This window comes from Colias philodice, chromosome 15 (genome assembly GCF_061535455.1).
Source record: "Colias philodice isolate Cphi_HAF_F1 chromosome 15, ilColPhil1 Martin Lab GWU primary, whole genome shotgun sequence".
NCBI classification, from domain to species: domain Eukaryota; kingdom Metazoa; phylum Arthropoda; class Insecta; order Lepidoptera; family Pieridae; genus Colias; species Colias philodice.
Genome location: NC_143100.1, coordinates 7,976,860 through 8,120,604, shown reverse-complemented (window position 1 = coordinate 8,120,604; position 143,745 = coordinate 7,976,860). Strand labels below are relative to the sequence as shown.

Sequence of the window (143,745 nt, the reverse complement as noted above, 5' to 3'; positions counted from 1 at the left end):
TCACAATGTAGCAACATCGATTTTTGTAGGATAGCATAAAAACACCGTTTCAGTTAAGTTAGTAGACGATACACAAAAAACCAATCTATCGATATTTCGATTCGTATTGCTGGCAAAGTCATCGCCCGGATCAATGAAAGCACCAACATTCTTGTAGATTTTAAAAATGAACAACCAATTCCTAGAAAAGCTTTGACTTATTACTATCCAGTAACTGTTTATTAATAAATACTCCTTATTGCTTGCATATACATTTCTTTTCACCTTTTTACATAAAAGTAGCCGTTTATTGCTGTATCGAAATTGATGTTTCTTCGTCGTAAATATTATCTAAGCTTATAGGTATAACGAGCTTTGATAAGTGAAGATTACCATCAAATCGTATCTATTAGAATCATTCTTTAAGAATAGGATACGTTTTTCTTTTTGTCTAAACACTGTAAGTACAAAGAATTTCAAAACACTCGACAAATTAGACATTATTGATGACTTGTATGATTTTGTGAAAGCATGAATTTCACCAGCGAAGCGGCCGCGGCAGTAGCGTACCAGTTATTTAAATTATTGCTCTACTTTATGTTAAAGACAAGAACACTCTCCGCATTCCGAGCGAGCATTGTCGTGTTACATACTTTTCGTAATCTTTAACAAGTGCTATTATCAATCCATAAGTATATTTGGCCTTACAGACCCCTCTGCTTGGAATAACTGATTAAATGATTCACATGTGCATAAATGGCAGTGTAATGAAATAGATATGTGTTACTAACTAAAATAAATTATTATTAAATTCGAAATATGTACGGACAAAACGGAAAGTTCCATTTGACTCGAATTACGGAAATAAAATTTCAACTGTTTGCATCTTTATTATACATGGACGTTGATACAACAATAGTGCATTATTTGCTTTAAATTTTGTTTGTGTGATTACGTTTCCACACATGACAGCGAGATATTGCCTTGATGAACATAATTTGCGGCACGATTCGGCCTAAGGCCCCTTCCAATGCTCGGACCGCTGCCACGCGCATCATAGTAATTTTATGGACGTCCTAATTTGTGGTTTGGACACATCATATTATTCACTAACATCCTAATGGCACTTATTTGTTTTTCTAAGTGGTGTTAATGGAGCACGAACTTTGCAAATTAAAAATAATTCGAGATCATCTATATTTAGTTATGATATAGTTATGTTGTCGCTGAAAGCTCGTTATGAAGCAGGACGGTATTCCTAAGTTCTGTAAGGAGATGATGATTAGCGCAAATGTTGTAAGCATACATCCTTGTTAGCTGTTATGGTTGTTATCGTAGATGTGGGTACTGCGCCGCAGCCCGCAGGCCCATCATTCCAGCTTCGAGTCGTGACAACCGTTTGTTAAACTAATGGCGAAGAAAAAGAATGCGGCCTGCCATTAAGTTCGTCCAAACGCGATTGTTGACTTGAACAATTTGCACGCGCGAATGGAACTTGTCTTATGTTTGACGTTTTATTTCTCTTTATTTCCGCTTGGATACTCGAAATGGCGTTACGCCTAGACCACGTCAAAAGTTTTTAAAGCGTCATCTGTTTTCTTGTCGTGATTGACCAAACAAAAAGCGGCTTACAAATTGTATCAGGTGATCCAATAATTTATTTTTGTCCCATCTTCATTCATGTCCACAATGCCTTTAATAAAGAAAGCGCGATTAATTTAATTCTTTGAGTAACGTAGCGGCTGCGTTGTTGTCGTAACTCGTATAAAGACGGGGTTTTTTTTGTTATCGTATTTGAAAGGTCACATTAATAGGGTTACATTACGCAGGCGTGCGTTATAGATTTGTCGTTAAATAGATGAATATTGTTCCACGAATAAGCAATTAGCGAAGATAGCATGTGTAGCAGCGTCGGGGGGGTAGCGATCCGCAGATGTAGCCCACGCGACAACGCCTCAAAAAAATGTAGACGCGATAAAAAGCCGAGTCGACGAGCGTGAGAACAGCGACACGTGGCCATTCATGCATTTGATTCATGAATTGTGTGCGCTAAGGGCATTGTTGATTACTTGCTCATGACCCCACCACAATAGACGCTCTACATATAATAACTGTGCGAGAGGAGCTATAATGAACTGCATGGAAATCGTGTTTTATTGATACCACTTTGTTCGCGTGCAGTTATGACATAATATTTTATGTTGCGATGCGATAAAACGCTTTGTCTGATAAAATATATCGACGTCAAACGGGATTTTAATAAGAAAAATTAGATAACAATTACAATATTTTAAGGGCTGATTTTTCAATCCTTGGATAAAACTTATTCGTCGAATAATGTATAAAACTACCATTTTAAAAACGTATTCTAATTGCCCGTATGTGACAGTTTACGTGACATTTTAATATTATCGTGTAATACTTTATTGGACGGATAAGTTTTATCCAAGCATTCAAAAATCGGCCCTAAATCTATTTACGCTTAGGTTAATATTATGTGCATTATATATTATATATTATAGGTATTTAAATAATGGTGGTTGTAAATATATCGAAGGCGCACTGTGGAATGTATCAAAACAACAAATACAATACGAGTGGGTGGAGATCGGTAGTTTAAAAAAATGTTCGTCTCTAGAGAAAGGGATTCCGAATTAGGTGGTATCAAAGATCGGGAGTTTATATTATTTTCTTTGGGATAAACCGTGGGCTCTCACGGCGCCCGCTATAAATCAAGATCGATAGAGGTCGGGCCGGACGCGAGTTATTTTTAAAATTGCGTGCACAATATAATGTGTTTAGGTGGAATATGATAATTGCAGGAGGCGCCGTAAGCCGACACCGACTATGGGATTACAGAGCGGCCGCCGAGACTCGTCGGAGGCCCGGGGCCGCCCGCCTCATCACGCCTCGTTACATGCAATGGAATTCACCAAAATACATATTAGAATGTTCCACTTCCAAAACATCCTTTTGAAATATATTAAGCAACAGAAAATACACCTTAATATAAACGCCGTAAGGTAACACGTATCCGGGATTGATTCGTAAAGCGTTGTGTTCTTATTATTTTGCTATAGTTACAACTGTCATATAAATCTTTTGTTTTTTTTTAAATGCTCTACCTACCTGATTGTTTAATTTCTGCAAAATCCTAAAAACTTTTTTATTTTTAAAATATATATTATCTATATACGCTTATACGTCATAATCCTCTTTATTAATAAAATAGCTCTTAAAGGATTTAGACGTAAGGCTATAATATTATGCAACAGCAATAACCGTAATTCATATAATTAAAAAAATCAATACATATGTAAAATATATTTATTTATTAAATTTCTCACCGTGTTAACCCCAAACTCGATCTTTAATACGTAATTTTACGGCTTTTGAGTTTAATTTCAAGCCGTAAAGTATGTTAACAAGCGGGTTTTCTGCATTTTCAACGTTGCTTACCTGATCATTAGGGTCACGGTGATATGCATGAAACAACTTTTTTCCTACGTGTGTATTAACATTTGAAAACGTATCGGCGGGAAGTTAAACCGCCGACAATTACAAGGGAATGTTACCCAATAATGATAACAAAGCTATTATGGAATCTATGAATAATGCTTCGATATTACAAATTAACATAATATTTTTTGTCGAATCCTTTGGAGGTGGCCGCGGACAGGTACTCGCTATGAGGGTGCAGATTTCTTTGAATGGGCGTTATAAAGCGTTCGTTTGTCATCTCATTTTTGTCTTTATGCCATAGAATTTAAGTTCACATTTGTAAGATCACGCATAGGATGTTTTAAAAATTGTCTTAAAACTGGTTTAAGCTTAAAAGTAACTTTGTAGCGTGCTATTAAGGTAGTTAATCTCTTGTTTCGCTGAAGGTGCGAAGGCAGGTTAAACTACTATCAATCAGCGAGGCGCCATTGAGGGTTGGCCGAGGTTCGTGAGAAATCGTAAACACTTACCCGCTTTATCTGATAGATTTTTTTTTGCTCACAAGCGGGTCCAGTCAATTAATGGATTGCGCCGTTACTTGGTTTATTTTTGGTACCTACCGGCTGCTTAGGCATTAGAAGAAACTAATTTATTTTGAACGTTTTGACAGGCAAGGTATAATGAAGTACCTGTATAAAGGAATGCTAACAAAACTCGCGTTATCTTTGATTATTATAAATGGAAGGTATAATGTGTCCTGTGGGAGGCCAATCGATTAAGTCTTGAAACTGATCGAACCTGTTTAATTGATTCGAATTATAGCATGTTTATAAAAGATAATTTGAAATCTCCATTGAGTTTAAAATACAAATTAACAGTTTGTTGAATGTAAGTGAGAATGAATTGCATCCGTGAACAAGGATACGATTGACCCGTTAGTCGTAATATAAAATTGGTGGGTCTAAACGTTTTAGAATTGAAGGCAAATATTTGTGGTTAGTCTGAGCGGCGTACAGCGCACATGTGCGTATAAAAAACTGTAGTGTTTAGTGTGGTGTGGCTACGTGTTGACAGTGCGCATAGCTGCGGCAAAGCGGAGCGCCCGCGCCACCGACCCGACCACCCTGCGCTCCGGCGCTCCTCCACCATCCACTCTAAGTAATTTAAACAACATAAATATTACCATCATCGAGCTTACTGAACAAATATCATTTTAGTCGCTATCTTCTTATGGTTCTTGTTCTATTATATTATAAATCTTCATAGGAGGGAGATGATCTGTACTGTGTACACCAAAATATTTAAGTACTGAACATTGTTTTAATTTTTTTATGTTCGTGTCGAGATTTTAGTACGAACTAGAATAATTTATGAATGAATGACCTTCCAAATGTTCCAAAGAATTTGTTGCAATTTTAGCGAAGGAATGATTTTCATTTATAATATTTTATCGTTATCTCATAGTATCTTTAACAGTATCGAGGGTTACAACGGAGCTCGTGAGAAGTGGCTTATCAAAAGGAAGCCTCCTATTATAATATTTAATTTAGTCGGAAAACGCAAAAGACGCGAGATGCCTTTCAGGGTATCCAAACGGAATCGTAATAGCGGGTTAATCTCTGATTAGATATCATCCCTGGGAACAGACAACAAAGTTAAATAGTCCTCCACATACCTTTGACTTTACACCAACAGTGTTGATTATACCGCGGTGCAAAGCGTAAAATATGGTTTATGAATTTTAATCAGTCGTAAGAACATGCTTTCTATCGATGTTTATAAACAAACATTTCCCAATACTGTTTACCTAATGAGATGTGTCGAATGCATGCCATCTATTCTCACGACCCTGAAATGGTAAAAAAAGGAATCCCAAAATTGTTAACGCAATGGATGCATTGTCTCTACATAAACAACTGTCTTTCACCGTGAACAGATGATAATTAACGCGGAGACGAATGGCTTATACAAGAAAGCCCAGTTTTGTTTACTAAAGAATGTGCCATAATACTAATGATATTTAGGAATACAATGTATGAAGAAAGTAAAAGAGCAAAAGCTAAGATATGGCAAAGGAGGTACCTAGGTACTATTTCGTGTAACTATGATACAAATATTAAACATCTAATATCGTATTTATTGATGATAAATTTATAGAAGATGAAATAAAACAACGACACTTCTATAGAAATAGTGCCTCAGGGAGCGAACAACTAGAACTTGAATAGGCTTAGTCATAGTAATAAACTATTGTTTATGAGTATTGTACAATCGATAATCGCTGTTGTATTCTTCGCCATAGTGACGATAGTGCTGTTAAGCATGTTGCACTATGTTTGAGACTTGATACATACCGTTACATAGTCTTTTGTTCGTATCGAAATTGAAGTTAGAGAATCATAACATATACCATACTAGAGGTCCGCCCCGGCTTCGCCCGTGCAGGTACATATTTCGCAATAAAAAGTAGCCTATGTCCTTTCTCGGGTATCAAAATATCTCCGTACCAAATTTCATGCAAATTGGTTCAGTAGTTTAGGCGTGATTGAGTAACAGACAGACAGACAGACAGAGTTACTTTCGCATTTATAATATTAGTACAGATGTCTGCTTTATAAGCTAAGTATAGGAATACACATATTTCTCAAGTATAAACTTGAATTAAAGGGCTTAAGAAATGTAGCGAATATCTCTATCCCTTGACGAGTTTCGCTTTAACATGGACAGGCTTTTACAATCAAGACTTATCTAAAGAAGCCATTATAATGAATTCCATTAAGCCTTTTGAACGCAACAAGAGGCCCACATACAAAGATAGGGGCGAAAATGCCTATCTGAGCCTGTTTGATCATCGTAATGTTTTTATTCATATAAAAATGTACTGAATAGAATTTAACATCGATTGGCACTTTTACAAGGATGATGTTTAAGAATATTATTTTGCCATTAGGGATTTATTATCAAAGAGGTGTCTCGCTGTATGGGAATAGACCAAATACTTATCCAGTGATTGATTTAAATTTCGGTCAATGTTAATATAGGTACGTATATTGTACCTTAGTTGTATGTACCTAATTTTGGCCTCGAATAAGATTCAAATTCGCAGTTTCATAAATAATCACAACTTAGTAAATAAATCGCACAGAATCTATATTGTGTTTCTTAAACAATGAAATTTCTTTCGACACTTTTTTGCTAAGGGCAGAAGGGACTTGATTTTATTTATAAATATTTTCGAAGTCAACTTATGGCATTAGCGCACATAAATGCAACGTTTATTGATACTAGTGCCATAACGGAACAACGAAGATCAATAAATAAATCCATTTCTTGTAATTCTCACTGTTCGCCCCTTTGACTGCTCTGAGCCTCATTCCATTCAGCATTTATCTCGCTCTAACGTGGGCGCGCACCGATGGCACTATCTCTCCCCGCAACTTTGAATATAACCGCCCTCGCTCTAAGTTCTGGGAATCGAGCTCGTGGCATTTTTTAGAACGCATAATAATTTGATCGGGAAATATTTATGGAAAGGGTGGTCAGGCGCAAACTAGTCGGACGAGTCAATTATCAGCTCTCTAGTGTCGGTACCTGAAAGCGGCGCAATGGGTGGTTATCCGAACGTGCTCGATTTTAAGCTGGAATTTATGGGACACAGATAGACGTGATACAAGATACAATTTCACACGATCAAACCCTTCCAAAAACTCGCATTATGTGTCTCGACACAAATAAATTAATACTATTCAAAATGTTTTCTACACAACCTCGTTAATAAGTCGGTATTGTTTTTTTTTTGTTTGACAATTAATTTTATCGCAAGATATAGAACCAAATCGAAAATTCCTTTAACAATACATAGAAATAACTTAACACTTCCTTTGATTTTAGATAAATCGCTTTTATCGCATTTTCTTTTAATTGTTACAGACATACAGCCTGGAATTAATTTCGTAGCAACATGCTACGCCGTTGAGCTACGAGACTCGTAGCAGTTATTTTGATCCGACCCATGCGCGTAAAGAGCTCAGAATTTTTTTTAAATTCAGTTACACGTTTTTTTCAGTAACAAATATTACATTTGAATTTTTTTTTAATTAGAGTTATTAAAATAATCCTGTATTAAAAAATATAACATTTTTTTAAACATTATTTCATATAACATTCTCATGTTACTTTGAATGAAAATTATGTTTACAGCCGTTTAATCGTAAAACCGTTGTGCACACATCGTAATTATTATTGTTTCTGCTAATTTGTCTCTCGAGGGCGTGGTGGTCCGTGAGTGAGGGGCGCAGTTTCCGGCGCATGTGCAAGACAATGCCGTTGAATGGTTCATTAATAGCAACGCAATGAATGAGTGCGTAAACACATGTGCGACAATCCAGCCCGGTGCCCCCCGGCCTCTGACATGTGGCGCATACATTGTCTTGTGCAAAAAGACGTGACCGATTGGACACTTCGTGGAATACCGTCTTTATTGTTTGGGACTTCCGATTTTTTCAGTTTTGTAAAGATAGTAGAATCTAACGGGGTTTGTAAATCTGTATACTATAATACATAATTATAGTTAGTACTCAAATTGTACATGAATTTTTGGGTTGGATATACAGCAATATATAACGCAAAAAAAATAAAAAGCTTAAAATAAACAAAAAATATTGTTATGGAAAACCCACCTACCAGGTTTTATAAATATACAGTATAACGTTAAGTACCCAGAACAGTCACTATTTTGTAGCATTAAAGAATTTGTCCATTGTAATTGTTTATTGAGCAGTTCATTGTTAATAGACCGAATAATATTATCTGTAACCAAAACTACAGAAATCTATTCAAACTGAAATCTACGTGGGTTCGAGTATTTAGTATGGCTTATTTTCGACGCCAAGTGCGCTTTCGCTTCCTGTTCTTTTCAGAATTATTTGTCCAGGAGATAAAGTAAGGCGTAAAGTTGATACCTGCGGCACAATGAACAGGCACTCTTCGACAATTGCTCGCAGGTTAATGCGACCGTTATGAAGCCGTTGGTGCGACATGTTGGCGCCAGATCCGTGCTCTATTGTGTAATATCTATTGCTTATTCTTTAACATCCGAAGATAACAACCGTACCTCAATGAATAGCATTCTAAAGCGCTTCCGTGAACCTGTTATTTTTCTCTTGGGATTCCGAATCTGGGATATACTAATAGCGAAGCCAATATTTCCTACAGTTGATTTATTGATAACCCAGCCATTTATATATATTTGTTTGCATAATATGGTTAGTTTATCATTATATCGACGGCCGGATATGAACCGTCTCGCCGCCATTCCGACTCTTATCGCTGTGCATCCAATAAAGTTTAATCCAAATTATTTACGAACGCAATCCCCCGTTAGACTATATTTTAAAATTTGCAAGCAATGGTAAAGGGGCCGCACGCCCGCATTCGTTAATTACGAGACGACTTAATTGAGAGCATAAACAAGATCAATGTTATACGTACGGTGATGTGTTTGTGGCAAATAGTGGTCACGTGCCGTAGATTCGCCACAATTGCCTCGTCAAGCAAAATTAAGGGTCCTCAATGATCAAAATGGGGTTCTATATGACGTGATTATTATGTTACGATGGCAAACAGGGAATTGGGTTTATTTGCTGTTTGAAATCGATATGCCCGTATGCGGATTGAGTAACTCATGAGTAATAAATGGCTCGTTAATAAAACATTTATGTTCGTGTTTCGTGTATTGCACAAATCTAGGCGTCAACATTTCTACAGATTTAGATATCCATAAACAAACTAATATATTTGCAGTTGATCGGCGCCTTTCCTTAAAGGCAGGAATTTATATAATATTATAAATCATACTATCGTGGGAAGAGTAGATAAAAATATTTAACGTTAGAAATATCCTATTTTAAACTTAACTTATTTTTATTAAATGTTATGTATACCACTGTTATATATGTAGAATGTAAATGTACTCTATCAACTCAGCCTGCCTTCAATTGGCCCATAATTTTGAAAAACAATTTAGTACTATGTATACTTTGAGAATGACATAAATTTATTATTATTTTAAGAAACAATTAATAAAACTTCATCATCATTATTTAGATACACAGATTGAGATACGATACGTTCGATCAAACTCTTAGTAATCATATTTATCACACACGTTACTTCCCACAACAGTAAGTTTCGTACTGAACAACTATTCCGTCTCCCATTCATAAACAGATCACATAATGACGGAACAAAAACAGGCAAGTTAATGCAAGAACAATCGTTCCCTGAATACCGTGCAGAGTTCCATCTAATCTATAGAGGTACATGCATTAATCACCTAGTTCTCATGGAGTGCATTTCCCATGCAGTTATCACGGGCCGTCAGTCCATAGGTCAGTGATTCTTGATAAGCCATCGGTCGCTTTGTAAGTACCTACTGTAACGATGACGGATGTTGATCATACCTACACGTAAACATTCACACCTAGTGTCGTTGACGTAGCCAAGATTCCGTTACTCTTACTAGGAAAGAACTTAATGATTGTGTAAGCTTTTTATATTGAAGGCATAATGCCTTCAATATGAAGCTTGTGTAGTATAAATGTAACAATATTTTGTTTGAACTAAGTTACATTATACTAAGTTAACAATTAGATATTTTAACAAATCAAGAGCTACTCTTCGCCTTTATTAATATGTCCAAGGGTGTTCTGTATTTATAAGTATTTTATTAATTTTGTTCACCACACTAAACTTTAATATGTTTATTTATAACTTTGGATTCGTTTTCAGGAAGTTCATTATCATTTTTTTTTCAACAACGGTTCATCTTAAACGAAAACAATTAAGGTTGTAAAAGCCTATACTTTACGTTGTCAGACGTTTTTGTACACCAAGCCAGATCATTAATAACCAGAAAATAGGAATACTTCAAATTTTCAAGTTCCACTATTTTAAAGGTAAAGAATTTGTTGTCGATAAATATTAGCGGGGGGTTCGATGACGATGTGTATTTCATTACAAGAACCGATCGGTCAGAACGGATCCGACATAAAGAGGATTCTTTATTATTTGTAGCCTTTGTTAGCCGTTAAATTATAGAAACTCAATGTTAAACAATATCCATCACAATATACTTACATGTTATATAGGTACCTAATATAATATCACTACATAGTATAAAACAAAGTCGCTTTCTCTGTCCCTAATCCCTATGTCCCTTTGTATGCTTAAATCTTTAAAACTACGCAACGGATTTTGATGCGGTTTTTTTTAATAGATAGAGTGATTCAAGAGGAAGGTTTTAGTATATAATTTATTAGGTTTTAGACAAAGCGGGCGAAGCCGCGGGCGGTAAGCTAGTATTTTATATTTCACAGAATACAAACAGTTTTAGCAGTAAAACGTTCAAGATGAGAACGTAAACATTTTTAATTATTTAGCTAAGTAAAACCATTCATAACATAAATATTTTCAAAAGTGTCAAGCAGGTGGATGCGATTTGCTTTCACGCACACGTGACGTATATTACTCTTTATTGACGGTATCGAAGCCACCCTGAAGGACAATCGAGCGTGGGAGCCTTGCGGGGGTATCCTCTAATGGATGTTCATATCGTCTTATTACTTTTGTATAATTGTTGTCGTTTTTTGTCCACCTCACGCACAATGTGACTAACCGCATTGCATAATGTATAGAACTCGATCGCCTTTCCCTTCGAAGCCCATCGCTGTTTTTGCAGCAATTGAAATTGTTTTGTACTACATTCGATAAATGCGTATCGCATTACATTGCTTCGCCACTTAATATGACGATCGAATGTTTCATTGAGTCGACATATTAAACTTTAACACTTTAGATTTTATCTATGTTAAGTGATTTTATTGTGGAGTTATGAAGGATACGTTTATCGGAAACTTCTCGGTACGGTACAGTGCGTCCTTTATCATCTATCCGAGTGATATAAAGAATTTATTATTTTATGAGTGGAATTTAAATATTGCGCGTTGTTTGTACGGTGCATAGCATAGATAAGGGAGGAAGAGTCGTTGGCGCTTAGATCGGGGTGCAGTGCGCTGGTCCAGGAATGCAAGTTCGCCAACTCTCACACACCCAGGATGAGTTGGAACTTTTTTTAAAGGGCGCGATTCCTGGAAGTGTCTTTAGAGCGGTCGGAGGCTGGCGCTCGCCGACCATTGTGGCGCGCGGCTAGTTTTGATCTTATTGTTAATGGGACGCCAAGTTTTTTCTATTGCCTCGGAAAAAAGGTATCATCGAGCCCCAGCGGAAACGTTACGGGCCCTTGTGAAGCGAAATGTATGTATACGTTCTACGAAGGAGGTGTTATTTTAATCGTAAGGTCGTCTTTTGTTGTTCAGGAATGTAGATGGCCTGTCATAATTTTAATGGGCAGTTTCTCAGGAGTTCTATGAAACTTATGGTGTACACGTCCTGAATATTCAAAGGCTCTCGATCATGTGGACCGTATTAAAACCATATATCACATACGTTTATATTAGATTCGAACATACATATTATATTCAGAAAGAGGCTTATCGTTAGGGGTCTCTAACGACTATTTAATAATAGGGACAGGGTAAATACTGCGGACCATGCCATTAAACGTTTAACATATTTAAGACTTTATTTTCTTTGCAAAATGTGACGAAAACTATTTATTATCTTAATTGAATCTCTCTATCTCAAGTATTTATCTTTTTAATAGAAGTTACTACACAAGCTTGAATAGGTATTAATGTTTAGTGAATAGATTCTATATTTACTTTGATTCAGGTCAATCCTTAAATTTTGGCAAATTATTTTATTTATATAAATTGTATGTACTTAGGTAAGTATATGATATGTTATGGTTGTGTATCAAAAATATAAAAATTAAATAAACTAGGTCTCTGAATCAATAATAAAATATATTTTATAATTCTATTTCTCTTGGTCCACTTACGGGTTGAAGAATGCCATAAAGTATTGAATATAATTTGTCTTCAAAATTTATGAAAGAAAATGGTATAATAAATATTTACGACGCTTGTGATTACAACAAATAAAATATCGATTGATAAACCCGATTCTCATTAGCTTACACTTTCGAAGAGATTAGTGAGGCATATGAATGATACTGGTTTACACATCCCTTCAAACGGGAGGGATCTCTGTGTGCGTGTGCCTTAAAGAATTTTAAGGCCCAATTACTATCAGACCGCCTTCCATTAACAACTTTATTTATAGTGGCATGAATAACTTGCGGCTTTTTAATCAATCACATGGTATACAAGTAGTATCCGGTGATAACAATTGCTCAAACCGACAGCGAAAACCATTAATCTTTAAATTCGTTGGTATTACGACATCAAATTATGGTTAGTTTGTTCCAACAGCACTGCGATATGGAGTAAAGTCTTTATCAATTAGAAACAATACAAACTGGGCCACATAAACTATGTTACATCATACATGTTGTTGTAAGAAATGTTCGAAATGAAAACTTTAACAGTTTGCCGGGTTTCCAAATTTATACACAGTAAAGATTAGGTATAGTTATTATAAACAAAGAAAGCTATCCTTTTTCCCAAGGTCCATTCGGTAAAAAGTCCATTACTCAGGCTCGAGTGGCCAAACCGAAGACAGGGCCGCACGCACTTCCAAAAAACACCTCGAGACGTAATATAATATTTCCCAAGCAGGCTTTTATTTATTAGACGAGCAAGCAGCAACACAGGACCGGCGCCGCGACAACCAAACTTCCCAGAACCGAACACCGACGTGTCGGCTCGAAGCCGTTACATTTCGAAAAAAGCGATATTTATGTGGACGAAAAAATCGGGATACGACTCGTATTTATCTCAAACCGTGAGCTATGAGCTTTTTGTTTAAACCCCGATTTGCAGGAATCCGCCTAAGGCGTAAAACAACACATCAATTTGTTAAACATATTGACGACGTGGGTAGTGGGCGTGGCCAACACATTACATTAATTGTAAAAGTACGTAATTATTATAATGCACGGACATTTTTTATTAAATATAATTTAGCACAAAAATGGGGCAATTATTTTTGGTATTTTCAAGTAATTAAAATTCACATTTTGTTTCATAAAGGTTTGAAAATTCTTAGACTCAAAAAGAAATACTCATAAGAAGTACACATATTACCAGAAAAATACATAAAATGTGCAGTCAAATTGGAGCTTATTTTTATACTACATTCAAATAATTCTTTGTTACACAATTATACGAGTAATTACATCTCATCCCATCTGCAACTCGATCGCAATCATTTCATAAACAAATATGAGTTTAAATAATAAAATAATTCCTTTTGGTATTCTCTAATACATTCCAAGGACAGCAAATACAGGTAGTAGAGCCTTTAAGCTGACAGCCGTTTTGACTTTGAACCTGAATCGCATGCCTGGCCGAGCTTGTTTTAACGGACTCTGATTTAAAAATGTTCAACAAATTCACCGTTACATTATACGCAAATCATACATTGCGCGGAACGAATACTGATTTCCGAATAGACACACCTATGACACTGTCCATAGCAACATGCAAAATCTTTAACAATTAAATAGCAGACAGAAATTATTCCCCGAAATTCCATTAAGGTACACTTAACACTAGCTATGAAAATTACTACTTAAACTGGTTTGTGTAATATGCTCAATGCCTAGATAGAAAGGTAGAAAAAGGAATGTTAGATTATTATATTGCACCAAGAACGTTCTTTCTGGAAAAAAACTCTATAAAAATCTCTTGCATTAATTTGTAGATGGAATTTGTGACTATACCAACATATAAATAGATAAGAAAATAGATTGCCTTACTAGATACTTTAAACAAATATACGTCTGTTCGCGATAAACACAAAAACTACTGCACCGATTTTCATTCTGTTTTCACCAATGAATAGTGTGGTTCTCGAGAAAGCTTAGTTCCTATATAATTTATTAAGTTGTAGAAAACGCGGGCAAAACCACTGGCGGATAGCATAGCGTTTCAATGTAAGTAGGAACATGTTAAGTACCTTTATTAATATGTTATCTACTAATGAAAAAATCTGCTTCAGGAAAAATAACCTATGTGAATATGGATCATGGAAAATCTAAGTAACTAAGAATAACGTAACGTAAACGTAGTAGGTATTACAAGCACCTTACTTCCATGGAAGAATTTATCATGATAAAGATTCACCGCGAGCTCTATGACAAGAGCTACATGCTCGTACATATATCGCGTCCCACAAAATAATCATAATAATTTAAATTTCAAAACACGGAATGTTGTTAATCGTTCCAACGTTCACCGAGCGCAAGGAGGATCGTGTGACGACTTGTGTATGTACATACTGTAATTACCTTACGAATTAAGTTTAATAACTCTTCGTAAATGGTAAGTCAAAGTTCCTTGAAGGTATCATGAAGAACGTCGCATGGATTCTGGATAGCCTATACAAATACAATGGTGTAATTGGTAAATGGTTGAGTACGTGACAGAACGCAGATTTGGCAGGGGTAAGTGTGTATGAAAAAAACATAGCTTTACATTAATTTGTGGAAAATATACTCTATTAAAGGCGAGTAGCAATAAAATCGGAATTAAATCTTTTATTTAAATAAATATTCAATTTTATTAAAAAAGGTACCTAAAACCGTAACGAAAACGTATGAAATGCAAGTCTGCGAGACAGAGCGAAAATTATGTGTTGCCATGTAAAGATTGCATGGCATGCGGCGGCGTGCATGCGTCGTTTTCTTTACAATTGTAGTTTTATTTTACCGACAATATTCTCGTTTGTTTAACATTTTTATGCCTGATATCCATAATATAAATTTTTTTAATTAATCCGCATGTTGAACGCTGTATTGTTAAATGGCCTCATTTAAATGCCCCACATATTCTTGCCAATGCCTGAAAGAGATTTCTCTTTAGGATTTAAGCCTATCTTAATCTTGTTTATCTATAGACAAAACGACATTATAAGATTGCGCGAGATTCTCAAACAGATGGAATTTGTCATTTTCTTTGATGATTAATGAGTACCTAACTATCTACCATACTTATTGGTTGTCAAAATTAAAATAATAATGCAATACTGCAATACCTTAGCATTTTTTTAAATTTTGATTCAATGTTAAATTTATATTATGTATAGTAAACAAAAACACAACTAAAAATAATGCTTGCATTATTATAATCACAGAGATCAGATAATAAATTCCGATTAGATTCTTTATATTTCAGTATGAGATTTCATAAAAATGGTTTGTTTATTTATTTTGATGTGAGTCATAGAAAAAATTGCAGTTATCTCAAAATGTAAAAACCAACAATGGCTATTTTCCTGTAGGATAAATAGGTTTGTCTTTCTAAATAAATAAAATAAAAAACTATCTACAGACATTCAGCACATTCTCAAATTAAAAAAGAGTAGACTCTTTGACATAAAAATTATAGGAAAATTACGCGTGAAAACATCATCGACACTGTAGAGATGTTTAATGTTAGATAAAAAATTGCAAGTTTCGTATTATCCAAATACATACCTACTGAATATATCAATATTCAGTAGGTATGTATTATTACATACAAAATAAAATTCCGCACTTATAGGTATCATGACGCTACCAAAACACAAATTGTTTAAAAATCAAATAATATCACAAAAATATTTTCTTTTAATAAATCATCATAATTATGAGTTATCTTTTAACGATAAATACCATTGTAATGATAAAAAGTTACAGTTCTTACTGTAATTTCTATAAAGTTGAAAGCGCCAGTTGCAAATGTGTTTCGGTATCAATTTGATAATTCCGAAAATTTTGTCATGGACAAAAATATTCCACATTGCATGACATTTCTTTACGATAACATTGAAGATTTAAGTGTTTTAACACTTGATATTCATCATTACGAGCGGCTTTTCTTTATAGCTGAAGGTATTACTTGGGTAGTAATTATTTAGTAATCTGTGGTATAACTAGCTATGCCGCACGGTTTGACCCGCGTACGAACAAAAATATTTTCAGTTATTTTCGCATAGGAGTAACAATTAAATACATCCATACTGTCTTACAAATTTACCCGGTAATAACCTTTGGGGTATAACTGTTGATTTTTGCCATATACTGTATAGACAACTAAGCAATATTTTTCAAATTAAGATTTCATTTTTTCATCATTAACCACTTACTAATGAGATAAATCTTATTATACGTACACAATATCAAATGTTATTACTTATTCTTTGAAAACATATACGACCAATGTGGTATCCTTCATTTTTTGCAGAGAATTGACACCATTATAGAAAAAGTGCAGTACAATAGCATGAGAGCATCGGCTAGACGTAATCCGATTTTAGCGGAGATTTGCTGTTAACTTTTTTTGTATTATCAGCTAATATCAGGGTCTGAATGACAAAGTTATTGAATTACCAATGCATACAAATAATAACAATATCAAAGGAAAGGTCGAAAAGAGACATATACGATGAGTATCGAAAATAACTGTTATCTTTCTGCTATGATGTTAAAATAATTTATTATTTTAAGTCTACCCCATAGAAATCTAAATAACAAGACACTAGAAGTCGTAAGCGTGCGTGACCTTGTCGCCACTCAGGTGATTTTCACATCACCAGTGCATTCGACACTTTTCAGTTGCTCTGGAGACGTATGAGTGTATACATGGTGTGTTTCAGCAATTCCCATTGCGGAAATTCTTCCACAAGTTGTAATTATACTTATAAAGGAATAATATTTCATCGGAAAATTTTTTTTTTAGAAATAATGCCGTTTTTCCTTAAAATTATAGAATACTAGCGGTCCGCCCCGGCTTCGCCCGTGGTACATATGAAAAATAGATGTTGGCCGATTCTCAGACTTACCCGATATGCACAGAAAATTTCATGAGAATCGGCCACCCGTTTCGGAGGAGTATGCAGACTAACATTGTGACACGAGAATATTATATACTAGCGACCCGCCCCGGCTTCGCACGGGTGCAATGCTGATACTAAATACACTACAGAATAACTTTTAACGTTGTATATAAAAACAGCGGCCCGGCCGGCCGGTACCGCCGCAAACGGTACGCCCCGCAATTTTTAAATCTGTAATATCTTCGAAAATATTCACTTAAATCATACGGTGTAAAGGGCCATATAGATCTATATTAAATGAACAATGTATTCAAGGTATTTAATTGGTTAAGGATTAATGCTGTATTGGTTAAAATCGCTTCGAAAATTAGCTATTATTTGTCGTAAAAAGTAAATGACAAAAAAAAGTTATTGTGGGTTATCCATAAGAGATAGACATATGCCATCGCGGACTTTTCTGTAGGCCTTTTCAATGTGTACAATACTTAGTACATTATTTTGATAAAACTCGTAGGGTTCAGCCTACGTTTGCAATGTAAGCGGATAAAATGTAATTATTTACGACATCACATTAGAAACCTCAAAAATAACAGTACTTCTCCACTATTTAATGGATGTTATTATACATATAAACCTTCCTCTTGAATCACTCTATCTATTAAAAAAAACCGCATCAAAATCCGTTGCGTAGTTTCAAAGATTTAAGCGTACAAAGGGACATAGGGACATAGGGAAATAGGGACAGAGAATGCGACTTTGTTTTATACTATTATATATAAGATTTACAAGTATTATTATACAATATTTACAAGTATTACGAGTGTCACCATAGTAATCGAAATAACAATGAATGACACAGTCGACCATTCTTATTATCACGTTTGTTCGTATTGGAGCAAAAAGTCTCATATACTTAGGGATGTTATTCTAAAATAAACCGTAAATTCGTGCGTTAGGATACATATTCAAAAGCTTAATTTAATAGATAAGTTAGTTTTCACTAAAATCAAGCTGTCCAATAAAAGGCATAGTTTACTTGTGTGTACTGTTTAGCTTTCGGTTTGAATGTGTTGATTTTGGCGACAGCGATTTTCATACGAATTATGACATTATAGCACTTCTATGTGTCTTGTTATTGCACGCCTCATAAGCGAAGCGTTGAGGTGGGTACTACTGTCACTTCGCGCAAAACATCTGATTTTTCAAACTTAAAATGTCTTTATGTATCATACATTGCACTTGTAAGATAATACATACACACACATATTAAGAAAAAACACTATTTTTAACGTTCATGATATTTTTGATGTCATTTTTGTTATTTAAACTAGTTAAAAAACAGTTTAAAAAAGTTCTGTCTTGGACGTCCGTGTGTCTGTATGTGCGGATCCTTTTTCTTGTTAACACGATAGCGACCGAAATACTTTACTAATCGAGTCTTTTTTTTTCTCTTACGCTTGAGTATGCTCAGGAATAGAACCCTTTCATTTTTCAGGGTCTGATTCGATGTGGTTTAATTGTTATTAAATAAACAAAAATAATAATTAATAAATATTTATTAAAAAAAAATTATGAGGCGTGCACTTTTGGATTTTCCAAATTATTTAGATTTCTATGGTCTACCCAAACTAAACTTTCCCTGTAACTGACCGAACTGTATCATAACCTATCTAACATAATTTTCTTATGCATTTAGAAAAGGGGCAAATATAATTGACAGAAATTCGTATCTCTAATAAAATATCATAACATAAAATAATTCAATCTAAGAGGAAATTAGTACAGGCCGTACCTCAGAAATGCCGCACATAATCATCCACATTAAAAAGTTGTTGTCCTATATAATTTGATAAGAAATAAATTACGTCGATTTCCGGTACCTACATATCGTAAGCAAACAAAAAAATATGTTTCACTAAGATCAACATATCTTTAAATTAGAAATAACTTTAACACAAAAAGTATGATATACATTTTCAATAACTCACAACTTATGACAGAAAATGTAAGAAATAAAACTAGTATCACGAAACCATTATAAAATTGACAAAAGAAAAAAAAAATGAAAGCATGTTCTAAACGAAATATTAATACAAAGTAGTCAAGTATTTAAAATCATATGCCTATTAAAAGCGTTCTATGGTCAATACTTTCTTGGTCAATAATTCAAATCTTTTTAGCAACAACCATAAGAATCGGAGCAGTAATTAAGTCACATGAAAATAAAAAACCAAACATATGTAACATAATCATTATATTTGCTTTCATTTGTACTCCAATTAGACCCCACATAAAACCTACATACACAGTCAATGTAAGAAAACATGTAAATGATAACTCACTGTGAATCACTGTCACTGCCTGAATAATCAGCTAATAGCGATAGTCCAGAAGGCTTTGCTTGCTCACTATCTTTACTATTTCCACTATTAGAACAATTTGACGAACCTTGTACATCTTTTTCACTGGCACTTTTACTTGTCTCTGGTTTCTTACTCCTTACTAGATTGGCTAAAGGTGTCTTCTTAGATATGACACCTATGCTTTTGTTCCAGGTTTCTTTCTTTGCGACAACTGGCTTAGGTGGTGGATCTTCTGTTTTAATATTCTTTGCAATTGGCTCATAATCTTCATCAACATCTTCGATTATTTCTTCTGACACTACTTTGTGCTTTGAAGGATTGTTAAATTTAACTGACCTGTAACAAAATTATTTTTATTTTTATTTGCTTACTAGCTGATCTGGCCCACGTCACGCAGACTCCCTCCTTGTGAATTGTTAAACATGTGAAGTTTTTATGAATTTTAATACCCCTCTGTGCAATGTAATGAAAAATGTGTGAATGTTTACTATGTTTGTAAGGTCTGCTTCAATCAACTTAAGCTTACATTTCAAGTAAGTTAATATTAATAGGAATCTTATAAAACCTATAATTTTTATTTATATGAAAATGAGTACGTATTTACAGCTTTACTGGTATTATAAATTATGAGAAAATGATGTTTATTTGTCTTTCGTTCACTTTGCAACAGAGCAATTTTATGATGTATTTTCTGGAAACATTTAGAGAATTACAAAGGTAACTTTTTACAGCAACAACTCATTCCAATGGGAATTCTTAAACCATGCGTCTGAAAAGTGAAGTCCCATGTCCCCTAGTGGGGTAAGGGGCAGATGCATTATACATCTGTTTCACTGATCGATTTTCTTTAGGGACAAGTAGGTGATCAGCCTTCTGTGTCCCACCAGACCGAGACATTTTTTTTTCTTCGTCTCCACCGGGAATCGAACCCAGGACCCCTCGGTGCTACGCTCACGCGTCAACCACTGTACCAAGGAGGCGGTCAAATGAGGCGGATGCGGATGAAGCTGTAGGCGAAAAGTTAATGATACAAACGCTTCAATCAAGCCATCAAGATCGATTTGATTTCTAGTTTGTTTGTTGCAATATAACTCCAAAACTACTTGATTGGCATGAATATTTCTTTCACCATCAAATCAAAATTACCTACTTCATTAATTAGAAGTCACAATTAATTCTAAACAATACATATAATAATCGTAATAACAATGATGCCATCTTGTGGGTTTCTCCCTAAAATTAAAATGAATTTTTAAGAAGGAAGAACGCCATCATTTATAAATTCTTGTACGAGAACGTGAATATGTTAGTTATTAAATATCAGTTATAATTTAATATATTTTCATTATAATCTAATGTCCTTTTAACTTATATAACTATTTTTTCAGTCTAGCTCAAGTGGCCCTCTCTATATAAACACACTAGTTGTGCTCCGCAGTTTTACCCACGTTGTTCCGCTCCTGTTGGTCTTAGCGTGATGATTTGTATATAGCCTATAGCCTTCCTCGATAAATGGGCTATCTAACACCGAAAGAATTTTTCAAATCAGGCCAGTAGTTCCTAAGATTAGCGCGTTCAAACAAACAAAAAAACTCTTTAGCTTTATAATATGTATTAGTATAGATTAATTTAACTGAATTGATATTGATATTAAACTATTCAAGAAGAATAGTTAAAAAAGTATGCTCCACTAAATAAAAAAAAATAGAGAAGGAAACATGATGTTGATGGTCCTAAAACTGACATCAAAATTCCAGCTACCTCTGAGGTTTTATAAAATTGTTGACTACACTACATTACATTAATCTTTTAAATTATTAAGCGAAGCTTTTCAATATTTGATCGAAAACATAATATTATACATATTATAATATTCTTAAAAATGCCTATCTTATTGGTTAATATAATATGTAGCTATATGTTTTTATTTTACCATTATTATAGAAACAAAGATAGGACAGAATATATAATATAATTAAATATTGTCCTGTTAACCGGTTATAACATAAAAAGTCTAGTAAATTATTGCTTATTAATATTAATTATGGATGATAATTCCAGTTTCCTTAAATACTTATTATGCCATTACTTATTGTCATGTTTTGGGCTATTCTCAGTATAATATAATCTTAAGACACTATCATCTATACTAATATTATAAAGAAGAGTTTGTTTGTTTGTTTGTTTGAACGCGCTAATATCAGGAACTACTGGTCCGATTTGAAAAATTATTTCGGTGTTAGCCCATTTATCGAGGAAGGCTATAAGCTATATATCATCAAGCTAAGACCAACAGGAGCGAAGCAATGCAGGTGAATTCGCAGAGCACAGCTAGTACTAAATATACTGTAAGTAGAATTTTTTAATCTTACTTTATAAATTCATTATCTTCTTGTTCCTCGCGCACCTTTCTTTGTTCTGCTGTTTCTGGTTGGAACTGCTTCAGCATTCCCTCATAATCCACTGTTCTTTGTCTACGATTTAGCTCTTTGAGTTCTTCAAGACTCTCCAACAATTCAATTTCTTGCCTTGACTGTTCTGTTCTGTATTCTGGAATGTGACAAAAAAATTATATATTGCACAAACTTTATAATTAGAAAGTTGTAAAATTATTCATTTTAAGGTATTGCTTCATTAATATAAAGGTAAAAAAATTAACTGAGTTAAAAGATAATATCAAAGATCTCTGATGTTCTAAATTAACTTGACCCATCTGAATTTTTGTTAAAGGTTATTTATTCACTTATGTTTGTTATGATATACTTTCTTTTATCATATTATAATGTATTACCTAATAATTTCATGGGATTATTAGCTTCTTCTTCCTTCTGTTCCTCTTCTTCTCTTTTAGCTTGTTCTTCAGCCAATTTCAATGCCATGAAATTTCTGGTCGCACCCGCTTCTATTTCATAATCTGTATTTTTGGGATCTGTCTTGAACGATATTTCTTGTAGACACCGTGTACACTGTAACGATTTATTAATATATTTCTAGTAAAGATGTTTAATATGAAAAAGTGAGCGGGGGAAGGATAAATAAAATGTAACAAAACGGCAAATCTAAAATTGGTAAAATACAAAAACAATAAAAATTATTATTATTACTTCAGATTTAATGTGAAAACGGGGGATCCAATCTCCAACTTGTGAGATAATCCAAACGATTGAAGGCTCCTGAAAATATCAGTGTGCCAAAATAATTAAATAATTGAACCTAGATAAAAATGCCCGCATGATACCTAGGTACTTACTTTAATATAAAATCTGTATATCCTGATACCCAAGTAATCTTCGTTTTCCACGTCTTCCTTTCGGGCGTTAAATTTCTTTCCCTTATAAATGTACTCTCCACAAGTGGCACATCGCATATTAAATGGAGCCATCAATCTTACGGTATATTGTCGGTTTTTCGCTAATTTCATGCGAGGGATTTTAGACGGATCGAAATCCGGGGGATAATATTTCTGAAATTGAGAAATAAGCAAAATATTATATAGAGAATGGCAACAATGTTACATACATAACTTAGAACAAAAGTACTTACATTTAAAACTTTTCTTTCCGACATTTTAGCTGATTAAATCGTTATTCTTATATAGGAATTCTGATTGACTAAGTAATAAGTAAAATATTTTATATGCTTTGCAGACGTAGTTTCACCAAACACAACACATTACACAACACGATGTTTGATAATTATTAAATGTCAACTGCCATCATTGTATGTCACATCAGTCATGTCAAACTCGGAAACATAACTTAATTACCCACCTAAAAAATGACCGAAATGCCACATTTATATTTTTTTTAAAGTGATTTAAATTACTAGCCATCTAATAATATAAAAAGAAAATAAATATTTTATCATTAGTCTCATTCCAAATCCCTGTCAATATTTTGAGGAAATAATTTTTATCTATTATTAGTAAAAAAATTCACGGAAGTACATAGTTAAGTAAGAGCGAGCGAGCACGAGCAACTTTGTCTCCGCAACTATTTTGTCTCCGCAACTATTTTGTCTCTCCGCCCATGGGCTAGTATGAAAGTGCGCGCACGTAGCGACGCAACTCCCGGGAGACTTTTTTGTCCGCGGGTTCGGAGACAAGCCCGCGACGCAACTGTCGCCCTATCTATTGGTTTCAATGCAAGTGCGCGCACGGCGACAAAAACGTTGCCGGCCGGCGGCCGCCGGCCAGTTGCCGCGTAACCGGCGTAGTGATAGTACGTATTTATGTCAACGTATTTACTCTCGTACACAGTAGTTTTTAACCGACTTCGAAAAAAGGAGGAGGTTATCAATTCGGCCGGTATATTTTTTTTATGTATGTGTCGTGGCCATATCGTAGATTTGCTCATTTCATGATATGATCGATCATTTCACGAAATGGTCGCATTTCATGAAATGGCCAACATAGTTTGATCAGATCGTTAAATCGTCAACGTTTCACGATTTGGCCATCCACATTCGGCCAGATCGTATAAAATATAAAGAGTCCATAAAATATTAAAAAAATTCAGAATATTCTAATAACTTGTTTAATGTCATTTAAGTTAGTGCCGCGGCAGCGGGCGGCGAATGCCAGAAGCGAATCTTTTTTGCAATAAAAAACAGTTAGGTTAGGTTAGGTTAGACTTTGATAAACAACGCACGAGCCGAGCGAGCAAAGCGAGCGTGCCGCGGCAGCGGCCGGCGAGTGCCAGAAGCGGATCGCTTTTTAAAAAACAAACAATTATAAAACCATAGTAGGATATATAAATATATATCCTAAAAGAAAAAATGCGTCTTAAATTATTTTATTTAAGACGCATTTTTTCTTCGATACATATAAGATATCCACATTTTCCATAGTACTCGAACCGTCGTAAATTCTTTGCTATGACTTTCTTCATATTGTTATTAAACGAATTATGAAGTTTTTAACTGCGAATAATTAAATTTTCGCCAGCGGCCGCCATCTTATCACATAAACACAGAGCTTGCAGCGCCTCTACCAATGATTAATGTAACTATTTTACGATATGATCAAATAATTTTGATCATTTCATGAAAAAGCGCGTTTAGTTGGCCATATCGTGACACGATTTCTTATCATTGATCTGCTCAAGCCACATCATGATGTGGCCAAACTAAATTGGCCATTTCACGAAATGGTCGCATTTCGTGAAATGGCCAATCATATCATGAAATGAGCAAATTTACGATATGGCCACGACATATGTACACCGATTACTCCGAGGTTTCTGAACCTATTTACGTGATTCTTTTTTTGTTTGATGCGGAATGGTGTAGAATTGGTCCCATAAATTTTATTCGGATAAGCCCAGTAGTTTTTATTTTGTGAGCGTTTTTGTCTGATCTCGATGACTTAATTGAAATGTAGCAAGTAACTTTGATTCATTTCCAGGTAACCGATTGAGCTGAAATTTTGTATACGTATGTAAATTGGATAGCGATGAAACATTATTATGACATAGAGCTGATTTGATGATGGAATCGGAAGGTGGCCATAGGAACTTAGTAATATATTGACACAACTTTATCGAGTTTGGGCTCGTTTGATTTGTGTTGAAAAATACACTAAAAAGTATTAAATAAAAATAACTTCGTTAAAAACAACCGACTTCAAAAACGGAAAAGTAAAAAATAAAAAAGATTGATATTGATATTATTAATTACTACATATTATTTAAAGGTTTGATGTCGATGCACGGGCTTCATACTAAGTGCTTAGTGCTTGGCACCGACTTCAAACCTATTTAATAAATTATTAATATTGTTTTTAATTAAGTTATTTTTATTATTAGTAGTTTTCTGTCTATAGTAGAGCCATTTTAATAGGCAACATTGACAGTTCAATAAAATTCAGCAACGTAATCTAATAACGACGCCATAGAAAAATATGTAATTTCGTTTTGTTGGAACTGCACATTTACTTTACTTTTTTCAATTACGATTACATATCTATACTAATACATATTATAAAGAGGAAAGGTTTGTATGTATGTATGGTTTTCAGTTTTCACGCATAAACTACTGAACCGATTACAATGAAATTTAGCACACATATAGAGGGTAACTTGGATTAACACATAGGATAGGTTTTATCCCGGAAATCCCACGGGAATGGGAACTATGCGGGACAAGAGCACAGACCACAACCGTCTCTTCGAAAACCATGTTGATAAATGCAGAATATTTTAAAGAAAAAGTTGCGTTGCTGTCGCTTTCGTGAGCGCATCGTTCAAAACTTTGCGAGGAGACAGCGACAGAGACAAAATAGTTGCCGGGCAACTAAGTTGCTCGTGCGCGCTCGCTCTAAGATCCCATAGTATTTTATAGAAAAAAAAAATGTTCTGTTCGCGCCTCGCGGTTCTCACTTCTCAGATATAAAGTGAATAATATGCAACGGGAGACAGTTCATGAGGAATTTAAGGCCTTCAATTATTTCCTAATGTTATCATAATTAAATTTTTATTCAGAAAATTACATTCTAATTTACAAAACACCCAAAAAGTACAAAGACAGTAACACAAATTTTCACGGATTATTTATTTTTCAAAGACTTGTTCATCTCATTTCAAAAGAAGACGAACCTCCTGAAAAGAAGAAAACAAAGGTTAGTGATGGGATTCGTTTAACTTAATTCTTCAGTTTTGGTCTAAGATCTGAATATAGGTCGACCTTCACCGACGTGATAATAAAATGAGCCCAAATATATAATACATTTTTAATAGACTACATATTTTATTATAAAATTGGTCTCATTCTATTATCACGCCGGTGAAGGTCGACCTAGGTATGGGCTAAACTGTACATTATAGGGCGTGGAGTTGAGAGTCGTAATTTTTTTTGTGGTTAGCTATTGTCCTATGGAACCTAAATCTGAAATTTCACAGCGCGAAAACTTTTTGTTTTTGAGTCACGAATTTTTGAAAATCGGAAAATTTTACTCCATTTTATCTTTGAAACGCAAACTTACTGTTATGACAGTGTCAAATTGACCTACAGCGATTGTCAAACGCGTTTCATTTCAGGTAAAACATTTCTATCTAACAAAAAAAATATTATAATTTAAATTTTATTTATGAAATTTGTATATTTTTTAACAACAACATTAAAAATAATTATTATTAAGTATATTTTTTGTAAAATAGATTAAATAAAATAAAATTATTAATATTCGCAATTTATAATTTAACAAAAATATTAATCGAAGTGTCTAGTCGTCCGCTAAACGGATGAATAAAATAAATTAGTCGTCCGATTACCGGATGAATAAAATAATTTAATCGTCCGATTATTCGGATTACTAGATAACCTTTTAACACTAAAGCTAGTTGGGTTGGACTAAAGCAAAGGGGGCGCAGGACTTTTGATGGAGTTGGTGTCATTTTAACACCTATTTATTATTGTTTTATCGTAAAGATAACGCTAATATAAGCATGTTTTATAGGAACAACTTTTCTCTAAAATCAAAAATGGCGGAGATATTCACCCTCAATTCGTTAGGTTAGGTTTAGGTTAGGTTAGCCTTTAGGTTAGGTTAGGTTAGGTTAGGTTTCTTTAAAAAAAACTACACAGAAATAGGAGCCCCGCGAAGCGGGGCTCCGTCGACGCGCAAAAAAAAATCAAGTTAGGTTAGGTTAGCCGTTAGGTTAGGTTAGGTTAGGTTTCTTAAAAAAAAAAACTACACAGAAATAGGAGCCCCGCGAAGCGGGGCTCCGTCGACACGCAAAAAAAAATCTAGTTTAGGTTAGGTTAGCTGTTAGGTTAGGTTAGGTTAGGTTAGGTTTCTTTAAAAAAAAAACTACACAGAAATAGGAGCCCCGCGAAGCGGGGCTCCGTCGACGCGCAAAAAAAAATCTAGTTTAGGTTAGGTTAGCTGTTAGGTTAGGTTTCTTTAAAAAAAAAACTACACAGAAATAGGAGCCCCGCGAAGCGGGGCTCCGTCGACGCGCAAAAAAAAATCAAATACCTACGTGTGCCCTCCTCCCCCCACAAAAAACCTATAATACGTGCGGCAGTTCTCTAAAGAAACCCCGATAACCTAACTATATAGATAAATAGATGTTATCGGACGATTAAATTATTTTATTCATCCGGTAATCGGACGACTAATTTATTTTATTCATCCGTTTAGCGGACGACTAGCGCTGTCCAATATTAATTGTACGCTTTGTACCGTGGAACAAAACTATAACGACGTCATTTTCATTTTTCAGTTACCGTTCGTTTGCTGCCTTTCAGTCGAGATCGTTTCGTGCGTACTCCTGTTAAGCCCTAAAACTGTACAAAACTATTAAACTTTTACTTTTAGCATACAAATAGGTAGCGAGGAGCGAAGCGACGAGCGTGTTAGGTTAACATTTGAACTGCCGCACGAGCCGAGCGAGCGAAGCGAGCGTGCCGCGGCAGCGGCCGGCGAGTGCCAGAAGCGACTTTAGGGCGATTCCCACTCAAACAAAAAAAAAACTACAGGTCATATTAATGTCTATTACATTAAATCTGTCATATTTCAAATCAAAGAGCTAATGCAATATTACTAGTATTGAAAACTATTATTGTAAAGTAATAATTAATATTAATTGCTTCAGATCAATGTGGAACTGGAAAAAAATACCTAAAGCAAAGGGGGCGCAGGACTTAGAAAATTTTTGATGGAGTTGGTATCATTATAACACCTATTTATTATTGTTTTATCGTAAAGATTACGCTAATAAAAGCATGTTTTGTTGGGGCAACTTTTCTCTAAACTTGATAATTACCAAGATACATGACGGATTGTAAAATGTAAATTTTTTCAATGATGGAATATTATGTATTCAATATTAAGCTGCGAAAGTCCGAATCTAGCTAAAAAACGTTACGCTAAAATAAGCATTGCATTATCATAAGACTTGCCACAGAACCGAAGCTGTCAACCCCGAATTCCACGTGGTCTTGTCTGCCCTACCCCTAGAGTGTATGTAAAAAGCCGGAGGCGCGGAGGGAGAGCAGCCCTCGCCCGCCGTGACAAAGCTCGGGAGCCGTGCGGAGCGGAGCGGCTGAGGCTGGTCGCCGAAGGCGACCAATAAGCTGAAGCTGCGAAGTGGAGTACGGGCGACCGTGCTTTGTCACGCAAGGGCGGAAGGGCTGCACTTCCCGTAGCGCCGGAGCTAAGGCAGTGTCTGAGACAATATAAAAAAGACATGAGGAGATAGGGAAAGGGTTAGGTTAGGTTTTATCATCAATCTTTGAGGGCGAATATCTCGGCCATTTTTTATTTTGGAGAAAAAGTTTTTTTTATAAAACATGCTTACTTTAGCGTTTTGAATAAAAATTATGTATTTTATGATACCTATACAATTTTCACATTAGATCAAAAATTTTCTAAGTCCTTACTTTGCGCCCCCTTTGCTTTAGGCGGACCAAAACTTAATTTGTAAATATCTCGAAAACTATTAATTTTCGCGCCCCCCCCTTTACAGGGGAAGTTCCTAGTACCCACCCCCCCTCTCTCCACCCCCCACTACCCCCAAATTCCACGCCCTATAATGTACAGTTTTACCTAGGTATGTTCGGATCTTCTAGTATTTTAAATTTTGTATTTATTTGTAAAGGCCTATAGGCCTATTCAAACTATAGCGGTATCCGCTAGCGCCGTGGGTACTGGGTACCGATCGGCTGTTCGCTACCGCACTCGAATCGGTATGCGAATAGTCTTTATAATATACGTAGTACGTATCCATCGGGATACCGCTACCCACGGCGGTAACGGATAGCGCTGTTATTTGAATAGGCCTTAAAATATCATACTACAAGAACACACTACTCCGTACTCGAGTAGTTTGCCACTAAAGTCTTATTTGTATTACCTTCTATAGCAAAAGCACCCTAAGAATACACACGATTATAGTAACAAAACAATATTATTAAACACATTATGTACTTGTCTTTCCTATTGCCCCCTGCGGCAAGCTCATGCTCAAGCGCAGCAATCTTTTCCTCGTGCCGGGTCCGCTGCGCCTGAGCCCGCCGCTGCTGTTCTTCAAGAGCCAGCACGATCTTCTCCAGCCGATGGATCTGTTGCTGTTTTGTTTCTAGAGTCGAGAACAGCTCTTGAATCTCGTCAGCCTTGGCTGCGATCTGCTTGTTCACCTGTTTTGTAAGAATTATTATTATCGAACATTAGCTGTTACGGTAATAATAAAACCGAGTGTGCATTTGTAAATAGAACAATATTTATAATATTTTGATAAGGTTTCATTTTCTTATTTATGAATTACCCTTTTTGTAATACAAAGATCGAAAAATAAATATTGAAAAAAAAACGCGATTCTCACATCGTCTACAATTTTCATTCGATGCTCCAAATCTTGTTGTAAAGCGGCAAGCTCACGACTCTGCTCCGTTTCCTTGTTCTTCAGCATGTTGATTAATTCTTCTCGGATCTGTGATACCTACTCGTTAATTAAAATCATTCCATAAAAATATAAAAAATATCGTTTTAATATTTCGGATTTCCAATGGCATGATTTGATGTAAAAAATAGAAGCAGGTTTTTATTCAACAAAAATTTTTCAAAAATTTAGTTAAATAAATTGTCATAAAATAACCTTGATGACTCTTGCCTGTGCACGAGATGTTTTGTCCTGTTGTTCGAGTTGCTGCTCTTTTTGTGCCAACATTTCTGATAATTCCTCATTGCGGTGAACTGCGTCAAGGAGACCCATCTTCAAACTCATTATCTGTATTCATATAAAATATATTTTGACTATGTAGGTCTATGTAGGTAAAACAAAGAGAGGGATTTTAAGCCATGCACTTTTTATACTCTACATTTTTTTATACACAATAGGCATCCAAAATTATTATAACAATCATAACTTATACCTCTTGTTGTAAATCTTGATAACTGATACCATTGGGTGTCTCTTGACAGTTCGCGATGGCACGATTGTGAGCTTGCAAATCTCGCACGTATTGTTCGTACTGTATTACTTTTTGTTCACTAGAAAACATACAATTAAAAATAAACTCTTTAAGGGGTCAAATAGCAGCAGTTTTATAAATCTACGTAGAATGCAATCTCATCAATGCCTTTTAATAAATTTTAGTTGCGAATTTAAAATTTAAATCACAACTGTAAATGCAGAATTATGCATGTTTCACTTATTATTATTAATTAACCACTCACTTAAGTTTAATATTTTTTGTTAGATCTCGAAGCTGTGTTTGCATTTTGCTAATTATCTCTTCTTTTCCCAGTAATTCAGCAGCCAGTTTCTGTTGAAGACCCATTTTGTTCTCCGGTTCCTTAGGATGATGAAAATATTGTTATAATCCATAGGCGTACATATTTGTAAATATTTTAATTAATAGGATAAATAATATTTACATTCATTTTAGTAAGCGTTTCCAGGAAGCGAACTTTTTCTTTTTTAGATGCTGTTACTTCTTCTTCAGCTAAGCGTAACGTGTCTTTGGTCGCCTGTAGTTCCGCCCATAAATCCATTTCTCTCTCCGTTGGAAAATCTTTTATCAAATTGGAAATGATTATTGCGACGGACAACAAAAATACTACGACCTACTTAAATATAGCTTTTATTATGATGGTAAATTACCAGGATTTGGTCTACTATTTTCAAGTTCAGTTATTTTTGCTTTAAGTTCTTCTATGGTATTTTGACTTTCTGCTAGTGAGTTTCTAAGCTCGCTGTTAAGTTCTGCTTCTCTTTGAGAAGATTCCCGCTCAGCTTCTAATGTAAGATTTAAATCTTTCAATTTATTATTAAGATCTTGTATAGCTGATTTATGCTGAGATGTCATGTTCTTGATTTGCTCTGTTAAATCAGCAACCCTGAAAAGTAAAAATCATGTCAAAAATATTATTAACCATAATTTTGTTATTAAAAATTGTATTTTTAAAGTATTACTCGGCCTGAAGAGCGTCTCGTTGCTGTGCCAAATGATTGCTCGCCACTTCACCTGTCTTTAGTGATTCCTTTAACTTTCTTGCTCTTGCCTCGAGTTGTACTTCTCGTTGGCGGCTCTGTTTTGAAAAAAAAATTAGCTGCTTCTAAAGCAAAATAAGACGTGCTTAAATTTACCATACATTTAGATATTTTTACCTGATCTTCTAGACTTTTAACGGTGCCAGTAAGGCTGGCAATGCTTGCTTCAGCTTCACGCAACTGCCGATCCATTTTAGAAACTCTCAAACGTGTCTGTCGCAATTGAGATTCAGTTGTAGCTAGCTTCTCTTTTATCAATCCTTTCGCAGCTCGCTCATCCTCTAGTTCTTTACGTGTTTCCTTTAATGCATGTTATATTCAAAATAATATACACATATTTTAATATAATTATATGAACATAATATTATGCTTATATTACCTCCAGGATTTTTGCTGTTTCGGTGTCATTACGTGTCTCGTCACTTCTGGATGCGGTTCGTTCTTCCAAATCCTGTCGTAGGCGCGCTACTTCTCTTACTAAGGATTCACCAACAGATAATAGAGTAGCCCTTTCCCGACATGCACGTCTATCAAAAAAATTTACCTTTCATCAACATATAATATGTATCTAGTGATTTAAATTATTTGTCTTATTCATTAAATTAAATCTAATAATTGAAGTAAGTATTTAATTATTTTTCATAAAGTACAATATATGGTTACTTTGAAAGTACTGTGATGGTGTTCACTGCTTCGTCAGCACGAGATTTTAAATCACGAAGTGCTTCGCACATTTGTAGCCCCTGATTATTGTAGAGAGCAATTCTGTCCAAAGCATTGTTGTCAACTTCTTGCTAAAAATTTGAACTTATTAAATTTTGCTCTTTATTTTATTATTAGTGGGTAAAAACTCCCATATAATATAAATTGCAATATACCTCTTTCTCTAAGTATTCTTTCATCCAGTCAATCAATTCCTGTCGCGCCGTAAATGCTTTCAAACACAAATCCGCAAAACAAGCTGGTATATTGAGAGCTTTACTTTCAACATCGGTTAACGTTTCTTCATCTATGCATAAGAAAACAAAATGAAATATCTTATGTTAGTTGAATTGAGGCAGAGCATTTTATGAGCAGAAATAATTAGGTATATTTTAACTTACCTATCGAAACACTTGTATTGAACAGTTCAACGGCGCCATCAGTAATTGAAGGATTAGCAGCACTTCGACAGAGCTGGGTTATTTCATCAGCCGTCCAATCAGCGACATTGAACAATACCAATTTAGACACTCCTTCTCCACCAGCAGATATACCCTCATTTATCATACGCTCACGTAAATTTCGCAAGATGTCAAACAGTTCTAATAGGGCTTGCTAAAAATGTTATCAAATGTGATCTCGTTAGTGAAATTGAGTTATTTAAAGAATGTTAAAAGTGTGTACTATAAACCTACTGTGATCTACGACCGAATTGATTGATTTATTTTCTTACGTGAATTCAATAAGATTAAGCATACTTTAACAATGTATTTCCATACTTGTTTTAAATCCAGTTCTTTCTTCATGCGATGAAATTGCTTTTGTTTCGCAGCATACGTAGCCTTGATATCATCCTCTTTGGCGGGTAATTTCGAAAGACTGTACGCTATTGGAGTCGTCGGTCGGGCTGGTGCAAGCTTTGATGGTGTTTTCGGTCGCATTGGTGTAGCCTTTTGTGGGGTATTGGGGCGGCTGTATGGAGTGTTGTTCCGTTGTGCTGACGAAGCGGGCGTGGTTGGCCGGCTTGGTAGACGAGGAGTTTGCGGACGGCTGGATACGGTATTTGGCGTTTGAGGAAGACTTGGTACAGGCGTTTGAGGACGCGATATTTCTTCGCTTTCTAGATAATTAAATAATACGATATACTGATTACTACATGATCACGAGTAGATGGACCAAAAAAGTTAAAACATATTTACCACTTGTAAGCAGGAGCTTTTCAGGATCTAACGTAATGGAGCTATTGTAATTTTCATCAATGCTTCTCAGGATATCTGTCAAAGTGGGGTAAGGGTAAAAAAGTATGATCTAAAAATAATAAGGACTTTATTCATTTGAATTGAATTGAATTTTAATTATACATACCAATATCACTTCTGTCAAGGTTATTTTGAACGTCTTCTGTTGTAATTTCTTTGATTTTATCTTGCAATGCAACTTCTTCAATCTGTCCTTCTACTACTTCCGAAACTGGTTCCTTATTATGCAGAAACTATAAAAATATTATTTGCCGTCAATAATTGTACCTACTTATGATAACTATCAGGAATCTAACGGTTAAAAAATACTCACAAAAATGTCCGAATCCGCTACAGCTTCTGGTTCACGGGCTTTATTTACCTGGAAAAGAATATGTAAACTTAATACTTATTTTATCATTATTTCTACATAAATAATAATTTTGTATGTACCTACCTGAATTTCGGTTTTTGAATCTGATTTACCATTGCGTTGAATAGCGGTTTTTATCTGAAATATAAGGATCTTATTCTTACACTGTAATTATAAAAAAAAAATATATAAAGAAATGGTAGCTGCAGTGTTTCATATATGCACACAGCAGGAACTTCATATAAGTATATACACTCACACTTGACAAAACAAACTATGAAATTGTTGATATAATATGTATCTACGTACGCACAATAATATTAAGAAAATCATACAGAAAAATAAATAATGTTTATTTTCATCATTTTTGCACGCTTTGCGTGTTCGTTCATATTTTTAAGATTTCGTAAAAACCTTAGACGCAGCGGGAGATGGCGGGACCCTGGCTGGAGAGAGCCGTTGGGAGTTCGGCAGAGCAAGATTTCTATTGGTAGCATTGCGAGCTGCTCGCGCGGCTGACGCAACCGTTTGTCTGGGCATGATACGTGACGCTGCATCTGTACAAAAAGACAATAAGGAATACAAAAAATATCTCTTAAAAACCGCACACGGAGAAAGGAAACATTTCAACTTCACGACATTTACAACTTTTTGTCAAGTTAATTTTAAATTTTAATGAAATTGTACGACTGGGAAAGAAAGGACAACAAATAAAACCAATAAATATTAGTATGCTGCTAAACCACAATATTCTGGATGACCTAATTTGAATCATGACATAACCACTTTATATTATACCGTAGAAAGTATTTATATACCTACATATGTAACATTGTATGTAACATTAAAGTTCGGGAATTATACTTAATTAATCGGCTCTAGGTATGGAAGCGCCTGTCTTCAAATTTCTACACCTCATACGTGATTTCATACTGAAATAATACTTACGAGGCTTATCTTTTATGGATTTCACTGAAGTAGACATAGTTAATTCATCTGTAAAAGGCCAAAATGTAGGCAAAACTACAAAATTAATTTAGATAATACAATTTACAAAACCGTGAGGCGTAAACCTGCAAGAAAATGTCTATGTCATTTTTCAATTCTGATTTTAAACTTGACATAAGCTTTATATATTATTAAATTGAGACCTCCTTGCACGAATGTTTAAGTTTGTGTGTACCATGTAGGTCAAATGTAGGTACTTATTGCGGAAGAATTTTCGCAACCACCTTCTGTATTCTCTTTAATATTTTATTCCTTACTCTAAGAACACAATACGTCTTAATAGGTCTTATTAAAAAGATAAAACAGAAAAATAAAGTGTACTTCATCTTCACATACAGGGAATGCAATCTCGCGAGATTGAGGATCGGACGAAATTGTCGAGATCTCGCGAGATTGATTTTCATAATCTCGCGAGATCTCGGCAATTTCGAGATCTCGCGAGATTGGTAGTTCAGAGTAAGTATCAATTTTTGCAAATAATTTCACTAATAAAATAGATATAGAACTCCCGGGACATTGAAAGAAAAATAACCATAGGTATTTTGAAATCAACATTTATTTTTACGAAGTCCAAAAGATTAATTAACAAAAATAATAGAATTTGAGTTGAGATCAATCAAATCAAAGGCTCATTTCGCCAAACTAAAAAGAGAAATAGAATATAAAGTGAAAACCAAATAAAAACAATCAAATTAGGAACATTAGCAACATCTCGCTATACAATTATTCACAAACTGTTTTGGAAGTAGCTTCTTAGAAAGCACAACGTATTTAAGGTTATTTTGCAGGCTAGATAGCCAGCCGCTGAGAATGCCCTTTCAGATTCCACACTTGTTGGTACTATAGTTGTGAGGCAGTTATCAGCGAACTGCAAAAGTTCTCCTTTGGACCCCCCGGACTCGTATCGATTCATTTCCTTCTTCAACAATTGGTCCAGCGAAATATTTGCTTTTCTAGGGTCTTTGCAGGCAGTTATTCTTAATCTCGCTAATCTCGCGAGATCTCGCCCATTTTTAGGCCGAGATTAATCTCGCAGAAAAGGGCCGAGATCTCGCGAGATCTGAGATTGCATTCCCTATATCACATACGTACGGGGCGCCATACCATCTTGATAAATAAATACCACCCGCGCTGGATTTACCTCCCATTTTATTGCTATTTAGGCTATTTTAATAATTCCCATAAATTAAAAAATTCTTAGCAAAACTCTTTGATCTAAGAAAGGACTTAGCTTTCTTCTTTGACGTATTATAACGTCATTGTAACATTTTTTTTATTTTTGAATTCGTTGTTAATTTTATGTTTGTTAAAATTTCTGTTATGTCGATTTTTAATTGAAAATTTAAAATTATGTTTTAGACCCTTAGGTATGTCTGGAGATCTTCAAACACAAGGTGAATAATATGTGAATAATAAACAATTTTCTAAGATTAGACTATTGGCTATTTACAAACATAACGCTCGTATCTACAAGTTGGCTAGTAGTAGCAGAAATAACATTTTGAACAAGGGGTATTTAAAATGACATTTCAGATGTGCACACGAATCAACAGAAATCTCGAATACCACAGCGTCTTCCAGCGGGACGTCAGCGTTTCCAGCTTAGATCTAAAGCTAACACCAATGTTGATCCGATAGTATGTATAATGTATCATATCAAATATGTTTTTAATAGTTTTGGTAATCGCAGTATGTTAATATTGTATGGGTGGTTTGGACTTTGGTATATGGTTTTTAGACGGCATAGGAGCTTTGTAGATAGATTATAATATACCTACTACGTCTTAGTACCTACAATTGCCAGGATTACATAAATAAATAAGTCATTTATAGACATTTTGAAGTATTCCTTTAAATGAATAAAGCATCATGTATCTTTCCGGATCCTCTACGAGTGGTGTTTGATTTGTATTAAATCATAATATTATATATCGTCTTTTTATTTTTATTTACAGAAAAATAAGTTGGAAACGGCACAACAACCTCGTTTCAACGCGAGAAGCTCACCGCGACCCCGTTCAGGTGAAGTGAGTATAAGTATCATATCCATTAATTAAGGAATCTATTGTTTGGTTGCTTTTTCCAGCTTTTAAACAAGATTGTATTTAATAATGTTTATTACATAATATTATTATTACTTACGAGAATATCACTGTACCACAAGACAGTTTAGATTTATTACGTAAAATTGTACAAAATATTGGAAAAAAATAATTGCTTCATATTAATAGCAAGCTCGACCTAAGTCTGCTAACCGAGTGAAGGAAGAAATTAATCAAGTTTTACAAAGCCAACCTGTACAGCGAATGGTGCGCGTCATGGAAACGGATACGCAAAAGGTGATAGAAAATTGCTTTACCTATATTATTAGTAGAATTTTCATTAAACTATTATGTGCTCTAAATATGAAAAACCTCAATATGTGAAAAGGACCTTAGAAATAATGGATGATGAACGTATCATATTATGAGACGCAAAGGAATATATAGAGGAGAGCTAGGTACGTAAAGCTGGCGATGAAAAATTAGCGAAATTAAAAAAAAACAACACCAGAATTTGTTGCTTATTTGTTGCTAATTAGTTGCTATAATGACGATTTTGTTGCTCAACCCGTTCGCTGAAAATCAGCAACAGTTCTAGCTTAACGTTAAGGTAGTGTGCAGAAATCGGAAAAAGGGATGGATCGTTCCAAAAATGCAGATGAATTTGTTGCTAATTTGTTGCTGCATAAAAACAGTGAAAATTTTAAATTTTTTTCATTGGCGCCAAAAATAACACTGGCCATGTTAACTTAATTGTCGATTTTCGGTAGTGAAACATTAAAAAAAATTTGTTGCTCCTCACATCGTTCACAAGCAAAGTGTACAGAGCCAGCAACAAAATAGAAACCGGAAGTAGAGTTAATTTTGAAACCGGTTTGCTAGAAAATCGTCCACGCCAGCTTAACTGTCGATTTTCGGTAGTGAAACATAAAAAAAAAAATTGTTGCTCCTCACATCGTTCACCGGCACAGTGTACAGAGCCAGCAACAAAATAGAAACCGGAAGTAGAGTTAATTTTGAAACCGGTTTGCTAGAAAATCGTCCAAGCCAGCTTAACTGTCGATTTTCGGTAGTGAAACATAAAAAAAAAATTTGTTGCTCCTCACATCGTTCACCGGCACAGTGAACAGAGCCAGCAACAAAATAGAAACCGGAAGTAGAGTTAATTTTGAAACCGGTTTGCTAGAAAATCGTCCACGCCAGCTTAACTGTCGATTTTCGGTAGTGAAACATAAAAAAAAAATTTGTTGCTCCTCACATCGTTCACCGGCACAGTGTTCAGAGCCAGCAACAAAATAGAAACCGGAAGTAGAGTTAATTTTTAAACCGGTTTGCTAGAAAATCGTCCACGCCAGCTTAACTGTCGATTTTCGGTAGTGAAACATAAAAAAAAAATTTGTTGCTCCTCACATCGTTCACCGGCACAGTGTACAGAGCCAGCAACAAAATAGAAACCGGAGGTAGAGTTAATTTTGAAACCGGTTTGCTAGAAAATCGTCCACGCCAGCTTAACTGTCGATTTTCGGTAGTGAAACATAAAAAAAAAATTGTTGCTCCTCACATCATTCACCGGCACAGTGTACAGAGCCAGCAACAAAATAGAAACCGGAAGTAAAGTTAATTTTGAAACCGGTTTGCTAGAAAATCGTCCAAGCCAGCTTAACTGTCGATTTTCGGTAGTGAAAAATAAAAAAAAATTTGTTGCTCCTCACATCATTCACCGGCACAGTGTACAGAGCCAGCAACAAAATAGAAACCGGAAGTAGAGTTAATTTTGAAACCGGTTTGCTAGAAAATCGTCCACGCCAGCTTAACTGTCGATTTTCGGTAGTGAAACATAAAAAAAAATTTGTTGCTCCTCACATCGTTCACTGGCACAGTGTACAGAGCCAGCAACAAAATAGAAACCGGAAGTAGAGTTAATTTTGAAACCGGTTTGCTAGAAAATCGTCCACGCCAGCTTAACTGTCGATTTTCGGGCTGGCTTTGTACACTGTGCCAGTGAACGATGTGAGGAGCAACAAATTTTTTTTTATGTTTCACTACCGAAAATCGACAGTTAAGCTGGCGTGGACTATTTTCTAGCAAACCGGTTTCAAAATTAACTCTACTTCCTTTTTCTATTTTGTTGCTGGCTCTGTACACTGTGCCAGTGAACGATGTGAGGAGCAACAAATTTTTTTTTTATGTTTCACTACCGAAAATCGACAGTTAAGCTGGCGTGGACGATTTTCTAGCAAACCGGTTTCAAAATTAACTCTACTTCCTTTTTCTATTTTGTTGCTGGCTCTGTACACTGTGCCAGTGAACGATGTGAGGAGCAACAATTTTTTTTTTTATGTTTCACTACCGAAAATCGACAGTTAAGCTGGCGTGGACGAATTTCTAGCAAACCGGTTTCAAAATTAACTCTACTTCCGGTTTCTATTTTGTTGCTGGCTCTGTACACTGTGCCAGTGAACGATGTGAGGAGCAACAAATTTTTTTTTATGTTTCACTACCGAAAATCGACAGTTAAGCTGGCGTGGACGAATTTCTAGCAAACCGGTTTCAAAATTAACTCTACTTCCGGTTTCTATTTTGTTGCTGGCTCTGTACACTGTGCCAGTGAACGATGTGAGGAGCAACAAATTTTTTTTTTATGTTTCACTACCGAAAATCGACAATTAAGTTGCCGTGGCCAGTGTTATTTTTGGCGCCAATGAAAAAAATTCAAAATTTTCACTGTTTTTATGCAGCAACAAATTAGCAACAAATTCACCTGCATTTTTGCAACGATCCATCCCTTTTTCCGATTTCTTCACGCTACCTTAACGTTAAGCTAGAACTGTTGCTGATTTTCAGCAAACGGGTTGAGCAACAAAATCGTCATTATAGCAACTAATTAGCAACAAATAAGCAACAAATTCTGGTGTTGTTTTTTTTTAATTTCGCTAATTTTTCATCGCCAGCTTTACGTACCTAGGAGAGCTCTTAGTTTATTAAAGCGAATCCCCTATAAAATATAAAACAATAATTAAGCAATCTATGAAACATTTAAAAACTTTTTCAATAACATCCACTTAAATTCAAGGATACCTATTTACAATAAATAACATATGTATAATACGGTGTATGCTATTTAACAATCCATCACGTAAATTAGTTCCGGACTGTATGACGGCTGAAACAACATAACATAGTAAACAATACAATTGTGACAATAATAAATATGTTGCTATTTTTCAGAAAATATTACCAACAAGGCGGAACGTTAATGACCGTCAGAAATTTGATGTGCCACCGGCTTATAGATCACCAAGGACCATAACAGTACCTGTAAAACAGGTGATAAGAAAATAAAAACATTTATGAGATATTTTCAGAAGTCTTTAATGATTCACCCTACATTTTTATGGCCGGTTTTTTTTCTAATTATCTACTTTCAGTTAACAATCAAAGTACAATAGTTAAACATGTATGTAATATTATATTCAAATTAATAATTAATCTTCGTATTATTTTTGCAATTGCAACATGTTACGAGTTTTATTGTGTGTTATTTGCAATGAAAATTAATCGCAATTTCTTTCCCACTTCCTCAAAAACAAAAGAGGCCATTTCCATCGTTTCTAAAAAAATGCTATGAATTTGTTATATACGTAAGCCAGTTAGTGAAAATGTGAAAATTACTGCAAGTGCGTTCTTAGTTAAAATTTAGGTGCTTAGTTAAACTAGGAACTCACTGTTATCATCTTGGTACTTACGTAGGTGTTTGATTAAAATATTTGATTTACAGAAACAGACAGCGAGAAATCCGTATAACAATAAAACTTGCTCAATACTTCCGGATCAGGTATGTCAGTATTTACATTGTATTCAAAAATTTTCTCATCTTAATAGTTTATTCAAGTGGTTAAATAAAAGCATCAAATTTTTCCTTCCTTAAATAATTATTATTCATTGGTTCAGAACAGGATTTTAATTTGTATTGATTGAATTTTAGGAAACAATTAAAAGATGTGAAGAATTGGAGGCGCAAGATGATTTCGGATACCTGTATGACTTATACGATTCGAATGAAACTTTTACGGAAAACGATGAGGGTTCGATTACTTTTTATCATTGAATAATTTTGAATAATATTTATTTAAATAAAATTTAATGGTTTAAAACGTAATTTTCAGAATCGATTACAACACGAAGTGAAAAAGTAGTGCAGCTACAAATGAATTGGCAAGAGAAACTAGCTCAGTTTGAGAAGATGAAACGCGAATTAAACGATCGACAGGTTATGTCTATGTGATTATTGTCTTGTATCTAGAGCTTAATTTTTATGATGAAAATGATTTGAATTATTATCTATTTAATGAATGAGTTATGAGCTTTGGTCACATGCGTGGGTAAGCATGTAAAAGTTGCATCCGATAAGTTTCGGGTAGGATCCTGGAGGTGGATATTAAAAAGCGGTCGTTTGAAATACCCATCAGATGACATCATAAACTTATTTGTTAATAAAGTTTAGGGGAAAATCTTTACCTTTTACCAAATAGCGGTAAACGGTAAATAAAATAGCCTATGTCACTCAGCAATAATGTAGCTTTCAGGCTTCAGCTAGTGAAATATTGTTTCAAATCGGTCCAGTAGTTTTGGGACCTAATCACACAATCAAAACATTCCTCTTTATAATAATAGTTTCAATAAAGATAAAGGTATATTTAAATGATAGAATACAATATTGCAAATGTACGCAACACTTCGTGGAATGCAACAGCAACTCTCCAAATTGGGACAGAAGGCGTCTCTGCCAACAACGGAAAACTTGAAAGTGATGAATGTGTCCAATATGTCTCCGGCACAATTGTTGCAACTTTGCGAAGAGTCAAAACGGACTAAAGATGGTTGGAGTTATTTTACTTTACAGATAGATTTTATATATTATTCTGATGTAGAATCTATATTACTGTAAAGTATCATTTAAATCCGCCCCGTTATTTTTTTGTGAAAGAGTGACAAACACACATACCTACATCCATCCTCACATACTTTCTCATTTATAATATTAGTAGGATTTGACCAAGATAATTATGTATCCTGACTATATTTACACACGATACGCAAATTATTGATTAATTTCAGATGATGTATCGGCAAAACAAACACTGCCAATCGATGTCAATAGACTAAATAATATTCCCATGAAATTAGTTACGACTTGCGAGCAAATATTGGCGCATCAGAGAGACTTGACGAGCTGGTTTAAAAACTTAATAACCCAGGAAAAGGTTAGTCAAAAGAAGGTTCTAACTGCATGTAGAAAAGAAATATTTCAAGTATAACATCAGAAGCTAAAATAGTAAATTTTATAATTGTAGGAGTGCAGCATAAGTTTATTATCAAAGAAACTGATGGAATTTAACTCTGAAAATGAAATGCTTAATAGTTTGTTGCATACTGGTCAAAACGAATTTCTGAAGGAGTCGGGTGAAATTATGGAATTCTTGAGGTAAATTACAATTTTTGTACTTATATATTTGCATAAGTACATAATTATATCTAACGATATTACTGATCTTATAGGAAATGCATAAATGAAACAATGCCTCTTCAGTTGCGAAATGAACAATTGACATACGAAATATCGGACTTAAACTCGAAAATCATCGATCTTCGTAAACAACTGCACACTGCGGAGCAACTAAAATCTCAAAATCATAGAGCTAAGATTGAGGTAAGATTTAAATACAATCTTTCAAAGAAATAAGTTTTAAAAAATTATCTATCTTCCTATTAGAATGATCGTAAATAGGGAATTAACGCGTAGTCCGAGTCTAAAATCAATATTTTGTAAAAAAAAAAGCTTTAATCAAAGCTAAAGGCAAGACAATTTTTTTATACAAAACTAAACAAAAAATAATATTCAGGAATTGGAAAAAGAATTAAAGGAAGAGAAAATGGAGCGTGCTTCATTACGTAAACGTTGTAATGGTCAGGTCAAGATGGAAAAAGAAAAGTCAACTAATTTGGAAGCTGCTTTAAACCAAGCACGGATTCAAACAAGAAATCTGGAACGAACCGTATTGCAACTGCAAGAACAGGTTTTAATCTTAAAAGAATTAAAATAAAATTAGTTATCTTATTTTAACTACTCTAATATTATTTTATTTCAAATCCCAGAATGAACGACTCCAATCTGACTTCGAAACGGAATTGAATAAATTAAACGAATCAATTAAGGAGAATACTGCTCATTTAGAAGAAATCGCTGATGCTCGAGAAAAACTACAATCGGAGTAAGTTTCATTCATCATTTTTATAAATGTTGAGAAATTTCAATATAGTTAGCATGGCTAAACTTTCTATTTTCCTGAGTAGAAAAGAAGATTTGGAAAAACGCCTTGAAGAACTATCAACACATTACACAGAATCACTATGTAATTTGAAATATGAATTGAATAACAAAACAACACTTCTGATAGAAGCTGAGAAAAAATATAATATAGAGATGGATGAAAAGAAACGTTTGAAAGAAATAGTTGAGACTCAGTGCGCTCAACTTGTGGAAGCTGAACTGCGTTATAAAGATTTGTGTCAGAAGTTACAAGAATTTGAAACGCAAATCAGTATGTGTTATTTCAATACTTATTAGTTATTCGTATATCCATAAAATTGATATAATAAGTACATGTAGTCTCTCTTTATTTGAAAGTTGTTTGTTAAACTTATGGAGAAAACTATTTTCGCTATATTGATACAGGTGAACGTGATAAAAAGTTGGAATCTGTAGAAGGTGAACTATTAAGAATGAAATCAGAAAATGAGCACTGCCAAAATCGCTTAATGGAACAAGGAGACACAATCAAAGAATTTGAGGTAAGATTTTTCATTATAAAAGATCACTCGCATAATTGTTTGTAAGTAATCTATTTATGTTTCTAGGGAAAATTTAAGGAGTCTCGATTGATTGAAGAGAGATTGAGAAATGATCTTAAAAATAAAGAAGATTGCATAGTTACATTAGAGAAGAAGAAATGCCATTTAGAAAATTTGCTACGTGACAGGTTCGTGAATATATTTTCATAGGATGTAAATAGAGAATAGTCTGAATGCTTTATTATTATTCTTATTTTAGCGAGTCAAAAATGGAGCTTTATGAAGAACAGTTATCATCTCTTAAAACCCACATTTTACAATTACAAGAGTGCTTTGGTGAATACGAAAATATGAATGATCTTCGCGAAATGGTATGAATCCCGAAAATTCATTTCTAATTATTAACAGTTAAAAAATATGAAAATAACTATTTTTATTTCAGCTAAATCTACATAAGAATAAAGTGCAAGAAATGACACGCAAAAACAATGAACTTGCTGAAACACTGCAAAGGCGAAATATTGATTTGGAAGTACACTTGGAAACAATTGCACGTCAGGAACATGCACTCAAACAAAATGAGGAAATTATTAAAGTACTGTCGCAAAAGGAGGAAGAGCAAGCTAATATCATAAAATTATTGCGGAACAACCTCGAAATTAGGTCTCAAAAGGATTCGGAGGTGAATTTTCATTGGTTATTTTTTTACAGTCAAAACGTAAGCCTAAACATAAGCCCTTCAGAAATAACGTATCTTTCATAGCTGTTTAGTAGATTTTGATATTAGAGAAAGAAGAGAGAAAAACAAATATTTCCCTTTCAGTGTCGTTTCAGTGTCTGCACAAATCAATATGATTAGTGCAGACACTTAAATAAATAGCTAATTGTCAATTTAATTTCAGTTAAATAGTCAAATAACAGAGAAAAATGAAGAAATTAATGTACTAATTAATAGTTTAGAGACCAGAAAGGGACAAATATCACAATTAGAAAAGATAATTTTAACTTTAGAAGATCAAATCCGGGAAATTAGTCAGCAAAAACGAAATAATGATGAGAAGATCGATATACTAGAGCAGAAAAATCAAGAATATAAGTCGTATATGGACGATAGAAACAATAATGAGAGTCGAGCAAAAAATTTGGACACTTTATTTGAAATCCTTGAAGATGAGTTAGGAAATTCGTTCGAACAACAGTATAATATTAAAGGTGACGGTAGAAATAATTTTACAAGCAAGCACATGGAACAGCAGCTTAAACAAGAATATACCCCAAAGCAGAAGTTATTTGAAACAGAGTATGCAAAGAACGGTCCAAATGTCGACGTAAACCATTTTGATAACAAACCTGTTAATTATAAGAAAGTCAAGAAAGAAAATATGAGTCGGAAAAAAGCAACTCAGTTAGAAACCCTAAAATGGATATCGGGTTGCGATAATTGTTTTGTACCGACTCTACCTTCAAGGAAAAATACATTTGCGCCTCCTATTCGTGAGGCAGTTACAGTAGGACATTCAAAAGACAAATATGTAACTCGCAATCTGCCGCTTTTTGTGCCAAATAATTTTCAAGATGACAGGCAATATAAAATGCTTAAACTAGCTAGTCATAGAATGTAATCTGTATGGTCATCGTCCATTTGTGGTATAGTTTTGTGAGTGTTGTTTATTACGATCTGATTAAAAAAGAAAAACGCATTTATTATGTATTTTTAATGTATTTAGTATTCATAAAACACATGTAACAATAGCAAATTTAAAAGAAAATATTAACTTTAGATCTCCCAGTATCATTCAAAGAAAATGCTTGAATCTGAAAAACGAAATTCAATATTAACAAGTAAGACGATGATGGGTACGTCTATATAAAAAAATGTTATAAAACCCAACTGGGATTAGTTCCGATTTTCGGTTGAGATGTCGGTGTATGTCTGGCACGTAAAATTTCACGTTCTAAAATGGCTCTTCGGCGCTCAAGTTGTGTTCTAACTCTCCCCTCTCTCTCGAGCTGCAAGCTTTGAGCAAGTACGGCGCTCTCTAGGCGTAGAACTCTAGCTCGCTCAGCACGTAATGCCGACCAGGTGTCCGCGGCGCAAGCACATATTGAAGACAGCGAACGGGACACCTAATTAATAAATAATGTTATAATATCATACAATATCACAGTTCTACCACGCAATAATCATGAATTCAAATTCGGAAAGATTTAATTGAATGATAATTATAAAGATGATGAAAATTGTTCTAGCTGATCGTTAATTACACTGTAAACTTGCAAAGAAAAAAAATTGTCACATTTTTGCATCTTCTTTAAAAATAAGTAGGCAATATTTGTAGATGCTAAATAATTAATATCTACTGTCACGGTCTATTTCTTTCTATGTCTACCAAAAATCTAAGATACACCTCAGGGTGAACATTGTCGTCCATAGCTGGAGGATCAGTTTGCCCACTAAGATGAGCGGCCAAGTCCCTCCTTGCTCTAGTCATTCTAGCGAACAGGTCGGCGGCTCGCTCATGTCGCTCGAGCATGAGCGCGCGTGATGCGGCCGCGGACACTAGCGCTGACCGCTCGCGGGACAGCGTTTCCACTTGCATGTGCAGTTCTAGTATCTGTAATATTAGTTTTTGCGATAATGTTGTTCATGTTGGGTGAAGATTTCGGATCTATTGCAGATTCTAAACTTTTTCTAAAGTATAACACATATCAATACAGTTGCATGATGATATCTACCTCTGTTTGCAAATCTTGATAGGACGTCTCTTTGGAATAACAGTCGTAATTTCTTAACCTTTTTACCTCCAGACGCAAAGCAGCCAGCCGATTTTCGTACTCAGTCATGCTTTGTTCCCTATATTTTCATAAAATTAGTAACATAAGTTTAGAAGACCCGGAGTACTGATTTTATAATACATACATAATCTTTTCATTGTCTCGCTGTTCCTCTATAATACGTTGAAGTGACATAATCTTCTGTTCTCTATTTAATAACTCAGCCGCTAACTTATCTTCTTTGTCAGCACCTTCTTCTTGCTACAAAATTGGTATAATTTTATCTTTAACAGTAATATACATATAATGTAAATTCCCAATATTTAAAAAAAATACCGCAATCTTCGAGAGGGAATTTAAAAAACTCTCCTTGTCGGCGCGACTCTGGCGTAGTTCGTCTTCAGCTCGAGATAAAGCCACCCTTGTCACCTGAAGTTCCTTCCAAATATCAGTTTCTCTATCAGACGGTTCATTTTCTACAAAATAGAGGATTCCTTTTTTTTTTGTTCTCTAATTAATCATTTAAGTATCACTGTACCGACAAACGAAACTTTCCCTCTATTAGTATTAGTATTGCTTATTCAGGTAACAAATCATTAGTGCCACATACGTCATAAATAATTTACCTTTTGATGGTACATATTCGAAGCAACGTCTTCGTTCTAAATCAACCAGACGCATTGAACGCTCTCGCAAAGATTGCAATTGTTCTTCTTGTTCCTTAACTCGTGTTTCCAATTCTTGCACACGAGCTTCAGCAGCATGCTTTCCCTTTTCCTGTCGTTTAATAAAACAGGAAGTGAAATTCACAAACAAATTTTCTAAGTATCTAATTTTTCTCATAATCTTGTTTTCTATCTTTACTAATATTACAAATTTTCTAAATGCGTTAGAGTATTTGTTTGTTTCTCTAAATTTCACGTAGCAACAGAGTGATTTTATGATATTATGATCTTTTTGTGTCTGAAAATATACCGCAGTGAAACATCTCATTTCCATGGAAATTTCTTTTGACTACGACAGAAAAGCCGCGGGTAACCCGTAACAGCAAGTACACAATAATACTTTGTATAACATCATGGCACCTGTTCTGCTACCTTCGCCTGCAGCGTCTCGTTGCGCATCTTTTGTTCCATTTCTCGGGCTTCAGCCTCCTTTTCTGCTGCCTCTGCTTGTTCTCTTAATTCTTTCACTCTGCAATGCATTCCATTTTGTTGATTACTACATTATTCGGTAACTCATTGTTTATTTTAAATTAGTATGTATTTAAAATAAACAAGTACCTTAGTTCCAAGGCATCACGCTGGCGCGACAAAGTGTCTATGGTTATTTCTCCGGTTTTTGATACCTCCAAGAGTTTCCTAGAACGAGCGTCATAGCTCGATTCCCGGTGACGATACTTAAATAAAAGAGGTTTATTAGTATTAGTTCTTTGAATAAATGTTTTCATGGATTTGATCTAACGCTTTAAATATAGCCTCAACAGTCAGTCAAAAGACGCTTGGTTTGAAACTGTAACATATACATTATTGGACGAGAACATTATCAACTAATCTCATAATCCCTAATCAACTAATTTCGTAACTCGGTTAACTCACTAGTTGCTCTAGGTCTTTATGCTTCCGCCGCGCTGTTTCCAACTCAACACGAGTGTCTTTCAATTGTTTCTCGAGTGTTGCGATACGTGCCCGAGCAACTCGCAACATACTTTCAGCGCCTGTTAACACTTCCTTTATCGAATCTCGTGCGGCTCGCTCTTTTGCTAATTCCTCGCATAATGACTGAAATATTGATAATTATGCAACATGTTATTACACAATAACACAAAAAATTTACTAACTTTCCTAAAAATAACCTTAGTTATATTATTGATGTTACTATTTTCTCAATGTTAAGCCAACTTTTCTTTATTAAACACTTTTGGTTTCATTTGAAACAATAATATAGAATCGATTAAATTGACCAGTAAATTTATGCTTACTTGATAATTAGGCGTATTGTCAACATTTGGTGTTGAATTTTTATTAGTATCTTGGTGAGACTCCTTCTTTGACAGTTCCTCAATTTTTAATTGAAGTAGAGAGTTTTCTTTTTGTAAACGTTCAATTTTATTCATAAATGCGTCCCTGTCTAGCCATGGTACTCTTTAAACAAAAATAATATTTATATATCATAAATAAATTTAAATAAAAAAAAAGAATTTGTTCATGTTTTACATACTTAGCTAAGTCCATGGAATATGTAATTTTCGCTTTCAAATTTTCCGCTGTCCCGGCAATAAGTCTGTGTAGTTTTTCAGTTTCAGTGTCGAACTCCATATTCTTAGTCTTCCATTCTAAATTCTTAAACAAAACAAATCCAATATTTTTGGTAAGTTTTATTTGATAGCTAAAGCTAAAGCAAAGAAATCTTGTAATTCCACAGATTCATTAAAATTAATTACGTATTCATAAATTACAAAAATATAAATCATCATTTATCTAATGATATATTTTTACACACATATTTATCAATTTTGCAGTCTTTTGTAATTCAGTGCGGTAGAAATTGATGAATTTTATATAAAAAATATTTATATGTAATTAAGATAAGTATATAGGACTCAATTTCAACCGTAAGATAAGTAGATCGATCACATCGATGTTTGCAGCGCAGTAAATTCAGAAGTTCAATCCTTCGCGCCATCAGCTCTGCTCCCATGCCCAAAACTTCTTCGGGAATCGGATTGAGTTGTGCCTGCAACTGCTGTAACACCTGAGGACCTGTAAAAAACAATATTCAAAACATAAAACAATATTCAAAACAAAATTCTTCAAACTGAGATAAGCATGAAATGAGAAAGTAGGCGTCCTCTAGACAGCGATACCATAATTATTTTAGTAATTAGCCTAAAAATTAACAAAATCGCATTATAATTTTTAATTTTGTATCATCTACAATTTATTACCACCATTTAAATATTATCGTCATCCTCTACAATTATATCTACATAAAAATAAAGGCACGATGAATTAAAAATGTTACCCAAACTTCCTCGTATATCTGACTTTAGCGGTATTTCGAGGTCATCCCTCAAAAGCAGCAGCAGGTCGTGCGGGGGCCAACCTGACACGGACAGTATTCGTACCTCACCCAATGTTTCATCATTAATTCCAGCCCGATTCTCTAAGTCTTTCAATGCTGCGAATTGCTCCAGCAACATGTTCTAAAATTAGATCATATTAGCAGTAATACCACAGGTGAAACTTCTATTGATAATGGAAGTAAGCAATAAACTTACCTGTTGGTTGAGTAAACTTTTCCTTAATTTAAAAAAGTCTCGTTTTTTAGTAGCAAGAGCGCGGAGGGCTTTTGTCACCAAGCAGTGCGGCATGGCGAGCTCTTTTTCTGTTGATTATTTTTTATGCCCATGATCCAAATTGTATAAAAAACATTATAATCTACACTTTGTGACCTACTCTTTCTTCTCTTTGAAAAGGTAACAGAAATAATATAAATAAAAACGTAATAACCTGGTTCTTGAAACATGTAATTTTGTGAACTTTGTGATTCATTTAATTTTTCTGGATCATAGTCATCGCCATAATCTATATGTTCCAACGATTTTTTGGTCATCTGCTATAGAAAAATCATAAATTAAAATTTATTTAATTTTTTAATCATCGTACTAACTACCTAGTTAGCACTTAGTATTTAAAAAATACTCAGTATTAAGAGTAACTAACGTTTGATGGTGATAAGCTTTGGCATCTTCTGTCCTTAATGTTTTTCTTTGCTAAGGCGGGACTCTAAAAATATAAAGATTATTGCAGTACTTGTATGAGCATAGTTTTATTTAAAAATATTCTATTATCTTTCACATAGGTATAAAAGTTCGTAACCAAAGAAATCAAAATACGACGCCAATGCGAGGTACTAAATGTAACAATAAAATATAAATAAGAATTTAAAGGTTTTTAAAAATATTTTGATGGGTGGATAAGATTGAAATAAATAACCGTTTACTCATATCATCTCGACCCTGCCGGGTTTCTGAGAACAAACAATACATCATACGAATTAATCGAATTGTTGGAGCTGTACCTTAAGATTAAATTCCTCGAACCCAAATGGATGTAAATCTAATCTAACAATCGATTCAGATATACAAGTTATTTTTTAGAATTATAAAATCAATAGTAATGCTTTGCATACTATAGTCTATATTTACTTATAAAAATACTATGATTGTTATTTGAAATACATATATTTAAATTTTAAATCATCAAATTTCCATTCATAATTTTAAATTTAGATCAAAAATATTAGCTCTCTTATAAATAGTCAAGAATCAAAACACTCGATATGAGGTAATCGGTGTAGAATTGTAATATTTACAAAGGATAACGTAAATACTCATCAGCTCCTGATTATTTTAAGTTTTTTTTTTTTTTTCAATAAGAGACTTACGCGTGGTCGTTGACCGACAGGGCTGCAAGAATTAGCTCTTTTGTACGTCGTCGGCCTCGGATGCTTTTTATCGGTGTCGCCACCTACAATATTTTTAATTTTATAAAATTAATTAATATTATATATATGATAGCATAGCATAGCATAGCATATGAACATTTCTTGTTGTGTTCGTCGTAGGATCCCCTTATCACATTGGTTGTATGCTAAAATTGTTTCGAACAAGTACTTAAGTAAGAAAACATAATATATTGGGCTCTGATTATAAAATATAGAATAATATTAAAAAATGTACTCGTCCAATATCATGCTCTATGTACCTAAAATCATGGTATAATGAGTACTAACTACCTACCTAACGTCTCTACTAAAACTTTATCACGATAGTTATTTAATGATCAGATTATTATCAAACAATTTAGATAAAAGAATTGCAATTTAGAGCAAAATCTTGGACCACGAATGAATGTTTATTTCAAAGGTATAAATCAGTTGTACGAATTGTAACAATAATCTTGTTTGTGAAAAAAAATAGGCTTCGTTACTGAAAATGCACTCAGGCATAGAAACAATATTAAAATAAATTTATTAAAAAAAATCCTTGACGAGAATAAGATGTAGGCACCTATTATCAATCCCTAACTACAATTATACAGCAATTAAATTCGTGTTGAAACTGTTTCTCTTATCGGCTTAAGTAGTGAATAGCCTACTAGACAAAATAATATTTTCACCAGTGCTATCTTTCTGTAATTGAAGTGTTATAGATAGGGCTAATCTCCATTGAACTGATATAAACTACAATATTGCTTAATATATTGTTCGAACATATCAGAAGGCTGTACGGCATTTCTATATCTACCTACGTTTATATAAATGTGAGTAATTTTAAATAATTTGGAAAATCCAAAAGTGCACGCCTCATAATTTTTTTTTATAAATATTTATTAATTATTATTTTTGTTTATTTAATAACAATTAAACCACATCGAATCAGACCCTGAAAAATGAAAGGGTTCTATTCCTGAGCATACTCAAGCGTAAGAGAAAAAAAAAGACTCGATTAGTAAAGTATTTCGGTCGCTATCGTGTTAACAAGAAAAAGGATCCGCACATACAGACACACGAACGTCCAAGACAGAACTTTTTTAAACTGTTTTTTAACTAGTTTAAATAACAAAAATGACATCAAAAATATCATGAACGTTAAAAATAGTGTTTTTTCTTAATATGTGTGTGTATGTATTATCTTACAAGTGCAATGTATGATACATAAAGACATTTTAAGTTTGAAAAATCAGATGTTTTGCGCGAAGTGACAGTAGTACCCACCTCAACGCTTCGCTTATGAGGCGTGCAATACAATAACAACATAAGAAATAATTTATTAGCTTCAATATTACCTACTAAACTCGCGTAAATAAGAACTTTGCATGAAACATTATTGAAATTTGTTTATACTAAGGTTTATACCTAACATTAATAATATTTGAATTCTAAAGAAGTTTAGCTCGATTTAAGAATCTGTAAAAAGATGCATATATCAGTTTATTTATTACAGGCAAAGTTTATTTGTACTGACCTGGTAAAGGATTTGAATTACAGCCTGATCTGAGCATTATGTTTTAAAATAAATATTATTTGTACTTTAATCTTATAAATTTTGTCAACCCACGACTGATGAATGTCACTCATTTGTGAAAGAATTACCTATTTATGACATAGAGATAGTATGTACTACGTACTAGAGAGGCGATCGCTACTACACTCTCTTTAACACGAGCTAGAGGTAAGAATCACAAGTCTCTTTAGTCTGTGTCGGACTGTGCCCCCCGCTTGCCGCGTCAACACGTGTTATTGCTCTGTTCAAAATGCCTTCGTGTTTGCTTAGATATTGTTTTACAAGTTCCCATAATACAAACAAAGCCCGAGGAGTGACTTTTCACCAGTAAGTTTCCTTATTATGAGTAAGTCATGCATTTTACTAATATTGTTATCATTTTGCGAAAAATCACCACGCGTTCTGCGTTTCGCGCCATTTTTCATAGACTAACAGCACAGACGTGACACTATCGATGAGTCTGTTAAAAAAATGTAACTGGATTTTTTTAACTATGTATATATACTAGGAAAGATTACCGTGGTGTAGTACCTAAATATTTATACTTTTACCCGACTACGCAAAGTAAAACGGTAGGTTATATTAAGTAATATTTATTTATTTACCTATTTTTATTTATTAAAAAAAGGTTAATCAACAGTTGTTCCAATAGGATTTATAAATTATTATGCACAAAAATTACAAATAAACACAACATTCACAGAAACTAATACAGTAAAAGTTCCTTAATCGCGCTTCCTTTATTCGTGTTTTCACTATTCGCGGATTAAAAAAATGCGACCCAATTTCTATATTCACGACTAAAAATTTTTTTTATTCGCGGATTTAATAAGTACATACATAATAATAAAATTATTCCAATAGGTATCTTACCCAATATCCTTGTCAAATGGAATAATAAGAAAGTAAAATAGATCTTATTACAAGTTTGCCTAAAGTACATAATATTATGTTCTTAAATGATATCGCCGAGGCCTTTGACACAAGCCGCCTTTGTCGCAAGCCACCTCTGCGGCGATTGATGTTTTTGAGAATGTAAATAAACAGAATGGAAGCAACCTTATAACTCAATAAATAAAGTATATTTTTAAATGTAGTTCCGTTTATAGTAAAAGCCGCTTTGCGTATTTATTGTTTCGTCTTTCACATTCGTTACAAAAATTGTGATCGAGTAAGGGGGCGTCCATAAATTACGTGAGGTGTTTTTTAAAATTTTCTGCACCTCCCTCCCCCCCTTTTTTTTTTTTTTTTTTTTTTTATAGTGGGGAAATCTTCTTAGATACCCCCGGCTCCCGGGGATGGAGCCGTGGTTATGTCGGATTCCTACCGACTAAAACCCCACTCTGTTCCATCGCGCTGCTTTGGACGGAACTGCGGGAACGGTTACGACTCTACCGCGTGTCCCGCCCAGCAGATGCCCGTTTCCAGGCCCACCACTAGAACCCCCCCTCGCTGGTGGCTGCTGGAACGAAGGCTTACGCCACCAACGCGCAGACAATGGATTTTTCCCCGCTCCATCATCCGCGTTCCCCCGAACCCCCGACCCCATCACCGTCCGGCCGGAGGGTGCACGCCGGAAGGTCCTCCGATGTGTGAAATACACGTCGGGGGACCCTTCGGCGCACTTTTATAGAGATTACCTCGCAGCCCCCACCTCACCAGAGGTGGCGGCCCTCGGTCCGGCCCCACGGACCGGATTACGAGTTGGCAGACGGCCGTTTTACAGCGGCCGCCGCCCCACACCTCTCTGCAGGAGTCTCCGCGCGTCATCAAAATGACGCGTCGGGATCCCGCCCTCCGCTGCACGGCGTGGCTTGCTAAACCAGCGAGCCCGCCGCGCCGCGACCTCTGGCCGCCATCCACCGCCGCATAAAAGCCGGCTCCTCTCTGGCCCACAAACAGGACCTCTGCCGTCGGGTCAGTCGAGGCTTTCCAACCCCAACCGCCGTTCAGCGCCACCTTTGCCCAGTGGACACGGGGTCCGCCAAGCCACGACCTCTGGCCGCCATCCCACGCCGCACACAGCGGCCGCTGGGCCACACCTAGCCCTGGCCGTCGGGCCGGTCGAATCTCCCCGACTCTAAACCAGCCGTTCAGCCCCTCGCTGGTCCAATTTCGCTTCACTCAGAGGGCCATAACTCTGAGCTACTGAGCCCCTCCGCCGCGACAAGGCCTGGACCGTTACCTCCCTCCCCCCCTGGTGAGATGTCGTGAGAATTTATTCAACCCCTCCCCCATCCTCGAATCTCACGTGAGATTTTTCAAAATGTGAGTTTCTTATACGTAAACGCCATCAACATTGAATCATCGTATCCATTTAATTAGGGCTATTATAAACCAATACTCCAAAATTCGATTACATCATGAAGCAAAAACTGATAAAACTATTGATTACTACACAAAACGACAAAAGCTTACTAAATTGATATTATTTAAAGGAAATTAAAATACATAGTTTAATATAAAATCCTCGTTTTATTAATTCCCTAGTATCAGTACCACCAGATAGTACCGAGTAAACAGATTGCACAATGTGTCGCATCTGCACGCATTGCTTAATCTTTGAACTTGAAGCCACGCCTCGCTCGTTCCACACGTACCCCACCACATCGGCCGCGCGCAATGTTTTTGTTTGGAATAACCCCTCTAGTAGTACATACTATCTCTATGATTTATGACAAAAAAGTATTTCTACCAAAAAAGTCAAACCTTCGCCTAATCTAACGCATAGCAACACAGTATGATTTATCTTTTAGTATATTAAGGTGATGAATTAATTTTTCTAACATTTACGGCCCTTTTTAAACCTTCGTAATTTTTATATTATTAAAGTTGTCGTGATGAAAATTCTTGACAAGAAAGTTCAATAGTAACACAATACGTCTACCGTTTTAGAAACATGATTCCATGATATTTTCTCGATAGAAAAAAAATACAAAGTTCTCATTGTTATTTTTTTTTAATCTCTGGCATCTTCAAAATAACAAACGTAAAGTTACGACTTTTTGGATATTAACTATAAAATATACAACCTATACGTCTACCGTGTTAGAATTTTGAAATATGCGATGGTTTTGAAATAAACAAGAAATACTTGAAATTAGCGCCTGACCAGCCAATATAGCGAGAGCCGCCCTGTACCTTCCTACCCCGATCGCTGCACGAGTCATTCCCGCTACGGCCGTCACACGGGGAACTTGTGTCGCTTGCGCAATCGTAAAAAAGGGTGACAACACGATAAGACAAAATGAGACAAATGGGGACAATAAAGAAAATAAGAAGAAGAAACATAAAGGTTGGAGGAAAAAGAATGCTTACAATTGGAACAAATTAATGAAGTAAGTTGGTTTTATTTTAAATTTGATGATAATTGTATTATAGACGATGTTTGATATGTACCCCTGTTTTAAGTACATAACGAATGTGTAAGATTTTTTCATTTATAGCATAAATAATCTTTTGAGAAATCCGGAATCCAGAAGGAAAATAAACCCACTGATTGTTCACAATGTGAACCCACTCCTTCGTATAGTGCCACAAACTTATCTGACCCGGTGGCAAAAACTGGAACTACGTGCCGCCATTTTGAAATGTCACATTTTCACAGACTTTTCATACGGAATATTTTGTTTATATGAAAGAAAGCGACATCAGTGACACTGTCACCGGGTCAGATAAGTTTGTGGCACTATAAGTACCTTTATTCAGTCAAAAATGTATGTTATCAACGCTCTACTGGTTTTATCGCATGATTCCATTTTTAGCAAAAAGCAACAAAGTGCAAAGAAATAAAAAATCATGGTGAACTTAGTGGAAGTATGGTGGACGTAATATGGAATTATGGAACAGGAGCTCGTTGGAGTAGTATTATATTTTAAAAAAATACGAAAAAATTTCAAGAATTTCTTAGTAGGTGGTAGATAAGTATGTTGTATAAAGAATTTGATGTTGATATGTATTTATTTCATTTCTCCTTACTACACCTGTGCGGGAAATTGCTTAGTACTAAAACCGGTTTATATTCATATTTACATAGTAATGTGAGTTTTCATTTCGAAAAATTTTGTGTAAGTATATTAAATTGAGTTCCTGGGTGATCTGGAAACACAATTGGGCCCGGAGGATGGCGCTGCAGTCACTCCTCCTAATCACATGAACCGATTTGGATGAATATTTGTGTGCACATTTCATTGTTGTGGGATGATTGGTTGATTCGTTTTCACATTAGCTAATATTATGTATTTTTGTTGTTAGAAAGTAAACTTAATTTAATGTTTATAATACATTATTATTGGTATAAATAAGCCAGTGTTCGTCTCACATTGCTGTACCTGTCTACCTATCCTACCAGGGCCTAACTTTGTTCTGGCTATTTTATTTTGATTATTTGTAATGAATAATTACAATTATAATAGAGTGCAAAAAATAAATACTTACATGCGTCAATATATTTTGTGTTTTTTTTAAACAATTTTTTTATTTAAAAAAATATCATTCCGACCGCGGCTTTGCCCGCGTGGAATTAGGTTATATCGTGAATCCTGTTTTATCCCACAGAAGTGTTCAGTTCGGATAAAAAGTATCCTATGTGTAAATCCAGGCAATTAGCTATATTTTATCAAAATTGGTAATGTAGTCTTGACGTGATTAAGTAACAACTAACAAAAAAATATACAAATTAACATCCAAAGTTTCGCATCACTTTTACTGTATTAGCGATATCTTCCACTCTTGACTTTGACTGAGAAGAATTAGGGTTTATAACTTCTTTCAGAAATAGTACCTTTCATTTCTGGGCATGATGTAATATCTACGTCAGCATCAAATTCTATCTAAATCAATTCAGTAGTCCGCGTAATTAGGTACCATTTCATTTTATCAGAGTAACAATATTTTTTGTTATTTTAAAGATTATTTATAACCTGTATTATTTTGTAATAAAGTAAACATTACGAAATATGTAATAATAATTAATAATTATTAATAATGTCTAAGTAGTTGTTAAAAAGAAGATAATTTTGTGTTTATAAGCAAGAAAATAAAACCAATAAATCAACAATTAAATATATGTGTAACAATATTATAACTGTATGACGACTCCATACATGTTTGTCCCGAGTCGGCCAGCGGCAGCGCGGCGAGTATGCAAGAATGACTTCGCGCACACCCGCGTTCGCGATAGCGAGCTATTAGACTCCGCCCGCCAAGCAGTGGATTTTTTTTTTGTGTATCGTCTTAAGTAGGTATATTCAACAACGTAAAATGATAATTTTTATCATTAAATTACGGCCTCCAATAATATCTATGACCTATGCAACGTTTATAAGATATTTAGCCTTCATTTGGGATTTTAAAAATAATTATGAACAACAGAAATTATTTTTGTTAATTGAAGCTCTGAATTGCTGAAAAAATGCCCTACGATCAATCAGATCAAGATGGCAATCATTAAATAGGTTATACTGGGGCTAAAAAAACGTTTATTCAGACTGCTCTTGAAACCCTTAAACCTAACCTATACCACATTAAAATTAATAAGTCTCATAATGTAATAACATAGAAAGGAATTAACCGCAAAATCCTACTCTATAAAAAAAATCTTTGTCTAGTTGGATAGAATAGAAACCGCTTTCGGCTTTCGACAGACTTTTCTTAAAATCAAGGACCTATAATATAAAGTAGATCTCTATGAAACACTCTTGAGAATATTGCGTTTCGTTATTGCTATCGAAAACAACGTAATTGGCACGGCTTTAGATTATAAGTAGATACTTACACGTGCCCTAATTATTCAATAACTAGCTTTATACAATATGTATGTATTAATGACACAATACGTAACACACAGTATATTAATGCCATTATAAATAAAAAGCGAGATAAAATGGACGTTTTAATTAAAATACCTATAGGTACTTAATTGAATCTCTATCGCTGTTTGTTACTTTACTTTCAGTTTCACTGTAATCGCGCTATTTCAATATTGATTAAATTGAAAAGGAGGTATTGAAAAAGAAAGAACGAGAGAAACTCGTTAAAATTAAAGGCAAAAACTTTATCAAACAGACCATGCCGATATACTTTTAATTCTTTTACATTGAAAGCGGTATCGGAATTTATTGTTACTATGAATTTTGTATTAATCTTGTTTAAATTATTAGAATACTTGAATATTGATCTTATAACACCAAAGATAAAAATTTCGTAAACAATGTTAACACTCTAACGAATAACGATATTTCGGTCAGCAATGCGCGGGCGCCGCGCACCGAGCCGCTAAAATAACGACGTTCGACCGTGACCCGATAGCGATTCGTTTTCCTATACGTTATCCCGCACGTGCTGTGGAAAAAATAGGAAAACAAATTTTTGCATTTTTATGAAAATGTTTATTATGTTAAGGCAGAGTAGACAATATGCAAATCCGTGTAAATATCAATTAATTTACTGATAAATTATGTATATGAAATGAAAATGTATATTTCAATACATAATGTACCTACATTTACACCAAGTTGATATTTTAAGACTATTTATTGCCAAGCAGCACGTGTATCAGCTGGCACATCTCGTACCTACAGGGCTTTGACCTGAGTTTCTGTAACATTACATTGTAGATTGGTGCAAACATCAATTGCACGTTATGGGTTGTTTGCAATAAGTTTGCAAGAGAAGTTAACAAGTCCGATAGTTCGCTTATCGTCGAGAGGCTTGTCGATAACGCGGAGTGCGGAGTGCCCGCGCGCAGCCGCCAGTGCCGTGAGCGACGCCGGCGCAGCACCCCGTCGCGGCCGCACCGAAGCCGCAACAACGATACGTCAAAATATAAACAATACAATTGATATGTGCCTGACTGCCGACCCGTGTTTAGTAAACTGTGCCATGACGAACATTGCTTTTACTTTAAACTGTTTGTTTTAATAGAAGCGGAACCTTCGATTGTAGAGGTAAGTGCACAATTTTGCACATAATACCTAGTTTAATTAAGGAGGAATAGTTTACAGTTTTGCGTAGGATGCTGACGAGTCGATGACCTGTTCTTTTTAGAACGAGTTATTGCTGCTCAATGTTTACAATTGCTTCTATAAATTTACTATTAACCGAAATACCATAGTACGCAAACATTATCTCGACGGGCCTTTGGGAGATCAACGTGCGCATCCAACCGTTACCGGCTCTTTAGCTTCAATTTCACTCACCGTAGGTACTCTCTTATTAGAACTTTCTTTTCCTCTTTATTACGAAACATTCGTTAGATGTTGATTTATGACAACAAACCAGCCAATATAATCGATATAAAAAAGTTTATGCGATAGTACACTACGGCCAACGTAACTTGGCGGGCCTGAACTTCGCGCAGAAGGCTGCGCACGAACGTTTTTTAGGAACGAAATGGTGGCATGAGGCGGCGTGCGCGGGGCGGAGATCTAGGCTAGGGATTGACTCTATGTAAACACAATCATCCCTTTATTCGAACGAATATCGCAATCGATTTTTATCGATTTGAAATTTATTGATTTTTGTTTATATGAGATACTGAACGAAATAGCTTTACAAACTTATTGAATTTTGTCGTTAGTAAAAGAGATTTCGAGTTTAATAGCAAAAAAAAGCTAATAACATTTTATTTTCATGGTTGTAAGACATGATTTAGTTAAATATCATTTATTTATAAACGACCACTACAAAAGGACTGATTGAGAATATTTGAAACCTATTATAAAATTAAATATAAATATATTTCACAATTCAATTTCAATCGATTTGAAAAAAAAATCGATTAATCAATATCCTCAGACACGCATAGTGGACATCCCTTTATGTTTACGTCGTATAGCTTCGTGCATATTCGGCAATTCTCGGTACGCAATTATGTATCTCAGTCACACGTTAACATTGGTGTCGTGTTCGTGTCGCTATCTCTGTCTTGAGTACAGGCGGTTACAAAAGTTTTCGTTGAATGATCGTTATTATTTGTTATTATGTGTCTTTCTAAAACACACAGCGTTGGTGAAGAAAGCTGTCTATGAATCCTATATATCTCTATGAAAAAGGGTCACCTTACCGAATATCGATGGATTTTTCACCTCACTAGCAAGAGCGCGTCCCTAGTATGTCATCTGTCATCGCCAATTTGACATCACCTTTGAAGCGCTGTCATCTGCCTCTGCCGGCATAGCGTTTATGAATTCGTGCGCAATAACATCGCGCAGAATATAATTAGTATTTATCTCTAGTAAAAGTGATCAGATTAAGTTACTTTTACCTTAATAAAACACATAAAGCGTTAAATTTTAGTAGTAATTGGTTTAGGAACGGAATTAGTTCCAATACGAAACACAAAAGACCACGTTGTCGGAAGAAAATTCGAAAACCGGTGCTTTGGTATGTATAATAGTGGCGGGAACTCTTTTTCGTCCTCGGAGGACGAGAGAAGCAATGGTTCGTCACTGCCCAAGAGACCGGGAGACGAGAAATTCCGTAAGTACAATCAGACTTGTCATAACATGTCCGGACTCGTGCATAGAATTCCATGCAACACGTGGCATACATATTTTCACAGTATTTGACACAAATACATCAATATTTAGATGTAGGTAATTAATAATAAAACACAATGCATGCCTATAGTGAGATCGCTATATTATCATCGGGTTTATTTATCATACACAGGCACATTGGTTACTGTGTCAAGTATTGCTTTTAACCAGAATTGTGAGAGATCGTTAGGCTACCTAGGTAGAAGGTACTTAGGTTTATGGAATCGACCGTGATTCCCTATGACTAACGAGCCCCAGCAGCAGGTAGTGAGGTATCTCAATCACTTTGACCATTCAATTGTAACTACCTCAACAAAAGTGAGTACCTACTACTTAGTGCCCACTACTACACAATTAATTCAAGACAATTAAGAGGTACTTATATTTTAGATAGGTACAAAACCTGTCTATCACAATATTCTAAAGAGAAGAAATTGTTAATTAACTATTATAATATAAGTTCAATATCTATCATGTATCAAACATGTCACATATAGATTTTACATTACTTAAGATATGATATAGAATGTATAATGTGAACAATGGTCTCACACAATTTTCAGTATGAGGTACTGATTACTACAAGTTGAGATTACCTAGTTTATGGTAAATAATTCTTAACATAAAGAGCATGTTTTCATAGTCAATTGATACCAGAATAAGCTTTGATTCTATGGGTACTTATTTGAATAAGTATTGAAAAATCATAAGAAATAGACATTGCATATTAGGAGATGTAGATATGTTTATATACATTGTCATCATCAAGGACCCATATTTACCATATCCCCGAACAGTTGAATGATATCTTTCTTAGTTATAATGTTACCGATGATACTGATGTTTTTCTAATTCCTTTCTTACTTAAGTGAAAGAGCTTGCCTTAGAATTAACACACTCAGGTGTGATAACAATTCTATAATATCAACGGTAAAGTGACCAAGATCTTTGTATTTTTTATTTGTATCTTCTACAAAGATATGTACTGAAAATATGTTGAAGAAAGGTGTCCTCAGTCATGATTAGTATGGTTAGTGATGCTGAAGGAAATGGTTTAGAAAATTCCAGAAAAATATATGCCATACTTACATTCAGAAATGCTTCTGGCAATAAAAGCTGATGGCTCCGCCAGGTTGATATTCATCCTGAGACATCTAGGTATTAACCAGGTAATTTTGATACATATCACAGGTTATAACGGTAATTAAATTTTTATAAAGCCAGAATTGACTTGTACAATCAGTTATCATTGGCCTATTTTCTGCCCGCATATGGCAGCCATTTCAAATGGGTCGCGGAGACCCTACAGGCTGAAGGTGCCCGCTTTCTGTTTTATTTAAACTATTAACTTTTGGTCTACTAAGACCAATACAAAATTAACTTCACAGGTCCTGTAGACTGTGAAGATTTTGGAAAAGCTTGATTGGCATTACAGCCACATAAAGTCCATTACCTTCTGGTTTAGTTAAACAATTATCTTTTGGTCTACCAGAACTATTCCAATTTAACTTCACAGGTCGCGGAGACCATGAAGATATTGGTAAAGCTTGATTGTCACAAGAAGGGTCACAGCCTTCTGATTTATTTATTTAACAGTTTTATGTACCGTTACAAATTTTATAATCATATCATAATATTAAAAGAAAAGGAAACATACATAGCACATAAGGTGACCTTATCGCTTATCAGTGATCTCTTCCAGACTGCCCATTTAGTTAAACTACCTGGATTATTCTAATTTAACTTCAGAGGTCTCGGAGACCATGGAGATTTTAGTTAAGCCACAGATTGGGCCACACCTTTCTAGTTAGACAATTATCTTTTTGTCTTCAAGGATTGTTCCAATTTAACTTCTCAGGTCGCGGAGACCATAGAGATTTTGGAAAACAGGTTTGGCACATCAATTACAAAATGTACATTGTAAATCTAGATACTTGTGCCTCATGGATGACACTTTAGAAAATATGTCTGTGTTATTGCCAGTCCTAGAAGCCTCAAAGATAAAGCATACTGTTGTAGACAGTAATCATGTCTTGCCCTAATAAAGAGTTGCAGACAGTTCTATACATCTAACACTGAGAGGTGGCAGACTGTACAGTTGTCGCCTCCAGGTATTTCTCTAGAGTCTCGCTCACAGCAGACCAAGAGAGAAAGGCTTTATCCCTCTACATGCTATACAAGACTTAAGAGTTGTGGAAAAGAAACATAAACAGAAATGTCTTTGTAAAGAACAAGTTTCTCACTTCCTAACTTCAGATGCCGCGGATGCGGGCTGAGTAGGACATCTGAACAGTACTTACCTGTCAGAGAAGTGGAGAGGGAAGCAAAGGACTTGGCACAAAAATTTCTGAGTTATATGTAGTATACATAGGTAAGCAATTCTTTATTGCTTCTGAGCAAATTGAAATGGGCGCACATCCTTTAGCCCAAGCTAGCAATCAGGTAAAAATCAAAATACAAAGGTTGCTAACTCCCTCAGCTCTCACAACTGAGTAACTTTACCTAGCTGAGAAATTAGGATAACTCTTGGCACGCTTCCAGGACGCCTAAATGGCTTTTGGTTTAGATTGCCGCTCAAGAAATCAACCTGTACCGGAGTGGCTTCTCCTACCTTGTACAACAGGAAATATATTTCGGAAGCTCCTGATATGGACCATGTCGCTACCCAAAGGAGTGCTTTAGTGCCAAGGCGTATTTGCCATAGCCCGCTCCGAATTTTGCGACATCTGCAGTCGTTGATGGAGCTGACGCCTAGACTGAATTATTCCTTTCCAAGGGTAATCCTACAAGTGTACTAGCGCACCTCGCACCCCGGGACCTGGGCAGATACATAGCACCCAAGGGTGGCTTATGGTTAATATAATAAATAATAATAATACGGACATTTCTCCGCAACTCGGCGTCAAGCGCCTAAAGATGGCTTAGGGTTATTCTACGAAAGAGACTTAAGACTATTATGGTTATAGATGTTTATTAACCCTGAAGTCATGAGCACTCAGACCATTGGTGAATGGCCTTATCCCCCAACTGCTCAGTCAGAAAAAGGGGGGGGGGGAGGAAACAGCCCATTGTAAAACAAAGGAGAAAGGGCAGTTAGGTTGTGGTGCCCCCCCACAGTGCCAACATATGATCCTCCAAGCAGAAGGTGACTTCCATAATGCAAAGAATGCAATGCTAATAAAAAAAAATAAAAAAATCCTTGTAATCTAGTACACAGAGATTCTATTTAATTAGCTTAAGTCTATAATAAGCAAGCTGACCCTGTTCCCTCAGGAGCTTTTATGCTATTATTGGGGTCAGACCGAGAAGCTCATGACATGAACATGACTTCTGAAGATCTCAAAATAAAGTTTTTTATCACAGCAAAAGAAGATTATAACCTGACCTAAATTTGGATATAAAATGGATACAACAACACATTATCCATCAGGTGGTCGGTTGTGAGGACACCCAAACACATAAATATGCCCAGTGACCCATGTGGAAAGGATGGTTCAAGTAACAAAGGACTACTTTTCAGTCGTAAAAGTAGATAATTGATTCTTGTCTATAAAGGGGCGGACCCTTAAAGCTTGCAACACAAACCTTTATCTCTGACTAGATAAGGTCCTTCCAGATCTTAAAGACAGTAAACGTAGCAGCCCTGTCCAGCAGTGGCTTTAAGAAGGTGGTAAGAGCACCTACCCGTTGAGGCAATGGAAAGACCATACAGGCCTTTATAAAGTTTTACTGTCAATCAGTCAATTTAGCCAGTGCCAGTGAGTCTGGTTTACTTTAAGGTAACCTTAAACTGTTTAATGAATTATTTTATTCAGTGTAATTAATTTAAGATCATAGTAACGATCAATGTGTAACAAACATGCTTAATGCTTAAGGTACAGTTGTGTTAACATTGGTTATTATAGTTATTTTATATACAGATGTTATTTACTGTAGTATTTAGCCTTAGAGGCTCCATTGTTTATCCTTGATGACATTGATCTTAATTTGAGTTATAATTTTTAAAATGTTATTTTTATCTTATTATTTGAACTTTGATTTGTTTCAAAGATACAGAGAAATAATTAATCAGTTCTTAGGTTCTAAGACTTAGTTCATTAGTATTGGCTTATGATTATCTGAGGAGAATAATTTAAAATTTAGAGGATATATGGTTAGTTCTTACATGAAAGAAAAACAATTTTTGTTGTTGCTACATAACCCCCTTGTATTGTTTTTAGAATTTAAAATATAACTTTATTTTACAATACAAGAGGTTCATTTAACATTCTGAAAGGAATGAAATTTAAGTTGTTAATACTCTTAGGTATTACAATATTAACAAGATAATTTATTTTCAACATAGCGTTTGTATGTCTTTCTTCACCAGCAGATATCAAACACATCTTCACCAACGCTGTGTGTTTTAGAAAGACACATAATATTGATGTTTTGCATTAAAACAAAACATGTATTATGTGTCGAATAAAACACACAGCGTTGCAGTTTACTGCTTGCTGATGAAGATGCTATGCCGGCAGAGGCAGATGACAGCGCTTCAAAGGTGATGTCAAATTGGCGATGACAGATGACATACTAGGGACGCGCTCTTGCTAGTGAGGTGAAAAATCCATCGATATTCGGTAAGGTGACCCTTTTTCATAGAGATATATAGGATTCATAGACAGCTTTCTTCACCAACGCTGTGTGTTTTATTCGACACATAATACATGTTTTGTTTTAATGCAAAACATCAATATTATTATATTGTTGAGTGTTAAGTTTAAATTTGTTCGTGTTTAAGTTTGTTTTAGTAATAATTTGGAATATTCTACTTGGAATTTTGTATTATTCGGGAACAAAGATGCCACCAAAGCATAATATGGTTTTAAATCGCCAGGCGAGAAAAATAATATTCGATTTAACGCAGTATTTTAAAAAAGAAAAAGAAGAAGGCGTAAAAAATGTTGACAAAGTTTTTTTAAGAGTTGCTGAGTGAATCCTGAATTCATTAGGTTATTTTTATTGCTTTATGTCTCATAGCGTTTTGATATTTATTTTATTTGTACTTGGTCTCTGTATAAGGAAATTTTTATTCGAATTTCAGTTTAAAAGAAATAAATGCCTATAACACTTTTTTTTACGAGTGTACATGCGCAAAAGTTCGTAGAGGCTATGTTCAGGCCCGCCAAGTTACGTTGGTCGTATTGTAAATTATACATATATGCAGTTCTGGGGTAATTTGTACCGATAAATTGTAGAGACGGGCTGAATAAATGTATTCTAATATTCAATAATTATACACTTCGACGCTTGTTTAAAAAAATATTATTAGTGCAATAATTTTTTTTTTAATGTCTTTGAAGAAACATTTTAGTTAGTTACCTAATTGAAGAAGAAGATTAAAAGCAATATAATATTATGAATTGATATCGACCGCCTCTTTGGTACAGTGGTTGACGCGTGAGCGTAGAACCGAGGGATCCTGGGTTCGATTCCCGGTGGAGACGAAGAAAAAAAAATGTCTTGGTATGGCAGGACACAGAAGGCTGGTCACCTACTTGTCCCTAAAGAAAATCGATCAGTGAAACAGATGTATGGATAATGTATCTGCCCCTTACCCCACTAGGGGACACGGGACTTCACTTATTATGAATTGACTGTATGCCATAGACATAGAGCCTACCGAAGCAGAATAACTGCATTAACCTTATAATTATAAGACCCAGCTGTATGCTGTTTACTTATTTTCAGTATAGGCATGACATTTGTAATTAAACCGTCAACGCGTCAGAATAATTTTAACATTAATTAATTGACTCATGGCCTCTTTTTTATAAGTTTTGCGTTTTCTTGATAAAAATGGTTCAATTATCATAACCTACGTCACTTTCAACACACTAAGGTCTTAGGTATGTTTACCTGTATGTACCTAATTTGAAGCTAAAGTACCTATATAAATTATAAATAATCCTACTGTTACTTCCTAGTTCGGTAGTTCCTACTTTTCATAAACGCGAAAGAATGTATGGATTGGCCTGGCGTAGACATTATGGATTACCAACATTATTATACTGAATAACCAAATAGGTCATTTTTTATGAATATTAACTACCTTCCTATCACCTACTAACCTTCGTTAAAAATCTGTTATTACAATATGTACCTGATATTCGAGATTAGCTCTGAAACTACATTAACTCATTTTAATAAAATTTCGTTTTTTTTATTATTGTCAAAAGAAGGTTTGTTCAGGCCCAGAATAAGCAGGTAAATTGGTACTAAATAAATCATTTTGTGGCTTGTTCTTTTCATATATCTATTTTTACTCGAGGGAAGCAATACAATATAAGAACGCACGAATAGTCTGAAAATATTTCTTATTAGAGTGTAATATATTATCATATCAACGTATAGGAATGTCACAACGCCTTTTTCTTAAAATAAGATTAGAATTTAGATCCGACTTGGAGGTTAAAATCGTTAAAAGTTAACACGATGAATAAAATACCAGCTAGCTTACAATGAACATCATATGTATACCAGATTTATTTTGGTATTTGCAAAGTTAGTCATATAAAGATAATGTTAATATTCTCAAGATAAAGGTAAAGGACAATATGATTAAAGTACATTAAAATTCACAGTTTCACACATAAAAGTGAAATAATAATATTTTTATTACAAATAAATGCACCTTGTAGATAGCCGATAGGTATATGTTGTCCTTCTTTATGCCATCAATTAAATGAACAAAAATAATATACAAAAATAAGTATAAAATAATACATACTTACTACCTACTTCTATTATCTAATAAAACTGTTGATAATGTTTCTTAAATTTGTATATATATGTAGGTAGAGATAATTGGTAGAGGGAATAGGTATAGTATAAATAATGTACTTTAAATTTTCTTGTAATTGTTAACCGTGTAACTGAATATCTGTAGTCCATGTTTAAACAAAATTGTATGCCCAATGTCGGCAATAGTGTAAATATCAGAAGATAACATAAATAAATAGTAGCGGTAGCTGTAAATATTATGTGATTATTATTAAAGATATCCTTAGGCACTATTGGACTAAGGTGTGACACTTCCTGTATTTTGATAAGCCATGTTTAAATTTGTAGATGTTATTCCACGGTTTATTTTTGCTAAATGAATTATTTTTGATAAAGGAAATTTTAAATATATTCAAGGTACATCTCAGTCAGTATTTCAAAAGAGTTGGCCACATAAATATACAACTAATAACAATACAACAATAACAATAAAATAGCAATACACATTTTTTGTTTAATTATAAGGTAGTTTGTAATATAAACATCCTGCAAACAAACAGAAAACAAAATATATAAAATGAGGACAAATCTATTTATCGACAATTCACCTACTTTACGTACAGCGAGAAAAACTGTTTATGATGTAGAAAATAGTTTGGATTTGTGTCACCCTTGAACAAGAATTTTGTATACATTCGTTTACTATTGCGTGAATAATGATAACATAAAACATACCGCAACAGTTTAGAACCACAAAATTTATCTAATCATGGACCAAGTACCTTTCGATATTTTAAAATTTACTGCGGTTAAAGTATAGGCAATAAATATATAGAAATAACATGATGTTATATTCTACAACAATAAGAACAATTGATTTCCTCACGTTAGGTACTGTGTAACCTACATATTATCATCTTATCTAGTCATCTCAGTAAGGTCCTTCAGAGTCCTCCACAATATGAATAATGTATGTACAATGTACATTCGACCAAAAGACTATTGAATAAAACCTTTTTGGGACACTACACATAACTAGCTAGTAGCTGCTTATCCTGTCTTTGCTCGATTTGATTCGAAAATCGATAGAGAATCGATTAATTTTATATTGCTCCTGAAACCTCCTGTTGATATATAAGACATTCAATAAATACCACTATAATAACTAGTAACTAGCTATACTAATTATAATTAATAATGATTCATATGGTAATATTTATAAACGTTAAATGGTTTTGGAATAAGCTTTTTTTTAATTTTACACTATATTTATATATCGGATCGATATTTATATATCGATCGATATCGGAAAAAGTATAAAAAAGTATCCTAGACCGGTATAATAATAGTAAATGGTTTAAAAAAATACCTTAATAGCATTCTATTCAAACCCCGCTCATGTTTCGCAAATTTGCAATATTTTGATATAGATATTGATTTATCAATAGAATCTTTTTATCGCTTCCCAACTTATCTTTTCTGATATTATATTCTAAAGTGTTGCAAAAATGTTCCTGATTATTCTCCCACGTTTACGACATATAGTTATATCATGTTTTATTTTGTGAAAAGAATAAAAAGTTTTTGTCTAACACTGACCTCCGTAATCTGTATGATTCACATAAGCAGCAACACACAGTCGTATATGCCTTCAATTGCCGGAGATTGACTATTACGACATGACTGGCTCTTCCGTAATGCGCACTAATATTTATGAAACGCTGATATAAAAATGGATAATACATAACCTACCTACAATATTTTACTCGTGTAACTATTAAAACAATTCAACTAATCATAAAATTACACCGCGATCGTGAGATTTGAATCCGCGCCTCGCTCTATCATAGAGCAATATGTTAGAATTTATTTTTATTTTTAGACAAATGTCTATAAATAAAAATTCATTTCATGGTTTAAAATTACAACAAATTAAAATATGCGTTATTACCAATATTGATAGTACTTTAGTTAAAAATAAATATTGCTTCAAAACTATATATTAATTCCATCAGATATGCGTTATCGATTCAAAATTATTAAAAGCACAACATTGGTTTTCAAACGCCTTTATTGTTAATACTTATAATTACGAGTATATTTATTATACGTCTGTCTTAAAATATTATATACGAGACTTCATTAAAATCCTATTGAGCGGACTTCTAATCTCACGTCACACTTAATTATTTATGGCGCCCTCTAAAAAGCATAATTTCACACTTTTTGTTTTTGCGCCTATTTATCTTGTTCGCTAGAAAACTTCATTACCTGATTAACACGGTCTATGTTTTTAATTAAATTTAGTGTATAGAGACTAGAGCTAGAGTTTCATGTATTATACTATTTTTTCATACAATTTACAATACATTGATTTGGCTACCCATTAGATTAGATCTCTGTTTGACTCGTTAAATCTTCTGTCTCATAATTTTATACTTTGATTCCCTCAAGAACACTTTGGGATCTAAAAAAGTAAGCTATGAATTGAAAGGAAATTTCAATTCATAGCTTAGGTACCTACTTTTGGAACGTTCGCGTTCGTGTCGGTTGAACATCTTCCAACGTCCAAAAGGAAACAACAATCCTCATTTGTAATTAAATAACGAAACCTTACTTAAATCGTATTAATAAACACTCATATAATATGTAAAATATGAAATCTAGGTCACAAAAACGTAACGTTAATAAATTCTACAATCGTCAGGGCAACCCATATAAGGACGATCAATTTGGCAATCCGTGTTCCCCATAGACAATGTGTAAGGCATAATGATGAAATTCTATTATACAATCGACTAATTATATAATTGATGACACTATTCCAAGTTTTATGATTCTTTTATTGTGTTATGGATTCTATGAATCATAACTGATCAACAACAAAAGGTTTCGAATAATAGAGAAATATCATGATATCGTTATGCCCCGTAAATTAATTGTTTATTTCATAAATATTTGATAGAGCTGTATAAACAGAAGACTTGTTTGTAATTCCATTATTAATTAGTTTAGTAATTACCGTAAGTTTGTCTATGTAATTCTTCCTTCTTAATTAGGGAAGATTGGCTATTTTGCATGGAAATAGTCGATTAGTATACGGTAGTGTCACTACGGGTTAAGGCTAGTCAAAGAAAATAAACGCTTTTCATTGGAATATCGCTCGAGCTCCCGAGAATCGTTATCATTAGCGTGTTATTTCAGAACAATACCATGATCTCAATACTTAGCAGACATTATTGTCCACACTAAGTCCACACTAATACGCTATTGTCATCAAACGATGTGTCATGCATTGAACTTGAGCTAATTTGAAAAAAAAATGATAAAACGAAATACCTGTACCCAGACATGCCCAACAAACTTCTCATGTAGTTATATGAGAAAACATGATATAGGATCTTTTTTTTCTTACTCTTTGGATGCTGGGAAAAAATCGAAGATAATTATTATAAAAAATAACGTTTAACCTAAACGCATAATTTTCGCACAGATCCCAATTTCTAGTTATCACTATCTACTGAACCATACATTATGTCGTTACTAAATAAAAATGCCAAAGACAACATTAAATATGTTTCATTATCTTTACCACCAGAAGATGGCTATGAAGGAGTGGTTACAATGGCTGCCGCCTCCACGCTCGCTGCTGGCGCTCCTGCTTGCTGTGATCGGATTCAGTGGCCGGCTGTTTGCAGCACACGTGACCCATTCCCCCACACTGCTGGTTGACGCCTGCCACTCCTTGTGTCGGCTGATTGGCCTCATCACTACTTTACTGGCTTATAAGGTAAGATATAAAATACACGACTATTGAAAGGCAAAGATATAAAACGATGTGTGTAATTTATAAGAAAAAGCACCATCTCTTTTACATTTATTTTAATAAAGTGAACGGCGAGATATGGATAAACGTATACAGGGTGTCCCACTATCGGTATACTATGCGCGAAGGGATTTGTAATTTTGCATACAATGATCACGTAAAAAATACTTAAACAACTAAATTACACAACATTTTTTTGCTAAATTTTTCCTTAACATTCATGTTTTCTTCTCTAGCTTCGCGCAGCCAGCATATTATAATGCTTCGCTAATGTGAGCATTTTGTCTATTTAAACATAATCTTAAACGATAGCTCACGTGCGGGTGGCTTGTTAGAGGTGTACACAAAGAGTTTTAAGAATTCATCTACATATTTGAAAAAAATGCATCTGGAATTTGATAAGTATTTTTTACGTACTCAGCGTATGCAAAACTATACATTGAGCTTAGAATACCGACGGGGGGACAAGCTGTATAGGATAGATACAATAACAAATTCCATTACAGAGATCCCTCTGAATGTAGTCTCAAGGAGTAAAGCCAAATAACAGTTAAAAATAATGCCGAATATACATATACATTTGATAAACTCGAAAAATGAGATCTTTTCGCAATTTTTTTTTTGAGCTTTTTCGACAGTTATAAATTATTATATTATCAAATAAATCATTAATATAAGAAAGCCAAACATTTTTTATTGTTTAAAAGGAATTTGATTATGTACACACTGAAATAATAATAATCTTTGGACTTAAATTAAATACAAATTTCGTAAATACACCAAATTAACAACAAATAGCATTATCAAAATAATTATTGTTAAGATTATTTATTTTTAGGGTCTATATTATTAAATTCTTATCATTATTTAACTATCATTACAAGACTATTATCATAAATGATTTTGTTAAATTCTTTTAATAAATTACATTATAAACAATCTTCCCTAATCGATTTTACACTCGATTACGATATCTTGAAGGTAAAAAATAAAAATGATATCTTTTATTTATAATATAAAAAATTAAAAATAATGTGACTAATTTTAAAATATAAATATACTCGTATGTTAAGAAACGAAAAGTTCAACGTGATTTCTACTTTCTGGACGCACAGACTTTTAACCTATACAAATAAAATAATAATAGCAAATCAAAGAATGTGTATGTAAAAAAATAAACAAATATAAAAAAATATTTTTACAAGCAACATTTTTTATGAAAATCTTTTTGGAAACAGTACGAGCGAGCCGACGAAGGCGCGGGTCGTGAAGGCAGACTACGCAACACATTCGGATGGGCGCGAATCGAGGTCCTCGGCAGGCTCTCTGTGCACGTGCTCTTCGCGTCTTTCGCGCTAGCATTAGTGGTGAATGCACTACAACTTGGAGTGCATTCCTCACATGTCCAGCCACCGAGATACCCACGTGTGATATTGGGAGCTGGTGTCATCGGACTGCTGTTGAACGCCATCAATTATATGTTGCTGGCAGGTAAGCACGATCCTATGATATTAATATTATCAAATTGTTCTACGATCATCTCATTAATCTGACTGCATTTAAGTATTGAAAAAATTATTGGACTGCCAATCAAGTACACCTATATTATAATTTATACTGCAAATACTACAACTAAAATAACTTCACTTTTATTTATACCATTTGATAAAAAACATAAATTTTTAACTCTATTTTTTATCACAGGGCGTGAACTGAGTTACAGTCGAAGATTAAGCGTCACGGAAGGTGGTGGAGTCGTTCTGAAGTCAGGTTCAAGGGAACCAGTCCTTGCTCATGCTCCTATTGATATTGCCAGTAAGCTATCATAGTATAAATGGTTATATTCTAAATTGCAAAATATACTTTACTTAACTGTAATGATAGCCTTACTTCTAACTTTAAAATAATATTTACGAGTAATCTATTGAACTAATAAGCTAATTTATTATTTAAAATGAAATTTCATCCGAAATTAGTTTATAGGTACATACTAAATATTAAAAATAAACACTTCTGCTTCTTACAAATATGAACCCAACCTATCAGCTAAATTTATTCCACATGGTTCAATCATTCTATGCATGCATAATAAACGTAGCTAAATATAAATATTTATACGCTACGTTTAATTCGCAATAATATCAAATACTAATTCTAGTTATTTCGAGATGCAGAGCCGTTATGGTAAAGCATTACATTCAAGATTATTAAAATTTACTACACTTATTAGATTTAGGTAGATACAAAAACAATTATGGAACTATATGCTCGAAAATAAAATACATAATATATTACAATAAATTATCTTTAACATTGTAAAACTTCTATCTTTTTCTGAATTGAATAACAATCTTCTGATAAAGAAAGCTTAGTCTATGTAGTTACTTATCCAGACTAAATCCTTCAACTTCAGATCCTATTAATATTGAAATGTATTGTAATAATTTATCCAAATCTTTTACTTTATAATAAGTTTTCTTGTACAGGCAGTTTGTTCGTGATGGGAGCCGGATTAACATTGGAATGGGAAGCAAGTGCCGCAGGAATAGCTGATCCAGGCCTATCTGCGTGCGCAGCCATTCTGCTTGTTATTTTTAACTATCCTTTCAGTAAGTATTAAAAAACATGACAAGTTTGGCTATTATTTTTATACAACGATAAAGCGATAGATACGGGGAATCCCGATCATGATGAGATCTTTGCCTTTTCTTAATTTTTTTGCAAAAACTGCTGTTATGTGTATTTATTTTGATATTAGTAGGTACACTTGTTTTACAACTATTATTCCTAGTTCAAAGTTTGCATATTATTAAATACTCATATTGTATTCACGACGGATGTGGGTATACCTATAATAATTGTTATGCAACATATTTTTTCTGACTTTCTATTGTGTAAACCCTCCTACATTTAACCATTATCTAATAATTTTACTGGAAAAACTTATATCGTGGAAAAGGTTGAAATTGATAATATAGTTGTAATGTAATGTTCTTACATGTGTGTATGTAACAAATGTCTTCGTTTAATTAAAATGATGTCATTGTGCACCAGCAAAGCGTAACTAGTTTGTACGGGACAGTATTTTTATCAAGTTTTTCTGTATAACTAGCTGTGCTCCGCGGTTTCACCCGCATTACTCCACTCCTGATGGTCTTAGGGTGATGATATGTATGGTCTATAACCTTCCCCGATAAATGGGCTATCTAACACCGAAATAATTTTTCAAATCGGGCCAGTTCCTGAGATTAGCGCGTTCAAACAAACTTTTCAGCTTTATAATTAGTATAGATTTAAAAAATAATGTAAGTAGGTATCATGTATGAGGAACGTAGCGCTAGATCTGCATCACAAAAATAAAAGATAGATGAAATATAACATTTATGTTAATAAATTAATTCATATAAAACAAAATATATACCAACTTTGGCCTTACTTTGGCAGATTCGTTTTTTTATAGAAATAGATAACGTCATATAAATATGTAGGTCAAATGCAACATTCCTGCGTACCCACTTATTTTCTATGCATAGTTTTTTAATGCTATTCATTGTTAGAGTGGATAAATATTCTCTGAGGGTTCATTGACATTACCGATAAGTTGCGTATACTTTTATTTTGAAAAATATCTTCATCTTTTTATTTACGGTTAACAGACAGTGATTTATATCCCAGCAGGTTATTACTTTGGGCTGTATATTTTTTCGTATTTATTTGATTCATTGCAACGGAGATTAATAACGTTTTTATGTTGTATAAAATAATAAGAGACTAATCGTCTGTTGAATGGTCAGTAATCGTCTCGGTCTATTTATAACTTGTAACAAAAAGATGTCACAACAAAGTGTAACATTAAAAATGATCTGACCACTTCTAGTTTCGTAATAATAAGAATCTTTAAACTTTAAACGCTATAAATATGAATAAATAAAATAATTGAATATTTATATTATATCTACTCGATTGATATATTATCTACTCTATTGGCTAAAAATAATTGCTTATCGATAAGAATACCAAAGTTTAGGAGCAGAAAAATGCGTAAATTAGTGCGGAATAGACTTCAATGTAACTAAAATAAATATAAGTTTTGGTTGAAAAGACTCAACAACTAGGTCAAGGATAATTTTAATTTATAACATTTATTATCACTAATATTAAAAATACCGACTGAACAGTTATTGTATAGTACATATATATCTATGATTTCATCTCCAATTTACAAGTAGGTAAGAAATATTCTTATAACTTCTAGAGTAAACATATTGTAAAAATATAAAATTTAGACAATTAAAAATAGACGTTATTTTCAATTTTCAATACAGAAATAAAACCATAAGAAATTACCTAAAACCTATGAGTTTATCGGTCTTTGTGTTGCAATGAAGTCTCTGATAAAATAAAAGAGCCATTGGATAGAGTATCCGATTTTAACAAAATATGTTTCTCCCAGTGCGTTCCGCTGGGCTGGTACTGCTGCAGACAGTCCCCGAAGGCCTGGGGGCGTGTGATCTGCGAACGGCTGCCCTCCAGGTGCCAGGAGTACTGGCTATACATGAACTGCATGTGTGGCAGCTGCATCGGGACCAGCTGGTTGCTACTGCGCATGTGTCGTATAATACTGAAGAGGTATGGTGTAGTTCTAGTTCCTTCAAAATATTCTTACTTTAGCTATACCTATACTTATACTATTACCAGTATTGTTACTATTATACTATGTTTTTACTTTTTAATCTCTCTCGTAAAAGCTAATTTGAAAATATTCTTCTTTTAGACCAATAATATTATGACTATTATGCCGGTATATTTTAAATCCTTCTAAAAACTAATTTCGATCCGTCGGATATTATAGTGCAGATTACTTTTAGCCAGATGATCAACTAGTTTTTATCCGGTTACTAAAATTAGTGTGAATCGCGAAAAAAACTGGGTGCGTACCGATATAATAATTCTATTAAATCTCCTGCATTGATAAATTTCTAAATACCTATCTGATCATTTGATATGATAAGAATGGATTTTTTATAAAGATCGTATCACTGAAATAAATAGGTAAAATAATAGCAATTCTAAACTCGTGTTCCATTTTCCACATAAGTGATTGACAATTTTTAATATTCTAACAGGATTTCCTGAAGAGTTCTAGTCTAGTCTGTGACGTGTTCAAACGTCACGGCATCGGTCTCGTGACCCTGCAGCCAGAGTTCACGCTTGCGGCCATCACTGGTAAATATTCAATCACACATTATTTTTAAATTGTCTATCTACACCTTTTTACATAAGAAAAAAAATATAGTCCCCTTATAACTCACGTATAGGTAATATAATATAGTTACAGTTTGCTAAGCTACGGGCATTGTTACGATTACCTAATGTATATTTTATAACTCAGGAAGTTAAATATATACTCAAACACAACACAATGCGTAACAAATCACAACGCATGAGACTCCCGCTATTACTCTCAACAAAGCAATTCTCTTGAATGCATCGATCCGATTATCCTATCTTTTACTTCGACTTTCACACAAAAAACCATATTTGCTGTTGATCTAAATAAAACTGTATAGAACCTTTGCCTATCATTCTTGTTGATCCAAATCACAATCTAAATAAACTATTTTCTCATAGGTTCAGTAGAAGAAAAGAAGCTCCTAGTAGAACTAGCGAACGCGTCTTGCCCGTGCCCTTGCGCGAAAGAGTGCTGCGCGCCGAGGTGCTGCGCCGCGCCGCGGAAACCATCCATTACTCGCATTTAACTCAATTATTGCTTACAATAGCGACTGTTATCTGAACCAGGCTGTTATACTGTGTATTGAATATGAAAATGGCTAAAGTGCTGCACAGTATGGGAATATCCGTACGTTTTGCCGCAATACATATGTGTCTAAAATTTAATGTTAAAATCTTTATTCGAGATTTTTTGGTGTTAATTACTGTAATATAAGAGGTCCATCTTCCGTAGCTGATCTACATTTATTAAGGAAAAATATTGCAGGAATATACTTTGTTAAATTTTGATTGGAGTTTTTCAATACTCAATTTAAGAAGTGGCATAAACCTTATACCAATATTTTAAATGCTACCTAAATTATTTAGGTCGACTATGATTAGTAAAGACAAAGATACAAAATATTTAAGCTCTTTACAAAACACTTTGTAAACAGGGTATCTATATTTTTGAATAAGCATTAAAAATGCGTATTTGTATATAAATAAATAAATTAAGATGTATTTTAACATAAAACGTATCAATAGTACAACCAAAGAAACCATACGACTATTGCGCAAAGACATTCTATAAATATGTAGTAATCTATTTGTTTCCACTTTTCTTACCGACCGGCTTGCATTTCTAACAAGTTTCTCGAATGTACAAAATAGGTAGTAAATTGACATGCTTTGTACTCATAAAAGAAAGTAAGTATAGAAACTTAGGAAGCAGTAAGCACTCAATGACATATTATGTTCTTATGTGCATGTCATTGAAACATTTAATTGAATGCGAAGAAATGATCCATTGTGTGATCACAAATGAACTCATTGTTAAATCAACTTTACAATGGCCTTTCATATTACTAGAGATAATGAAGGCAGTATGGATCGCTGATTAAACATTGTATAAAGCGTTCATTGCAATATTGTCTCTCGACCCAAATGTGTTATGCTTTTTGGGGTAGATTTTTATATTAGTTATTGCTCAAATAATGTGTTCCTCTGTTCGATACCTTTTAATCTTGCCGGTTACACATAGAATGTGAACCTTATTTTAAACGAGATAATATTAGTCTGTTGTGGGGGTAATGACAGATATGGCTACAGAAATGTAGGGGAGATGGGCCCAAAGGGGGCACCTTACGGGAAAATTAAAAAAAATGAAGTTTGAAAAGAAGTTAATCCATTTATTTTTTTGCCAAAAGTTTCATTAATAAATACTTTTGAATGCTAAGTGGTTAAATTTGTCAAAAGTTAAAGTATATAATAATTATTAACAGATTACTAAAAGCCTACGATTGCCCGCTTTGCCCGAAGGGGAGGCCTAAAGCGGGCTTTCGTTTAGGGCAAAACGGGCAGTAGTTGGGTAAAGCGGGCAGGCCTGGATTTAAACAGTAGATTTCAAAATATACAGCCACAAATAATATATACAATAATAAATAGAGTAAAAGACACAAAAATATTTTATAAGTTATGTATTTCAAACAGTCATACAATTATTTTTAAATGAATATATGAAACAAAGGAACTTAGGAGCTTTAAACTTTTAGGTACAATATTTCCAGATATATCTGAAATAATATTTAAAAAAATAACGCCCTGTTTACAGTCTATCATTATTTAGTCTCTAATAAGCGATACAATTATTTCATATATATATTTTTTTATAAATTCTAAAATAATGTAATAGGTAGGTACACAAGTTCCAAAAATTCTTGTTTAGACAGCCCGTAAAATAAAGAGTCCATGTGGAATACGTATTCCAAAAGCTCCATTTCTTGTTCCGTAGAAAAGACAGTAAGTAGGAAACCTACCAAGCTTTACATTACACGAACCCAATTTAAGATGTCTGCAATGTCGTTCTTGGAATCCCATATTTAGTAGTTACTTTTTTGACAGGTTTTCCTAACTCTTGCACTTCTCGTTTTGTTTGCTGCATAGTTGAGCATTGCCATGAGGCTTGTGAAGTTTTACGCTTATATTTACGCCGGTCATAAGCTGAAAGGAAAAAGCAAATTAACAAAAGAATGTAACATTTTAGCGGACGGGGCAAAGCGGGCGCGTGCCCGCTTTACCCTGCCCGCTTTGCCTTTTTCGACATTTGAAAGGTTCAGACGAAATTCTACCTCAAAATTTTTAGACACGTGGATTTTTATGGAACCAAAATATGGCCAGATCACCACTTAATAACTAACGAATTTTGGTTAAAGGATTGTAAACACCAAAATAAAAAGAACACATATTACATACCTTGCAATATTTTTCAAAAATCGTCGAAAAACATTTATTTGTTGCAGCTTGTAAATGCGTGCTCGCAAGCGAATCCAACGACTGCCGCGAGGTGGGAGGGGTGTGGGGATCGTGCTCACGAGTCGCGCGCGCGCCATTATTTAAAATTCCGATACTATACTGAGTGCCCTCTTTAGGCTCTGTGCCCACTTTAGGCCCCTTTCCCCTACGTCTGGCGCTTTTTTGTAAAAAATTGGTTACAAATGTTAAAATTCATAAATACTAAGAATGTGCACAAGTTTATCTGTAGTGTTTGTTTAGGGTAAGTTCTTGCGATTTCCTTTTATCACCAGACCAGGGAAATTTTACAAAAATAGAAAAACCTCTATAATGTAATACGATTATTATAAAAATAATGTGTATAAAGTTATTGTAATGTTACTATAAATTAATAAATATTTTATAAGTTTGTTTTTGTTAAAAAGTAACCTATACCATAATAGAAATAGTTTGATTTGAAGTGACTGTGATGTTCCTAGACAGTATTATAGGAAACGCTAGAATTAATAAGTTGACCGAGTGCCGAATTAAAAGCTAAGTTGACAACTATGTAGAATAAGAATAAGTTACGTACAAACTTTTGTTGATTATTAATAAATTATAACAAATAAAATGTTAAATAATAAGACCATTGTTTTATTTTACATTAAAAACAGAAGAAGAACAAAATAATAAAACAACGATTCCGTAAAACATTTATTACTTTGCTTTGTGTAAACAAAGAAGTATCTTAAAAATGATACAACACACTATTACTGGATTCCTAAACAAAACGTACATTTGCAAGTACATTGAATGAATTACATACTATTCAAAATTATTATTATCTTCAACGTTTAAGGTATCTGAGACGTTACTATGTTTACAGTGTCTCGGTTTACAAATACGGCTTTTCACTACTTTCTGACAAGGGTTTCCTAAGCCGGAGGCGGGACGCTGTAAAAAAAGAATAATAATAGATACAGATAATACGACAAATTGTTTAAAACTTGTTACTGGCTGAAATAGTAAACTATTTAAAACTTATTTCAGGTTATTTCTACGAAAAAAGTTTACTTCTACCAAACTTCTACGAAGATAGAAACTACTTAAATTAATTATTAAATTTTTTAATAATTAATATTTAATTAACTATATTTAACTAGTAATTTACTAGTTAAATATAGTTAAATAATTTTTCATATTATTAATTTAAATGAATTTCAGCGTCTGATAAAAATGTTATAGATATTGCAAATTATTAACTGAGCTATAGGTATATTTTTATTTTAACTGTCATCTGTATCAAACTGTGTTATTGAACGAAATGTTTTATATTTAACAATTGCGTCTGTTCCAAAACCTTGTGTTAAATATAAAATCTATTTCTTTCTAACCTTATCGTTTCCTTTATTACTGAAAGGCCGTTACATATTTTTATTGTTCTGCAGAATAAACAAAACCATTTGTTTATAATCATTAAATGCACGAAATAGTGCACGAGTGATATAGGTACGTTTAAATTACAGTAATAACTAATAACATAATTATTGATATAATTTTATTTTAAAAATTATTTATTAAGCTTCTTCGATTTATTTTTAGCACGTATCTATACAAAACTTGAAGCAGTAAATTTATGAATGTGTAGAACGGTTTTCTTACAATAACACGCAAGCAAAACTGCGGGCGGAAAGCTAGTGCTAATTTTAAGTCTGTGAAGGTCATTGACGACCGACGTTACGTGAAAACTTGTAAACTACAAGTAGAATATAAATTCGATTTCAATAGCCAACAAAATTCGCAAATGGAAAACAAGAGTAAATAATTAAAATATGAAAAAGTTTGTATGTATTTGAAATATTTGAACCCGCATGGTTTGGCACCGTTGTGATTTGGTTGTGCGACGATTTGCGAATTAAAAAATATTAATTATTTATAAATTACATTAGAATCTATAAAATTAAATAAAAACCATGAATCCATTAACAATTAATAATAAAACACAACAAACCTGAACGAGCCTGAAGTTAAGTTTAACTGCAACATCGCATTCTCCGAAACACTCGGACCAGCCGAGCCACGGACCCATCTCGCAGTTCACGTCTTCTGGCCACCATCAATATACACAAACATTTAACTATTAAACCTTGCATTCTTTGTATTCATTAACAAATCAAATATGAAAAAACCTGAAGTCTGTTTTTTCATATTTAATTTGTTAAGCAGAGTTTCATTTGCAATTTACTGATGCTGACAACATTCTAAGTTATTTGAACTTGCAAATTCAATCTAAATCTCTATGTCCCTGTTGTTTCAAAGTAATTCTATCAAACGACTTTATTATTAATTATTTGATTTCTACATTCTAACCTATAAAATCATGATTTTATGTATGTTTGTATTTAACTCACCAACCGGTGGAGCGTCGTTTTGTAGTACTTCATTATCGACCGCAGGTGGTGTCGCTTTGAGTTTTTTAGTGCTCGCCTCTACTACGGGTGGGATTACTACAAAATAACAAGCTCTATTACGAATATAAAAAAGATAATTATCAATCTATGCATTCAGTATCTATTTTCCCGAAAACAGTCACTTTACTATAAAATAACCAAAAAATAAGGGAAAAATATGAAGTCCAGACCTTACACTTCATCGTCTTAATACTGAAATGTTTTTCTATAAACACAGCAAAAAACTTGTTAAATTCTACCTTATTGATTTAGAACATAAGCTGACCTAACCTAAAAACATCAAAACACATATAAAATAATTACCAGTGCCCGCATCATTCCGTCCAACACATGCTTTTTCACAAGTCTGTCTATCGCGGAAGTTATTGGAGTTGCCCCCACACCCTGTATACCCGAAGGGCTCACAAATCCCGCGCTTGGAGTCGAAGAACCAACGCTCCTCGTAGCTTCGGCATGGACCCACTGATATGGGTAATTTGCATATTTCTGGTGATAAAAATATGGTAAGAATTTTCTACCTATAGACAATGATATTTTATGTATAGATACGTTATATACTCACAATTTAACCAAAAAAAATGCTTCATATGCAGTGTCAGGCACACACAAATACAATTTTCATTTTACTTAATTTATTACATTGACAGACTGTATAAGAGAGACGGCTCTAATAAAATGATATAAATAAAAAAGACAAAGATAGTTTGTCACTTCCGCGCAGGTGTAAGCAAAAGTCATAAGAATTCACCAATTAAATATAAATAAACAAATAGTTGCCATGGTAATTGGCATAGATAAACGACACAGAAGGTTCAATGTTATAGATGTTAGGTTTCCTGCACAAGTAAATAAATGTGACAATTTCATTTACTATTTTATGATTATTAATTATTATGATGTCGTATTAAAATGAAAACAAAAATAAAAAACTTTTTTGGAGATATAACTGTATTAAAAAGTATTTATTACTAGCTGTGGTGTTCGTTTAAGTCATCATCATTTCACCCGATAATCACCCACTGCTGAGCATACTGCATATAGTCCTCCTTATAGAACTCCATAAGGACCGATCTTACGCTATTCGTTTCAAGGCAGTTCCCGAAACCCGTACAAGGTCATCACTCCAACTTGTAGGATAATTATAATAATAGTGGTGCCTAAATGAAAAAAAAAAGGATGAAATAAAAGAAAGGATGAAGTATAAGCCTTTTTATCTAAAACACAAATAAAATTTATGTTCAATAGCTATTTACAAAAAAGCAAATAGCCTTTTTCGTCAGTAGCGATAATCTTTTCTTCAATGTATACGTATATTCAACATCATTTTTGCAAACAAACATTTTTGCCATCACGATTTCATTGTATATAATAAATAGATATATTTGTTAATTATATGCACTGTGTGGATTTAAATATAAAATTAATCAAGTATTTACCCAAATCGAAATTAATAAAATAACCGTTCTATTTTCAATAATCGTATCTACATGATAATCTTTGAACACAGTGTGCGCTAGCTTTGTCACACTAGTGATTGTAGCAATGTTTTATCCCTTTCATTATTTCAATACACGTGTCAAGCAAGTGTCATTAACCCATTGACCACCGTAAGGCCCGATCGGGGCGCGACACAATAGATTTTCTATTGTGTCTGTGATTCCGAGGACTGATGGATTAATAAAGAATTGTAAATTGTTATTTTTACTCTTAAACTGTAATAATTTAATATATTTTGCTGTGATATGATATTCCTTTATCTTTCTTTATTTTTTTGCACGAATACGTGGACTTTCTGAACACACAGGAAGGCATTTTCGACAACTTTAATGTACCTATCGGCACACGCGCTCACTGGGACCGGTGACAATCTGACTGATTGCATTGGTCCCAAATAGGACCAATTCACGGAATCAGTTTTGGTGCGTTGATGACGTATCTACCTCTTGTTTCTATATATAATATCATTGCCTATAGATACCGAAAATCGAATTATAAATTGAATTCATAAAAAATCATATCAAACCAGCAAGCGGCATAGTATACATATATATTATTTAACGTTTAAGTCTCGGAATCCTTATCAAGTAAAACGCAAAATTAATTTAAGTCTTCATAATGACCGTAAAAAAATATACTTCAGCTGTTACACGAAATAAAAAAAGTTTAAAAACTTCGTTCGAACTTAATAGTTAGTACCAATTACGACATTTAATCACTGTGCTATAATGAACCCGAAAAAAAAAACCAAAAAACATACGGAAAATTCAGAAAAAATCCGTCATTAACTAAGTTAACAGCTTCGACACTTACCAAATGGTATTCCACCATCACAAGAGCTGTCGTCCCCATCGCATAGAGCCTCTTGCTGAGTCAACGTGAACTGACATCTGTCTAGATGCTCCTGGACTAGAAGGTCTACGTTTGGGTTGTCACTCGTTATGTTCTCAGCAGGGAATGTCTATAGAATAGATCAATAATTCATTCAATATTACATAATATATTTCCTTGATTTGCTTTCAATTGGAAGTTGTTTCTATGTTTTATATTCATGTATGATCATTGATCAATTATGTTTTAAAATATATTATAGGAAAAAATAAGAATGCAATTTATATTGAGAAAGTCTCCGGGACACCCATTAGTCAAAGCCAATATTTATTTTTAAATTGAAATTGTATGAAATTTAAAGACATTTCGAGAATAGCACCAAAATAACCAACTTTACCAAGTTTTGGAACTCCGCGAACCGCTGGTTCCAGTCGCTAAGCAACCGCCTTGTCAACAGTTTCTGAACCCTTGGATCCTTCGAAATGTACATCCTTGTCCGGATCCTACGACCTCGCCCGCACTTCGCAGAACACGGTGACCACGCCCCCCATGGTGTTACCGCGCACTCTCCGCGTGGGTTATCCTAAGTAACGATAAAATAAACGTCTATACTTAATAAATAATAATATTCAAAATTGATTAAGTATAATAATAATTACGAAAATTTGTAAATTGGAAAATAAATAAAGCAACTTAAAGGTCTTAACTTAAAGGTCTTAACTTACCACAAAGAACCAATCGTAGTTAGATGCATTTGCAAATTGTCCTGGAGGCCTGTATAAAAAAATATGAATGTTTAAAAATAATCAAATATATGAAAAGAAACATTGGAATACAAATCATTTTTTCCTTACAAAAATATCTAATGATATCTAATGAGTGCGATTTAAAAAAAATTATAGTAGGTACCTATAAGTGGAAATCGCGCTGAAAAGGTGTTTATTTATTATTTCTACATCTACACATAATGACACGCACTTGAAGCACGGTCCCGCCTCGCACGGCATGGCTTGGCTCAGCACGATCCTCGCTCGAAAGCCCACGTTGCAGCGCTTGAGCGCGCGTGGGGCGATGTAGTGGCGCGTACGGGCGCGCACGCCGCACCCCGCGCACGGCGACCACTCCGACCAGGGGGACACTGCGCAAGGACCGGTGGACTCCGCGGGATCCGGCTCGTATTCCGATTGTACTCTGTGTTTGTTTTTAATTTAAATTTTATTTAAAACAGGCATGTGGTGCTTTCTTGTAAAAGGCTAGGAGCTTCCTTCAAATCACATTTAAAATGCAATTTTGATTTCCATAGCATTTAATTTTTTTTTTAATTACCTTTATAATATTCAATTAGGCGAAAATCACCTGCAATGCAACCTCGGTCCTTGGCAGCGTCTATAGTCCGTGAGCGGAGTCCTACAAGCGTCAGCCTTCGCCCTCGCGGGCCACAGATAATGCCGCTGGCGGGCCGCATGTCCCTCCCCGCACGTGACGCTGCACGGGCCCCAGGGGCCCCACGCATGAGTGGCGCAAGAGCCCCCACCAGTACGAATCACTCCTTCGGGAGTTTTCTCACTACCTGGTTCTGAGCCTTTTTATAGAAAAGATATAATCTAAAGTGATTTTCAAAATGTTATTAGCTAATTAACAGCTTAAGTTGTTAGGTTAACTATAGCTGTTAACCTAACAACCTTATATTTCCTAATAATGCTAAGATGGGTACGTGATGACTTGTTCTGTTATTTTTGCTCTATTTTCATTAGAAATATTCTTAAATGAATTTAAAAGCACTCTATAAACATTCGTTACGCGCTCATTTACACATAAATCATTAAAAATCATAATCAAATTCCACGTAACTTTTATTTTCCACCAAATCCTACACACACCTGTAACATCACAAGACTTTTCATACAATCGCAGTCTATTAAGGCGAAGCCGTGCAAATGGCCGCATCTCGCCCGTAGAGCTGTAGAAAGGCGACCGAACATCGCGCGGCCACTCCGGGCGTAGAGCGCGAACCGGCGCCGGTGGTAAGGTTGGACTACGTCTGGACTGATTACGATTGAGAAAATATATTATGTTTGTTGATTGTAATATATGTATAAAGTATATGTAATGTATAAAGGAGTTATTTAGTAGATACCTATGATTTGTATTTGCAATGTTTAGGCTCTACAATTTTAATAAATAATGAATACTATTTTTTCTCCCACATGATAGATACGGTAAATAAACTAAAATGTGTCATAATCACGTACTGTATAACTTATTCCACTATCCGTCCCCGCATCATAAGGGTATAGCGGCAGAACTGCAGATCGTCTCCAAGTGCAGTTCAAGTTACATAGCTCCAGCGCAGACACGCCAACAATCCAGTCAGGTGATGGAGCTAGTTTAGACGCTAATGACACCAGATGGTGTTTAGCGTCCACTCGGAACACTGCAAAAGTACTGGGTATACCAGTGCCGGCCACTTGCTGCCAGGATATGCCGCGAGCTTTGATTATAGTGCGTATGTGATCGCTCTGTACAAACAGAATTAAAAGGCAAACTATTATATAATGTCACGAAATTCCATATGAGTTATTATGCTATTTTATTTTCTTTTCGTACTTACGAATGACACACGAAACATACCTCCGATTTCAGCTCTTTTTCCAATGTCGTGGTGGTCCCATCATCAGCCAATCTCCTCAACCCAGCGGTGGCCACCCGACCCTCCTGCCACACCCTGAACTGCGCGGTATGAGATGCACCAATCACATCTCCGAAATGAGCTCTAGCTGATTCCGGTGGAAATTCCTTTGGATGCGTGTTACGAGACCATAGACCTTCGAAGGTTACCTAAAGAAAATTGTTAATAATTGCAGACTGCACTTGAAATAAAATTACGAGGACTTGCAAATTCTTGTTATTTAATTTGTATCATAAGAAAAAATAATATATGTAAGTATATTCCGATTATTTTGTATATTCTCAATCAGCATTCTCAATCTTTTGGGCACATCGAAGTCTATATTTTCTATACGACTAACATGGAATTAAAAAGTAGATACAATTCAAACACAATAGATACCATCTTCATAGTCCATTCTTGTGATTGATTGAACACGAGTATAATCTCTATATCTAGTTAATTAAATGTAAAATAAATAAAATCCAAATACATGTTCAACTCACCTCATACTTAGCTTCATCACAAGCGCAGCAGGGCTCCACTATAGGAGGCTGCCTATCAGGTGTTGTGGGTAAAACAGGAGCCGGGCATAACTTACGCACAAGGGACGAAACCGCGCCCGTATCGGGGTGGAACGCACGTGCGCATAGACGCACGCATGTTTGAATTGAACCGGACGGCGCATTCCATATCACCTGAAAGAAAAGTTTATTATAAACTCTACCATTAAAAATGCTTAAATATTTCAGAACGAAAGATTTTTTCCAAAAAAAATTCGGTGGAAAATGTAGGTACTGATAGAAACGCGGAGCAATAATTACTAGATTTACTTAGTGGAAAAAATATATCGTCAACCATACTTCTGACAATTTTTAACTGATAGCTCATCCTTACCAACCTGTATTTCAGTTTTAGGGTGTGCAGTTGCATTATCCACCGCGGGCATGCAGGATTCATGTGGTTTTGTTTGGGCATCATAAGCCTGAAATATACCTGGAGACTCATTGCTTATGGTAATATTAGTAGTGTTGGCACTTGAATTAAAACCATGATCCAATTCCGCCCAAATGATAAAGCCTATAAACGGTGTGGGCCCTTGGCCACCATCAACACCTTGTAATGATACTGAAAAAAAAAACTACCATTGTTATTACTTTGTATACTATTTTGTCCATTTCAAAGAATTTCACGTGTAGTTGTTTCGTTGTTTCAGTTTTAAAAATATCAGATCAATTTTAAATATTCTTTTACTTCTAGAAAACTACAATTTTGATAAACTAATTGATTTTAAGCTCAGTTAAAAAGCTGGTTCCAGTGATAGAATTATGAATTCTCAATTCAGTACTTCAAATGGATGAGCATAAAGTTCAAAGGGGTGCGAGGATAGCTATTGTACGTCATAGGTGCCTATATCAACAGATAATATTATAATACTATACTAACGTATTATATGATTTGTGTCGAGATGTCTGCCGATAATTGCGTTATCCGTAACCGCACTCAGAGCTCTCCCAGATATAGGACATACTAGGTTATACAGAACACTCTATTCAAATTGCATTACGTATTCAATATAGTTGAGGCATACTAGGAAATTAATTTCCATATATTGAAACTATCCCTGTACAAAGTTAACAGAATACAAATTGTTGAAATTCACTAAACCGCACTTTTAGCTTGAATTAGGTTTCAAACATACGAATGACCGCAGGTAAAGTGGTAAGCTCGCTACAATCTAAATGTCCTATGTTCGATTCGAATCGGCTAGTGAAAAATGGTGTGAAACCCAAACCTCATTAGCACGGGACTATACATGTCTCGCAATGAAGAAAATTAATCCAGTTTTTCGTATACCTACTACAACGTCTGAGAATTAACATTCATTGATTATATTATGCATAAAAACCAGAATGCGTTAGTTAAATGAACGGGATTTAAAAGTCGCGCAGTCATCGTGGTACCTTTTTTCCGAGGCTAAAAAACGGTGTAGAAATCTTGACCCTAATATCGAGTGGTCATCCAATTTGCGCTACCGTAGCGTCGCAAACAGCTTTTTTATTTACCTCACTCATTTTTTGTGGATTTGTGCGTGTTTTAAAATGTTTTATCTGACTTTCAATAAATTTATAAATCTGTTTAACTTTATTTTCATTTAAACTTTAACAGATTTTGTAAATCACGGTTTAAATATTTATCCTAAGTGATGTACAATTATTAGTAGTAGGAGGCAGGAGCGGCTAGTTGAAATATAAACAATACTGAAAACAAAGTATTACCTGAGTAAAGTTCACCCGGTAGATATAAATCGGGGTCTCCAGCTACCCCCAGTTTATAATGTGCGTCCGCGGGCTGAGCGTGCGGCGGGGCGCGCTCGCAGGGTCCCGGCGCACCCCATACAAGGGGGATAAACGATATGATCATCAGCAACAACATAGTGGATTTAAATCTTCCTTATCTAGTCTAAAAATTTTCACATATTTCTTATAAAATCGAGAAAATTACGCACTGGTTCTTAAGTAACTACAGCCTATAGCGGGTTTTTATAAAAAAAAAAAAATATTTTCACATTAAAACATGGCAATGATTACTTGAGGCATACTTTAATGATACCTACATATTTGTGCATATTCAAATTGTACATATGTAATTTTAAAGTATAGGATTACCAACACTCCAATTTGTTCAATATATATTTTTTTTAATATTTGTTTATCTTTAATTTTATAACTTAAATTGTATTAGACTTATACATATATATGTATGTACTTAAACTCAAATTTTTAAAACACTCAATTACATTCTGTACAAGTTTTACTTGGTCAAATATATAAATTTCTATCATTAATTAATGTATATATATATAATTATATTATATATTAAAATATAAATTCAGAAACTGTATATCCGCGCTTTATGCATTCATTTATTATTTTGTATTTAATCAATCACTCCTTGCAATAAAATATTAATACCAATAGCTATAAATGCTTGTAATAAAAATAGAAAAATCATTTAAAATTCACGAATCGATTCTTATTAATATTTATGAGCCTATATTAAAGCCCTTAGTATATCATGCACCCGCAGGTATCCAGGTACCTACACAAAGAGCACTATAATCTAATAATCCAACCATACTTGACGACACAAAGGAGTATCACCTTTATCATTACTCAGTACTTTTATCATATACAAGTACTCAATCAAATGACAAACTAATTGGATATTAGCAATATATTTCTTTGTTATTATGTTACGAAAAGCGCGTTCGGTCATCCACCCGCGCTACGAGGCTCTCGCCACAGTACTGCGGTTTCATCCCTTGAAGCGGGGTGAGCCTGGATTTATTTACCTTAATTTGATACGCATGAACGATTCGAAATGCGCATTATTTTAATATATTGAATTAAATTGCGACATCTACTTCATCTTTATTAATTAATGTTTTCTCTTAAATATTCCGCGTGCATCAAAATTATTTTTTTAATCAATTATGTAAATTGAAAAAGTACACAATTTGCTGTAGGTTTTTCTAATGTTTTCTGAATTCAGGTAAAACATGCACTAGTATGTGCTCAGTATAAATGTTGAAAAATAAATTTATTATACCTAATTACTTATATTGATCGTAAAAGCTCTACATTCAATAGCTCTATATTCAAGAGGGACCATTTGATGCTGAATTAATTTTAACAATTCGAGTATTCCGAGCTTATTTAGTATCTACAAATAAACATAAGAAAGCTTTCCAATTTATTATTAAAGCTCTTTTATTCGCGAGCAAAAGCAAGTATTTCTGTAGCATAATATGTGTTATTTTGGTAAGATATATCATTGCCAAGTATGTATCATTATAATTTGTTTAGTAGTTTTCGCGTGAAAGAGAGGTTGGGTACATCCACACATTCTTATGTGTTTATATATGCGAAAGTCTGTATTCTACCTAGTCTTAGCCGATTTCGGAAAATTTTAGTACGGACATAGAACGCTTAAACGCGCGAATTTGGTTTTTTTTTATTAGAAAATTAAAATATTTTACATGGATTAAGCTATCACGTGATAAGTACGTAATATGTAATTCATGATATCATGCTATTCTTAGCAATCGAGAAGCTTTAATTTAAAATGGAATAGTCTAGTTAATAATAGGCTCTACCGTAGGCTGGTAGCATCAATGACACTTAGATATTGAACTTGAACTTTTGTTAATTATAAATGCAACTGTGACAATATGTATAATGATGTATGTACTTATATTTTTCACGATTTCGAGGTTTTAAAAACGTGTAGGTACTGTTTAGATAACATACAAGCAATTATGAAAGAAATGTACGTAGGTATCTTGACACTCGTTTTAGAAATAGAGGCGCTACGAAAGCTCACAAACCTTGAGGTAAGATGACCTACCTACGTAAAGCGTTATATACTTATTAATTACTACCCACATTAACCGCCTTCAAGAAACCATGTCAAGAGGCACTTTTTTTCTTAGAAACTAAGTACTGGAAATATCAATTACGAGGTACAAATATATTTATAACATTTCCCTTGCCTAAATCCCTTCGGAGTATTGAAAGCAATTAAATCAGCAATCCAAATCAACACTTAAAAATATATAGGACTTCAATGTAGGAAGCATATTTATATTCAGAATAGAAAATAATCTAGAGTCTAACTACGTTGCTTTTTTGAGTCAGGATTTCTGAAAAATCTCTTTTATCCTGGATCAGCCCGAGCAGAGCGGGGACGAACAGCTAGTTTAAAATAAATAAAACAACTAACCTAAAATGTAATGTTCGTATGTGGGATAGATGATATAAGGGTGGGATATAAAATGATACACGATCGTTTTTTTAATTATATTTATTGATTAAATAAATAGACCGTAATAATGCTCATACATTTTGATGTAACTTACTGTTACGAAAGATTACAGATTAAAGATAAACCTTAGTAACTATTTTTTCTCTTACTTAAGTGTCTTATACTAAATTGCGATTAATTGGATCATTTATATATATAAGAATTTAGATAGATCATAATTTATTAATATATTAATACATAATAAAATAAAAATACTAATAATATTCGTAGGACTATAATGTGCGTGTGTTTCAAAATATTCAACGCAACAAAATTAATATACACAGTTTTAAATCACTGGACAAAAAAGGCTAAATACCGGCATATTTTTCGATTGTAAATCTGAAAGATGCTGCTTTTTAAGTGCAAAATGCAAAAGTTATTTCAAGTTAAAGTTTGAGGTAAATCCTTAATTATTACGGGCATACTACAACTACGTAGCGGTCATTGGCTTAATACCGCTCACAATGAATGAATATAAACAGAATATGTATGTCCGGCTGTCCGGCAGAATTATAGTTTTTTTAAGATAAATAAAAATTTTAAGATAAAAAGACCTATTATTATATGTACTTATACCTATATATTTAACTCATGTTTACGAAAATGTGTTCAGTTACTGAACATTTTTCTTTCGTAATAAAGTACGCTATTTTTTGTCCATTAATTAAAAATTATAGTGTATACATATAAAGTATAAACACAGACATTGTTAGGAATTGGATTTTACTGAAAAAATTGATTTTAAAAATTACATTTTTACCTTAGTACCTACTCCTATAACTAACTACTTACGTAAGTAAATGTACGTGGATATACTGCGTAATTTTAGGGTTCCGTAGCGAAAGGGTAAAACGGTACAATCTGTCACCAGGCTGAATCTCATGAACCGTGATAAAATTTTAGAGGTGATATATTTACAAATACTAAAAAACAAACAAATAATTTTTTTTTCGTGGATGCTTTAAATATTCATAGTATCTTTAGAAATACATATATTAACTTTAAAAATAATTAATTAAATGAAATTATAACAAACATCTAATTAATTTTTTGTAAGTTTTTGCTCGATATTCACAAAAGCGAATAGCGGTAAAATATTCAATAGTGGGCAGCTATCATATGATTACAACAAGATGTAATTTAAAATATTATTAATACTGCGATTAAAAGAGGTCATTTAAAGAAGCTTATTTGTACGGAACCCTTAGAGCGTATACGCACTATGCGGGTAGCCGCATTGCGGGTAGCCGCATTGCGGGTAGCCGTCCGGCTGACCGCAAGCACAATTATGTACGTAATATTCATTTCTATGCGCACTGTGCGGTCTGCGGTAGCCGCATCGCAGTGCTATCGGCAATGCGGCTAACCGCATAGTGCGTATACGCTCTTAGTGCCTCGAGTCCGACTCGCACTTAACCGATTTTTATTTAGTTTTTAACGTATGTCCTTAAAATCTAACTAATACTAATTTGTCATAGATTATAAATAGATTAAAATTGCTTTGGGTTCGATTTACGTCTTAACCTAGTCCCGATAAGTGAGATCAATCTTAAACTACGAAAAAATGATTAGTCCGTAATTCGTAATATTATGTAAATAAATAAATTGGCACATATATTATATTGTATAACATACCAAAGTATTACACATCAAATAGTTTCATACCAAGAAAGTACTTATGATAAACATGTATGCAATATCTCAAACTAAATAGTCTTAGAGATAAACACGTATAAACTACAGTGTCAATTTTTTTTTACTTTTTAAGTTATTTCAATGATATATTTTAAAAATTCGTGCATATCAATAATACTTATAGGAAATGCTTCGACATACCTTTAACTCAATAATTGCTTTTGCACGCCTCATAAGCGAAGCGTTGAGGTGGGTACTACTGTCACTTCGCGCAAAACATCTGATTTTTCAAACTTAAAATGTCTTTATGTATCATACATTGCACTTGTAAGATAATACATACACACACATATTAAGAAAAAACACTATTTTTAACATTCATGATATTTTTGATGTCATTTTTGTTATTTAAACTAGTTAAAAAACAGTTTAAAAAAGTTCTGTCTTGGACGTCCGTGTGTCTGTATGTGCGGAGGATTTTCTTGTTAACACGATAGCGACCGAAATACTTTACTAATCGAGTCTTTTGCACGCCTCATAAGCGAAGCGTTGAGGTGGGTACTACTGTCACTTCGCGCAAAACATCTCATTTTTCAAACTTAAAATGTCTTTATGTATCATACATTGCACTTGTAAGATAATACATACACACACATATTAAGAAAAAACACTATTTTTAACGTTCATGATATTTTTGATGTCATTTTTGTTATTTAAACTAGTTAAAAAACAGTTTAAAAAAGTTCTGTCTTGGACGTCCGTGTGTCTGTATGTGCGGATCCTTTTTCTTGTTAACACGATAGCGACCGAAATACTTTACTAATCGAGTCTTTTTTTTTCTCTTACGCTTGAGTATGCTCAGGAATAGAACCCTTTCATTTTTCAGGGTCTGATTCGATGTGGTTTAATTGTTATTAAATAAACAAAAATAATAATTAATAAATATTTATTAAAAAAAAAATTATGAGGCGTGCACTTTTGGATTTTCCAAATTATTTTAGAATACCTATAAGTACAGTAAAATTGCTCATAATTTTTTTCTTTTACGCTTGAGTATGCTCAGGAATAGAACCCTTTCATTTTTCAGGGTCTGATTCGATGTGGTTTAATTGTTATTAAATAAACAAAAATAATAATTAATAAATAATTATTAAAAAAAATTATGAGGCGTGCACTTTTGGATTTTCCAAATTATTTTGTATTACACCAAAAATAAATTAAATAAATCATTGCATTTAAATATTACACGTGTGAAATTCAATTTTAATTCAAATTAAAGAAAGACTTATCCAAAAATTATATAACACCCAAAATATTTTCTGAAACATCTCCCATAAGAGCTAGCGCACACGAGCAACTTTGTCTCCGCAACTATTTTGTCTCTCCCATCAATTTGTATGGGGAGTTGCGTCGCTACGTGCGCGCACTTTCATACTAGCCCATAGGTGGGAGAGACAAAATAGTTGCGGAGACAAAATAGTTGCGGAGACAAAGTTGCTCGTGCGCGCTAGCTCTAAAAAGTACATAAATAGTGAACATTTAAGACTGTGGTCTATTCGGTGGGTTTTCCCTCATTTCCAACACATGTTCCACTGGTTTCGGTTTCCCGTCCGGCCCGATGGTCGCCGGCTTCACTACACCCTGGGACACCATCTTGTCGAACAGATTCACGAGTTTCATTGCCTCGTGTTCTTTCTGTGAATGATAGAAAAGATTCTAATTATTGACGGATTGAGGTATATCAATGAAAAAAAATATTTTATCTCATTTCCATACACAATAGAATCTCTAAGAACATAATAAGTATCTATTTAGAACTCGGTAAACTTAATTTCAATCACTTCAACAAAAAAAAGTTCAATCCAACATCCTAACAAACAATATAAATATCTATGTAAGTCTGTCTCTTCTTCGTCACGCCAACTAAACCACTGAACCGATTTCAATAAAATTTGGTACAAAGATACCTTGATTCCCTTAGATAGGACACAAGATAGGTTTTATCACGGAAATCTCACGGGAACGGGAACCGAGCGGGTTTTTCTTTAACTACGCGGACGGAAAACTAGTCTTATATAAAACCATACCCCGGGGCCCGGACACTCCATACAAAATTATCATTTTGACAGTCACACTGTAGAGACTGCAAATGTGTGTGTTAACGCTTTATGGTTGGCACATTTGTGACTAGCGTAAAAAAAAATTCGCGTTTTTCTGATGAAATACATCCGTAAACAGCACAATACCTAACCATTTTCTACGAAAAACGATAATCACAAATTCAAAATAATAAAATTACTTTAAGTCAATTTGATTAATGTTGTCAATCTTCGTTGCGTATCGTCCTTGTAGAAAAATGCGGACCATTTATAGCGTGATAGTGCGGGGTGAGATAAGTGTTTAATTTTGGCGGGAGGCGGAGAGTGTCCGTTCTGTAGCGTTTAGCTACTATTATGTATTCTGTGATAAAACGCACCTGTTCCTCAGTCATATTCTCAAAGGGATTGGCCCTCGGTGGTCTAGTACATCCCACCACTGGGTCTATATTCGGTTGGGCTTCCAAATACTCCTCGGTGTCGGAGTCTTCGCTGCTCGATGAGTACCGAACTAGTCCGCGGCCACCGGACATCAGACCCTTTTGGGCTAGATGACCGGCTGCGTTACCGAAGCCAGTGTATTTCACCATACGACCCACTGTAAAAAGCTCTCAAACTCAATCTCACACTAAAAAAGCTTTATTTCAAGAAATTCGATAGTTACTTCAAAATATGTAGAAATATAAAGAACATATAAACATAATTTAAATTCATTGGCTATTAACAACTGTTGCTGATTTGCAAATTATAAATTCGACGACATTCGTTTATTGTGCGTAAGCTTTTTAATCAAAATAAGTAATAGATTTCATAAATATTTAGCACTAATAGTCCGGGATACATCGCCCATTTTTGCAAGTGATTACTATCAAGCTAATTTTTCGTGAGTAGCTTTATTTTGATGAGATGCCCAATAATTTCATGTACGAAACTCTCGATTGTGGTAGCTTACAGAGGTAACAAGGATAAAAATTTTTGATTTGACGGTTCTCAAATATTTATTACGCAATTTGTAGGACAATATGTCTGTTGAATTATATAAGTATTAAATAAGTGAAAATAAAAAAATCAGCTGGTTAGTAATCATTTATGATGACTTCGTTATCGATACACATTGGAAAGGGGGACTCTTTGATCAAACCATAGATTTTGTAGGACAAATATTTTTTCGAATAATTTAGATAATTATCTTGAGATTGAACAAAAAAAAACATTCAGTTAGTAATTAATATTTGAGAACCATCAAATCAAAATATTTTATCCTTGTTTCCTCTGGTAGCTACCACAATCGAGAGTTTTGTACATGAAATTATTGGGCATCTCATCAAAATAAAGCTACTCACGAAAAATTAGCTTGATAGTAATCACTTGCAAAAATGGGCGATGTATCCCGGACTATAAAATTAGTTACATGACGAGAAATTTTAGTTACATGACCTACTGAATTGTCACCAATAACATTATACTACGACAAATAGGAGCAAATACGAGTCCATTCACTCGTACACGCGGGCAAATTATTAAAAATATAGCTTAACAAGAATTTCGCCTTAGCATGGTTTTATTAAAATTAAGCTTAACAGGAATTTCGCCTTAGCATGATTTGAAAAAAGAAAATATTATGCAACATAGCAGTATACAGTAAATTATTTACTATCTTAAGAAAATCCATACTAATATTATAAATGCGATAGTAACTCTGTCTGTCTGTCTGTTACTCAATCACGCCTTAACTACTGAACCAATTTGCATGAAATTTGGTATAGAGATATTTTGATACCCGAAACCGAAAGGACATAGGATAGGTTTTATCCCGAAAATCCTACGGGAACGGGAACTATGCGGGTTTTTTTTGACTGAGTGGGCGAAGCCGTGGGTGGAAAGCTAGTAGGGAATAAAGAAAAACACAATATTTAATTGCCATGATATCATTTCCACCCATCTCACCTTTTTCCTTGCAAAGAATGAACAAGAACTCGGCCACAAGATCCCTGACTGACGTCACAGGAGTGGTCAATAGTCTGCAAAGTTGGTTCCGAAGAGTCGTTCCCTTCTCCGGTGGTCGGGACACATCTCGTAATGGCGGCAACACAGTCAACCGAAGGTATTTCCTCTGCGCTCTAACACTGCGAGCACTCTTGATCAGTACTGTCAGTATTGGTGATAGGTTCTCGATTATTCCACGTGTGGTCTGCAAATTAATGGGGAATGTTGTGGATACAACTTTTGTTGAGCATTATGAAGACGATACCGCCTACATCACTTATGTTCCGCTCAACATACGCCATATGGCGTATGTTCAGCGGTTTTTTTTAATGGTTTTAAAGTGAAACGCATCAAATATGCCTTCGTGTGTGTTACGATATTGCACAAATAATACAAATAATACGGAAAAGGGCAAAGGAATAACTTTCATCGGTAAGTACCTAACTAGATAATATTTTTTAAAACTTAGTTAGAGCAAAAAAATGGCGCACAGATTTTGTTCGTGGTGTCTCCTCCATACGTAGTAATATTATCTCAATGTTGTTGAGCATAAATTATGCATATTTTTTTTAGATTTAACACATACTATGTTGTAAGTTAGTACAAATAACATTTATATTTACGATATTTACGACATCTTAGTCGCAAATATTATTTAAAACCGCAATATGAAATAATCTGCTTTTTTTGTGTTTTGTTGACAATAAAAGTTTTTTTTTATATATTTTTTTAATAACTGCTAGATTATACTTGAGGTAGCTCATATAAAGATAATTTACTTAGTCAAAACCTACATGACCATAACTATAATCACACAATATGCAAGAAAACTTCTTTTTTTAAACTCACAGTGGAGATAGTCAATCTATGCTGCATCAACTGCAACAGTCCATGGATGGCTTCCATATTTCTCCCGTCGTAAAAATGTCTCACTGGTTCCCCATCATTGCACTTTGGAGTTAGATACTCGTAAAATTCAGGTGGCACACTATAACAAAATATTTAATAAATTAATTAAAAATTAAAAATAGTACATTTCCAGAATATTGACACATTTTATTTATCTATTATTCAATGTTCAAATTTGTTTAAATATCAATATTTTAAAAGAAGGATTTATGTTTAAGATTTTTAAAGTTTTCAACAGCCTTTCATTTTCAACTAGATTAAAAAAAACATCACAAAAATCAGATCCACAAACCTTGTAAGCAAATTAGCGATATTACTGTGCAAATCCATTAACTTGTCCCAAGAGTGTGTTTCAGCCATCAACAGCGACGTTAGGACGGGCATAAGTTTCAAGCATGTAGCCTCTTCCTCTGCAGTGAGTGGCTCTTCTGGCCCACTGTGGTACATCAAGTTAAACTGCGTCTTCAATATCTCACATGCAATCGCTACTTGATCATCCTGCGGTGATAATAATAAAGTTTTTCTGATACTCTTACGTGTTTATAGATATGTATTAAATAAATGAATATTTGAAAGAATGATTACACACATTTCATATTAATAACTAAAACTAGAAGCCCTAGCTTTAATCAGATCTATTCATATACATATTTGTAACAAGGGAAACAAAAAAATATGTATGCATGTACTAGAGTACACACGTAAGAAGTGAAACTTCTTTATGACCTTAAAAATGTCACGAGTATGGCGTAACGCAAAAATGTCACGCGTACGGCGTAACGCATAAATGTCACGCGTACGGCGTAACGCAAAAATGTTACACTAAATTTTTGTCCAACCCCGATAAAAAAGTTTCACTTCAAAAATATATTTTTAGTACAAAGACATTACTTACAGTCAGTATTATTTGTTGTAACCCCCCTGAAGCTTCATCAACCTTCAAAGACTCTGATACCAGCTCACCCAAGCAGCTAATCAAGTAATCCATGCCATGGAGTTCATTTTTTATCTTTGCTCTTATATCTTGCCTCAAAGCAGTTAGAATAAACAGCACTTTCATATCAAATATCATTATATCATCTTTATAAGGTATCTCTTTGTATGACCGTAGTCTTGCAACAAGACCCTGAGCGATACTTGTATGGGCACACAGAGCTCTAGCCACTTCACTGTTAAATGAAACATTGCAAAGGCATTTAAGCGCTTCTACTGCTACTTCTTTGCACGGAATTATATTTTCTGTTATGTCCTCACTGGGGTCTATGAAATTGTACAATCCTGCTTTTTCTATAAGTGTTATCATCCACCTCTCACATATGAGATTTTCCATCTCAGTTTTGTCACGACTGAAATGAATAATTTATCACAAGATAAAGTAAAATTTCCTATTAACATTTTCAACAAATTACAAACTTTAAATACATCTAAGTAAGTATACATAATACTTGCCTCAAGACCCTTACTGTAGCTAAACAAAGAGTATGAATGGATTCTGCTGATTTATCTTGAAGGTGTTCGAATAAAGCCGCCCAAACGGAGATACGCATGTTATTTTCGGAGAGATATGGGAAATCAAACTTATTTTCATTCTGTAAATAAATAGTTTGTGTGAATTTATTTAATACATAAGATATGATATAAAATATTTTCAGGAAATTAATTACATACTGAAAAACACATTTTATATTATACATAACTATTCTTTAATTTAAAATATTAATTTTATATTTGTATAGAGGTATGTACCTTGTTTACAAAGTTTTGCAAGACCTCGGCAACCTTGGGGAAATCTTTACTGCTTATAATGGATATTTCGTTTTCGTCCATTTTTCTCTTCAATTACTTTTTATTAATCTAATATGATTCAAAATTCAAATACAGACACAATGTTTAATACTAAAATCTGTATTTTGTGATGAGTGATGACGGATGACTGATCCGTGAGAACATAAGATTGACAGCTCACAGCATATCGAAGTGAAATGTGTGGATAAAAGCGAATGGTTATTTCCTGTGGTTAATTCTTATTAATTTGCCCGAAAATATGCGGTATTGAAGTGTTAGAAATTCTATTATACTTGTACATTCGTGATAAATTGTCTTCAACATTTTGATTTTTATTATTAACTAGCGGTCCGCCCCGGCTTCGCCCGTGGTACATATTTACGTTTTCTCTACATAAAAACCATCCTCGTACTTCAAGGAATATAATAAAAAAAAAAATTATCGAAATCGGTCCACCCGTTCTCGAGTTATGCGCTTACCAACACATTTTGGGATTCATTTTTATATATAAGATATAGTATAGATTAGGTTTTAGACAAAGCGGGCGAAGCCGCGGGCGGTAAGCTAGTTTGGGATATAATATCTAACCTAATAGTTATAAGCAGTATTAATTTCCATTTCTCGTTTATATTGATAAATGAAGTACCTCGAGAAAGAAATTAATTCCTGCTTCTGAAAAGGAAGTCGACTAACTAAAGGTAAGAACGATTTGTAACATTTTTATAGTTATATACAACTAGCGGTCCGCCCCGGCTTCGCCCGTGGTACATATTCACGTTTTCTCTACATAAGAACCATCCTCGTACTTCAAGGAATATAATAAAAAAAGAATTATCGAAATCGGTTCAGCCGTTCTCGAGTTATGCGCTTACCAACACATTTTGCGATTCATTTTTATATATAAAGAAGATAAAGCTAATGCGCTCCTTACACTACACTAAATTTAGACGACTAAAATTCAGTCGTCACTAAATTTAGGAGAGTGCAATCGCATTTTATAAATTAGAATCCTAAATTCAGATGTCACTGAAGTTTTTGTCTGTCTGAATATTTTAAATACCTACCTAATTAGAAACTCATCTAGGAAGAAGAACAGATATATTTTTAAAAATAATGTTTGTCGGAAGTTGAATATTAAAGAAACGAATTATAAATCATAATAGCATTTTCTATTACCACAGGCTACGACTTAGCTTTCCTTCGATACTAATACTCGTAGAATTTAAATATCTTGCTTTTGAAATAACGATGCGATCTGTTGATGCGATGTCATGAGATTTAAAGTAAAATGTCAAACGAATTCTTATTTCTGCATTCAATAGTTCTGAAACACTAATAATCTCCATTACACATATGATTCAGATACTGAACAGTGTAATCAGAAGTTTCTTAAATCTAATATCTAAATGAGCCATAAATAAGCTTCTAAATTTAGTGTAGTGTGTTACGCGCAAAAACTTTAAAATTATGTCAAACAAGTGTCAAACTTGATAACCAGGGCATATTATTACTGTCACTACTGTCATAAATTTATTCGACATTGGCATTTGACAAATGACATTTCTCTAAATTGTGACTATGAATGTAATGATTGCTGAACTTTAGCGTTCAGCAGGGATTTATTATCATTATTTACAATTTTAAAGGCCGAAAATGGCTTCAATAGCTTTAAAAGGCCAATTCGTATCGAAAATAATTCGTAAGTACACTAGATCTTCTCAATTTAGGATACATCTAGCAAGGTATTCTTACATAATTTGACATGTAGGATGTGATAAGATTTTAACTGTCAATAATGCCTTTACAAAATAAATAATACCTAATATATTTAAATATTTTATTTATTATTCAAGAAATATAATTATTTTATAGCCAAAAATGGATCATTCAGCATTATTTACATAAAATCGGAATCCTATAGTTCTGATGCTAAAACTAACCTTGCTGCTTACAAAAGAGGAACAGGGGGTAGAAGCAGCTTCAATGGCATCGTCGCCACCGTTTTCGGTTGCACTGGTTTTGTCGGTCGTTACCTGTGCAACAAACTTGGCAAGATTGGAACTCAGGTATATAATGGAATAAGTATCATATTTGAAGATTCAAAACAAGTATACAGTAACACTTTCTTAACATTTTAGATGATTTTACCGTACCGTGGTGACTTCTACGACGCTGCTAGATTGAAAGTCTGTGGAGATCTGGGCCAAGTTCTATTTACTCCATTTGATATTCGCGATGATGAATCCATTGCGAAAGCAGTACGCTACTCCAATGTAGTGATCAACCTTGTTGGCCGAGACTATGAAACTAAGAACTTTAAATACAATGATGTGCATGTTGAAGGTGCTAGACGCCTTGCAAGGTTTGTTAAACACATATTATTAAATTCAATAATAAATAACTATATAATTTCGGAAAAAGAGTTTTAATTGAATAGAAATAAGAATGTTTTTTGATAAAACTGTAGTTGTTCTATATAAAATAAGGGCAAATGGAATTATGAATATATTCTGAAATACTTACTTTACATTAAATTATATGATAACTTTTCTTTAAACAGAATAAGCAGAGAAATGGGTGTTGAAAGATTCATACATCTATCTTATTTAAACGCTGAAGAAAACCCAAAGCCGCTGGTTATGAAAACTCCTTCTATGTACAAAATCAGTAAATATTTGGGAGAGTGTGCTGTTAAAGAGGAATTCCCTACTGCCACAATCATTAGAGCTTCTGATATTTATGGCTCAGAGGATAGATTTTTGAGGTAATTATCTAGAAAATGTTACTTTAATTTTAGAATATTGTATTATTTTCTGCATTAGAATATACTCAACAGTGTCATGTCTAGTGGAAGTTATTATAGCTATTCTAAATTTTTGGTTTTGGTTTTTATTTAACCTCTCAACCACCGAGCGGCCAGATCCGACCGTGACACAATAGATTTTCTATTGTGTCTGTGATTCCGGGGCCTGATGGATTATCTACACATTAAATAAATTTTTAAAGCCCGTAGATAGTCAATAAAAGCTATAAAATAATATGTAACATAACAAACCATAAGTTTTCTTTTTCTTGTATTAAACAAGAATTCTGAATTGTGAAATCTTTGTAAAATGATGAACTGTATATAAATCACTTCTCATGCTTACCTCAACAATTCATTAAAAAATGTGTAATTATTTTATTCAAAATAAAATTAAAATGGTTTCTTAAATTAAATTTCAGGAGCATTGTCTCTCCCTGGAGGCTGCACACCCACTACATACCACTATACAAGAACGGTGAGGCAACAATCAAACAGCCTGTTTACGTTTCTGACGTAGCTCAAGCTATTGTGAATGCAGCTCGCGATCCCGACACTAGGTGTCAAGTGTACCAAGCTATTGGGTGGGTATTTATATGTATATGTTTCTTACAAATACTCTATAAATAAAAGATTTTATAGTTTAAAAAAATGTGGGCTTAAAATGGATGTCATTTGAAATTTTATAATTTCATTCATAAAAATAAAATAAAATTCTTTATCTGATATGATAAATTATACAAAACACAAGTTCTTTAAAACATAGGTTGGTATTTGATCATTACAACTAAACGACAAATATAATCTTCCACATTAAAAAGGCATCCCTTTCAAGTTATTATACAATATACATACAGTATTCAGATAGTAAAAACAAACAATTAATTTAATTTATTTGCAGACCAAAAAGGTACATGTGGAAAGATCTTGTGACATGGTTCTATCGCTTGATGCGCAAGGATGAGAGCTGGGGATTCAAGCATTACGACATGAAGTATGACCGTATTCTGTTCCCACTCAAAGTTGCTCTAGCCAATAAATTGTCACCAGCATATCCGTTTGGCTGCTTGCACTGGGAAGGTCTCGAAAAGGTAATAGATGACCTTCATTTATACATGTTTACTTTAATACTAATCTATTTAGCGACAATATATTTTGTTCTCTCTATACAATCTTTAATGTTTTTTAGCAGTTCTTTTAATACGACAAATAATTTTGTATCAATTCTCTGTATTATGTAGGTACTATTTAATTTTGCCAGAAAGTAACTTGTCATATAACAATCTCATGTTAAAATTGCATTTATACAGGAGGCCACAACTGACGTTGTTGACAAGAATCTGCCAACTTTAGAAGACCTTGGTGTGACCTTAACTCATATGGAGGATCAAGTTCCATGGGAACTGAAGCCATACCGCGCTTACTTGTTCTACATTGACCAACTCGGAGAGTTCCCAAAGCCACCACCACCCCCAGTCTATGCCGAATAAATGATTATAAATCAAGTGTAAATCTGTAGAAAGGGTTCAGCCACAATTTATTATATCATGTCAAATCTGTAGATTGGATTGAAATAAATTATTACCATCACTTACTTTTTTACTAAACTTAATAATCCGGAGGTCAATAAGGTATATAGAGTAGAGTAGACCATTTCCATATTTCACAATTATTACCTATATTTTTCTAACACATGTAATTTACCCATCCCAATTCCTATTAATAATGTAAATGCGAAAATCTAGATATTACTTTTCAATCTTTCATAATAAAAGCTGATCAGACCCATGTAGATACAGGCATATATTATTTATTTATTTTATTAAATAAATAATATACTAATGTGATACAGGCTACTTTATAAATCTGTAAAATGTATTTTGTATAATTGTATTGATATGTTGTCATATCTATTGGTAATTTGCTCAAAAACAATTTTATAATTGAAAAGCTGTTATTGCAAAATGGGTGTAGTTAAATAGTACAGTAGTTCATTATGTACTTAATATTTACTTAGAAATAGTTTCTTCTCAGATTCATATGCAGGGGGGTGAAATAAGTTATGGTTTAAAATGAAACAAAATAAAATAAAGATTATATTTTATTAAACCTAAGTTAGGGAGCAGGCCTGCCACGTCCATATCCACCTCTCTGTAAGAACAGAAAAAAATTATTGAGTATATTTAAAAAGAATCTAGAATTATTTTGATCTTTAACAAAAAAAAATTGGGTGAACTACATAGTTACATTGCAGGTGCTGCAAATAGTATTAATTTTAGTATCTAGATAATATACTATAGTATGTGATCTTTTCTACTTAAGATTTTAAAAACATTTTCAGAGCATTTAAAGCTTCTCTCTTTATCATTGTTTTATTCTTGTCTATACTTACTAATACTAAAACCAGGAAAATATGATTTAACTTAAATTATAATTGGACCAAGAAAGGTTTCAAGAAAGACACTGTTTCTAGTAACACTAAAAAAAAGCTCCACAATCACTTAACCCCTTGACCACCGAGCGGCCCGATCGGGCCACGACAATAGATTTTCTATTGTGTCTGTGATTCCGGGGGCTGAGGCATTAATCACTTATTATGCTTCTTCAGTAACTAACAAATAACTTACGAATTCAACATCAGCCGATCCAGGTCCAACATCAGCCTTCTTGTCGTGAGGTGCACCAGGTGTGGTCGGGGCGCGACGGTAAGCTGACCGGTCTTCGGCTGAGCGTGCGGGCGCGTCAGGCCGGCCGACAGCACCGCGGCGGACTGTCTCTGTTCGCACTGAGCGTTTCAGTGTAGCGGGCACAATTTCAGGGGGCAAGTGAAGGAATATCCTCAGGTACTCGATGCCCTCGTTGGTTAGGTACCTGGAAGATATTATTTGAATCTGTTTCTGAATGAATAAATATGAATTCACTGACTGACTTTCAATGTTATTCACTAATACAATAAAAAATAATAATATCCAAAAGTGCTTGCTCATAATTTTTTTTAATAATTATTTATTAATTATTATTTTTGTTTATTTAATAACAATTAAACCACATCGAATCAGACCCTGAAAAATGAAAGGGTTCTATTCCTGAGCATACTCAAGCGTAAGAGAAAAAAAAAAAGACTCGATTAGTAAAGTATTTCGGTCGCTATCGTGTTAGCAAGAAAATCCTCCGCACATACAGACACACGGACGTCCAAGACAGAACTTTTTTAAACTGTTTTTTAACTAGTTTAAATAACAAAAATGACATCAAAAATATCATGAATGTTAAAAATAGTGTTTTTTCTTAATATGTGTGTGTATGTATTATCTTACAAGTGCAATGTATGATACATAAAGACATTTTAAGTTTGAAAAATCAGATGTTTTGCGCGAAGTGACAGTAGTACCCACCTCAACGCTTCGCTTATGAGGCGTGCAATAGGTGAAGCATTATACCTATTGAGCAATATAAGCATGGAAAAATTCGTAAATAAATCTCAACATTTAATTTTTAATTTGATAAATATTTCTTCTTCTTACTTATAATATCATTTATCACTTTTCTTTAAAAAATACGAATTGGCGCTATTTTATTAAACTTGTTTATTGTTGATAACATATTCAATATTCGTGAAGTAGGTAGAAACTATCGAATGGTAACTTACCAATAGAAATGCCTCCAGGCGAACTGTTCCTTAACATAACCTCTTGATTTCAGTGACTGCATAGCTTTGATAACTTGAAGGTTAGGGATTTTCTCCAGGTCGGGGTGTTTGGGAGCATGGTAGTCTTTTTTGGCTACCATAACACCCTCTTTGAAGAGGTACTCATAAATAGCCACACGGTTTTGTTTTGGCATCAACATCTTGATCCACTACCTGTAAAACACGAAAGTGACCGAGGTTATCATTTTGAAGTTTTCACATTGCACATATCCAAAGAAATATTTGTATCACTTTATAATTCGGACGTTTCGATTTTAATTTAATTGCATTTAATTCACATTTCTTTGTTGATTTCAGAAATAAAGAGCGATTATTCTTCGAAAAACAGTACCTTCGGCAACTTTTGACAAGTAAAAAGAGTGTCATAGATTTCGAAATTTCAAAACTTGCCAGAAATTTGACATATGTCACTTTATTTTTTTGACATTTGACATTTGGTAAGTATCTACTCTTTGGTAGGATTCATGGTAATAGGGTAATCTTATAAAAAGAGTTTTTTAAGGAATATTATAAAATTATTAATACTATTTTTTTTTCAATTATCCGATTATCGGAGTCCATAGTTTCAATAAGTAAACATGACAATTACAAACGAATGATGACAGCTTTTCTGAAGCAGAAATGTCTGATCTAATATAAGAAAATTTTAACCATTATTAATCTCCAAATATTCAATATAACTCCAATAATCCATAAATATAACGAGTTTACAAACAAAAGATGTGGTCTCATAAGTCATACTTTGATAAATGTCGCTGGCAAAAAGACATATCTCCTTGCCAAGGAGAAAGAAAGAAAAGTCGGTAGCGATTAGCAAATGTCATTTGTCAAATGTGTCAAACTTCATAGTTGATAGTGCCACTTTCGAGTTGCGGCGTTGCTTAAAAGTTTAATAAAAATATGCGTTGTTTACTTTCGTGAACAACGAATATTTCATAAAACAGCAGTAGGGTAAAATAGACAAATAGGACAGCCGATATAATGGATTTTCAAAATCGACCAGGAGGAAAAACAGGAGGTGGAGGAGTGGCATCATGGTCCGAAAGCAACAGAGATAGACGTGAAAGACTTCGTCAACTCGCTTTAGAGACAATCGATCTTAACAAGGACCCTTATTTTATGAAAAATCATTTAGGTCTGTATCTATAACGATTCATTTTATTTAATTTTATTGTATGACTCTTATCATTTCCTTCTCGTCTGCAGGTTCCTATGAATGCAAGTTATGTCTAACTTTACACAATAACGAGGGGAGTTATCTTGCTCACACGCAAGGAAAAAAACATCAAGCTAATTTAGCACGCAGAGCTGCAAAAGAAGCTAAGGAAGCTCCCCAGCAACTGGCTCCAGAGAAACCTAGAATTGAACCTAAGAAGTTTGTTAAAATTGGACGTCCTGGTTACAGAGTAACCAAACAAAAAGACCCAGAGAATGGACAGCAGAGTTTATTGTTTCAAGTTGATTATCCAGGTAGATACCTATATTGTCTTGTATGGGTGTTATGGGTTTTTGTTTTTTTACTTATAAAACATTCAAATAATTCATTGAAATTATTTTACTATGCATTAGTTTGATAAATTTAAATAGAATAGTATTTACAAATATAGAATTTGGTCTTTACAAAATCATACAGATTTAGTTGTACCCTTGTGTTGCTACCCTTAAATAGCAAATGATTTTTAAGCGCAGCACCAAAATAATCATCATTATCACTCTACTTTACAGATATAGAAAGACCTTTATAGATAGTTCTATATTAATTCATTTATTAGTAAAAACAAATTTCACATTTGCATGGATTTGTAGCGACGACAAGCCAATTTACGAGTTATCGAAATTCAAGTGTAGCCCTAAGAAATTTCACACGGTAACTCGTATATAAACAGTTCGTGCGCTATGCATGGACAGTCACGGGCTTGTCGGCACGCGGGTGGGTCGCATAGGTTGAATATTAATTACATACAAAATTAGGCCAGTGGAAATTAACATTAAATTCGCAAAGCACGATGTAGATTTGAATTTTTGGTATGTTGTTTGGATCAGTTAGGGTGATGTAAATCCCAATTTGCAACTTCGAAAAAGTTGTGCTCGCTGCGCACCACGTGATAAACTGCGAAAATTTTGGACTTTTTTCACTTTTTGCTCTAAAAGTCATAAACTATGCGTTTCCGACAAGTATGATTCAGTACATAAATTAAGGTTATTAAATTTGCAACAATTTAAGCCTAACCGCAGCTCTCTAAACCTTATAACGACTAAACTGTGGCCATTCGAAGATGGTTCATTTTTCCGGAAATATTGAAATTTTTAGTTATGCTCCCGTTTGAAGCAAAATATTGGCAAAAACCGCTCGTTCTATGAGAAGTTCGTATAATAAAGTTGTAGTGCATTTAATTTTCTTTCATAAGAGCATAGAACAAAGTCTGTGAGACAAATATTTCACACACAATATCTGAAAAACAAAAAGAATGTAGAAATAGATTTTTAAAGAATTGAAACTGAGAGCATATAAAATCATAAAAAGAATAATACTTTTTCATTTGCAGGATAGGTAATTAACAAAATTACAAAATTTGGGAAAGTAGGAAAAAAGATTATACGCAAATAATAAACTGCGAAAATTTTGGACTTTTTTCACTTTTTGCTCTAAAAGTCATAAACTATGCGTTTCCGACAAGTATCATTCAGTACATAAATTAAGGTTATTAAATTTGCAACAATTTAAGCCTAATTAAAGCTCTCTAAATCTTATAGCGACTAAACTGTGGCCATTCGAAGATGGTTCATTTTTCCCGAAATATTGAAATTTTTAGTTTTGCTCCCGTTTGAAGCAAAATATTGGCAAAAACCGCTCGTTCTATGAGAAGGTCGTATAATAAAGTTGTAGTGCATTTAATTTTCTTTCATTAGAGCATAGAACAAAGTCTGTGAGACAAATAGTTCACTCACAATATCTGAAAAACAAAAAGAAGGTAGAAATAGATTTTTAAAGAATTGAAACTGAGGGCATATAAAATCATAAAAAGGATAATACTTTTTCATTTGCAGGATAGGTAATTAACAAAATTACAAAGCTAATTAAATTTGCAACAATTTAAGCCAAACCGCAGCTCTCTAAACCTTATAACAACTAAGCTGTGGCCTTTCAAAGATAGTCAGTTTTTCCCGAAAATTTCAAATTTTTAGTTTTGCTCCCGTTTGAACCAAAATATTGGTAAAAACCGCTCGTTCTATGAGAAAGTCGTATAATAAAGTTGTAGTGCATTTAATTTTCTTTCATTAGAGCATAGAACAAAGTCTGTGAGACAAATAGTTCACTCACAATATCTGAAAAACAAAAAGAAGGTAGAAATAGATTTTTAAAGAATTGAAACTGAGGGCATATAAAATCATAAAAAGGATAATACTTTTTCATTTGCAGTATAGGTAATTAACAAAATTACAAAGCTAATTAAATTTGCAACAATTTAAGCCAAACCGCAGCTCTCTAAACCTTATAACAACTAAGCTGTGGCCTTTCAAAGATAGTCAGTTTTTCCCGAAAATTTCAAATTTTTAGTTTTGCTCCCGTTTGAACCAAAATATTGGCAAAAACCGCTCGTTCTATGAGAAAGTCGTATAATAAAGTTGTAGAGCATTTAATTTTCTTTCATTAGAGCATAGAACAAAGTCTGTGAGATAAATAGTTCACTCACAATATCTGAAAAACAAAAAGAAGGTAGAAATAGATTTTTAAAGAATTGAAACTGAGGGCATATAAAATCATAAAAAGGATAATACTTTTTCATTTGCAGGATAGGTAATTAACAAAATTAAATTTTCTACAACTTTATTTTATGACCTTCTCATAGAACGAGCGGTTTTGCCAATATTTTGGTTCAAACGGGAGCAAAACTAAAAATTTGAAAATTTCGGGAAAACTGACTATCTTTGAAAGGCCACAGCTTAGTTGTTATAAGGTTTAGAGAGCTGCGGTTAGGCTTAAATTGTTGCAAATTTAATTATCTTTGTAATTTTGTTAATTACCTATCCTGCAAATGAAAAAGTATTATCCTTTTTATGATTTTATATGCCCTCAGTTTCAATTCTTTAAAAATCTATTTCTACCTTCTTTTTGTTTTTCAGATATTGTGAGTGAACTATTTGTCTCACAGACTTTGTTCTATGCTCTAATGAAAGAAAATTAAATGCACTACAACTTTATTATACGACTTTCTCATAGAACGAGCGATTTTTGCCAATATTTTGGTTCAAACGGGAGCAAAACTAAAAATTTCAATATTTCCGGAAAAATGAACCATCTTCGAATGGCCACAGTTTAGTCGTTATAAGGTTTAGAGAGCTGCGGTTAGGCTTAAATTGTTGCAAATTTAATAACCTTAATTTATGTACTGAATCATACTTGTCGGAAACGCATAGTTTATGACTTTTAGAGCAAAAAGTGAAAAAAGTCCAAAATTTTCGCAGTTTATCACGTGGTGCGCAGCGAGCACAACTTTTTAGAAGTTGCAAATTGGGATTTACATCACCCTAACTGATCCAAACAACATACCAAAAATTCAAATCTACATCGTGCTTTGCGAATTTAGGGTTTTTTAGTGTCGATTTCTACTGGCCTAATATGTAGTTATTGAAATATAGCCTTTGCGTAGTTATTCATCTTTCATTACACTCGCATATAACAAGCCCCTACATTGGTGACATTGACGTGTTATGAACACGCAACCTTCTGACAAAGCCCCTACAGATTGAATTTGGAAAGTCTCAAATAAAAAATTTGTTATATTTATGCCATGTTAAAAATTAACAACTGTACATTATTTTCAGAAATTGCAGATAGCGTACAGCCAAGGCATCGCTTCATGTCAGCGTATGAGCAAAAAATTGAGCCCCCAGACCGCAGGTGGCAATATTTGCTCTTTGCTGCTGAACCTTATGAGACTATTGCATTTAAAGTACCGAGTAGGGAAGTTGAAAAACATGATTCCAAGTTTTGGACACACTGGAATAAGGATACAAAGCAATTTTTCCTACAGTTTGCATTTAAATTGGAGCCCTTGAGAATGCCGCCGCCTCCACCGAAAATGTGGGAGAATCATGGCATTCGTCTGCCGCCCCCACCTGGAGCCCCCATGATGGGAGTGCCACCACCACCTCCTTTGATGCCAGTGCCTCCACCTCCTCCTTCTATGTAATTTTTTATTGTATTGTAAATAAATTGGTGAAGATAAATATGCATTTTTATTACTTTTCTGATAAAATAAATAAGAAAAAACCATTGATATTGTTTGTATATCATTAAAATACTAGTATTATTACTAGAAAAAACTGACTTTTTTAATGATTAGTTCGGGATCCATCGCTCTAAGCTCCTAAGCTAATTTTTCGTGAGTAGCTCTATTTTGATGAGATGCCCAATAATTTCGTGTACGAAACTCTCGATTGTGGTAGCTTACAGAGGTAACAAGGATAAAAAATTTTGATTTGACGGTTCTCAAATATTTATTACGCAATTTGTAGGACAATATGTCTGTTGAATTATATAAGTATTAAATAAGTGAAAATAAAAAAATCAGCTGGTTAGTAATCATAATATATTATGATGACTTCGTTATCGATACACATTGGAAAGGGGGACTCTTTGATCAAACCATAGATTTTGTAGGACAAATATTTTTTCGAATAATTTAGATAATTATCTTGAGCTTGAACAAAAAAAAACATTCAGTTAAGTAGTAATTAATATTTTGAGAACCATCAAATCAAAATAGTTTATCCTTGTTTCATCTCGTACATGAAATTATTGGGCATTTCATCAAAATAAAGCTACTCACGAAAAATAATTAGCTTGATTATTGATAGTAATCACTTGCAAAAATGGGCGATGGATCCCGGACTAGATATACAAACATCCAAACACTAATTGTTAGTGTGCTTTATCATTATTACTACCTTACATTATACCCAAATTGCTACTAGTATCTTAATTCTCTAATTTAAAATATCAATACATATATCAATCATCATCATCATCAATACATATAATAAAATTCTAGAAAAGTGGTGTCTGTACAATGAAAATATGTAAAAAAAAATTTGCAGGGGTTATTACTAAATCGATCCCAAACCCAAAACTGTCGTTAAAAAATTTTTTGTCTGTTTGTCTGTATGTTTGAACACGCTAATCTCAGAAACGGCTTATCCGATTTAAATGCGGTTTTCACTAATATATTGTGGTAAGCTTCATTTAACATTTAGTGTTTATTTCATGTCAATCGGTTCATAAATAAAAAAGTTATGACCATTTAAGTAATCACAGCGAACATTTGCTAAGGCATTCTATACATGAATTACTTTATTACGTAAATTATACGCTAAAGTTATTCCTTGACATGTCCAGATGATCATATCGAAAGTTCCCAAGCGTGGGGGGGGGGGTTATGCTGAGGGGGTAGTAGGGGGGTCAAAGGAACTTTATTTAGATTTTTGCTCATAAGTCTAAAACCTGCACAAATAGCATTATGGTTACTTCTAGGTAAATTTTCTATATAAAAGGTCTTTGAAATTATGTCGTAGGTATTATATTTTTAACCCCCGACGCAAAAAGAGGGGTGTTATGTCCGCTATGTGTGTATTGCGTGTCTGTCTGTGCCACCGTAGCTCGCTAACGGGTAATACGAATTCTTAGATACGAATTAGATGCGTTTTTTTGTTACATTAACTAGTTGTTTATTATATTATATAGGGGTAAGTGGGAATGAAAAAAACGAATGTTAGTTGTTAATGTAGGTTGTAGGTTATACCCAAGTGATATATCAAATGAAAATAGACGACATGTCAGAAACAATTAGTCAAACTTTATCAAAATCGGTTCATCCATTTATTTGATATAGGGGTAAAAGTGGGAATAAATAAATGAATTTTATCAAATTTACTCAAGTGACGTATCTAATGAAAGACATGACGTGTAAAGTACATTATGACATATTTTATCAAAATTGGTTCATCCATTTATTGGATAAAAGTGGCAATAAAAGTTGTCAAATATACCTAAGTGGCATATCAAATGAAAGGGCATGACCTGACGTGAGAAGTATAATGAGGCATAGGTATTTAATCAAAATCGGTTCATCCATTTATTATATAGTAGAGGGGTAAAAGTAGGAATGAAAAAAACGAATGTTGTCTGTTATACCCAAGTGATATATCAAATGAAAAAAGACGACCTGTCAGTAACAACAAGTCAAATTATATCAAAATCGGTTCATCAATTTATTTGATATAGGGGTAAAAGTGGGAATAAATAAATAAATTTTATCAAATATACTCAAGTGACTTATCTAATGAAAGACATGACGTGTAAAGTACAATAAGACATATTTTATCAAAATTGGTTCATCCATTTATTAGATATAGGTATAAAAGTGGGAATAAAAGTTGTCAAATAATATACCCAAGTGGCATATCAAATGAAAGGGCATGACCTGACGTGAGAAGTATGATGAGGCATATTTAATCAAAATCGGTTCATCCATTTATTGATTTATAGCGGTAAAAGTGGGAATGAATAATCGAATGTGGTCAAATAATATAATCAAGCGGCATATCAAATGACGTGTGAATTACAATTAGTCATGTTTTATCAAAATTGGTTAATCTGTTTATTACATATAGGGCACCTTGGGGTGATAGTGGGGATACATAATCCAAATGGAGTACCAAACGAAAGGATATGACATGTACATAATATATAGGTATGATTAGACATGGTTTAGAATTTAGATCAAAATCGGTTCTGCCATTTACTAGGGGTGAAAGGGAAAAGTTGAAAGTCTGTGAAAGTAGAAGGAATATGGGAGCGGGAGAATAACCACATCCTGGAAATTTTTAACTCTTCTGTACCTAAGTTTTATAGCTCAGTTTAGTAATCAATTTTACTAACAGTTCTTTTGTGTTATTATTTATTTTATTTCTTAACTTTATAATAATGTGTAAGTACTTATAATTTAGTTGTATATGATAGTACGTGTTTCAAGACGTGTTTACTCAATAATTGTGTGTTAAGTAGTAACTACTATGCAGTCACTATTCCACGCGGACGAAGTCGCGGGCACAGCTAGTATATAATAAAATTGTAGTTCAAGAGTGATTTCTGTAATGAAAACATGTAAAAAAAATTGCAGGTGTTATTATTTTTTTGTTGTAAACTTTCTATGTACAAAATTTCATCAAAATCAGTTCGTGTTTCCTCGTGAAAGCGCAAAAAAACTTATAATCCTACTAATATTATAAATGCGAAAGTTTGTGAGGATGTGTGTGTGTTTGTTACTCTTTCACGCAAATACTACTGAACCGATTACAATGAAATTTAGCACACATATAGGGTAACTTGGATTAACACATAGGATAGGTTTTATCTCGGAAATCCCACGGGAACGGGAACTATGCGGGTTTTCCTTTGAAAACGCGGGCGGAAGTCTAGTTAACCCTTATTAAAACGCTGGGAGCTATACTTCCCACGTCTCAGATTGAAGTAAATCGTGTTTTATTTTTATATGCTTAAACCTAATGCAGTGTAATATTTATCTACGCAATCTTAACATTTTAGAGAACTTTTTTTCATGGAAACACTTTTCAGAGAATTATTACATGTCATGGTAAATCTGAGTGGTAAATGGTAAACACACGTCAAAGTTAGGTGACGTGATTTTGCAGCCGAAAACGACCGTTATTATTTAGTTTTTGGTGTAGTGCTCAAAAAAAATTAGATAAGTAGAGAGTTCTAGCTATGTAAACTAGACTATATTACGGTTGCGTGAAACGTAAAAATATACCCAGAATCTTTCGTATATACCTTGGTAGAGTCGATTGAAATTAAGTCTTTAAGTGGGAAGATATCATCCCAGTGTTCGTCACTGCACACGACATTCGGAAATTCTATAAAATCTGTGTGTCTAAAAAATCTTTTTTAGTTGGTATAAGCAACTTATTTATTGTTATTCGTTATTTCCTGATCAATACATTAGTATTTACCTATTGTTTTTATTTTGTTTTAGAAAAATGCCATTTTTATATTGAAGTCATTCATTTTTCAATTCCCGAATTCTTCCCTCAGTAAACGAAACTTGCATTGATGAGTACTTTCACCTCCTTTATTAAAAAACTTGATCTTTATAATTTTTTACGATAACATTAAATTCACAAGTGGAGTCAGGGCAACTAACTAGTGTTTTAAAATATTGATGTCTGGAGTGGACACTGGGAGCTATAGTTCCCACTTTTCCAAACTTTTTACAAGAGAGAACAGATGACGGGATATATACTTCCCACCGAAAAAAGGGTACTTTCCCCCCACTAACCCCTTTTTTGTGTGTAGTTTTGAAATCTACGACCCAAAATTACCCAGGAACGTATATTACTTTTTTGTTAGCTCCTCCACAGGCTCGCGTTTGAATAAGGGTTAAGTATAATATTAATAAGGATGATTATATTGGACTTAAACCAATTTAAATAGAAAATAGTGTTATTTTTAACTATCCAAATGTTTAAATAATAGCATGAAATATTTATTTTATTCATTACTAGTACCACAGATAATATAATATTATACAGTTCTTTTTCAACATATTACTTGACCGTAAAGGCTACTGTGGTGAAACGGAACGTAATGTAACGGACTTTTTTACAAAAAAAAAAGAAAACAATACAAAGAAGTTGAGCTCGAATGTCGCATTGAGTTCTGCAGATTCAGTTTCGCGCGCTATTACACGAAGTCACAGTTCGGTTCTATAGATTTTCTAAAAAATTATTACTTTGTATTGGAAAGCTTCTAAACTTAGTACAGATCAGTTTGTTTTAATTTAGTTTTAAGTTATTTAAGCTATGTTTTCAAAAGCCAAACGTTTTGAACCAATTGGTAAGTAATTTGAAAAGTTTTAATAATTTTGTCTATTTATAATCTCATAGTTTTTAACGTATTTTTACTCGAAACAATGTTACTTATTAATATTCTTTTAAAGTAAAATAAATACTATAGGTATTTAACTCTGAAACACTACGCAATATTATCCATATTTTGAATTTCTTAAATAAGTAGGTAATTTTAATTTATTTATTAACCATATTCTTCATATGTCTCACACAGGTCTTATCATAAATAATAATAATTGGCTAAGTTCAATTTCTCTATGTAAGTTGTTGCATCAAATCTTAATACTTGTATGTTGTCTAGGTGCTGTGCTGTCCTATTAACAATTTACATTAATATATTTATCCAGTAAAGTAGTTTAACCAGTATGTGTATCAATCATGTATGTTAAAAATGTGTTTTTCTTATATATTTTTATACTTTTTAAGCTCCTACCAAAAGTCAAGCCAAAGTATTACCGAAACAAGAAAATGATAAACCATTGAAGAAGACCACATGCCCTAAAATAAAGGCACCTCTTTTAACACCTTCAAAACAAAATGTAGAAACTCTATCCCAATGCAGCTCTGTCCGAAGTACTAAATCCTTTGTTACCGTAAGTGACTTTAGTTCTTTGACTCATAATTTGCCTATTTATTTTTGTTGTTAGACTTTAAACTAATTTGTATATGCTTACAGCCAAAACCAGTGAAACCTGCAATAAAAACTTCAAGTTCCCTAAAAAGTACAGTCTTGCCTAAATCAAATACCAAAGCAGTAACCAAAGTCACAAGCAATGTTAAATTACAAGAGGATCTTATTAAGGCCCATGAGGTTGAAATAAGGTATTTTTATTTATATGTTTCTTTTTTTTATACATATATTATGTATATTTTTTCTATAATTAGTTCAATTTTTAATCATCATGTATTCTATTTTAGGAATAAAGATTACACAATAAATGAATATAACAAACAAATTGATGATCTTAAAAATGAAATAGCAGGATTGCATAAACTTTTAAAAGAACTGACCAAAGGGGATATTAATATTGACACATTAAATAAAAAATTCAATGAACTTACATTGCTCAATGACACGAAAAGAGAAGAACAAACAACTTCTCAAGATTTGAAGATGGAAATTAATAACTTAGATAAGCAATGCCAATATTTAGAACAAGAGCTGAATAGCAAACAAGTTGAATTGACCTCTCTGGAAGAAGTAATCACCATTAGAGATAGCCTGTGTTCAGATTTACAAAAGAAATTAACTGATATGGAAGCAACATTAGAAGAGACCAAACAAAGATTGGAAATGGTAAAAGGACATCATGCCTTAGCTCTTGAAGCAAATGAAAGCATAAGAAGGGAATACAAACTGGAATTAGAAACACTCAGGTCGAAAATGGAGGAAGAAAAACAGAACATTATAAGCAAATGTAAATCTGAACAAGAAATGACTAAGATGAAATACAATACAGCAATAGAAACAATAAAGAATGAACTATTAAAAGAAAAAGATGATAAAATTTATGAATTACAACAACAAATTAATGCCAAGGATCAGGAGATGAGGGCTAAATTGGAGCAAATAGATGAAGCCACTCGGGAAAAATTGAGATTATGTGAAATTCAATTTGAGGAGCGCAGTAGGAACATTCAAGAGCATTGGGAACAACAACAAAAAGAAATACAAGAATTACATACTGAAGCAAAGGAACTTCAATATAAATTAAGCATCACAGAAGATAGATATAGTACACTACTAAAGGAAGTGAACAATTTGAAGGATGAAAATGAGATACTGAAGAATGAGAAGTCCACAATTGTTCGAGAATTGGAGGATTTAAAAGAAGAAAACAAGAAAAAACATATTGACTATGAAAATGAAATTAATAAGCTAACTGTGGATGTAGACAGAGCTATCAAAGAAAAGAATAAATTTGAAATGTCATTATCAGTTACTCGGGACATTGTACAAGTTTTAACAATGCGTCTTAGAGAATCTGATAATGAGCTAGAACATCTAGAAAATCAGGTACAAACACTAACTAATTCAAAAGAAGTTCTTGAAGAAGAACTCAGTACTTACAAGAACAGTTTGAACAATACTTTACTGGAATGCAATGAGTATAAGGAAGCTCTTGTGAACATATTAAAGTCGAAAGCAGCTTTGGCAAAAGAACACAACCGTATCATGGAACACAATGTTTCTTTGATAGAAAGTTTGCAGAATGTTGAAAAAGAGGCCTACCGTGAACTTGGAACTATCAAATATGAATTGATTGAAGATGTTGAATTATTGAAGAAAGAATCCAATTCTCAAATTAAAATTCTGCGTGATGAGGTAAGAAAAGTACTTATGCAGTTGTTGTTCCCGTCCGATTAGGGCCCTTCTGGCCTCCTCCACTCAAGCGACAGCTCAAGCCGAGGTTCGTGGTCCCCGTCAAGGGGGGACGCCCTTGTGCATGTCGCTACCAGGGTGAACCTTCAGTTCACCCCGCGTCCGCGTTAAAATGTAGAAGCCCTTCTGGCTAACATTGAGAGACACCACCCAAAAAAAAAAAAAAAGCAGTTGTTGTTGTGTGCATCCAAATTTTTTTACTTTAAAAAAATGTAAAAATTTTTACTTTTTTATGATTAGGTAGATGTTGTCAAACAAACGCAGTAAAAGAAAAAACAAATTTACCATTTCTGAGATTATCATGGAACTTATTATGAAATACAGGGATTAAATAACCATTTTCTAAAGTCTAAGAAAACGGTTATTTTGAAATCACAAATAGACACAATATTTATATCCTATAAAATTAAAATTATTCAAATGATGATTAATTAAAGGTATTAAACTATTTTGATAATGCAATTTGCAAACATTGGCTTTGTAAATTAGGCTGTAGGAAAAATGTATGTAGTTATTAGGTCATTGTAATTTGTAATACTAACACTAGGATATGATTTTACTAATAGGTACTATATGGGCGATGTGGCCTGAAATAAATGAATTTTAAAGGGAAACTATTATAACATCGTCTCAAACTTTTTGGTCTGTGTAGCGCGCATGTCGCGTAACGGTCGAACCGTACGATAATTATCGTACAAATACGATAATTTTGTGCCTAAGTTTCACTTTTACCGTGGTTTCATAAAACCACACAACATTTTTATTTATTATTTAATTAATTATTGTAGGTCGAAAAGAAGCGTATGCTATGCGAGCTAGCGACTGATTACGCGGGTCAGGCGACTGCGGCGGCGGAACAGTCGCGCGTGTTACTTGCGCAAGCTGCGGCAGAAATCGCGCGCCTCGAGAAGGATAACCATTGTCTGCAGCAGCAGGTACACTATAAAAGTCAATTTTTGAAGTGAAAACTTCTTTAGCGGCCTTGAGCACTTTTTCTGTAATGGGTATAAAATCTTAAACTCGCGTCAGGACACGTGACCTGATCGAAAAAGCGTAAGACGGATACCATTCCAAAATATCAAACATGCTCAACGTTAATAATCAAGTTTTCACTTTTGCCGGCACTCCCGGAGTGCAACCCGTCTTTTTTTTAACTACCTATTATAGTGAATTTTGATATTATAGGGAACATTTTGGTGCTAATATTTGTTTGGTTTTTAACGGTTTCTTATAAATAATCACGTAGAACGTAATAATATATCACATAGTTTGTGATTTTAAACTCATATTTTATCATTACAATGACTATCTTTTCAGGGTTTTTAAGAAAAAAAATGATTATATTTTGTCGACTTATTTTCAGATTCAAGATCAGCAATCTTTGGTTGTTGAATTATCCCTATTGCGTCAAGAAAATGAAGAGCTAACCATGAATGTGGCTAAGCAGTCGTCTCTTCTTGACAAGATGAAGAAAGAAGCCGAACAAATTCAAATGAAACCTAAGTCCCCAGCGGTCATGCGTAAAGCTCATAAAATGGGAAAAGAAAATGTTCAGACTATAATTTCTCCGTTACGGGAAAGAAATCATTAAGTTGACAGTTGATTTTATGCAACTTTAGTCCATGTATAACTTATAATTCTGTTTGAAATTGTAAAATTTGTTAAAGGAAAAATCATGTTACTATTTGTACTGTTTTACTGTTTCTATTTATTACCTATTTATTTGCATTGAGCATGTGTTTTTTAATTTTTTGTCATTAAAAAATATTTGTAATGAATATTTCTGTTCAAAATTTGAATAAATATATTTTGTGATTTTATTCGGTTTTTTCTTTTTATCTTAGACAGTGCGCGCACGAGCAACTTTGTCTCCGCAACTATTTTGTCTCCGCAACTATTTTGTCTCTCCCACCTATGGGCTAGTATGAAAGTGCGCGCACGTAGCGACGCAACTCCCCATACAAATTGATGGGAGAGACAAAATAGTTGCGGAGACAAAGTTGCTCGTGCGCGCTCGCTCTTATTGAAACTAAAACCACAGACTAATAATAATATACTACGTATACAACTAAAACCCGTTTCACTATTTTCTCTGAATCTTATTAATAATATATAAAATGTAAAGATGAACCTCAGAGCAATAACTCTCAGATGAACTGATTGACTGATCTATCAACGCACACCGTGTAGGGACCAATTAGATTGAAATTTGGCATGCGGATAACCACTATAAGGCACCTGCTAAAGAGATTTTGTTAAATTCTACCCTCGGGCATGAAAGTTTGTAACATGAAAATTTATTTTGATCACATGGTCGAAGCTGCGGGCAATACCAGCTATTGCTGGTTTAACATAAGCAACGGCTTCATATTATTCATATCTAAAAAAAACATGTACATACATGTTTGTGTGTATGTTTTGATTACATATTTTTTTTCGATTTTCGTTAATTTCGATGAATCTAGAAATAAACCTTTCGGCTGTCAACTGACACATACTACTAGTGTAAGCAAATGTTTAAAAGCTTATCGAGCAATGTAATAAGTAATAACCTTTATGAGCTTTTTATAACAACATTAGTGGTTATTTTTCAAGTGGAATTTAATATGTATAGCGGTATTTATAAGGGAGTTGTGTCGTTTAAATAAAGAAACGAGTTACAGTCTTACACTTTTATTTTCGAAAATACCAATTTACAAAACAAAGCATAACTATCTATGTACTTAATTATTCTAGTGTTCAATGGTATCGCAAAAAAAAATTATAGGCTGTTTTATTAAAATATATAAAAATACGGTCACACGTTAAAACTAAAGATATGTTTAAAAGTGTACACCTCGTTCTGAATCGTGCAAGCAATATATTTTGTTTCATAGACGGCTGTTAACTGTTAAGGCCCCGAAGTATGTTGTCGGGAAATGGTGTTTTGGTTAAAGTAACAAAAACATTTCACTTCCGCGATTCAGAAAAAAGTGTCATCACAAAGTGCATTCACATTTTAAAGCAGATAAGAATTATAAATTCGACAATAACAAGTCGGCAATGGTATCCTTTGGCATCTGATAGTATTAAAAATCGTATAAAATCTTTAAAAGCATTTCACAATTACTTGATCGTTAAACTCAAGCTATGAATATTTAAATGCTATTAAAAAGACTAAATATGCCTATCACACTTAAATTGTTACATGACACAATACAAACTATGGTTATGTGTTACAAAAGCTAATTATAATAATCACTCTTTGGATAATCAGACTTTAAATGAAATCACAAGTAAACATTTGGGATATAAATTACAGTTGACAATAATTATTATAAATACAAATGGAGTTTACGAAAGTAAAAAAATACAAAACTTATACTTATCCTAACTAAGTCTATGCCTATATTTTTATGGTATGTTTCAATGTAAACAGGGTAACTACCAATACACTTAAAAATCAAATGAGCATTATTTTTATCAATTATCACCGATCAATTGGTTATAAAAGCAGTAACGAGATCAATGTAGAACAGATCCATTGTCAGTCTTATAATATACACAATATTTTAAAAATGATTTGAGATGGTATATTTCTCAAAAGTTTGTACTTTATATGAAACATTAATCATGTTGAGTATTTTAAATTACAATAAGCGCTTCAATTGTAGGGCTCAAAAATACATTAAGGTAATACTTTTAAATCTTAACGTTGGTTTTATAAAAGCCTCTTTGGAGATCGAGCGGTGGCAAGTTTCGACATTACAAACTAAATATTAAATAATAAAAAAACGTGCATTACGAAAACAAAATGTCTCTTACGGCTACATTACAATTACTGGGGTTTAAGATTAAAAACATTTAAGCATACAATTAAATAAACGCGTATATACGAATAAAAATGTTTCAAAACGCTATATTCATTTAGTCAACGTGTGCGTACCTCGGGACGATGTCTTCTTGTATGAGCATATCGCAAGCGGGTAGACCGTGGTGTGGGAGCAAGTCTTGTCCGACAGCGATGAGTCCGGTTTCGGGGCCGGGCAAACGGCCGTGCCAAATGTAATAGTAAAACAGTTGTTGCATAGCTGCCATAAACCGTCTCTGTTCGGGTACTTCGGAATCGAAGGTGCCCAAAATAGCCTCGACGTCGGAATTAACGCCGGCAATACGTGAACCCTTCAAACCACCGCTAGCTCCCGATCCCAGAACCACGTACAGGGGCGCCACCAAACGCATCCTAGCCAAACTTACCAATGGACAAAGGGTTCGAATCGAAGAAATTATTTCAACTAATCCCTCGTACGTTTTGTTGAAATGCTGAAATACTGTTGCGGTCAAGTTCTTTTCGCCTATGTAGCTCTCTTTCACCATGTTCTCGACGATATCAGCTGTCCAATTGAGGTGTTTCATACGCAATAAATCTGAATGCCCGGAATGTTCTGTCGTACCGAAGACCATAGGTTTAAAAACTTTTTCTTTCCCTTCCTTCTTCGCTTCTTTTTGTGCATCCCAACTCTCGTAGGCGTGAGTTCGCAACAGTTGACCGTCTAGCACGAGCCAGGAGCGTTTAAATTCCTCAGATTTCGGCAACGTATCTACAGTATTTCCTAACCAAGTATCGGGTGTTGAAGATAATACTTCTAGTGCAGACATGCGACGTAAGCAATCGATGTCGTTACACTTACTGATTTGTTTAAACTGTTCATTATTTTTCTCGGAAACCTCTAACGGTTCGCCAGGAAAAATCACCGAGGCGGAAGACAACCACACGCGGGAATATAGTTTCTTAGCTTTATCAATGGTAGTCAAAGCCGCAGTCAACGTCGCGCCGGCTCTGTGACCTAACAGCGTAACAGACTCCGCATCGCCTCCGAAATGTTTAATATTATACTTGATCCATTTCAATACGACGTATAAGTCGCTGAGAGCATAATTTCCTGAGGTGGCCGGGTATTTGGAGTTAGAAATAATATCGAGGGCTAGAAAGCCGAATGGGCCTAGTCTGAAGTTAGGGCGTACAAAGACAACTTCTTTTGTGCGAGCGTATAGAGCTGACGGTTGAGCCGGGCTGATACCGCCGGCCAACGTGTTCGCTCCGATCAGAACCACGACTGGAAGCGGGGAGTCGTATCGTACATGGGGTGTCACAATGTCTAGCGTCAAGCAGTCTTCTTCACCAATAATTGTTCCATTCTCTAAGAACTGCATGCATACAGGTCCAGGTTCGTGTACTTCGAGGGTATCATTCCAACACATCGAAAGGTTGTTGAATGGTTGTGCGTCAGCAAACCTTCGTTCATTAATGGGTGGTGCTGCGTACGGAATGCCGTGGAATTTGTAAACGCCTTCATCTAACACCCTGAAACAAAATAGGTCTCACATAAATACTTTTTCATATTATATCAAAATTTGTTAATACATAGATTTATGTTTAATGCATATTTAAATAAAGACACCAGAAAAACAAATTTTAATAACAATATAATTTCAAAAATATACATCCACACTTGAAGCGCGCATCAATAAAACTTAGAGGCGAAAAAATAAGGGAATGGTAATTTTTAATGGGAGACAATAATTTACATCAACATGAGCTGTATGCGGCATGATGAATCCTGTGCGGCATGAGTGAATGAGGTTAGATGAAAAAAAATGCATTATTCTTAAGTTAAGCATCTGTATACATTTTTTTTCACAAGAAAAAAATAACAATTTGTACAACTATCCGCATTCACCCGCTTTACTTAATAACCTAATAAATTATATACTTAAACCTTCCTCTAAAATCACTCTGCCTAAGAAAGAAAACACCGCATCACAGAGAAAGCGACTTTGTTTTATAGTATGTATGTATTGATGGTATAAAGGGTTCGTACTTCGTATTAAGATGAACAGCTAAATAAGCAGAGAGAAGCAGCTTTACAGTGGCAATAAATAGAATAAAGTCCTGCACGGTGTTTGTCTATCTTTTGGCTAGCCATAAACTCAAAATCTCTAGCTAGGTTTTTTAATAACAATTTGTTAAGTTTGAGACAACAGGGAAGCTGAGGGCGGAAATTAGTTGTGTATATTTTAGTACTATCTGCCCGCCTTTATCGCCTTGAATTTGATCATTCCCACGACATAAATAACACAACAAATACTGATATAATGCAATGTATCATTACTGTAATTTTTCTATTAATACTCAGACTAGAGTTATCTTTTCATACCAATAAGGGTATCATTTATCAATTATTGCTGCACTCAATGACATCTCATCACTATTATGTTTGATTTATAGCAACTTATGGTTCATTGAAACTACTTTTATATACAAAAAAAATAGGCAGTAAGGATTTTTTTCAGTTGATTGAGATTGTACAATAAGTTGAAAATAATTTTAACTGCTACATTACTATCTATTATAGAAATTGAAATCCTGCATCTCTGTGTGGGGTATTTATTTTATTTTATTTTAAACACTTTATTGTGCTGCCAATATGACAAAAGTAGGTACAATAAAAACTTAAGCTAGGACATACAACACAGAAAGCGGCCTTATTACTAACAAGTAATCTCTTCCAGGCAACCAACAGATTGTGTGAGAAATAATAAATAAGTACAGCGGAGGTAGGTAAAAAGTTAAACATGAATAGATGATACTAAAAAATAAAAATACATATACTTACACACTAATATAAGATATAATAACTATACCATAAGATATTAAACTCAAACTCAAACTCAAACATTTATTTATTCAATTAGACTTCTTGGAGAAGCACTTTTGAAACGTCAATACATATTTTTTACATTTACCACCGATTCGGAAAGCAGTATCTATGGAGAAGAACTGGCAAGAAACTCCATAGTTGCTCTTTTAAATCATATCAGTATTACAATTTAATTTTACAAAATATGTAACTGTATATTATCATAATATGCCAGAGAACTGTCCTGTGGTTTTTACATGATAACCCTCCATGGGTTTTTATCTTATATATGTCACGGCTAAAGGTAGGTGAGAACATAAACTTAAGATTAGCCGGCTAAACTTAGGTTTATTTTCGACGAGGTGTTAATGTTAGTTTGTTCTATCTTTAGCCGGCTAAACTTAAGTGTAACCGCAGGCCCGTGGCTAAAAATGTCGGGGTGGGTAGATTTGGTTAGCGCCGGGCCGGTGGAGGGCTTGAGGGGCCCGCACAGTGCCAGAAAACACTCGCCCTGTTCCTTACATGTATTATAGTAACCAAATCTACCCACCCCGACTCAGGGCAGAAAGCTGGTGGCTAGGTTAGGTTAGGTTAGAACTCTTAAGACCCGCACGAGCCGAGCGAGCGCAGCGAGCGTGCTGCGGCAGCAGCCGGCGAAGTGCCAGAAAACACTCGCCCTGTTCCTTACATGTATTATAGTAACCAAATCTACCCACCCCGACATTTTTAGCCACGGGCCTGCGGTTACACTTAAGTTTAGCCGGCTAAAGATAGAACAAACTAACATTAACACCTCGTCGAAAATAAACCTAAGTTTAGCCGGCTAATCTTAAGTTTATGTTCTCACCTACCTTTAGCCGTAACATATACGTACATCAAAAATAAAATAAAATATGGAATATATATGTACAACATAATGCTATAATGGGGTATGAAAATGATGTATAATAATATTATGTATATTGTCAAACATGTTTTGTAACTTAAATCTGTATAAATTAAAATGAATCACCAAATGTGTTGCTAAGAGTTAAACTCAAGAATAGCTTGAGCAATTTGGTTAATTTTTTTAACTTTTTGTGAACAAGGAGGCTTCTTATGGAGAGCAAAACTGTGAAAAATATAATCAAATGTCTGTTGGGGCAGCAGTACGAAATAAATAAGAAAGAAAGAAAGAAAATACATTTGTTTGTACCTAAGTAAATTATTGTGATTATAGCATTAACTTACCCTTCAACTAATCCACATGCAGTCTGCGTGGTGATGAACTTGCCGAGTCTCAGTGGGCGTTCAGATGGTGGCCCGGCTCGAGCCCCAATCACTATTCCAATGATCACCGCCAGGAACACAAGCAGAACAATGCCGCACACTACTATATCATCTGAATCATACACATTTAAAGCTGTTACCATTTTGCACAATTGAGGGCCTGAATTGTATTACTAGAGTATTACAGAAAAATGTATATTAAATATCTTACCAATTATGAATTTCTTTTGACGAATTCTTTCTTTTAGTGGCAATCGAGTGGCAACTTTTCCTTCTTCTGGTTCCTAAGAAAGAAAGAATTTTCTTTAATAATTAAACCACATTTTGTTTGCTAGCAGTAACTTATGTGCATAATAATGATTTTTTAATAACCTCTAAGATATAAGTTTAAATAATTAACAACTTACAGTTACATCTAACTTAATATTCTCCATTCCATCATTTGGAGTGTCAAGTTTATCTTCTAATGTCTCCATAGAAGCCAAGGCTGCGCTTGCATTTTTTTGTTGTTGCTTCTTAAACATTTTTGAATATGTGAAATTGAACAATACAAACTCCTTCTTTTCAACATCTCCATCTAAAAAAATATTGATAATAAAATTATATGGAACAGATATTAGAATTTGTAAATGAGTTGTTGAATTTCAAAGAATTTGATAAGTTCTGTAAACTAAGAAGTAACTAACAAAGAGGATATCAAGGCATAGCCTTTAAACATTCTGAATATAAGTTAATGAAATATATATCAGATAAAATTCTTAAAAAGACATACCACCATCATTTTGAGGTTTCTTTAAAAAGTTTGAAAAAGGGCAACTTTGTAAAAACTTGAAATGATTTTTAGGGTTGTCATCATCTGCTTTCTCCTGGTTCTTTTCATTGTCAGTATCTTTTTCTATTGCTTCTTCATCCTAAATACAATTACAAATTATAAATAATTAAACAATCAATATAATATAAAATCTAATAGTAATAATCCTAAATAGTAATACCATGCATTAGGTATGCATGCAACCCAAAAATGCATGGGTTGCATGCATCAATGGTGTACATAATTACCTTTGACTTTTCTCTATCAGAATTTCTAGTGAAGAATCCAGGCATTTTAATTGCCCCGATAGGAATAAACTTAGGTTTGACTTCACGACCTTGTTCTGTTATATCTCCTGACAGTGCTGTTTTAACGGGACCTCCATCGCGCCTCAGTTCCACATCTTCTTCGGTTTCCGCTTTTAACATTATTTCCTTTTCTTCGGCTTCTATTTGCTTTTTGTCAAGTGTTTTGTTGTCATCTTCGGTGTCGGCTTTGTTAATATCAATGGAACTCATTTTTTCAGTTCACCCTCACAAAACCATGAATGAAATCAAACACTATATTTTATCCTGAAGATATAGAAGGGTAACTATAGCGTTTGATGGAGTATAAAGGACATAAATATGATGTTACCTATTGTATGAGCTATTGTATTATTATATTTTTTCCAACCTTCTGATGTCAAACCTTTAATGCAACCAATGCGCACTTAGACAACGATTTTTGTATTTAAGTACGGAAGAAATTTGAAATATTTTGTATACAAACTGGTTTTTAAGAGAACAATAAATAAATAGATTCGTTTTTTACGTAAAAATTCAATGCAAAGAAAGCCGCGCCGTTCCCACTTCCACTTCCCCGCTTCAGTCGATTGATTTTTACCACAGATAATATAATGCTATAGAGTATAAAACATAGATGGGAGATGCGTCATAGAGAGAATAGATAATTTATGTTATAACCACAGAACAGTAAAGTAGATAGAAGTGTGATGTGGGCGTGGCCCACGTGTCAATGATAAGTTTAGATCACCTAACTTGCTCTCAGTTGTGCGCAGAAAAATATTCGAGTCGGTTGTCAGCTGTCAAACCTTTTTTCCATATATTTATTCATTAATTAGGACGTGTTGTTCGGTATAAAGAGTGCAAAAATGATAGCAGACGAAATAATATCAGCAATGAAGGCATTTCATACCGTCGGTAAGTCTTATTTTAATTTATTTTAATTATATTTTATGTTATAACTTCGCTTGTCGTAATTTGTCAAAATTGTATACAAATATCTAGTCAAAATGAACCATAATCCATAAGAAATTAGTACTATTATAGATTGAACAGCAAACAAGACTTTCTGGAATATTATTGCAATAAACAAACGAATGTCGCTTTAGTGATGCTTGTGGTGCATATCGACAGTATCGATACTTTAGAAAAGACAAACATTATAAATATTAAATTTTATTTTATTTTTCCTTAGCTTTCATTTGTCTAATTTATTTATAGATTTCCCAAAGAGGCTAATTTAAAAGAGAAATGGATAAATGCAACGTGACGAGTTAACTGGATGCCGAACAGTACTAAGCGGTCTAACAAAGGCCACCGATACATCAAACCTACAGCAGTTCCAAGATTTAAAATAATGCATATTTTCTGTTTGTATTTTGTAAATATAGATTTATACTATTCTATTCCGTTTTTTATTTAATAATAATAATATAAAAAGACGTACTTAGTAGTAATAAACATACTCCAAAATGTGACGCATTATACTATACTCATATAAAAGAAAGAAAAAAAAATACACAAAAAATATTTATTTGTGAATTATCGATAACAAGGCTGACATCCCTCAGAGCATAGCATCAGATAAATATCAAGTTAATGTCATTAATGTTGAGTGACACAAATTTCAACCTTATCTCTATGTGTTGCGTTTCAAATTTATATCTATCGAAAACTAACGCCCTCTGTTGTGGAGTAGCTGAATGTTTTCGAATTTGGAATTTCTGTGCAATGAGAAACAAAACAGCTAATATACCTAGGGATGTTATACTAAAATAAACCGTAACATGGTGCGTTAGGGTACATATTGAAATGCTGAATTTATAACCTAAGTCAGTTTTTACTCAAATTAAGCTGTCCAATCAAAGGCATAGTTTACTTGTAGTGTACTGTATAACTATCGGTTTAAATGTGTGGGTTTGGCGACACTGGTTTTCATACTAATTAGACATTACAGCACTTCTATATGTTTTTACTGTTCTGTGGTTATAACGTATTTAAAATATATTTGGTGATTGCTCTATATTTACCGTATATTTACTGTTCTGTGCTCTATAATTTTGATTTCGAGCCTTGAGAAACAAGCTTTTTTAAGCTATTGCATAGCTTTTATCTCAGACTTTGAGCGCGGTGACTAAAATAATGTAAAAATTCCGTAAGAAAAAACCTAACACCCCCCACTCCAACCGGCACAGCGACGCGATGCGATGCTATGCAATAGCTCCTCAGTCATCAGTGTGTAGCTCCTGGCCTAAATATATTATTAGTTTTGTTGTACAAGATGAAAAAATAGGGTGGAATATGAATGAAATTATCTAGACAGTGAGTTTTAATCCCAGGGGATCACAATATATTATATTGTCAAACTTTAAAGATTATAACATATACTAAAAACTGCGCAGTCAGCGCATTATACTGTCAAAACCTGTGGTCAAAACCTGTTCGAGTGAGAGCGTTTCTTTTGGGAAGTTGTCTCTTTCTAATAAAGTGACCATGGCTACACAAAATAAGTGACAAATTGTTCTAAAAACTAGTGTAAATCTACTATATAAAAATAAGTCGGGTTTTCCTTCCTGACGCTGTAACTCCAGAACGCACGAACCGATTTCCACGGTTTTGCATTCGTTGGAAAGGTCTCGGGCTCCGTGAGGTTTAATTATAGCAAAGAAAAGGTGTCTCTGGTGGCGAAACGGAGTTCGCCTGGTTTGCTAGTATCCTTTAAATTTTATGAACGTGTAAGAACTAAAACATAGTGTGGCCTGTGACCTGTCTGGGTATATGTTATCGGAATATTGTAAACACCGTTAGATAATAATCTACTTATTATTTCAATGTCTAGGAAAACCTTTAAAAACATGAAAATAAATCTTATTTTGCTCGTAGTATACCTAGTCTTCTTATGTTTTAGAAATTTAAATGAGACGCGGCAAGTCCAACGCCTAAAATAATGTTGCCAGATGCCAGTTTTATTTTTAATTGTCTCCAGAGAATGGATGTGGATGTAAATGAAAGCTCATGGATTATGTATAAAGGTTGTCTATCAGTACATCAGCACCCACAGTTCCTTTCAAGTTATAGTGTATCAGTTAGAATAAGTTATATCCTGGGTATAATAAAACAAGGACATAAAATAAAGGATAACAGAACGAAATATATTTATTAAGATAACATTATATCATAAAATAATAACTAATGCTTTTCTAATGCTTTGACTAAGAGTTCATTAATATTTGTGATCAGATTTCTAGGATCCATAACTAGTCCGGCAGTGACCATAGCATTGGAGAATAACTGTTGTGCAACCATGTTAGCCAGATCCTTGTCGCTAGATATCAGTTTATGAAGTTTCTTGATGATTGGATGTCTGTAATAAAATAAAATATACCTATTATTAAAAAGACGATGATCCAAGCTTGCATTTTAGTGAATAGACATAATACTTAAATATCATATGAATCTTCATTGATAATATTTTATATTCTATAAAAAAATAAAATAACGGAAAATAGGTAATAATTCACATTTTCATATCAAACAAGAAAAAAATGTAGTGTTATTCAACTTACTTTGCATTAATTTCCAACTGTGGTCTCAATAAAGCGAATCTGTTTTCTTCACTAAGACTCTGTGCTTGGGTTCTAATAAAATGCCTTGCTGCAGCCATTTCCGGCACAATTATAACACATGGATGCGAGTCTAGTTTCTGGGTTGTTCTTACTTCAAATACTTTGCCAGATAAATGTGATTTGAGATATGAAATCAATTCATTCACTTGGGTTTGTTGTAAGTCTTCACTTCCTGGAAAAAAAAAAACAATTGAATTAAAATTAGATTTGTTTGCTGTTTGGACTTCATATCATATGGCATGAATTATGTAACTCAAGTCTCAAATATGAAGAAATCCAACTTATTCAAAACTACTATCTACCATACTATCTTCCATCATATTTGGTATGGAGATATTTTGATACCCGAGAAAGGACATAGGCTACTTTTTATCCCGGGAAAATGACGCAATCCCGGAAATTCCACGGGAACGGGAACTATACGGGTTTTTCTTTAACTGCGCGGGCGAAGCCGCGGGCGGAAACCTAGTATATATATAATTCTGCTAGAGCTGATTAAAATATTATTTACCAATAATAGTATCTGATGATGCAGCCGGGTCTGTTTGCATGTCATTCTCTACGGACACAAGTTTTCTGCCACCAAACTCCTTGAGCTCAAGTAGAACAAGTTCGTCATACATTTCGTAACAGAACAGCACTTCAACGTCGCGCTTCTTGAGAGATTCGTAATATGGCGATGTTTGGGCCAACTCCCGACTGAGAAACGTGAATTGTTTGTGAAATATTAAAAAATAAATGTATGGAAAATATAATATTATGTAATAAACAGAATTTTATGTTTTTTCTTATGTATTCCAAGAAAGTTATGTAGATGTAAGAGACTAATATTCCCTGATAACAGATTATTGTGACAAAAATTAGCTGTTATATGTTTTATTAATATAAATAAAAAATATTTTAAGCTTATTACCTAGGTGCAGCTAAGTAGTAAATTGATTTCATATCATTGTTTTGTCTCGCACTGTAGTCGGCCAGAGACGTTTTAACACCATTTTCAAGTTTCGATGATTCAAAACGCAATAATTTAGCAATATCTTCCTGTAAATAATACATATTTATTATTTTAGTAACTCCATTTTTTTTAAATACTAATATGATACATATGAACATTAATACATACCTTTTCTATCGGACTTTGGCTAGTGACAATACCTTCTTTGAAAAATAAGGAATAATCTTTGTAAAACGCGTCATAGCCAACTGGGTCTTTTTGAGCATTATCAATCATGAACTTAATGAATCTATTTGTTAAAACATGCCGAAGTTTACTGAAAATAATACATTTGAATAATAATTAGAACTAATCTTTTCTTACTGAACTCCAACAAAAACATTTTCTCTACATTTAAATAAAATACTTACGCAATTAAAGCACTATTTTGCAATAATTCTCTACTGAGATTAAGTGGAATGTCTTCAGAATCAACAACACCTGAAATTTTAATTACATATTTTATACTTAATACACTTATAATTTCTAGAACAAAAGTTAAAATACTTGATTTTGTTGATACATTACCTTTTACAAATCTCAACCATTTAGGAAGAATATTTTCTGCTTTGCTTTTAATCAGAATTTTTCGCGAGTACAAAGCAACACCGACATCAGAGTCCCTTGACATTTCAAACAAGCCAGGTTTCCCTTCAGGTACATACAGAATTGATCTTATACTCAATGGAGCATCAGTTTTGTAATGTAAGGTATAGCGAGGCTTATCGTAAGAATTGCCAACAAATCTATAAAACTCCACATGCTGTTCATGTGTCACTTCTTTTGGATCCATCAACCAGAGAGGCTAAAAAATTATTATTCATTAAGAAAAAATATAAAAAATAATCTTTATATTGTATCCATAATTCTTGTATTACAGACTTATGTGTACATATTTGGTTGGTATGTGATTATGTTGTAAACTATTTTTAAAACCCTAAGTTATACAACAATACTACATTTGCCATTTAAATTTAACATACCTTTATTGAATTCACTTGAACATCATTTAAGTAAATGGGACTTCCAATAAAATTGCTGTATTTCATTATTATGTCTGGAAGAAATGTGAAAGTATTATATAAGCTGATAATAAATAAATTCTGTATACACAGCACATTGTTTTACAGTAATTTGACATAATTTCATTTTCTATATTCTCTATCAGTACTTTTTATTTTTATTTTAATGCCTATTACAGTAAAACAATATGAAATACCTACTTCTGACTGTTTCTTCATCTGCAAATTCTCTGCAATCTGTTTTCAAGTACACTACTATTTTTGTACCAATGGGCACATTATCTACTTCTTCAATCTCATATGTACCGGAACTGTTAACAATATTTTCAGTATGAATACTTCACATAGTTAAATGTCTCACAACAAAAATAAATCAATTATTTAATTTAGTGTTTATTGTTAAGTAATTATTTTAAAAATAGCTGTAAGGAATCAGTAATATGCAAATAGATAAAATAGCTTACCCATCTGAACTCCACTTGAATCCTGGAGATCCTGTTTTACTACTTCTTGTATAAACTTCAAGCTTATCAGCAACCATGAATGCTGAATAAAATCCCACACCAAATTGTCCAATAATTGAACTAGCCTGATCAGACCCTTGCTTTTTAATCTCTTCTATAAATGACTTTGAGCCCGATCTTGCTATTGTACCCAGATTTTGAATCAATTCTTCTTTAGTCATACCTATTCCAGAGTCCTTAAACGGTCATAAATATTGATTAGAAAACAGATTGTATAGATTAGAGAGTGATGTCTATAATAATAGTGTGAGGAAAACATACACATTAAATATAGACATATTATGCATCTATAACATTTTGTATTGAATTTTATGTTATTTTTTTAAGGTCAGTCATAAAGTATAATAAGTATATAAAACTGTGGTGTTTAATAAATAGTACCTGAAATACTAATGTCCTATTTTGTTTATCTGTAGAAAGTCTTATTTCTAAAGATCTGTCAGTGTTCTCCAATGGTGGTAGATCTGGAGCAGAACTGACACTAAGATATCGGAATTTCTCCAATGCATCACTTGCATTTGATATAAGTTCCCTGATGAACACCTGAAAGACAAAAAATATGTTTTAACCCATTGACCACCGAGCAGCCCGATCGGGCCGAGACACAATAGATTTTCTATTGTGTCTGTGATCCGAGGACTGACGGATTAATAATGCTATTATAGGTTTCTTCTTTAATTTATTTTTTTGAGTGGTTTAAGATATTTCATCCAATTCATAAATATTTCAAATAACTTAATAGAATAGGTTACATACCTCTTTATCAGAGTATAAAGATCTGGCTACTATATCTAATAACATTCGAGTTTCAGCTTGAAATTCCTTCTTTTCTGGAGTAGCTTTAGTTTCCTCCGGTTTTTGATCAGACACAGTGCTGTATTTTGTATGAAAGATGACCGTCCCTTAAACAAATGAAGGTTATAAAGACTGGACATGGACATACATCGTACTTGCGTGCTACATTTTGTAAGTAGGTACCATTGCGATTCTGAGAAGAAACAGCGACACCATTTATATGTTTAGAATTCTTTAAATTTTGACTAAGTAAACGTCTTGCTACAAGAGATGAGCATAATCTTGCTCGAAGTGCCGACATTGTCTGTAGCTTATTTCAGAAAATAATTGTTAATAAAATTTAACACTTATTTTTTTTTTAATTATATTATTTTAAGTTCTATGTGCAATTTTATTGAAAATCAGAATTTTTTATGATAAAATAATTGCTGCAAAAGATTTACAACTTCAAGTTACATTCACAGATTAAGTAAGTATTAGTTACTACATTTGTGATTTGACAATTCAAATTTCGAATTGACATAATATTAAATTGACACCTCGGAGATTGACACAGTCAACAATGTTGCAAGCTCAGAGGAATAAACCTATAGAGTTCTTATATTGAGACAGAACAAAATACATATTTTCTAATCTACTTACTCTTAGTCAATAACAGCATAAGTCAGATTGAGATAGCGATAGAGTATCTGCACTGTCTTCAAACGTAGCGCGCCGGCAGTCAGTTTGTTTTCCAACCAGCTGGTGGGCTCAGTGCGTCAAGTGTTTTTAACGAAATATTTAGAAAATATAAAGTGTATAGTGTTTCTTTTTATTTGTCAGTGTGCTAAAATGACTATTGTATGTTTAGCTACCGGCTATTACTAGTCGAATGGGAGTTTTGGATGAAAACAATGAAAAATATCTTTCCATCGGTAAGTGATTTTCAGCAAATTGATAAATATTTATGTTCTAACCCTATTTGAAGGTTTTATCAAGCGCTTTTTTATAAGTTTATGTTGTAACTGTAACATTTACCCACTTTATGGGGTTGTGGAATACAAAAGAATTAAATAATTTTTAAAAAATGTCACAATATTATCACGTTTGGCATTTTGTTTACCACCGTAGTGTTGTAACACATCTAGCGTATATTATCGATTTATGACAAAAAATCTATTTCATATTAACGTTGATTTATTTATTTTGTTTCTTATATCAGATTTATATGTAGTTGTTGTAGCAAATAATAGATGTAAATTTTCTACAGCAGGAAAATAAAAAATACCACGTGGTTGTTTTATTTGACTTATCTGTTTAGTTTGTTGTTTCTCTTTTAGATTATTAATAAATTCATTTTGTTTTAGATTTCCAGAGCTAAATAAAAAATGGGTATAAAACATGAGACGTGTAGATTGGACGCCGTCGAAATTTGCTAGATTGTGTTCACTGCATTTCGAGCCTGCGTGTTATCAAGATGGATACTCTAGAAGAATTGTGCAATCTTACGCTTACGTATTTTTTTGTTCCTTTAGATAATAAATACATTTGTGTGTGAGTGAATTTTTATTTGGAATTTTTTTTACACATTTACTTTAAATGTGTAACTATGTGAAAATTAAACGGTTGATTAAATGACAGTTCTCATAGATGAGAAACTACTATTGAAATACATACTTAATATACATGCGTTTTCAAAGAAAAACCCGCATAGTTCCCATTCCTGTGGGATTTACGGGATCAAAAGTATTTTTTCCAAATTTCATTGTAATCGGTTTAGTAGTATTCGCGTGAAAGAGTAACAAACATCCATCCTCACAAACTTTCGCTTTATTAGTAGGATGTAAGGAAAATGTTTTCTTTAAGACTGTCCTTTTATGAACTTGTTAAAATTCATGCTGACTGTGCCTTTCTCCTCACTCCTTTAACTTTATTGATCTTTATTTTAAATTAGTTACATTTCAAGTTTTAAAATTTATTTTAAAATATACTAGCTTTCCGCCCGCGTTTTTAAAGAAAATCCCGCACAGTTCCCGTTCACGTGGGATTTCCGGTATAAAACCTATCCTATGTGTGTATGTACAAAATTTCATTGTAATCGGTTCAGCAGTGAAAGAGAAAGTTATCCATTCTCGCATAATTTCGCATTTATTATATTCGTAGGATTAAACAAATAATGTATTCAACTGAAATTTATGATTAATTTTGTTTTTTTTTATTATTTATTATTTCACGAAACCGTAAATGCAAAATGCATTCACGATTTTATCGATTGAAGCACATCCCATCACTATCACCTTCTATCTATCTAAATACGTACCTATAGTAAAAATGGTGCCATGACTATGTTTAAACGTAGCTTGTAGTCTATAGCTATCTCATTCTTTCATACGACGTTTTCTTTAGATAGAGAGAAACAAATATATGTAAATTGTATACGCTCGATACAAGTACTCTATAGGTTTATTCCTCTGAGGTTGCAAGTTATTAGATACTACTTACTCTGTGGATAATGGATCGGATCCATAGAGATCTAGAGAGATGCCAATCGCTTGCGCTGAGTACGAAACCCTCAGAGAAATAAACCTATAGAGTACTTGTATCGAGCGTATACAATTTACATATATTTGTTTCTCTCTATCTAAAGAAAACGTCGTAAGAAAGAATGAGATAGCTATAGACTACAAGCTACGTTTCAACATAGTCATGGCACCATTTTTACTATAGGTACCTCAGAGGAATAAACCTATAGAGTTCTTATATTGAGACAGAACAAAATACATATTTTCTAATCTACTTACTCTTAGTCAATAACAGCATAAGTCAGATTGAGATAGCGATAGAGTATCTGCACTGTCTTCAAACGTAGCGCGCCGGCAGTCAGTTTGTTTTCCAACCAGCTGGTGGGCTTAGTGCGTCAAGTGTTTTTAACGAAATATTTAGAAAATATAAAGTGTATAGTGTTTCTTTTTATTTGTCAGTGTGCTAAAATGACTATTGTATGTTTAGCTACCGGCTATTACTAGTCGAATGGGAGTTTTGGATGAAAACAATGAAAAAATATCTTTCCATCGGTAAGTGATTTTCAGCAAATTGATAAATATTTATGTTCTAACCCTATTTGAAGGTTTTATCAAGCGCTTTTTTATAAGTTTATGTTGTAACTGTAACATTTACCCACTTTATGGGGTTGTGGAATACAAAAGAATTAAATAATTTTTAAAAAATGTCACAATATTATCACGTTTGGCATTTTGTTTACCACCGTAGTGTTGTAACACATCTAGCGTATATTATCGATTTATGACAAAAATCTATTTCATATTAACGTTGATTTATTTATTTTGTTTCTTATATCAGATTTATATGTAGTTGTTGTAGCAAATAATAGATGTAAATTTTCTACAGCAGGAAAATAAAAAATACCACGTCGTTGTTTTATTTGACTTATCTGTTTAGTTTGTTGTTTCTCTTTTAGATTATTAATAAATTCATTTTGTTTTAGATTTCCAGAGCTAAATAAAAAATGGGTATAAAACATGAGACGTGTAGATTGGACGCCGTCGAAATTTGCTAGATTGTGTTCACTGCATTTCGAGCCTGCGTGTTATCAAGATGGATACTCTAGAAGAATTGTGCAATCTTACGCTTACGTTTTTTTTTTGTTCCTTTAGATAATAAATACATTTGTGTGTGAGTGAATTTTTATTTGGAAATTTTTTTACACATTTGCTTTAAATGTGTAACTATGTGAAAATTAAACGGTTGATTAAATGACAGTTCTCATAGATGAGAAACTACTATTGAAATACATACTTAATATACATGCGTTTTCAAAGAAAAACCCGCATAGTTCCCATTCCTGTGGGATTTACAAATTTCATTGTAATCGGTTTAGTAGTATTCGCGTGAAAGAGTAACAAACATCCATCCTCACAAACTTTCGCTTTATTAGTAGGATGTAAGGAAAATGTTTTCTTTAAGACTGTCCTTTTATGAACTTGTTAAAATTCATGCTGACTGTGCCTTTCTCCTCACTCCTTTAACTTTATTGATCTTTATTTTAAATTAGTTACATTTCAAGTTTTAAAATTTATTTTAAAATATACTAGCTTTCCGCCCGCGTTTTTAAAGAAAATCCCGCACAGTTCCCGTTTACGTGGGATTTCCGGTATAAAACCTATCCTATGTGTGTATGTACAAAATTTCATTGTAATCGGTTCAGCAGTGAAAGAGAAAGTTATCCATTCTCGCATAATTTCGCATTTATTATATTCGTAGGATTAAACAAATAATGTATTCAACTGAAATTTATGATTAATTTTGTTTTTTTTTTATTATTTATTATTTCACGAAACCGTAAATGCAAAATGCATTCACGATTTTATCGATTGAAGCACATCCCATCACTATCACCTTCTATCTATCTAAATACGTACCTATAGTAAAAATAGTGCCATGACTATGTTGAAACGTAGCTTGTAGTCTATAGCTATCTCATTCTTTCATACGACGTTTTCTTTAGATAGAGAGAAACAAATATATGTAAATTGTATACGCTCGATACAAGTACTCTATAGGTTTATTCCTCTGAGATAGGTACGTATTTAGATAGATAGAAGGTGATAGTGATGGGATGTGCTTCAATCGATAAAATCGTGAATGCATTTTGCAGTTACGGTTTCGTGAAATAATAAATAATAATAAAAAACAAAATTAATCATAAATTTCAGTTGAATACATTATTTGTTTAATCCTACGAATATAATAAATGCGAAATTATGCGAGAATGGATAACTTTCTCTTTCACTGCTGAACCGATTACAATGAAATTTTGTACATACACACATAGGATAGGTTTTATACCGGAAATCCCACGTGAACGGGAACTGTGCGGGATTTTCTTTAAAAACGCGGGCGGAAAGCTAGTATATTTTAAAATAAATTTTAAAACTTGAAATATAACTACATAATTTAAAATAAAGATCAATAAAGTTAAAGGAGTGAGGAGAAAGGCACAGTCAGCATGAATTTTAACAAGTTCATAAAAGGACAGTCTTAAAGAAAACATTTTCCTTACATCCTACTAATAAAGCGAAAGTTTGTGAGGATGGATGTTTGTTACTCTTTCACGCGAATACTACTAAACCGATTACAATGAAATTTGGAAAAATTACTTTTGATCCCGTAAATCCCACAGGAATGGGAACTATGCGGGTTTTTCTTTGAAAACGCATGTATATTAAGTATGTATTTCAATAGTAGTTTCTCATATATGAGAACTGTCATTTAATCAACCGTTTAATTTTCACATAGTTACACATTTAAAGTAAATGTGTAAAAAAATTTCCAAATAAAAATTCACTCACACACAAATGTATTTATTATCTAAAGGAACAAAAAAAAAACGTAAGCGTAAGATTGCACAATTCTTCTAGAGTATCCATCTTGATAACACGCAGGCTCGAAATGCAGTGAACACAATCTAGCAAATTTCGACGGCGTCCAATCTACACGTCTCATGTTTTATACCCATTTCTTATTTAGCTCTGGAAATCTAAAACAAAATGAATTTATTAATAATCTAAAAGAGAAACAACAAACTAAACAGATAAATCAAATAAAACAACCACGTGGTATTTTTTATTTTCCTGCTGTAGAAAATTTACATCAATTATTTGCTACAACAACTACATATAAATCTGATATAAGAAACAAAATAAATAAATCAACGTTAATATGAAATAGATTTTTTGTCATAAATCGATAATATACGCTAGATGTGTTACAACACTACGGTGGTAAACAAAATGCCAAACTTGATAATATTGTGACATTTTTTAAAAATTATTTAATTCTTTTGTATTCCACAACCCCATAAAGTGGGTAAATGTTACAGTTACAACATAAACTTATAAAAAAGCGCTTGATAAAACCTTCAAATAGGGTTAGAACATAAATATTTATCAATTTGCTGAAAATCACTTACCGATGGAAAGATATTTTTTCATTGTTTTCATCCAAAACTCCCATTCGACTAGTACACTTGACGCACTGAGCCCACCAGCTGGTTGGAAAACAAACTGACTGCCGGCGCGCTACGTTTGAAGACAGTGCAGATACTCTATCGCTATCTCAATCTGACTTATGCTGTTATTGACTAAGAGTAAGTACAGTGCGACACAAAAGAGATGAAAATAAATGAGGGCGCCACCGTCGCTCATATAGCAACACTGATACTGCGACGCAAGCGATCTTGATACTATAGAATAAAAATCCAAAAATCTATATATATAATCTAAAATAAATACCGCGATTTAAACCGTTATAATTGTTTCATTGTAGCAATAGTGTAAATTTAAGACAAAAATACATTAGTATTTTAATTGACCTACCTAGGTCAAATTTTACTTAAATGTATTTGGAATTAGTTATTTTATAAAAATCGGTCAAGTGCTTAGACTGCAGCTCACATACATGCAGCTCAAACACATTACCCTCTTTCTGGGTCCGTCGGGTAGAAAAAAACAAGGCGATTTGAAAACCACATATTTTTATTTTTTTTGTAGATAAATTTTGTACATTAATATAATTCATCAAAATCTAAATATTCTACTCCTTCAAAGGACTGATCATCACTCTGTTTCGAAGTACTGGCAAGAAGGTACGGGGCATCTTCAGTATCTGTAAATATGATACAGTAAATATGATTTTTTTTCTTATGGTTTGATTAATTAATAGATAGATAACTGTATGAAAACAGTTATCACTATACTATGTAGTAAAATCTAAACTAGGTACTTTATTTGAGGCTGGTTGGATTGGATATAACTTCTTGACTCAAATTGTGCTGGTCGCACTATAAAAACTAGTTTTTGTTTACATACAAATAACCTCAAATTAAATTGCGAAAACGTAATAATCGCCATACATACATACATTAAACACTCGTCACTAATGGAATATTCTATTTTACGTAGTACTGAGCAAAAATAAATGGAATCTCACCGGTATATTCTGCTGTACGTTTGTAAACGTTTTCCAAATCAGTCAATAAATTTCCAGCTTGAAATTCGGACAAACACCGAATAAAAACTTTATACACCACATCACGGACACCGCTACGTTTAACCTTTTTCATGATGTCTCCTTTTTTATTTAAATTTCTTGTTCTAAATAACAATTTTATCTCAATAATTCTCCACTTCACGAAAAAAACAACAAATTTTTATTCAACTTGACAGCTACATTGCCAATTCAGGGTTGCCAGGTAATGAAAAACGAATTAGTTCCAAAATAATTAATTTCATCTCTTTTATGTCGTACTATAGATTAGAAAATATGTATTTTGTTCTGTCTCAATATAAGAACTCTATAGGTTTATTCCTCTGAGACGAAACCTGTGTCTCATAACAAATTTACGCACACAACAGTAAACAAAATAAAAACAATACTTCGCGTTGTGTGCGTGTCATCACACAAAAATTTGAGAGCGACTATTCGTTCGCACACTAGATTGTAAGTGACGTACGTATACAGCACCACACAGCCGCAAGATATGTGTTTACGATAGGGATTGCTTGTCGATAAAATGAGAAACGTTAAAATTAAATTAACAATTTATAGGCAATACAGTAACTACGTAGAAAATAGAAATGGACACCTTGATGGTAGCATTCATGGTGATGAAGTACATAAAGCATTGCCTATTGACTTATTGTAAAGTAATATAAGTATGAAATAAGTGACTTCTTTTTTTAATCCATGTATAATAATTACTATAAAATTATTGCTCGAGTACCTATCAAATAATAATAATACAATCAGATATTAAGCTAATAGTAATACATTATGATATAAAAATAAGGTAGTAAAATAATACATAATACGATAAAAAATCCGAATCTTATCGACATGGACACACTCGACGCGCATCCTCAACTAACGACCGCGAGCAGCGGCCTGTACTACACGATCGAACGTTTTGTTAGCTTTATTATGTTCATTATACATTGCGGTATTCGAACTTCGCGTTTGAATAGAGTCACGTACAGAAGAAGCATTGTAAACTATTTACATAAATTATTGTGACTGTTTTTCTGTCACATAATGAAGACAAGAAATCACTCTACGTAATATTGTTTTTGAAATTTTAGTAAGAAAATCGTATAATTTTCAGTACTTACCGATGGTATGTGATTCCATTTGACTTAAAGTTGCTGGTTTCACTTCGGTTTTTACAAACTTTAACGGAACAACACGGCATTGTCAAATAATACCCGGCCGACGGTCGAACGTCAACTGAATGCAACAAACAGCATGTGTTCTTTTTTTGGG

The 143,745-nt window shown here is 33.7% G+C and overlaps 13 protein-coding genes and 3 long non-coding RNA genes across 20 annotated transcripts; 7 read left to right on the top strand and 9 right to left on the bottom strand.

Annotated features, from left to right (window-relative positions):
• Positions 1-19,545: 19,545 nt before the first annotated feature.
• LOC149482388 (splicing factor YJU2) lies at positions 19,546-23,398 on the bottom strand. Its single transcript, XM_089704106.1, has 5 exons — positions 23,226-23,398; positions 22,933-23,145; positions 22,474-22,648; positions 22,055-22,232; positions 19,546-20,018 (listed from the first exon to the last, which is right to left on the bottom strand). Exons 1-5 carry the CDS (start codon positions 23,247-23,249, stop codon positions 19,658-19,660), a joined length of 951 nt encoding a protein of 316 aa, XP_089560232.1. The 5' UTR covers positions 23,250-23,398; the 3' UTR covers positions 19,546-19,657.
• Positions 23,399-26,259: 2,861 nt separating this feature from the next.
• On the bottom strand, positions 26,260-34,973 carry LOC149482387 (uncharacterized). Its single transcript, XM_089704381.1, has 21 exons — positions 34,937-34,973; positions 34,403-34,545; positions 34,073-34,126; positions 33,950-33,997; positions 33,743-33,869; positions 33,577-33,651; positions 33,157-33,497; positions 32,779-32,992; positions 32,554-32,684; positions 32,339-32,469; positions 32,055-32,202; positions 31,793-31,975; positions 31,598-31,713; positions 31,286-31,521; positions 31,060-31,196; positions 30,859-30,977; positions 30,555-30,672; positions 30,278-30,409; positions 30,005-30,121; positions 29,611-29,819; positions 26,260-26,278 (listed from the first exon to the last, which is right to left on the bottom strand). The coding sequence occupies exons 1-21, from the start codon at positions 34,971-34,973 to the stop codon at positions 26,260-26,262; spliced, it is 2,835 nt and encodes a 944-aa protein (XP_089560507.1).
• Positions 34,974-35,337: 364 nt separating this feature from the next.
• On the top strand, positions 35,338-45,542 carry LOC149482386 (uncharacterized). Its single transcript, XM_089704115.1, has 20 exons — positions 35,338-35,452; positions 36,530-36,633; positions 36,952-37,023; positions 37,228-37,335; positions 40,267-40,365; positions 40,817-40,873; positions 41,024-41,123; positions 41,205-41,308; positions 41,747-41,918; positions 42,157-42,302; positions 42,393-42,523; positions 42,598-42,748; positions 42,942-43,115; positions 43,195-43,310; positions 43,393-43,640; positions 43,775-43,890; positions 43,957-44,078; positions 44,150-44,261; positions 44,333-44,572; positions 44,793-45,542. Exons 1-20 carry the CDS (start codon positions 35,338-35,340, stop codon positions 45,510-45,512), a joined length of 3,207 nt encoding a protein of 1,068 aa, XP_089560241.1. The 3' UTR covers positions 45,513-45,542.
• Positions 45,543-45,590: 48 nt separating this feature from the next.
• Positions 45,591-51,210, bottom strand: LOC149482385 (uncharacterized; the record flags this gene model as incomplete). Its single annotated transcript, XM_089704114.1, has 17 exons — positions 45,591-46,017; positions 46,299-46,505; positions 46,627-46,744; positions 46,811-46,926; positions 47,002-47,141; positions 47,292-47,442; positions 47,751-47,859; positions 47,949-48,064; positions 48,264-48,446; positions 48,647-48,809; positions 48,886-49,007; positions 49,279-49,427; positions 49,690-49,870; positions 49,946-50,052; positions 50,178-50,283; positions 50,391-50,453; positions 51,115-51,210. Coding segments are annotated over 17 exons (2,376 nt in total), but the record flags the coding sequence as incomplete, so codon positions are not given.
• A 2,017-nt stretch (positions 51,211-53,227) lies between these two features.
• Positions 53,228-53,962, bottom strand: LOC149482384 (uncharacterized). Its single transcript, XR_016316701.1, has 2 exons — positions 53,803-53,962; positions 53,228-53,490 (listed from the first exon to the last, which is right to left on the bottom strand). It is a non-coding gene; the product is annotated as an uncharacterized LOC149482384 (long non-coding RNA).
• Positions 53,963-55,499: 1,537 nt separating this feature from the next.
• LOC149482383 (uncharacterized) lies at positions 55,500-57,607 on the top strand. The gene is made up of 3 exons (XR_016316716.1): positions 55,500-56,073; positions 56,200-56,261; positions 56,500-57,607. It is a non-coding gene; the product is annotated as an uncharacterized LOC149482383 (long non-coding RNA).
• A 1,819-nt stretch (positions 57,608-59,426) lies between these two features.
• ZnT77C (Zinc transporter 77C) lies at positions 59,427-78,691 on the top strand. 2 transcript variants are annotated; one of them, XM_089704502.1, is made up of 8 exons: positions 59,427-59,682; positions 71,642-71,830; positions 73,105-73,357; positions 73,571-73,681; positions 74,353-74,475; positions 76,320-76,495; positions 76,993-77,092; positions 77,498-78,691. In XM_089704502.1, the coding sequence occupies exons 2-8, from the start codon at positions 71,642-71,644 to the stop codon at positions 77,623-77,625; spliced, it is 1,080 nt and encodes a 359-aa protein (XP_089560628.1). In that variant the 5' UTR covers positions 59,427-59,682; the 3' UTR covers positions 77,626-78,691. The 2 variants fall into 2 exon arrangements, with proteins under 2 accessions (XP_089560628.1, XP_089560627.1); XM_089704501.1 differs by having other exon boundaries at positions 59,431-59,682; positions 71,639-71,830.
• Positions 78,692-80,562: 1,871 nt separating this feature from the next.
• LOC149482381 (spondin-1-like) lies at positions 80,563-90,636 on the bottom strand. Its single transcript, XM_089704005.1, has 16 exons — positions 90,484-90,636; positions 89,599-89,782; positions 88,221-88,447; positions 87,826-88,017; positions 87,283-87,489; positions 86,904-87,170; positions 86,532-86,697; positions 86,008-86,233; positions 85,630-85,842; positions 85,377-85,425; positions 85,049-85,234; positions 84,634-84,781; positions 82,627-82,809; positions 82,264-82,359; positions 81,864-81,958; positions 80,563-80,806 (listed from the first exon to the last, which is right to left on the bottom strand). Exons 2-16 carry the CDS (start codon positions 89,753-89,755, stop codon positions 80,678-80,680), a joined length of 2,541 nt encoding a protein of 846 aa, XP_089560131.1. The 5' UTR covers positions 89,756-89,782; positions 90,484-90,636; the 3' UTR covers positions 80,563-80,677.
• Positions 90,637-95,045: 4,409 nt separating this feature from the next.
• ric8a (ric8 guanine nucleotide exchange factor A) lies at positions 95,046-100,754 on the bottom strand. Its single transcript, XM_089703889.1, has 8 exons — positions 100,561-100,754; positions 100,264-100,403; positions 99,710-100,160; positions 99,107-99,312; positions 98,755-98,893; positions 97,867-98,110; positions 96,300-96,517; positions 95,046-95,518 (listed from the first exon to the last, which is right to left on the bottom strand). Exons 1-8 carry the CDS (start codon positions 100,639-100,641, stop codon positions 95,363-95,365), a joined length of 1,635 nt encoding a protein of 544 aa, XP_089560015.1. The 5' UTR covers positions 100,642-100,754; the 3' UTR covers positions 95,046-95,362.
• A 1,384-nt stretch (positions 100,755-102,138) lies between these two features.
• ND-39 (NADH:ubiquinone oxidoreductase subunit 39) lies at positions 102,139-104,992 on the top strand. Its single transcript, XM_089703953.1, has 7 exons — positions 102,139-102,298; positions 102,472-102,665; positions 102,738-102,961; positions 103,160-103,363; positions 103,825-103,986; positions 104,304-104,493; positions 104,713-104,992. Exons 1-7 carry the CDS (start codon positions 102,253-102,255, stop codon positions 104,890-104,892), a joined length of 1,200 nt encoding a protein of 399 aa, XP_089560079.1. The 5' UTR covers positions 102,139-102,252; the 3' UTR covers positions 104,893-104,992.
• Positions 104,993-105,490: 498 nt separating this feature from the next.
• Positions 105,491-107,532, bottom strand: LOC149482378 (small ribosomal subunit protein eS10). The gene is made up of 4 exons (XM_089703751.1): positions 107,443-107,532; positions 107,052-107,264; positions 106,030-106,273; positions 105,491-105,553 (listed from the first exon to the last, which is right to left on the bottom strand). Exons 2-4 carry the CDS (start codon positions 107,249-107,251, stop codon positions 105,518-105,520), a joined length of 480 nt encoding a protein of 159 aa, XP_089559877.1. The 5' UTR covers positions 107,252-107,264; positions 107,443-107,532; the 3' UTR covers positions 105,491-105,517.
• A 416-nt stretch (positions 107,533-107,948) lies between these two features.
• Sf3a2 (splicing factor 3a subunit 2) lies at positions 107,949-112,343 on the top strand. Its single transcript, XM_089703819.1, has 3 exons — positions 107,949-108,246; positions 108,318-108,581; positions 111,939-112,343. The coding sequence occupies exons 1-3, from the start codon at positions 108,093-108,095 to the stop codon at positions 112,304-112,306; spliced, it is 786 nt and encodes a 261-aa protein (XP_089559945.1). The 5' UTR covers positions 107,949-108,092; the 3' UTR covers positions 112,307-112,343.
• A 4,438-nt stretch (positions 112,344-116,781) lies between these two features.
• Positions 116,782-121,175, top strand: LOC149482376 (uncharacterized). 2 transcript variants are annotated; one of them, XM_089703959.1, is made up of 7 exons: positions 116,782-117,027; positions 117,256-117,300; positions 117,468-117,634; positions 117,718-117,863; positions 117,960-119,367; positions 120,213-120,359; positions 120,788-121,175. In XM_089703959.1, the coding sequence occupies exons 1-7, from the start codon at positions 116,994-116,996 to the stop codon at positions 121,013-121,015; spliced, it is 2,175 nt and encodes a 724-aa protein (XP_089560085.1). In that variant the 5' UTR covers positions 116,782-116,993; the 3' UTR covers positions 121,016-121,175. The 2 variants fall into 2 exon arrangements, with proteins under 2 accessions (XP_089560085.1, XP_089560086.1); XM_089703960.1 differs by lacking the exon at positions 117,256-117,300 and having other exon boundaries at positions 116,784-117,027.
• A 931-nt stretch (positions 121,176-122,106) lies between these two features.
• On the bottom strand, positions 122,107-129,053 carry Nrt (Neurotactin). 2 transcript variants are annotated; one of them, XM_089704553.1, is made up of 7 exons: positions 128,998-129,047; positions 128,433-128,756; positions 128,146-128,284; positions 127,781-127,950; positions 127,585-127,657; positions 127,335-127,485; positions 122,107-124,768 (listed from the first exon to the last, which is right to left on the bottom strand). In XM_089704553.1, exons 2-7 carry the CDS (start codon positions 128,700-128,702, stop codon positions 123,331-123,333), a joined length of 2,241 nt encoding a protein of 746 aa, XP_089560679.1. In that variant the 5' UTR covers positions 128,703-128,756; positions 128,998-129,047; the 3' UTR covers positions 122,107-123,330. The 2 variants fall into 2 exon arrangements, with proteins under 2 accessions (XP_089560679.1, XP_089560678.1); XM_089704552.1 differs by having other exon boundaries at positions 128,433-129,053.
• An 86-nt stretch (positions 129,054-129,139) lies between these two features.
• Positions 129,140-129,874, top strand: LOC149482374 (uncharacterized). The gene is made up of 2 exons (XR_016316654.1): positions 129,140-129,386; positions 129,690-129,874. It is a non-coding gene; the product is annotated as an uncharacterized LOC149482374 (long non-coding RNA).
• A 1,720-nt stretch (positions 129,875-131,594) lies between these two features.
• On the bottom strand, positions 131,595-135,882 carry Trap1 (TNF receptor associated protein 1). 2 transcript variants are annotated; one of them, XM_089703936.1, is made up of 13 exons: positions 135,609-135,882; positions 135,391-135,532; positions 135,016-135,177; positions 134,575-134,810; positions 134,312-134,421; positions 134,072-134,145; positions 133,617-133,893; positions 133,460-133,529; positions 133,218-133,365; positions 133,008-133,135; positions 132,606-132,793; positions 132,035-132,266; positions 131,595-131,832 (listed from the first exon to the last, which is right to left on the bottom strand). In XM_089703936.1, the coding sequence occupies exons 1-13, from the start codon at positions 135,728-135,730 to the stop codon at positions 131,658-131,660; spliced, it is 2,064 nt and encodes a 687-aa protein (XP_089560062.1). In that variant the 5' UTR covers positions 135,731-135,882; the 3' UTR covers positions 131,595-131,657. The 2 variants fall into 2 exon arrangements, with proteins under 2 accessions (XP_089560062.1, XP_089560061.1); XM_089703935.1 differs by having other exon boundaries at positions 135,391-135,536; positions 135,613-135,882.
• Positions 135,883-143,745: the final 7,863 nt, after the last annotated feature.

Bases quoted from the DNA above. Each gene is read 5' to 3' on its own strand.
- LOC149482376 (XM_089703959.1), top strand. From the start codon at position 116,994: ATGTTTTCAAAAGCCAAACGTTTTGAACCAATTG. The intron at 117,301-117,467 runs GTAAGTTGTTGC...ATACTTTTTAAG, and splicing joins GCTAAGTTCAATTTCTCTAT to CTCCTACCAAAAGTCAAGCC. The intron at 117,635-117,717 runs GTAAGTGACTTT...ATATGCTTACAG, and splicing joins GTACTAAATCCTTTGTTACC to CCAAAACCAGTGAAACCTGC.
- Sf3a2 (XM_089703819.1), top strand. From the start codon at position 108,093: ATGGATTTTCAAAATCGACCAGGAGGAAAAACAGGAGGTGGAGGAGTG. The intron at 108,247-108,317 runs GTCTGTATCTAT...TCTCGTCTGCAG, and splicing joins TTTTATGAAAAATCATTTAG to GTTCCTATGAATGCAAGTTA. The intron at 108,582-111,938 runs GTAGATACCTAT...CATTATTTTCAG, and splicing joins GTTTCAAGTTGATTATCCAG to AAATTGCAGATAGCGTACAG.
- Trap1 (XM_089703936.1), bottom strand. From the start codon at position 135,730: ATGTCGGCACTTCGAGCAAGATTATGCTCATCTCTTGTAGCAAGACGT. The intron at 133,530-133,616 runs GTAATGTATCAA...TTAAAATTTCAG, and splicing joins ATGGTTGAGATTTGTAAAAG to GTGTTGTTGATTCTGAAGAC. The intron at 133,366-133,459 runs GTAAGTATTTTA...TATTATTTTCAG, and splicing joins CAAAATAGTGCTTTAATTGC to TAAACTTCGGCATGTTTTAA.
- ND-39 (XM_089703953.1), top strand. From the start codon at position 102,253: ATGGCTTCAATAGCTTTAAAAGGCCAATTCGTATCGAAAATAATTC. The intron at 102,299-102,471 runs GTAAGTACACTA...ATTATTTTATAG, and splicing joins ATTCGTATCGAAAATAATTC to CCAAAAATGGATCATTCAGC. The intron at 102,962-103,159 runs GTTTGTTAAACA...TTCTTTAAACAG, and splicing joins GGTGCTAGACGCCTTGCAAG to AATAAGCAGAGAAATGGGTG.
- LOC149482381 (XM_089704005.1), bottom strand. From the start codon at position 89,755: ATGTTGTTGCTGATGATCATATCGTTTATCCCCCTTGTATGGGGTGCG. The intron at 82,810-84,633 runs GTAAGTGTCGAA...TTTTATCACCAG, and splicing joins TGATGGTGGAATACCATTTG to AAATATGCAAATTACCCATA. The intron at 81,959-82,263 runs GTGAGTTAAATA...GATGGTGGCCAG, and splicing joins AAACGACGCTCCACCGGTTG to AAGACGTGAACTGCGAGATG.
- LOC149482388 (XM_089704106.1), bottom strand. From the start codon at position 23,249: ATGTCGGAAAGAAAAGTTTTAAAT. The intron at 23,146-23,225 runs GTAAGTACTTTT...TCTCAATTTCAG, and splicing joins CGGAAAGAAAAGTTTTAAAT to AAATATTATCCCCCGGATTT. The intron at 22,233-22,473 runs GTAATACATTAT...GTCACATTCCAG, and splicing joins TAATCCCATGAAATTATTAG to AATACAGAACAGAACAGTCA.
- LOC149482378 (XM_089703751.1), bottom strand. From the start codon at position 107,251: ATGTTGATGCCAAAACAAAACCGTGTGGCTATTTATGAGTACCTCTTC. The intron at 106,274-107,051 runs GTAAGTTACCAT...AATATCTTCCAG, and splicing joins GCCTGGAGGCATTTCTATTG to GTACCTAACCAACGAGGGCA. The intron at 105,554-106,029 runs GTAAGTTATTTG...CTGTTCTTACAG, and splicing joins GATCGGCTGATGTTGAATTC to AGAGGTGGATATGGACGTGG.
- Nrt (XM_089704552.1), bottom strand. From the start codon at position 128,702: ATGAGTTCCATTGATATTAACAAAGCCGACACCGAAGATGACAACAAA. The intron at 127,951-128,145 runs GTATGTCTTTTT...ATATTTTTTTAG, and splicing joins GAAACCTCAAAATGATGGTG to ATGGAGATGTTGAAAAGAAG. The intron at 127,486-127,584 runs GTAAGATATTTA...TGTATGATTCAG, and splicing joins TCAAAAGAAATTCATAATTG to ATGATATAGTAGTGTGCGGC.
- LOC149482386 (XM_089704115.1), top strand. From the start codon at position 35,338: ATGCAATCTCGCGAGATTGAGGATCGGACGAAATTGTCGAGATCTCGC. The intron at 43,311-43,392 runs GTAAGTTTCATT...TTTCCTGAGTAG, and splicing joins CGAGAAAAACTACAATCGGA to AAAAGAAGATTTGGAAAAAC. The intron at 44,079-44,149 runs GTTCGTGAATAT...TTCTTATTTTAG, and splicing joins GAAAATTTGCTACGTGACAG to CGAGTCAAAAATGGAGCTTT.
- ZnT77C (XM_089704502.1), top strand. From the start codon at position 71,642: ATGGCTATGAAGGAGTGGTTACAATGGCTGCCGCCTCCACGCTCGCTG. The intron at 73,682-74,352 runs GTAAGCTATCAT...TTTCTTGTACAG, and splicing joins TGCTCCTATTGATATTGCCA to GCAGTTTGTTCGTGATGGGA. The intron at 74,476-76,319 runs GTAAGTATTAAA...TGTTTCTCCCAG, and splicing joins TATTTTTAACTATCCTTTCA to TGCGTTCCGCTGGGCTGGTA.
- LOC149482387 (XM_089704381.1), bottom strand. From the start codon at position 34,973: ATGTCTACTTCAGTGAAATCCATAAAAGATAAGCCTC. The intron at 32,993-33,156 runs GTATGGAAATAC...TAACATTTTTAG, and splicing joins AAGAACTGGATTTAAAACAA to CAAGCCCTATTAGAACTGTT. The intron at 31,714-31,792 runs GTAAAAATATCT...TTTTCAAAACAG, and splicing joins TTAAAAGTCTAGAAGATCAG to AGCCGCCAACGAGAAGTACA.
- ric8a (XM_089703889.1), bottom strand. From the start codon at position 100,641: ATGGACGAAAACGAAATATCCATTATAAGCAGTAAAGATTTCCCCAAG. The intron at 100,404-100,560 runs GTACATACCTCT...ATTTATTTACAG, and splicing joins TGCAAAACTTTGTAAACAAG to AATGAAAATAAGTTTGATTT. The intron at 95,519-96,299 runs GTGCGTTTTATC...TATCATTCACAG, and splicing joins AGAATATGACTGAGGAACAG to AAAGAACACGAGGCAATGAA.